A 124720-nucleotide genomic window follows, 5' to 3' on the forward strand; every position below is an offset into this window, starting at 1 on the left:
TTTATAAACCTGCAAATGAACATATTATAAAGGGAATGTGAAGGGACAAGGAATTGCACCAAAGTCACATGTGGCCAATTCTCCTGTGTTGTTTTATGGTGTGATACAGAACAAATCAAATCAATTTATATAGCCCTTCGTACATCAGCTGATATCTCAAAGTGCTGTACAGAAACACAGCCTAAAACCCCAAACAGCAAGCAATGCAGGTGTTGAAGCACAGTGGCTAGGAAAAACTCCCTAGAAAGGCCAAAACCTAGGAAGAAACCTAGAGAGGAGCCAGGCTCTGAGGGGTGGCCAGTCCTTTTCTGGCTGTGCCGGGTGGAGATTATAACAGAACATGGCCAAGATGTTCAAATGTTCATAAATGAGCATGGTCAAATAATAGGTCTGGGGAAGGTAGCACGTCCGGTGAACAGGTCAGGATTCCATAGCCGCAGGCAGAACAGTTGAAACTGGAGCAGCAGCACGGCCAGGTGGACTGGGGACAGCAAGGAATTATCATGTCAGGTAGTCCTGAGGCATGGTCCTAGGGCTCAGGTCCTCCGAGAAAGAAAGAGAGAAAGAGAGAATTAGAGAGAGCATACTTAAATTCACACAGGACACCGGATAAGACAGGAGAAGTACTCCAGATATAATAAACTGACCCTAGCCCCCCGACACATAAACTACTGCAGCATAAATACTGGAGGCACATCTAGCCCGTGGGATAAGAGACAGGAAGCATATTCAAGTTGCCTGGGTTTAAACAGTTTTTTCCTGGTGTATACTTGGGACAGAAAGGGAAACACCTAATAAGCAATGACTGAGCACTTTTAATTTACTGAATCATATAAATTATCACTCCACATCATACTATATGTACTGTTAATTGATGAGGTTGGTGTGGAAAAACAAAAGGTCACTTTAGTGTTGTGTGAAGAGTGGACTTATTAATGAAAACTCATAGGTGAGATTGAATGGGCCATTTCTAAACTATGTAACGTACAGTATATGATTATTAATTTGGCAGTGGTGTAGAACCATACTTTGAACAGAGTGTCCTGAGACACCAAGCCACTGAAGGGACCGTCTCACCAGAATGTGAAACGTTGAAAGGATACCATTAGCTTATTAGTAGCTTATTGATGATGTAAACATGTCTGTAGTGAGAGCAACATGCTATAATGTTGCATTGTTACGTAAATATGGGTAATTGTAGCTCTCCACAGACCTATACATTAGGATTCTCCATTCACTTCACTAGGAAACAAACTAATAACTATAACTGTTTTGAGAAATACTCTCACATGCTGATGTATGCCACGTGGAGCAAATAATCAAGAAATATAATATTATTTTTCTATTTCTGTACAGTAGTTTCACCTTCTCCCAGTCTCTTAAGCCAACGCAAACACTGCTCTGAGTTCAAACGGAGGCCCAAGGTGGATAAATGGCCAAGGAATAAAAAAGCTCAAATGAATATTTATTTATTTATTTGCCCTTCAAAAGCAGGCCAGTTTGTATTGTTATAAGGATCTCTTGGCACATTTCCTATGACCAAATGTGTCATTGTGGTAGTCTCCTGCACCACCCATTCTTAGTTATCATGACCCCTTGCTGACCTGTAGGACATAGGCCTATTGCTGAGACGATGAGTAACACTGGAAATGGTCTTTACTGGGGTTTTTAATGAGATGACTTTTAAATAATCGAATCTCCCCTTCGGCAGTGTGATGCAATCAGCCCAATTCCAGTCATACTTGTTGTCATACATCTACTGTAGAGTACTCCTGCGGCCTGGCTCTCCAGACAGGCCCCAGCATAGTCCTCGTGTTTCCTCGTGTCACCACAACAATAATAGACCAGAGGGCAACAAGGTCACACCATGTCCCATAATGTTCTCTTATATTGTACATTACTCAGATAATTGTGAATCCACCTACAGTTCTGCATCAGAAATCTATCCTCTGCCAAAACCCTGCTCCATTTAAAGTAACCTGCTATGCTCAAATCTGCTCAACGGCAACAAGGGTTGCAAAACTCAGATAATTTTAATTCCCATAATTCTGACGCAGGAAGTGTTTCAAATGTACCCTGGATGTTTAATTTCCAGTGTTACTCATCGGCTGGGTAAACCTTTCGGTTTTCTATGAAATGGTGTTGGGTTCTAAGAATATGAAATGTCACTGAGGGAGAGAGGGGAATGTATAATGTTTACATTCTGTACGGATATATTATTGTTAGCCATCAGGGATCCTATGGGAGGAAAAAAGACACAGTCTGGTACGAGTCAACATGACAGCCGTGAGTTGGGGAGGAGTGAGCACTTTGGGGCAGAGGTCAGGTCGGATGAAGTGAGGAAGAACAGATATCACTAAGGTTCTAGCAATAGAGATACATTGGCTGTTCAAATGTGCAGGAGGAGACTCAGCCTAGGAGAACAGGTTAAATATCAGTGCTTGTGTGAATCTGTCTTTTGTCTTATGCAGCTGTATCGGCCCAATGGGTGAATAAACTTGGTTTGAGCTTTATTAAGCGTCCGTGATGTTTTAATAGGTTAATTTAGAACCTAACAGTTGGCACTGCAAGCAGGGTTCACCACGATTTAAAGTTGAACTAGAGATTCCGAATCAGTGAAACAGGAGCCGGCACCAGAAACAAGGTAGGCACAGTTTCTACACCTGTTATCACTAATTCTGACATCTTGGGGAGATGAAAGTCGTAGGCTGAACCAATTATAGGACACGGACCTAGAAAGCCTGAGCTTATTTAGTAGTCCAATTGTATTACGACCGGTCGTAGCTTTAAAGAGGGTAAGTCCTGAGCACGATAGTTCCTGTGGAGGGTAAATCTCTTAGAGACAATCGATTTACCCCGATTCTCCCTGTAAAGCAGGGCTAGAGGATTTTAGTAAAGCCATGGAGGCGCTGAAAGAAGCGCACAAGCATTCTAGCAATTTGGTTTGAATATGGGAAAAATTTAGCAAACTGGATGAAATTGGTCAGCATTTCCCGGCTAACGGAAGTTCCAATCTAATAGAGCAAGATGCGTTGAGAGTGGAATATAACTCTGAGCACTTCACATATGTGCGAAGGGTTAATAATATGGCCACAGGGAAAGTTACTAACTATGGTTTCAATGGCCAAGGTAAGACAAAGAAATGTAGAGAAAAAACATCAAAGTGTAGGGAGTGTCACGACTTCCGCTGAAGTCGGCTCCTCTCCTTGTTCAGGCGACGTTCGGGCGATCGACGTCACCGGCTTTCTAGCCATCACCGCTCCATTTTTCATATATCCATTTGTCTTGTCTTGTTTCCATACGCACCTGGTTTTCATTTCCCCAATCAATCTACTTGTATATAACCCTCTGTTTCCCATCATGTTTTGTGTGTAATTGTTTCATGTTATGTGGTGTTAGTTTACGCGCTTTACTTATATGTTCCGTTTTTTGAGCGCGTTTGATTTATGTAGTGCTCTCATTTTTTGGAACTATAATAAAGTATGCCTGTTCATTATACTCTGCTCTCCTGCACCTGACTTCGCCTCCAATACACCATTGACAGGGAGGTAGATCCCTGTTTTAGATGTGGGGCCGTTGGTCATTGGAAGAATGATTGTAGAGTGGGAATGGAGCCTGCTGCATTCGGAGGAAATGCTGCCATGCAAGCATTTGCATCTTTTTCAAAGGAGCCGCAACAAATCCCCTTGAAAGCAGCAGGACAGGTAAACAGCAGAGCATTGCTTCTGTTAGAATAGTGGGTCAAAGAGATTATGTTTTTTATGTGAGGGGAGATGTAGGAGACCACGTCTTACACAACTTTTTAATAGATGCCAGGGATCAAATATTCCTTATGATGAGAAATTGGCTAACTTTGCCACAAGAAAAAAATATTTTGGGTTGAAGAATCTAGACGAAATGCCAGGGGAATGGATTCTAAGAGGTATCAAATTAAAATGATCTGGCCAAACACTCCTTACAAACTCAGAAAACCTTGGGAGTGTTTTTAATCTCATGAGACGTTTTCTGTCCTCTTATTATGAAATAGATTTACATTTTACGGCGTCTTATCCTGACATAGATTTATAGAATGGACAAAAGGGAGGAACGGTCACGAGAAATTAGCAAACCTAAAATGATTTTTTTTTTTGTACATGAACATGAAGGGCATTGTGGTGCATAGTGAATGCTAACGAAATGTACACTTTCTTTTCCAGAAGAGGGGGTTTCCTGAGGATATGGTCTGGGGAGAGCAGTTAGTGAAATTCTGCAGTTTTATAAGTATAGAGGTATCTGGATTAGGCCATAAACAGAGTTCCCTGATAATTAAGGCCTGGTCATGTGTGTGTCTTTGACCTATGGTTTACCACACCCACACCAGCATGCACACACAACTCACCAGGTATGAGTATTTGTTATTGGTGTTCATCCCATGGGATTTATTGTGTGGGGTTTTTTCACTCTGGGTTTAAACTTAGTACGTAGAATGATGGAAATGTTTGAAATGTCTGGGTTGGCACCCCACCCTTGGGTTGGCCATGGCGGAGAACTTTGTGGGCTATACTCGGCCTCGTCTCAGGATGGTAAGTTGGTGGTTGAAGATATCCCTCTAGTGGTGTGGGGGCTGTGCTTTGGCAAAGTGGGTGGGGTTATATCCTTCCTGTTTGGCCCTGTCCGGGGGTGTACTCGGATGGAGCCACAGTGTCTCCTGACCCCTCCTGTCTCAGCCTCCAGTATTTATGTTGCAGTAGTTTATGTGTCAGGGGGCTAGGGTCAGTTTGTTATATCTGCAGTACTTCTCATGTCCTATCCGGTGTCCTGTGTGAATTTAAGTATGCTCTCTCTAATTCTCTCTTTCTTTATCTCTCTAGGAGGACCTGAGCCCTAGGACCATGCCTCAGGACTACCTGACATGATGACTCCTTGCTGTCCCCAGTCCACCTGGCCGTGCTGCTGCTCCAGTTTCAACTGTTCTGCCTGTGATTATTATTATTTGACCATGCTGGTCATTTATGAACATTTGAACATCTTGGCCATGTTCTTTTACAATCTCCACCCGGCACAGCCAGAAGAGGACTGGCCACCCCACATAGCCTGGTTCCTCTCTAGGTTTCTTCCTACGTTTTGGCCTTTCTAGGGAGTTTTTCCTAGCCACTGTGCTTCTACACCTGCATTGCTTGCTGTTTGGGGTTTTAGGCTGGGTTTCTGTACAGCACTTTGAGATATCAGCTGATGTACAAAGGGCTATATAAATACATTTGATTTGATTTTAAATGGTTTCTGAAGGAAAGGGAAAGAAAAGGGAAAGGAAATACTTAATGGTGTTGAATGACCTGTGTTCTGACTTTCTGGTGAGAACTGATCAATCTCACTAGAAATGATCGAGACAGGTGGGATTTAATTATAATATGAATGAGAGACACCAGTCTCTAGTCTATTTTACCATTACCTTATGGGATACCATTATTTTCTTATGGAGTTATCAAGAGTTGTAATTCTAAGTTGATTTAACATGCAGTGTTGTTTGTTCTTGAATCACGATGTGAATCATGTGTTCAAATGAGAAATTACCAGTTCCCTGGGGCCCTGGTCCTTGGGTAAATATACAAATATATTTTGTTCAGTGAAAAATATATGTTAATATGGGTTGACAGTTACTCCAAATGGATTGTGATATGTGTATTGCTGATTTCATTTTTGTCTTTGTTTTGATACAAATTTCACCAGCTTGGGTCTGCTGTATTGTTGGTATTCGAGGTCAGTACAGGTGCATCAAAGCTGGGACCGAGAGACTGAAAAACAGCTTCTATCTCAAGGCCATCAGACTGTTAAACAGCCACCACTAACATTGAGTGGCTGCTGCCAACACACTGACTCAACTCCAGCCACTTTAATAATGGGAATTGATGGGAAATGATGTAATATATATCACTAGCCACTTTAAACAATGCTACCTAATATAATGTTTACATACCCTACATTATTCATCTCATATGTATACGTATATACTGTACTCTATATCATCTACTGCATCCTTATGTAATACATGTATCACTAGCCACTTTAACTATGCCACTTTGTTTACATACTCATCTCATATGTATATACTGCACTCAATACCATCTACTGTATCTTGCCTATGCCACTCTGTACCATCACTCATTCATATATCTTTATGTACATATTCTTTATCCCCTTACACTTGTGTCTATAAGGTAGTAGTTTTGGAATTGTTAGCTAGATTACTTGTTGGTTATTACTGCATTGTCGGAACTAGAAGCACAAGCATTTCGCTACACTCGCACTAACATCTGCTAACCATGTGTATGTGACAAATAAAATTTGATTTGATTTGATATTCCCTCCCATGGTTTAGAGTGCTAACTCCCTGATCTGGTAACTGTTCCGAAAGGTCGCCAGTAAAATAAGGGAGAATCATCTAATTTTGAAAATGGTTTCAGTATGTTGTTATGCTCTTTGACATTTGTCTTAGAGATAATGGTATAAAGAAAATTAGAAATGTAATAATTTATCATACGGTGAATGGATGTTCTGGATTTCCAGATTCAGAAGTGTCTTGAACTGTTGTTTTGCTTTGTTCTCTCTCAAGTTATGGCGAATGTGATGTCAGATGGTGTCTTAATGCATGGAAGGAATAATTTGACCACGAACAGTGTGTGAACCTCAAAACCCTGCCTAACGGCTCTTTCTTCAGCCGTTAGGGAGGGTTTTGATGCGATATTGACTTTTAACACTCCTATCAACCTGGGTACGGGCGGCAGGAGTACACCATGAGTCCTGAGACCGCGGATGTGGAGTGAGCATGGCGAGAGATAACATTCAAACTTCTCTCATGCTGCTGGTGTACTGGTGGAAATGGACCAAACAGAATGGTGGTGGCGGCTATGGTGAGTGGGAAAAACTGATTTATTTATTTGAATATTGAAATCGGGACATTATCAAGGGCCATCAAATGTGACAGGCAAGAGTTACATATGTGCCGTTTGGAAGATGAACTGTAACGCTATCTGAAGAAGAACCACTGAAGACACACTAGAAGGATAAGTGCCGGGAGAAGGGGGGGTGGTCAACCTTGCCCGTAATTGTTTAGTTGGGTTGACAGGTTTATTGAGGAACAACGAAATGTATAGCAATTTAGACTAAGAATGCATTGAGATAACGATCGTCCATTACCATGCCACTCGAGACAGGAAAACAGGGACAAATGGGGGTTGTAATGAGAAGAGTTACCGGCAATAAAAGGTCCCATTTGTAAATGTACATTCTAACCGTGATGATGTGTGCTAGGTTGAGAAGCTTGAATTCGAGTGACTCAAAGTAAAGCACTAAGAATTGTCATTCTAAATATGGGTAGGATAATTTATAAAGGGTTTTAATTATGATTTGGATAAAGTGAGAGGGAGCGCTACTCTCAAACTGTGAGGGGTGGGTGCGCTGCTCTAATTTATTGGGCCTGGGGACCTCATCTTAAAGTTTCCTCCGAGAGGGAGGTTATTAGAGAACTCACTGGATGATAGCTTGGGTCAACCATGAAAGGGTTTTTGTTTTAACATGTCATTCGAATTTTTATGTTAAATCGCATCAATACATAAAGATTGCTGGATGATACAGTACAATTAATTGCATACAAGGCTCATAGTTTGTCTTGCGTTCACCCATGGATGAAAATGAAGGAGACAGACATGGAGACTAGCATCCCATGGGATAGAACGAACGGATGGACAGTTATTTCCCCAGTCTTAGTCGAATCAAGGGTGGTGAGAAATTATTAAACATTATTACTTTCTCTCTTCCCTGTTCAAGTCAATATGTTTTTAGGTGTCCTGAAACATAAGAGTGATCGTTGTTCCAGAGGAGGGATTGGTGTATATTGACTGGGAATGTTTTAGTATGTTTAAAACTGTAGAAGTGTATTAGGAGTAGTGACTAATGGGTTATGGGTTAGATGGAACGATATATGTGCAAATGTATTTGTAGCAGGAGGTGAGGTATATATGAGGTGTCACGTTCTGACCTTTATTTCCTTTGTTTTGTCTTTATTTAGTATGGTCATGGTGTGAGTTGGGGTGGGCAGTCTATGTGTGTTTTTCTATGTTAGGCCTGATATGGTTCTCAATCAGAGGCAGCTGTTTATCGTTGTCCCTGATTGAGAACCATATTTAGGTAGCCTGGGTTTCACTGTTGGTTTGCGGTTTTGTTATTTCACGTATTTGTTTATTGTTTTTTGTATTTCATAGTGTTCAGTGCTTTTGTTATTAAAATCGTCATGAACACTTACCACGCCGCATCTTGGTCCGATCCTTACTCCTCTTCAGACGAAGAGGAGGAAATCTGCCGTTACATGAGGCCTGTGTTGGAGACAGAATGTTTACATAAGGCTGTTAAGTGGGATGGAATGTGACTGGGGTGGAGTTCTGTAGGGGTTCATATATTAAGGTCAGGGTGATAGTCTCTGGGTGTCACGCCCTGACCAACTTCCGGCGCCGACAGAGATGGCCGCCTCGCTTCGCGTTCCTAGGAAACTATGCAGTTTTTTGTTTTTTTTACGTGTTATTTCTTACATTAGTACCCCAGGTCATCTTAGGTTGCATTACATACAAGAAGAGAAGAACTACTGAATATAAGAGCAGCGTCAACTCACCATCAGTACGACCAAGAATATTACTTTCGCGAAGCGGATCCTGTGTTCTGCCTTTCACCCAGGACAACGGAATGGATCCCAGCCGGCGACCCAAAAAACCGACTTCGTAAAAGAGGGAAACGTAGCGGTCTTCTGGTCAGACTCCGGAGACGGGCACATCGTGCACCACTCCCCAGTATACTTCTCGCCAATGTCCAGTCTCTTGACAACAAGGTTGATGAAATCCGAGCAAGGGTAGCATTCCAGAGGGACATCAGAGACTGTAACGTTCTTTGCTTCACAGAAACATGGCTCACTGGAGAGACGCTATCGGAGTCGGTGCAGCCAGCTGGTTTCTCCACGCATCGCGCCGACAGAAACAAACATCTTTCTGGTAAGAAGAGGGGCGGGGGCGTATGCCTTATGGCTAACGAGACGTGGTGTGGTCACAAAAGCATACAGGAACTCAAGTCCTTCTGTTCACCTGATTTAGAATTCCTCACAATCAAATGTCGACCGCATTATCTACCAATGGAATTCTCTTCGATTATAATCACAGCCGTATATATTTCCCCCCAAGCAGACACATCGATGGCTCTGAACGAACTTTATTTGACTTTTTGCAAACTGGAATCCATACATCCTGAGGCTGCATTCATTGTAGCTGGGGATTTTAAGGCTAATCTGAAAACAAGACTCCCTAAATTGTATCAGCATATCGATTGCGCAACCAGAGCTGGCAAAACCTTGGATCACAGCTATTCTAACTTCCGCGACGCATATAAGGCCCTGCCCCGCCCTCCTTTCGGAAAAGCTGACCGCGACTCCATTTTGTTGATCCCTGCCTACAGACAGAAACTAAAATTAGAAGCTCCCACGCTGAGGTCTGTTCAATGCTGGTCCGACCAATCTGATTCCACACTCCAAGACTGCTTCCATCACCTGGACTGGGAGATGTTTCGTATTGCGTCAGACAACAACTTTGACGAATACGCTGATTCGGTGTGCGAGTTCATTAGAACGTGCGTTGAAGATGTCGTTCCCATAGCAATGATTAGAAACCGTGGATTGATGGCAGCATTCGCGTGAAACTGAAAGCGCGAACCACTGCTTTTAATCAGGGCAAGGTGACCGGTAACATGACCGAATACAAACAGTGTAGCTATTCCCTCCGCAAGGCAATCAAACAAGCTAAGCGTCAGTATAGAGACAAAGTAGAATCTCAATTCAATGGCTCAGACACAAGAGGTATGTGGCAGGGTCTACAGTCAATCACGGATTACAAAAAGAAAACCAGCCCAGTCACGAACCAGGATGTCTTGCTCCCAGGCAGACTAAATAACTTTTTTGCCCGCTTTGAGGACAATACAGTGCCACTGACACGGCCTGCAACCAAAACATGCGGCCTCTCCTTCACTGCAGCCGAGGTGAGTAAAACATTTAAACGTGTTAACCCTCGCAAGGCTGCAGGCCCAGACGGCATCCCCAGCCGCGTCCTCAGAGCATGCGCAGACCAGCTGGCTGGTGTGTTTACGGACATATTCAATCAATCCCTATCCCAGTCTGCTGTTCCCACATGCTTCAAGAGGGCCACCATTGTTCCTGTTCCCAAGAAAGCTAAGGTAACTGAGCTAAACGACTACCGCCCCGTAGCACTCACTTCCGTCATCATGAAGTGCTTTGAGAGACTAGTCAAGGACCATATCACCTCCACCCTACCTGACACCCTAGACCCACTCCAATTTGCTTACTGCCCAAATAGGTCCACAGACGATGCAATCTCAACCACACTGCACACTGCCCTAACCCATCTGGACAAGAGGAATACCTATGTGAGAATGCTGTTCATCGACTACAGCTCGGCATTTAACACCATAGTACCCTCCAAGGGTCCAGACCCTGGGTCTCGACCCCGTCCTGTGCAACTGGGTACTGGACTTCCTGACGGGCCGCCCCCAGGTGGTGAGGGTAGGCAACAACATCTCCACCCCGCTGATCCTCAACACTGGGGCCCCACAAGGGTGCCGTCTGAGCCCTCTCCTGTACTCCCTGTTCACCCACGACTGCGTGGCCACGCACGCCTCCAACTCAATCATCAAGTTTGCGGACGACACAACAGTGGTAGGCTTGATTACCTACAACGACGAGACGGCCTACAGGGAGGAGGTGAGGGCCCTCAGAGTGTGGTGTCAGGAAAATAACCTCACACTCAACGTCAACAAAACTAAGGAGATGATTGTGGACTTCAGGACACAGCAGAGGGAACACCCCCCTATCCACATCGATGGAACAGTAGTGGAGAGGGTAGCAAGTTTTAAGTTCCTCGGCATACACATCACAGACAAACTGAATTGGTCCACCCACACAGACAGCATCGTGAAGAAGGCGCAGCAGCGCCTCTTCAACCTCAGGAGGCTGAAGAAATTCGGCTTGTCACCAAAAGCACTCACAAACTTCTACAGATGCACAATCGAGAGCCTCCTGGCGGGCTGTATCACCGCCTGGTACGGCAACTGCTCCGCCCACAACCGTAAGGCTCTCCAGAGGGTAGTGAGGTCTGCACAACGCATCACCGGGGGCAAACTACCTGCCCTCCAGGACACCTACACCACCCGATGTTACAGGAAGGCCATAAAGATCATCAAGGACAACAACCACCCGAGCCACTGCCTGTTCACCCCGCTATCATCCAGAAGGCGAGGTCAGTACAGGTGCATCAAAGCTGGGACAGAGAGACTGAAAAACAGCTTCTATCTCAAGGCCATCAGACTGTTAAACAGCCACCACTAACATTGAGTGGCTGCTGCCAACACACTGACTCAACTCCAGCCACTTTAATAATGGGAATTCATGGGAAATTATGTAAAATATATCACTAGCCACTTTAAACAATGCTACTTAATAATAATTTGTAAAAATAAGACAGTAGTTTTGGAATTGTTAGTTAGATTACTTGTTGGTTATTACTGCATTGTCGGAACTAGAAGCACAAGCATTTCGCTACACTCGCTTAACATCTGCTAACCATGTGTATGTGACAAATAAAATTGGATTTGATTTGATTCTCTGTTTTTCTATATATTTTGGTTAGGTCAGAGTGTGACTAGGGTGGGTACTCTAGTTGTTGTATGTTGAGGGTTTTTGTCATCTAGGGTTTTTGTATGTTTAGTTGCCTGTCAGCACTAGTTTGTATAGCTTCACGTTTCGTTTGTTTTTTGTTGTTGTTTGTGTTCATTCATTAAAAAGAGAATGTACGCATACCTTGGTCCGATCCTTATGACGAGCGTGACGAGCGTGACACTGGGGAGGATACCACTTTATGTATATTGTTACAAGAGACAGCTCATAGGAGAAAGAGACAGATAACTGTGCACAATATAGAGACTGTACACATACCCAGATCGTGATGAGAGTAGCAGAGATAGTGTCTGCATTTCAGAACTTATTGTCAACTTTCAAGAAACCTGTGACTCAGAGTTTTGTTAGGTTGGATGTTCCTCCAAAGTCATTAATCTCTTCCCCATTTCTAACAGCCAGCAAACACTTGACAGATTCCATGCAGTAGTTATTCTCATGGCAGTCGCTGTAGGGACAGTAATTGAAAGAGGCTATAGTAACAGCATGGAATTGGACTACTGGGATTGGGTTACTTTAGTAGCATTTTTGGGATATCATTTTATGAGGACTCATGCCGCATGAGGTGGCAACTGGGAGAGCGATGGGAGTATCGAGTGCTGTTCTTCACAGGTCACAAAATGGGAGGGTCTATGTTGTCCTGTTGTCAGGAAATGACCCATGCGTTGCAGTGTGTGTATATTCCCAGGTGAAATCTGCACGAGGAGCAGGAGATGAAGCACGGGCTGAATTCGGGATATTGAGTGTATATCAAGATACACCAGTACTCCTTGCAGCACCTGCAGTGGTAAAGATCGTCATGTCTCTCCTCGGTGGGTTCACACTTCTCACGTGAAGTGAGATCCAGCTCACCTCTGTCAAGGCTTGAAGACGCCTTGACAGAGGAAGCGGAGCTAAAGAGAGAGAAACACTAGATTCCATTGTAGACATGCAGATGGGTTAGGTCTGGGAGCTACTTTAACCGCCATAGTTGGTTTGGGTTAGTTGCTTTATTGGTTAATGCATCATATAAGAGGAAAGATGTTGGGGTAATTGTACACTGGGCAACATTCTTGGGGCATTTGTAATACCCTTGTTTGAACTAGGTATTGAGTTTATTCTTGTTAAAACCAAGTATTGAGTTTATTTGTTATAATTAATTGGAATTACATTTAAAAGGTGATGGAATTGCTCCTAAATTTTAATGTTAATGTATTTCTTTTGTAGAAATATTTCTTTAATGTATAAGTGGTTTACTTTTAAGTTTAAGTTTTGACCAATAAGGTCGCTTGTTAAGCTGTGGCCAATGGAAGTTGACCTGGTCAACGGGAGGCCTGGGGGTAAAAAAGAGGGAAAGACATTGAGAAAAGGATGGATTTTTACATACAGGACCGTTGGTGAAGAAAAATTATAAAAGAAGATGACAAAACTAGAACAAAACCATTACCTCCTAAGACATGAAGGGAAATACCGATTTTATTTTATAAGAGAGTTGTTATAATTTTGTTAAGACGTAGTAAAGACTGAAGCTACCGTCTCATCGTGGAGGTATTTGACAGCCTTGAGGTTAGCCTATCATCGCGTAACACCAAGACAGAATTGCTTGTTCCCATATGGGATATTGGTTACTGCTAAAGAGTACTGTCTGCATTGATAGCTGTGCTTGCTGTGGATATTTTGAGGAAACCTGCAAGGAACTTGCCTCTCCTTGTTCGGGCAGCGTTTGGCGGTCATCCTTGCCGGTCTTCTAGCCTTTATTTTCCATTTGTTTTGTCTTGTCTTCTCACACACCTGGTTTCAACTCCATCATTACATGTTGTATATTTAACCCTCTGTTCCCCCCATGTCCGTGCTTGTGCACGTTATGTCTGGTGTGCGACGGGTTTTGTACCCATTGTATTGATTGTTTTGTTTACAGTGATTTTTATTATTAAACTGCACCGTTGTAACACAGTTTTGCTCTGACTTCTCTGCCGCCAGGATGCACGTCATGAACACTTACCACGCCGCATCTTGGTCCGATCCTTACTGCTCTTCAGACAAAGAGGAGGAAATCTGCTGTTACAGAAACACCCACCAACAGAGGACCAAGCGGCGTGTTAACGGGCAGCAGCAGCGGCAGCGATGTCAGGATTTCTGGACATGGGAGCGTGATCTGGACTGTGTCACTATTTGGGAGGAGATAGACAGGTGGGCGGTCGTCCCAGGGAGAGTGCCGGAGCCCGCCTGGGATTTTCTGGAGCAATGTGAGGAGGGATACCGGCGAATGGAGGCAGCACGGCGGCGAGGTAGGAAGCCCGAGAGGCAGCCCCAAAAATGTATTGGGAGGGGGCACACGGGGAGTGTGGCGAAGCCAGGTAGGAGACCTGCGCCAACTTCCCGTGCTTACCGGAGAGCGAGAGGGACCGGGCAGGCACCGTGTTATGCTGTGGAGCGCACGGTGTCTGCATAGCCCGGTGCGGTACATTCCAGCTCCTCGTATCGGCCGGGCTAGAGTGGGCATCGAGCCAGGTGCCATGAAGCCGGCTCTACGCATCTGGTCTCCAGTTCGTCTCCTTGGGCCGGCGTACATGGCACCAGCCTTATGCATGGTGTCCCCGGGTTCGCCAGCACAGCCCAGTGCGGGCTATTCCACCTCGCCGCACTGGCATGGCGACTGGGAGCATTCAACCAGGTATGGTTGGGCAGGCTCGGTGCTCAAGACCTCCAGTGCGCCTGCACGGTCCAGTCTATCCAGTGCCACCTCCACGCACCAGCCCTCCGGTGGCAGCCCCCCGCACCAGGCTGTCTCTCCATTTTCTGCCTACAGGGTCTCCCGCCTGTCCAGCGCTGCCAGAGCCTTCCTCCACTCCGGAGCTGCCAGAGTCTCCCGTCTGTCCTGAGGTGCCAGAGTCTCCCGTCTGTCCTGAGCTGCCAACAGGTTAAACAAGCTTGAAATAATTGGTTTATTATTTTTATTTATTTTGATGTTGTGCTCTGAAAATGTAATCTATTTTTTATATTATATTTATATTTAATATAAATATTGAACCTTATGTGTTGCCTTGGTGGAGTCAGGTGACGTGCCTATCAGGTGGCAATGGAGGAAGAAGAAGATGGAGAACAAAGTGAAAATGAAATGGCTTGGGAACACCTCTTATAACCTGTAGCCTGATGGGGAAGACTGGGTGAAAGCATGAGGAGGTTTTTTAGGGCCAGCAGAAAAGTATTCTGAAGGCATAGAGTCAGGTGAAGAGTGGGAATTGTCATGTTATCAGACTTTGCGTTTTCTTTGCATATATAGTTATGCATAGCTTACCACATTGTTAATACTGTTATGTTTTGTGTTTCTCGCTGCTTTTCAAATCTTGTGCTATCACTCGCTTAGGGACCAGAAAGAGAAAGTTGAAATGGAAGAAGCCAACAGCTCCAGCAGACACGTTATTATCACTGTTCTACGAGAAAGGGAAATAAGAGTGTGTATGGTGTGACTATAGAACAGAGGCCACAAGTCTCTGTAAACCTCACTGTGAATGTTAATCATGTTTTATTTTTGTTCATGTTTTGTTATCATTGTTTGTTCATTTAGAAGTCATTTCCAAGTTTATGTAAGTTGAACAGTAGGAAGCTATTGTTCAAGAGGAGGGACTGTTGGGTTCTGAGAATATGAAATATACTTATCAAATCAAAGTTTATTTGTCACGTGTGCTGAATGCAACAGGTGTAGTAGATCTTACAGGGAAATGCTTACTTACAGGCTCTAACCAACAGTGCAATTTTTAAGTTAAAAAAAAGTATTAGGTGAACAATAGATAGGTAAATAAATAAAAACGGTAAAAAAGACAGTGAAAAAGAACAGTAGCGAGGCTACTGTGGTTAGTCGGGCTGATTGAGGTAGTATGTACATGTAGGTATGGTTGAAGTGACTGTGCATATATATGATAAACAGAGAGTAGCAAGTAGCATAAAAGAGGTGTTGGGGGGCAAACAATGCAAATAGCCATTTGATTACCTGTTCAGGAGTCTTCTGGCTTGGGGGTAAAAACTGTTCAGTAGCCTTTTGGTCCTAGACTTGGCGCTCCAGTACCGCTTGCCATGTGGTAGTAGAGAGAACAGTCTACAACTGGGGTGGCTGGGGTCTTTGACAATTTGTAGGGCCTTCCTCTGACACCGCCTGGTATAGAGGTCCTGGCAGGCAGCTTAGCTCCAGTGATGTACTGGTCTGTACGCACTACCCTTTACCCGCACTACCCTCCTATTCATGTCACTGAGGGAGAGAGGGGAATGTATAACTTTCTTTATACATTTAGTTTGAGCTGTATTAAGCATCCATGAGTTTTAATAGGTTCATTTAGAACCTAAAAAGTCATCTTGGTTCTACACAGAAAAACAGGATACTTTCTCCCATTCCTTTTCATCCAAAGTTGAGGAGGGAGAAATGACAGGAAGTAGCAGGCTAGTTGTTGGTCAATGAGAGGAAGTGATATGAAGTAGTGGAGTGTTAAACCACTTCTATATTCTATTCATCAGTAACAATGAACTGTGACCTTGTGAAGTGATTTCCTATGAGAACCTGCATCATGGCTTTTAAATCAGCTGGCAGCAGAATCTTGTATCTGGCTATGCCTTTACTGGGCTGGCTAAACTCTGTCCATGGTGCTGGAAGTCTCCAAATGGTCTACTGTATAAGCCAGACTTCAAACTGCAGAAGCTAACATCACATTCATCCTTCCTGTGTTCAGTTAGCCTAAACTGACAAGAAGAGATAATGCAGTGATTGAAGACTATTCTAAGACATTGCGTTCTGAGATCAGTAAATTACTAGCTTACCTCAAACGTTACTGAGCTGACATTATTTCCAACATTTTGATTTGAGGAGATATTCATTCATTTGATACAACTCATTTGATACTGAAGCCAAAATGGTTCACATCACTGCAGACAGTAGGTAAGGAGGGCACACACACAGGCTTAGAAAGTCTGTATAGTTCTGTAACTGATGATATAAGAATTTGTCAGCATTCCAATAATGCAGTAATGTCAGATAGACGATCACGTCAGATTGTCCTTTTCAAAGGGGTCTAACATATCGGTTAGGAAATAAAGAGAGATTGTAAAATAAATGTATGACAATAATATAGTCAGACTTCTCTAAAAGAAAAAGATTCTGAAAGAAATTGTGACATGAAGGATCATTATGGAAAAATGCTGAACATTTCATGACTGCAATGACGAGATAGAAAACAGTGACAAACTATTGGTATTTGATATTAATGGTTAACAATTTATATTTAGCTTATAGTAAGACATTTCTGTCCCTGCTAGTGTCTGTCTTTTCATGGGCTCCACTCTAGTTCCCTGCAGCTAATCTGGGCATATGGTTACCAGAGATGGCTTGAGCTGACAAATTAGTTGAATACTGCATTACATAGACAGGAAACGTTTTTACTAGAGATAGTTTAGGAGTAGAACAGTCCCTCATTGTCTCAAAATCATCCTTGCATCTGGGAAACTAAGCCAGGGTGGGGTTAAGACAACAACCCACGTAGATAATGACAGGATGAAGCCAGAATGGGGTTGAACCAACCATGACTGAGCATGGTTAGTATCAGCTATATATACTACTCTATATACTACTCGGTCTAACACTCAAGGGTGGTGGGTCGACCAGCCTCATTATTGCAATGATTCATATATATTAAATAAGATGATTGTTTAAAGAAGTGACCAAATCTTCTTTTTTTTAACCTTTAATTTAACTAGGCAAGTCAGTTAAGAACAAATTCTTATTTTCAATAACGGCCTAGGAACAGTGGGTTAACTGCCTTGTTCAGGGGCAGAACGACATATTTGTACCTTGTCAGCTCGGGGATTTGAACTTGCAACACTTCGGTTACTAGCCCAACGCTCTAACCACTAGGCTACCCTGCCTGCCGCCCCATCTCTCTCAGTACTGAATTTCCACGACAGCCTACAGTAAGTACAGTTGGCTGGACATCTTTATTTCCATGCTATCCACCTCCTATCCAACCCCAGACAAACTCTGTAACTTTGCCTTTGCGTGGTGGTCTCCAAAACAGGAAGGACTGTTTCCTCAACAACCCAAACAAACAGTCACCTTTGCCCCCGTTCCACTCCCTCTGATAAATGCCTCTCACTCCTATTGTCCCCAAGTGGCTGCTTTGCAAAGCGACCCCAATAACCCCGTAGAAAGTATTCTGTAGCTGCACAAGTGCACGTGTTGTCCCTGTGAATGTGTTGTTGTTGGCTGATTTACAGAGGTACGTCATCTGTGCAGAGCATCTAGGAAGGCGGCATCCAGTTGATTGCTGTTTTTCGGACAACTGTGTGATCTCGCTCTCCATAACCAATGTGAGTAAGACCTTTAAGGTACAGGTCGAGAGAAGGATTATAAAATTACAATAACATTTTTATCCAGTTTAATTGAGGCCCTTAACCCCCTACTGTATAATTTCAGTGTTTGACCTGATGGGGCTTGGATAGGTGTAGCAATATGGTGATGACTCCACCCTGCTGGGAAATGGGCTCTGGGACACTTCTGCCATATTACTTACACAAATCTAGAACCTCCAGATATGCAAACACTAACTAGAAACCAATGTCCAATTCCAAACCAACCCTGCCCTAAAGTTTGATTTGTAATTGGGCACAAAATATTAATTGCTAGGGAGAAGGGGTTTTAAGGACCAGTAAGGAACTGAACAGTCAATTTCAGTCAATATTTTTTTCACTTGCAATAAATATATTTACTATGCAAATGAAAACATTTACAGCCAATTCGTTCAAATATTTACCAGAAAGCACATTCATTCAACTCACAGAAAAAATATACAAATATTTACATGCTTGAAAACGTTACTTACAATACAAGACAGTTACCTGTGCTATATACTTACCAACCAACTTACCAGCTTTCACACTGCCAATGTCTGCAAGAAAACACATCTTTAAACTAATTAAAACATTATTATTACAACATGATTAAAGTTATTTACAATATCATGCAATTTACAAAAGATGTAATGTCGGAAAATTACCTAACGCCTTGAGGTGGGGAGCCGGCCAAGCAGTGTCAACAAGGTTGGAGAAAACAACAGACAAAACAGATTACAGACGACGGACCCCATGGACAGACAAATTCACGGACATTGACAACATGAGACAAACAAGACACATGAAAATGCTTGCATCATCTCCTGCACCGGCATAGGCGGTAAGGTTGCTGCATCACCCCTGATGAATCACAATTTTAAAAAGTATTCATATTTAAAATAAATGTCCATCAAATTAGTGCGCTAGGGCTTCATTACGCCTGTATGAGCAGAGACAAATACTCAGCAGAGCAGGGAGAAAAATACCCCCATGGATTTCAGGGATCGTGTCATGGAGGGTTCCTCACCTCTGCAGAGACTAAGACTGTTTCCAATAGCAAACCGCCCACAATCTGTGCTCCCTTTCTGCTGCTCGACGGCCGGCAACATGTACAGTACCAGTCACATCTACAGTTTGGACACACCAACTCATTCAAGGGTTTTTCAGTAATTTTACTATATTCTACATTGTAGAATAATAGACAAGACATCAAAACTATGAAAAAACACACATGGTATCATGTAGTAACCACATTTTTTAAAACAAATCTAAATATATTTTAGATTTTAGGTTCTTCAGAGTCAGCGACCCTTTGCCTTGATGACAGCTTTGCAAACTCTTGACATTCTCTCTACCAGCTTCACTGGGAATGCTTTTTAAACAGTCTTGAAGGAGTTCCCACATGTGCTGAGCACTTGTTGGCTGCTTATCTTTCACTCTGCGGTCCAACTCATCCATAACCATCTCCATTGGATTGAGGTCAGGTAATTGTGGATGCCAGGTCATCTGATGCAGCACTCCATCACTCTCCTTCTTGGTAAAATAGTCCTTACACAGCCTGGAGGTGTGATGGGTCATTGTCCTGTTGAAAAACAAATGATAGTCCCACTAAGCGCAAACCAGGTGGGATGGCGTATTGCTGCAGAATGATGTGGTAGACATGCTGGTTAAGTGTGCCTTGAATTCTAAATAAATCACAGACAGTGTCACCAGCAAAGCACCCCCATACCATCACACCTCCTCCTCCATGCTTCACGGTGGGAACCACACATGCGGAGATCATTCGTTCACCTACTGTGCGTCTCACAAAGACACAGCAGTTGGAATCAAAAATCTCAAATTTGGACTCATCACACCAAGAACAGATTTCCAGTGGTCTAATGTCCATTGTTCATGTTTCTTGGCCCAAGCAAGTGTCTTCTTATTGGTGTCCTTTAGTAGTGGTTTCTTTGCAGCAATGAAGGCCTGATTCACACAGTCACCTCTGAACAGTTGATGTTGAAATGTGTTTGGTACTATCACGTGTGGTCCCACTCCCCCTCTCTGGCACTCGAGGTCGCCAGGTTGCTTATCATTACGCACACCTGTCATCATCGTTACGCCCAACAGCACTTCATCAGACTCACCTAGACTCCATCACATTATTAATTATCTCCCCTATATCTGTCACTTCCTCAGTTTCTTTCCCGAGTCAGCATTAATGTCGTTACAGTATGTGTCCCTTGTCTAGATGCTGTTTGTGTTGTTTCCTGTCCGTCTGTTAATTCATTAAATATTCTCTCCCTGTACTTGCTTCTCATCTCCCAGCATCTGTCCTTACAGTTACTTGAACTCTGTGAAGCATTTAATTGGGCTGCAATTTCTGAGGCTGGTAACTCCTGAGACTGGTACCTCTAATGAACTCTGGGTCTTCCTTTCCTGTGGCGGTCCTTATGAGAGTCAGTTTAATCACAGAGCTTGATGGTTTTTGCGACTGCACTTGAAGAAACTTTCAAAGTTCTTAACATTTTCCGTATTGACTGACCTTCATTTATTAAAGTAATGATGGACTATCATTTCTCTTTGCTTATTTGAGATGTTCTTGCCATAACTTGGACTTGGTATTTTACCAAATAGGGCTATCGTCTGTATACCACCTCTACCTTGTCCCAACACAACTGATTGGCTCAAACGCATTAAGAAGGAAAGACATTCCACAAATTAACTTTTAACAAGGGACATATGTTAATTGAAATGCATGAAGCTGGTTGAGAGAATGCCAAGTGTGCAAAGCTGTCATCAAGGGTAGCAATTTTGAAGAATCTCAAATATAAATTAGATGTTGATTTGTTTAACACTTTTTTGGTTACTACATGACTCCATATGTGTTCATTCATAGTTTTGATGTCTTCACTATTATTCTACAATGTAGATAATGGTAAAAATAAAGAAAAACCTGGAATGAGTAGGTGTATCCATACTTTTGATTGGTACTGTAAATTACCAACTTCTTATTTTATTTATATTTTTTTATTTAACCTTTATTTTAGAAAACATATTGAGACCCAGGTCTTTTTTACAAATGTGCCCAGTTTATACACAATATAAATATACACATTATACCCAAACATATACACATTAAAATACAAAAATACAGCCATGGGAACTACAAATAATAGATCACAACTCACCCAGAAAAAAAGTTACATTCCTCCACAAATAAGTCCCCAATCATCAGTACTTTAAATAGCCAGAATGGCACCAGAACATCAAGATTAAATGTATTTTGAATTTTGTTCCAGAAATTCGGTGCATTAACTACTTAACTACTTACTTAACGTTACCCTGAATTGTAATTGTTAGTTCTTTTTGTTATGTCTTTGTTTTAGTATGGTCAGGGCGTGAGTTGGGTGGGTTGTCTATGTTCGTTTTTCTATGATTTGCTATTTCTGTGTTTGGCCTGGTATGGTTCTCAATCAGAGGCAGCTGTCAATTGTTGTCCCTGATTGAGAACCATATTTAGGGAGCCTGTTTTCTATTGTTTCGTGGGTGTCACCAGACAGGACTGTTTAGTTTAATTCTCGTTATTTTTGTTTTAGTGTTCTGCGTTGAATAAATATCGCCATGAACACGTACCACGCTGCATTTTGGTCCGATCCTTGCTACTCCTCGTCAGAAGAAGAGGACGAGCGTGACAGTAATATTCTCTGCCACCCTAGGAATGGTGCGCCTCTTGTTGAGATCAGTGGTGTCTTCACGGTACTTCGCCTGGTTGGAAAGATAAAATCAAATCTCCTCAAGGGGTGCCATTAAAGTGCAAGCTACAATAAAAGTTAGCTGGCTAGCTAGCTGACTAGGCAGGCTGAGGTAAATGAGTATCTAGCAATGTCAATCTAAAATCAACCTAAAAAGAGCTTGAATTATTTATTCCTATTTAACAATATGTTCTTATATAAAGACAAATATATGGAAATCCTGGAGAGTGATTCTGAGGTAATAAATTAGTGCGGACCCAAGTGAGCGCTTAGGAGGTGAAATACAACTAGAATTGCCCGCGTCCTCCATCCGCCGCGTCTGCTACAGGGTAAAATAGAGCCACGCAACCAGCATAGCAATGAACGCTTTGATTAATTATGTAGGCCGGTCAGAATTTTGCAAGTTCTAGCAACAGGCCTACAGGGGGAGGGGACACATACGCTTTTTGGCATGACAGGCCCCCAGGAAATCACGTTCTGCGTGCCACCTGTTTTCGGACATGATTACTACCAGTTTACAGTAGATAGATGGCTGGACTAACTTACCTATCAAAACATTGTTAGCTGACATGGCTTATTGAGTGACTGATATAACAAGAGAAAAACTGCTGATGCACAACCAAATTTCGAAATTGCACCTTGTGTATTCTACTATTCTAATATAAACAATAAGTTGACTCCAAATAAGTTCTTTAAAAAAAACATATATATATATATTGGGGGGTCTTGGGACCCCTAACGCCTGGGGACCCTAAGTGACCACTTATCGCTTATGCCTGGAGCCAGCCCTGGTTGTCCTGCTATCCAGCTGCAGCCAGTGATCAAATCCTCTGCAGCTAGCCTGGTCCCCCGAACATAGACATTCCTGCCTAGATTGTGGCCTAAATCCATTCTACCCGCTGCATACTATTATTGTTACAAGTATGTAGGAGGACTACCGGAATAAATCATGTCTCATAACATGCAAAGGCAACCTGATACAGCACAAGAAAACCTGAAACAACCCACAACACATATCTGTCTCTGGTTTCACTATGTTCTGTTTTTCTAACACCTGGGAACCAGCTCATGTTTTGTTATGTTGGACAAAACATCCGGCTGCAGTGTTCCATCAACACCTCAGAGTTCTGAAGAAAAAATAAATACAGTAGAGAGCCTAACTCTACTATACTGTACTTAAGCTTGTTGTTAGGCAGAGAGAGGCATGGCAATGTTATCAGAGGAAAGGGCACATGCTCATATCTAAGGAGGTGTAATACTGCCCAATGCCTGATTACTTTATAATGTCTCGATCTAAGAACAAGCATCAAGCTGGAATCAGATTTATAGACTTAAAAAATGCTTCTTCCTTGAGGAAGTTATATGGAAAAGTTGTTGACAGGCAGCTCTGTACACATTATTTACAATGATTTAGTCAAGTGCATAACGGGTTTCAAAATACTAAGAATATGTATTTTAAAAAATGTCCTCCATTCAGTTCTAGATGTAGAGAACCTATTAGAGAGTACCAACGGAGTACTAAATTCGATCAGATGTGCATGTTGTAAAGGTTAAAATGTTAGCTTTCAGTATTCATCATTGCATTCCTTTGTCCAGCAAAAATCTATTATTTATTTTTAACCAAAGGAAAAACATGTTCTCTTATGATCTGTTTTCAATTCAGTGTCCTCACATAAACCTTCCAATAAGACATATGGCATTTAGGCAAAAAATGTATATACATGAAATTGTGATTATGGAAACTGATGAGTTCTGTTTTACCAAAAGTTATTCCCCTGAAATCTATTATGGTCAATAAAAACAGTAGTGTATTTGTAATGTTCTGCCGCAGTTTCCAGCTGATCCAACCCTTTGTTTTATACTCTGTTAGTCCTTCCTTCCTGCCTTTCCTTCACATCACATCTCACTGGCACAAGATCATTCCTAGAGTATGACTATAACAATAAGAAAATAAGCAGAATGTTCAGGGGAAAGTAAATGATTTACTACCATTCAGCCACTAGATGAGGCTGTATGTCCAATGTAAATTGAAGCTGAAGCTTGCAGAGAGTATACAGGCTTTAGCTATTCTGTAGCCTACTTGGTTTGATTCAATCCAATTTACCTTCAATCTAAAAATTCTCTTCAGTATCTGACTTAATACATATCTGTTATATTCATGGCAACAATTTGGCTATTACAGTTGATATGACACGTTCTATATATTTGTTACATATGACACAAGAATATAATTATTTGACATGAAGTAAGACTTATGCCTACACCTGCACACTCTTAGAAAAAGGGTTCAGACAGGTTCTGCAGTTGTCCCTGTAGGAGAACCCTTTTTTGGTTCAAGGTAGAACACATTTAGTTCATATTGGTGAAAAGGTTCTACCTGATACCAAAAGGGGCTCTACCCAGCCCAAAAAGGGTTCTACCTGGAACCAAACATGTGTTCTCCTACAGGGACAGTCGTCGATCACCTTATGGTTCTAGTTAGCCCCCCCCCCCCCCCCCTCTAGTTAGCCCCCCCCCCCCCTCCCCCCATATAAGAGTGTAGTACATCAAGAGCTTTGTCTTTTGCTTTAAAAATATTTCAATCTTGACTCATCAAAAGTTCTTAAAACACATTTATCTTTAGAGTTGTCCATGCTCCATGTGTGCTCAAGTTGCTCTGAAAGCTTATGAGACCAGTTACCAGCATATTATTATGGTCTTTAGTGATGATAAAAATATGAAAATATTGAATTAAACATCGCTCACATTGAAACAAAGAATACTGTATTTTAACAGTCAGCTGTAATGCGTTATTTCATTTAGGAACATCAATGATTTTAGATTACGAAAACAGTTAAAACAGTGCGCTTGGACCATTTTCCTTACAATGCTTGCTGGGTATTGAAGTATTTTTAATCCAAGGCAGATTCGATTTGCGACTACCACACATAGTATGCCATTGAGATGCTCTTGGCTGCGGTTTTACACAAGAACTACTACTACCGAAATGCCCTCCAGGTTGTTTCCGGTCATTCCGGTAAAAAAAAAGTTTCGATGGGGGCCTGGGAAAAAGTGTTTGGTGAGGAAATGGCTGAGTAGCCTAGCTATATTCTAGCTATATTAAATCGACTATAACCGATTTCCAAACAAGAGGAGGGCAATTCATCAGGAGTCAGGAGAGAAGGTATGTGAGGTATGAAGTAACATGGTATATAAACAGAGATGGAATAATTCCCTGCAAAACACAATGAACGTGTTTTTAACTTGGCAATCACTGAGACAATTCCATTGCCATTGAAAATATAGATTTGTAATAACTTTTTCACAAATTACATTTTTATTAGTATTTGTTTTGTTTTTACCGGGTAAATCAGTGATTGTGTATTTTCCACCTTGGCTTGATCTCCATAGATTGCTCTGTTGGCGTTCAAGCACAATGGATGCGCGTGATGATGCTCTCTAGATGTTATCAGTGGGATGGAGCGGTGATGTTACACTGGGTAGCAATTAGCAAGTCTCTTTCTCCTACAAAGAGGTGAGCTACAGGCTGCTGTTTGTGATTTTTAGATATGTGGTGACTATTTTTCATCCCTGTGGGTTGATTACAACTGCGTTGTCTTCAATTCGTTTTTTTTGTTGCAAGAATGATAGGCTACAGTTGACGAAATAGCCAGTTGCTAAGTAGGTTAACCAGAACTTGTTGGCTACTTAATTCGTTTGAAAACAACCGCTATAGCTATCTATGCGGTTGGTTTTCTGAAGGTCCATCATTTGCCCACCCGTTCAGCCATTAGCAACAGTTAGAAATGTTGCTGCGGCTTCCTTTGATATGCACAATAGGCTAAACTGAGTAGGCTATGCCAAATGCGCAGTCAATCAGGAAAGCAAAGGCTAGCTTTTTCAAACAGAAATGTGCATCCTGTAGCTCTTAACTCCCAAAAGTTTTGGGACACTGTAAAGTCCATGGAGAATAAGAGCATCTCTTATTCCTGCTTATTCCTGCAGCCAAAGGAAGTTTAACTACTGGGTGTAAGTATTTACCAAGATGTATATCAGATTATTCTGCCCTGCTGGCTTCAGTACCAGTCAGTAGAGCACAGCCACCCTCAAGAAGATGGACACATACTTTGGCACATACTTACTCAATAATCCAACATTTGTAACATTTCTGAACACTCAGACATATTTTTTTAGCACCAATAACAACTCTGCCTCCCCCCTAATTTTATGGGAAGCTCTCCTTGCATATCCGAGGGGACAAATCATATCCTTTAGTTCAGGTGCTATTAAGAGCTCAAGTAAATTTGTTGGAGAATGAAATTACTGATCTGGAAAATGAACACAGTGTAACATTTGACAACTCAACTCTACAAAAATTAGACTCAAAGCATTTGGAATATAACACCCTGATGACCCATAAAGTGGAAAATGCTCTTAGGAAAACAAAACTACTACGAACATGGAGATAAAGCAGGAAAGTTGCTTGCTTGGCAGATACGACGAGAGGATGCTAGTAGAGTTATTAGCTCTATTAAGCTACCCAAATTACACAGTTGTTCACGGTCCTGAGGAAATGAATCTCGTCTTCAGGGAGTTTTATGAAACATTGTACAAGTCTGAAGGGGATGTCCCTGCCACAATGCACACGTTTTTGAACAATCTCAATGTAAAAAATTTAACTGATGAGGATAGAGAGCACTTGGAGAAAGAGATCACATCAGAGGAAATTAGGGAATCCATTTTCAACACTGCTGGGGGAAAATCACCAGGGTTAGACAGAATTGAATAGGGAATCCATCAGTCCTTTTTAGTCAAACTAATTGAGCCTCTTTGCAGTATGTTTAATTTTGCCATAGAGACAGAAAATCTCCCAGACACACTTGAACAGGCACTGATCACAGTTTTGTTAAAACCTGGGAAAGATCCTCTGCTTTGTGGGTCGTATAGACCAATATCTCTGAACACTTCATAAAATATATTTTTTTAGCTCTTATATTGGAGAAGGTTCTTCCGGACTTGGTTGATATGGACCAAACAGGCTTTGTAAGAAACCGCTCATCTCCTGATAATATCAGATTATTTAATATTTAGCATTATGTAGAGAATGACCAAGAATCTATATCTATACTTCATTAGATTAGATGCGGAAAAAGCTTTTGACCGCTTAGAATGGAACTACCTGTTTGAAGTTTTACAGAGGATGAATGAAGTACGTTGGTCTGATTAGATTACTGTACAAATGTCCGGTAGCTCAGATCCTGACTAATGGAAACATTTCCTCACAGTTCTCTCTCTCATGTGGCACAAGACAGGGTTGTCCCGCTAGTCCTCTCCTTTTTTCTTTGGCTATAGAGCCACTGGCAGAAGCTTTTAGATCTCATCCATCCATCCATGGTGTTCATATAGGTGGGTGTGAACATCTGGTCTTGCTATATGCCGATGAAATTTTGCATTACCTCACTGAACCAGAAATTTCACTCTGAGCATTAGTTGACATCCTGAAAGAATATGGTACCTTTTCAGGATATAATATAAACCTATCAAAGAGTATACTAATGCCTTTTAACAGGGCAGCTATGCAGATCCCAATCTTTTCTTGGAAACCACAGAAAATGACATATCTTGGATTGCAAATTCCTTCTGAAACTATTAAGACAGATCAACTGAACTATACTCCACTTCTCAAAAAGGTTGGGGAAGAATTGGATAGATGGCGGGATTTACAAATTTCTCTTATTGGGCGGGTCAATTGTATAGACAAATAAGATAAATATATTACCAAAATTATTGTACCCTTTTCAAACCTTGCCCTTTCCTATTCCCAAAGTTTTTTTCCAAACAACTTAATAGGAAGGTTTCTTCATTTCTGTGGAAAGGGACACCCCCCCCCCCCCCCAGAGTGAAACTCACAACTTTATGCAAACCAAACTCAGAAGGAGGACTTACTCTACCTGACTTCCAGTTGCATTGCTGGGCATCTCAGTTAAAGGCTGTGTGGGTATGGCAAGATACAACAACAAGTTCACCCTCTTGGAGACAGATAGAGGAAGAGTGTCAGACCTCTGCTCCATTGGCATCTATACCTCATATTAGCCCACCTAAAGCTTTGCTAGGTCTCATAAAAAAAAACGTTCATTAAAAACACTTTAAATAAATGGGTTGAAGTCTGTAAACAAACAGAAGGGCTTAGATCTATATATGAACTAACACCTTTCTATAATAACCCCATTTTACCCAAATCCCTGAGAAATGGTATTACATGTTCTTGGTTCAACAAAGGAATTAAATCATTTGGTAATCTCTATAGAGAAGGTTAACTACTTTCCTTTCAACAACTGGCATCTCATTTTCAGTTACCTAAACTAATTTCTTCAAGTACCTACAGGTTAGGCATTACATTGTAACTCATTTTCATGAATATGAATATTTTCTCGTAAGATTATTTGACCGCTGCGCTATGCTAATTAGTGTAGTTGATGGCAATTCTCCCGGATCCGGGATGGGTAGTTCCAAGAGGTCAGTGAAACTAATACCGGTAGAGGGGAGGGAGGGGGGTGTTCCTGTGTTGGTGAGGGAAGGATTTTGCACGATGTGCTCCCATGTAGCATGGTGTTTTGTGTAGGTGGAAGGAATAACGGGGCATTATCTGTGTCATATTTTGATGATTGTTAAATTGTAAAAAAAAGAAATGCCAATCAATATATTGTACAAGAAATATATTTAAAATAAAATAAATCCTGGTGAGGGCAACGAGCACGCAGATGATGACAGTTTGTGCAGAAATTCTTTGATTGTGCAAACCCACAGTTTCATCAGCTGTCTGGGTGGCTGGTCTTAGACGATCCTGCAGGTGAAGAAGCTGTATGTGGAGGTCCTGGGCTGTTATGGTTACACATGGTCTGCGGTTGTGAGGCTGTTTGGACCTACTGCCAAATTTTCTATAACGACGTTGCATGCGGTATATCGTAGACAAATTGACAAAATTATTTTGCAACAGCTCTGGGGTACATTCCTGCAGTCAGCATGTCAATTGCACGCTCCCTCAACTTTAGACATCTGTGGAATTATGTTGTGTGACACAACACAACTGCATATTTTAGTGGCTTTTTATTGTCCCCAGCACAAGGTGCACCTGTGGAATGATCATGCTGTTTAATCAGCCTCTTGATATACAGTGCCTTGCGAAAGTATTCGCACCCCTTGAACTTTGCGACCTTTTGCCACATTTCAGGCTTCAAACATAAAGATATAAAACTGTATTTTTTTGTGAAGAATCAACAACAAGTGGGACACAATCATGAAGTGGAACGACATTTATTGGATATTTCAAACTTTTTTAACAAATCAAAAACTGAAAAATTGGGTGTGCAAAATTATTCAGCCCCCTTAAGTTAATACTTTGTAGCGCCACCTTTTGTTGCGATTACAGCTGTAAGTCGCTTGGGGTATGTCTCTATCAGTTTTGCACATCGAGAGACTGAAATTTTTTCCCATTCCTCCTTGCAAAACAGCTCGAGCTCAGTGAGGTTGGATGGAGAGCATTTGTGAACAGCAGTTTTCAGTTCTTCCCACAGATTCTCGATTGGATTCAGGTCTGGACTTTGACTTGGCCATTCTAACACCTGGATATGTTTATTTTTGAACCATTCCATTGTAGATTTTGCTTTATGTTTTGGATCATTGTCTTGTTGGAAGACAAATCTCCGTCCCAGTCTCAGGTCTTTTGCAGACTCCATCAGGTTTTCTTCCAGAATGGTCCTGTATTTGGCTCCATCCATCTTCCCATCAATTTTAACCATCTTCCCTGTCCCTGCTGAAGAAAAGCAGGCCCAAACCATGATGCTGCCACCACCATGTTTGACAGTGGGGATGGTGTGTTCAGGGTGATGAGCTGTGTTGCTTTTACGCCAAACATAACATTTTGCATTGTTGCCAAAAACTTCAATTTTGGTTTCATCTGACCAGAGCACCTTCTTCCACATGTTTGGTGTGTCTCCCAGGTGGCTTGTGGCAAACTTTAAATGACACTTTTTATGGATATCTTTAAGAAATGGCTTTCTTCTTGCCACTCTTCCATAAAGGCCAGATTTGTGCAATATACGACTGATTGTTGTCCTATGGACAGAGTCTCCCACCTCAGCTGTAGATCTCTGCAGTTCATCCAGAGTGATCATGGGCCTCTTGGCTGCATCTCTGATCAGTCTTCTCCTTGTATGAGCTGAAAGTTTAGAGGGACGGCCAGGTCTTGGTAGATTTGCAGTGGTCTGATACTCCTTCCATTTCAATATTATCGCTTGCACAGTGCTCCTTGGGATGTTTAAAGCTTGGGAAATCTTTTTGTATCCAAATCCGGCTTTAAACTTCTTCACAACAGTATCTCGGACCTGCCTGGTGTGTTCCTTGTTCTTCATGATGCTCTCTGCGCTTTTAACGGACCTCTGAGACTATCACAGTGCAGGTGCATTTATACAGAGACTTGATTACACACAGGTGGATTGTATTTATCATCATTAGTCATTTAGGTCAACATTGGATCATTCAGAGATCCTCACTGAACTTCTGGAGAGAGTTTGCTGCACTGAAAGTAAGGGGCTGAATAATTTTGCACGCCCTATTTTTCAGCTTTTGATTTGTTAAAAAAGTTTGAAATATCCAATAAATATCGTTCCACTTCATGATTGTGTCCCACTTGTTGTTGATTCTTCACAAAAAAAATACAGTTTTATATCTTTGTTTGAAGCCTGAAATGTGGCAAAATGTCGCAAAGTTCAAGGGGGGCGAATACTTTCGCAAGGCACTGTACCACACCTTTCAGATGGTAATGGAGAAATGCTGACTAACAGGAATGTAAACAAATTTGTATACAACGTTTGAGAGAAATAAGCTTTTTGTGTGTATGGACAATTTCTGGGATCTTTTATTTCTGCTCATGAAACATAGGACCAACACTTCAAATCAAATCAAATCAAATTTATTTATATAGCCCTTCGTACATCAGCTGATATCTCAAAGTGCTGTACAGAAACCCAGCCTAAAACCCCAAACAGCAAGCAATGCAGGTGTAGAAGCACGGTGGCTAGGAAAAACTCCCTAGAAAGGCCAATACCTAGGAAGAAACCTAGAGAGGAACCAGGCTATGTGGGGTGGCCAGTCCTCTTCTGGCTGTGCCGGGTGGAGATTATAACAGAACATGGCCAAGATGTTCAAATGTTCATAAATGACCAGCATGGTCGAATAATAATAAGGCAGAACAGTTGAAACTAGAGCAGCAGCACAGTCAGGTGGAAGTTGAAACTGGAGCAGCAGCATGGCCAGGTGGACTGGGGACAGCAAGGAGTCATCATGTCAGGTAGTCCTGGGGCATGGTCCTAGGGCTCAGGTCCTCCGAGAGAGAGAAAGAAAGAGAGAAGGAGAGAATTAGAGAACGCACACTTAGATTCACACAGGACACCGAATAGGACAGGAGAAGTACTCCAGATATAACAAACTGACCCCAGCCCCCCGACACATAAACTACTGCAGCATAAATACTGGAGGCTGAGACAGGAGGGGTCAGGAGACACTGTTGCCCCATCCGAGGACACCCCCGGACAGGGCCAAACAGGAAGGATATAACCCCACCCACTTTGCCAAAGCACAGCCCCCACACCACTAGAGGGATATCTTCAACCACCAACCTACCATCCTGAGACAAGGCTGAGTATAGCCCACAAAGATCTCCGCCACGGCACAACCCAAGGGGGGGGGGCGCCAACCCAGACAGGATGACCACAACAGTGAATCAACCCACTCAGGTGACGCACCCCCTCCAGGGACGGCATGAGAGAGCCCCAGCAAGCCAGTGACTCAGCCCCTGTAATAGGGTTAGAGGCAGAGAATCCCAGTGGAAAGAGGGGAACCGGCCAGGCAGAGACAGCAAGGGCGGTTCGTTGCTCCAGAGCCTTTCCGTTCACCTTCCCACTCCTGGGCCAGACTACACTCAATCATATGACCCACTGAAGAGATGAGTCTTCAGTAAAGACTTAAAGGTTGAGACCGAGTTTGCGTCTCTGACATGGGTAGGCAGACCGTTCCATAAAAATGGAGCTCTATAGGAGAAAGCCCTGCCTCCAGCTGTTTGCTTAGAAATTCTAGGGACAATTAGGAGGCCTGCGTCTTGTGACCGTAGCGTACGTGTAGGTATGTACGGCAGGACCAAATCAGAGAGATAGGTAGGAGCAAGCCCATGTAATGCTTTGTAGGTTAGCAGTAAAACCTTGAAATCAGCCCTTGCTTTGACAGGAAGCCAGTGTAGAGAGGCTAGCACTGGAGTAATATGATCAAATTTTTGGGTTCTAGTCAGGATTCTAGCAGCCGTATTTAGCACTAACTGAAGTTTATTTAGTGCTTTATCCGGGTAGCCGGAAAATAGAGCATTGCAGTAGTCTAACCTAGAAGTGACAAAAGCATGGATTAATTTTTCTGCATCATTTTTGGACAGAAAGTTTCTGATTTTTGCAATGTTACGTAGATGGAAAAAAGCTGTCCTCGAAATGGTCTTGATATGTTCTTCAAAAGAGAGATCAGGGTCCAGAGTAACGCCGAGGTCCTTCACAGTTTTATTTGAGACGACTGTACAACCATTAAGATTAATTGTCAGATTCAACAGAAGATCTCTTTGTTTCTTGGGACCTAGAACAAGCATCTCTGTTTTGTCCGAGTTTAATAGTAGAAAGTTTGCAGCCATCCACTTCCTTATGTCTGAAACACATGCTTCTAGCGAGGGCAATTTTGGGGCTTCACCATGTTTCATTGAAATGTACAGCTGTGTGTCATCCGCATAGCAGTGAAAGTTTACATTATGTTTTCGAATAACATCCCCAAGAGGTAAAATATATAGTGAAAACAATAGTGGTCCCAAAACGGAACCTTGAGGAACACCGAAATTTACAGTTGATTTGTCAGAGGACAAACCATTCACAGAGACAAACTGATATCTTTCCGACAGATAAGATCTAAACCAGGCCAGAGCATGTCCGTGTAGACCAATTTGGGTTTCCAATCTCTCCAAAAGAATGTGGTGATCGATGGTATCAAAAGCAGCCCTAAGGTCTAGGAGCACGAGGACAGATGCAGAGCCTCGGTCCGATGCCATTAAAATGTCATTTACCACCTTCACAAGTGCCGTCTCAGTGCTATGATGGGGTCTAAAACCAGACTGAAGCATTTCGTATACATTGTTTGTCTTCAGGAAGGCAGTGAGTTGCTGCGCAACAGCCTTCTCTAAAATTTTTGAGAGGAATGGAAGATTCGATATAGGCCGATAGTTTTTTTTATATTTTCTGGGTCAAGGTTTGGCTTTTTCAAGAGAGGCTTTATTACTGCCACTTTTAGTGAGTTTGGTACACATCCAGTGGATAGAGAGCCGTTTATTATGTTCAACATAGGAGGGCCAAGCACAGGAAGCAGCTCTTTCAGTAGTTTAGTTGGAATAGGGTCCAGTATGCAGCTTGAAGGTTTAGAGGCCATGATTATTTTCATCATTGTGTCGAGATATAGTACTAAAACACTTGAGCGTCTCTCTTGATCCTAGGTCCTGGCAGAGTTGTGCAGACTCAGGACAACTGAGGTTTGGAGGAATACGCAGGTTTAAAGAGGAGTCCGTAATTTGCTTTCTAATAATCATAATCTTTTCCTCAAAGAAGTTCATGAATTTATCACTGCTAAAGTGAAAGTCATCCTCTCTTGGGGAATGCTGCTTTTTAGTTAGCTTTGCGACAGTATTAAAAAGGAATTTCGGATTGTTCTTATTTTCCTCAATTAAGTTAGAAAAATAGGATGATCGAGCAGCAGTAAGGGCTCTACGGTACTGCACGGTGCCGTCCTTCCAAGCTAGTCGGAAGACTTCCAGTTTGGTGTGGCGCCATTTCCGTTCCAATTTTCTGGAAGCTTGCTTCAGAGCTCGGGTATTTTCTGTGTACCAGGGAGCTAGTTTCTTATGAGACATTTTTTTTGTTTTTAGGGGTGCAACTGCATCTAGGGTATTGCGCAAGGTTAGATTGAGATCCTCAGTTAGGTGGTTAACTGATTTTTGTCCTCTGGCGTCCTTGGGTAGGCAGAGGGAGTCTGGAAGGGCATCAAGGAATCTTTGTGTTGTCTGTGAATTTATAGCACGACTTTTGATGTTCCTTGGTTGGGGTCTAAGCAGATTATTTGTTGCAATTGCAAACGTAATAAAATGGTGGTCCGATAGTCCAGGATTATGAGGAAAAACATTAAGATCCACCACATTTATTCCATGGGACAAAACTAGGTCCAGCGTATGACTGTGACAGTGAGTGGGTCCAGAGACATGTTGGACAAAACCCACTGAGTCGATGATGGCTCCGAAAGCCTTTTGGAGTGGGTCTGTGGACTTTTCCATGTGAATATTAAAGTCACCAAAGATTAGAATATTATCTGCTATGACTACAAGGTCCGATAGGAATTCAGGGAACTCAGTGAGAAACGCTGTATATGGCCCAGGAGGCCTGTAAACAGTAGCTATAAAAAGTGATTGAGTAGGCTGCATAGATTTCATGACTAGAAGCTCAAAAGACGAAAATGTCATTTTTTTTTTTGTAAATTGAAATTTGCTATCGTAAATGTTAGCAACACCTCCGCCTTTGCGGGATGCACGGGGGATATGGTCACTAGTGTAGCCAGGAGGTGAGGCCTCATTTAAAACAGTAAATTCATCAGGCTTAAGCCATGTTTCAGTCAGGCCAATCACATCAAGATTATGATCAGTGATTAGTTCATTGACTATAATTGCCTTTGAAGTAAGGGATCTAACATTAAGTAGCCCTATTTTGAGATGTGAGGTATCATGATCTCTTTCAGTAATGACAGGAATGGAGGTGGTCTTTATCCTAGTGAGATTGCTAAGGCGAACACCGCCATGTTTAGTTTTGCCCAACCTAGGTCGAGGCACAGACACGGTCTCAATGGTGATAGCTGAGCTGACTACACTGACTGTGCTAATGGCAGACTCCACTATGCTGGCAGGCTGGCTAACAGCCTGCTGCCTGGCCTGCACCCTATTTCATTGTGGAGCTAGAGGAGTTAGAGCCCTGTCTATGTTGGTAGATAAGATGAGAGCACCCCTCCAGCTAGGATGGAGTCCGTCACTCCTCAGCAGGTCAGGCTTGGTCCTGTTTGTGGGTGAGTCCCAGAAAGAGGGCCAATTATCTACAAATTCTAACTTTTGGGAGGGGCAGAAAACAGTTTTCAACCAGCGATTGAGTTGTGAGACTCTGCTGTAGAGCTCATCACTCCCCCTAACTGGGAGGTGGCCAGAGACAATTACTCGATGCCGACACATCTTTCTAGCTGATATGCACGCAGAAGCTATGTTGCGCTTAGTGATTTCTGACTGTTTCATCCTAACATCGTTGGTGCCGACGTGGATAACAATATCTCTATACTCTCTACACTCGCCAGTTTTAGCTTTAGCCAGCACCATCTTCAGATTAGCCTTAACGTCGGTAGCCCTGCCCCCGGGTAAACAGTGTATGATCGCTGGATGATTCGCTTTAAGTCTAATACTGCGGGTAATGGAGTCGCCAATGACTAGAGTTTTCAATTTGTCAGAGCTAATGGTGGGAAGCTTCGGCGTCTCAGACCCCGTAACGGGAGGAGTAGAGACCAGAGAAGAATCGGCCTCTGACTCCGACCCGCTGCTTAATGGGGAAAACCATTACATGTTCAGTATATTTCCCTCTTCAGTGCACATGATTTAATCGCTTTTCTTTTTTTTCTTTTTTGTTGTTGTTGTTGCCGCCCCTTCTCTCCCCAATTGATAGTTAGTCTTGTCCCATCGCTTCAGCTCCTGTACGGACTCGGGAGAGTGATTGTGCCACTCGGGAGGCCCTATTTCATATTTTCTACATGAACTAGTGGGGCTTGTTCCCGTGTGTCTGTACTGTCTGTGTTAGCCACCTCCAATACCTGCCCCATAAAACTGTATCTCATTATCTGATGCTGACTATTTGGGCTTGAGAGGTCTTGAAGTTCATTTGCCTGTCAGTGAAAAAGCTGTCTCAGTGCTCTTGCAGTGCTCGCCACATCCTATTGGAATGCACTGCAATGGGTAATGGGCCATTATAAGCAAAGCAGGATGCTTAACCCATCAGCTGGGCATGATTCAGTTAGACCAAAGAGGAGACAGGTCTCTGACAAGCCACTTCAATAGCTCTCAGCCAGGGTTTCTGTTAGGAAAATGTTGCGCCAGACAACGTGACTGGACATTTTGAGAAATGTACCTGACACATTGTGTGCATTGTGTGCATAGCCCATTAGGGCGTCCACACACGGTTCTCAGAATGATAGAAATCACATTTAGATTATGGTAATGCATTTTAACAGAAGATGCAACTCGTAATGAAGCAGCCAAAACATCCTTTTAAAAAATTGGCCACAATGCAATTTGCGGGAAAACCCCATTTTAAACCGTACACCTGATAGCAGAGATGAAAATCTCTGTCAGAAACTTTGAAAGAGGGTGAATCTAAAGATACAACAACTCAGATGGCTTGCTAATATGAATGGGATTGTGGCTTTTGGCTTCTGGACAACAAAATAAAATTGATATGAAAACCAATAGAACAGGAGAGAAATGGCATAGTGGTGGGTCCATTGGGGAAGTAAATGGAAATACATTTGCCAAAATAAAATTATTTACTAAACAGAGATAAATAAAATCATTCAAAATACTTCATCAGAAAGCATGACTTAGAGTCGAGCATCATTAGCCTCTTGAAAAAAATAGCTGTGGAGGTTCAAGTTCGTAGTCCTGTGCCTATTTGGGCATCGTGAGTGGCAATAGGCATAGCTGATTATTGAATTGCGGCTGTCAGTGAAAAGCATCTAAAATACTTGTGAAGATAATGTGTCTTTATTATCATTTAAAAGTTGAGACAAGAAGGGGAGGGGTGTGTGGCGACGATATAGGTGTCTCTCCAGGATAGTTTAGCTGTATCCCGACAATTCTTCGCATTCATTGTTTTATTGATTCTCCATTTTTACATATGTCACCATTAGTAAATGTACCATTAATCCCCGTCATTTGGTTGTCACACTAGCTAAGGAAGAAGCTAAATATACGAGTGATTGGGGAGGTTGTACAGTGCATTCAAGAAGAATACAGGCCCTTTCTCCACATTTTGTTAAGTTATAGCCTTATTTTAAAACAGCTTAAATAATAGTTTTTCCTCGTCAATCTACACACGATACCCCATAATGACAGTGAAAACAGATTTTTTGAATAAATAACAGAAGTACCTGTTCAGACCCTTTGCTATGAGACTCAAAATTGAGCTCAGGTGCATCCTGTTTCCATTGATCATCATTGAGATGCTTCTACATCTTGGACTCCACCTGTGGTAAATTGAATTGATTGGACATGATTTGGAAAGGCACACACCTGTCTATACAAGATCCCACAGTTGACTGTGTATGTCAGAGCAAAAACCAAGCAACGAGGTAGAAGGAATTGTCCGTAGAGCTCCGAGACAGGATTATGGCGAGGCACAGATCTGGGGAAGGGTACCAAAAAATGTCTGCAGCATTGAAGATCCCCAAGAACACAGTGGCCTCCATCATTCTTAAATGGAAGAAGTTTGGAACCACCAAGACTGTTCCTAGAGCTGGCCGCCCGGCCAAACTGAGCAATTGGGGGAGAAGGGCCTTTGTCAGGTAGGTGACCAAGAACCCGATGGTCACTCTGACAGAGCTCCAGAGTTCCTCTGTGTAGATGGTTGTCCTTCTGGAAGATTATCCCGTCTCTGCAACACTCTTCCAGGCGGAAGCCACTCCTCAGTAAAAGGCACATGACGGCTCGCTTGGAGTTTGCCAAAAGGCAACTAAAGGACTGTCAGACCATGAGAAACAAGATCTTCTGGTCTGATGAAGCCAAGATTGAACTCAATGTCGAGCGTCTCGTCTGGAGGAAACCTGGCACCATCCCTACAGTGAAGCATGGTGGTGGCAGCATCATGCTTTGGGGATGTTTTTCAGTGGCAGGGACTGGGAGATTAGTCAGGATTGAGCGAAAGATTAACAGAGCAAAGTACAGAGAGATCTTTGATGAAAACCTGCTTGAGAGTGCTCAGGACCTCAGACTGGGGTGACAGTTCACCTTCCAACAGGACAACGACCCTAAGCGCACAGCCAAGACAACGCAGGAGGAGCTTCCGGGCAAGTCTCAAAGTCCAGTAAGAGCCCGGACTCGAACTCGATTGAACGTCTCTGGAGAGACCTGAAAATAGCTGTGCGGTGACTCTCCCCATCCAACCTGACCGAGCTTGAGAGGTTCTGCAGAGAAGAATGGAAAAACTCCCCAAATACAGGTGTGCCGAGCTTGTAGTGTAATACCCAAGAAAACTTTAGAAGACTCAAGGCTGTAATTGCTTCAACAAAGTACTGAGTAAATGGTCTGAATATTTATGTAATTGTTATCTTTTTTTACATTTATTTTTTAAAGTACGCTCATCTCTAGGAGACAGAACATGTCTCCTTCCTGATCTGTATGACAGCTGCGTGGTCCCATGGTGTTTATACTAGCGTACTATTGTATGTACAGATGAAATCAAATCAAATTTTATTTGTCACATACACATGGTTAGCAGATGTTAATGCGAGTGTAGTGAAATGCTTGTGCTTCTAGTTCCGACAATGCAGAAACGTGGTATGAAAGGATGAACCAGTTTTTTGGAGGCCTACAATTGTTTTTCTGAGGATTTGGCTGATTTCTTTTGATTTTCCCCATGATGTCAAGCAAATAGGCACTGAGTTTGAAGGTAGGCCTTGAAATACATCCAGAGGTACACCTCCAATTGACTCAAATTATGTCAATTAGCCTATCAGAAGCTTCTAAAGCCATGACATCATTTTCTGGAATTTTCCAAGCTAGTTAAAGGCACAGTCAATTTAGTGTATGTACAGTCGTGGCCAAAAGTTTTCACTGACTCAAATATTAATTTCAACAAAGTTTGCTGCTTCAGTGTCTTTAGATATTTTTGTCAGATGTTACTATGGAATACTGAAGTATATTTTCAAGCATTTCATAAGTGTCAAAGGCTTTTATTGACAATTACATGAAGTTGATGCAAAGAGTCAATATTTGCAGTATTGACCCTTCTTTTTCAAGACCTCTGCAATCCGCCCTGGCATCATGTCAATTAACTTCTGGTCCACATCCTGACTGATGGCAGCCTGTTCTTGTGTAATCAATACTTTGAGTTTGTCAGAATCTGTGGGGTTTTGTTTGTCCTCCCGCCTCTTGAGGATTGACCACAAGTTCTCAATGGGATTAAGGTCTGTGGAGTTTCCTGGCCATGGACCCAAAATATCGATGTTTTGTTCCCCGAGCCACTTAGTTATCACTTTTGCCTTATGGCAAGGTGCTCCATCATGCTGGAAAATGCATTGTTTGTCACCAAACTGTTCCTGGATGGTTGGGAGAAGTTGCTCTCTGAGGATGTGTTGGTACCATTCTTTATTCATGTCTGTGTTCTTAGACAAAATTGTGAGTGAGCCCACTCCCTTGGCTGAGAAGCAACTCCACACATGAATGGTCACAGGATGCTTTACTGTTGGCATGACACAGGACTGATGGTAGCGCTCACCTTGTCTTCTCCGGACAAGCTTTTTTTCCGGATGCCCCAAACAATCGGAAAGGGGATTCATCAGATAAAATGACTTTACCCCAGTCCTCAGCAGACCAATCCCTGTACCTTTTGAGAATATTAGTCCCTCCCTGATGTTTTTCCTGGAGAGAAGTGGTTTCTTTGCTGCCCTTCTTGACACCAGGCCATCCTCAGTCTTCGCCTCACTGTGCCTGCAGATGCAGTCACACCGGCCTGCTGTCATTACTGAGCAAGCTCTGTACTGGTGTTTTTTTTATTTTTTTTTATTTCACCTTTATTTAACCAGGTAGGCTAGTTGAGAACAAGTTCTCATTTGCAACTGCGACCTGGCCAAGATAAAGCATAGCAGTGTGAGCATACAACAAAGAGTTACACATGGAGTAAACAATTAACAAGTCAATAACACAGTAGAAAACGAAGGGGGGGTCTATATACAATGTGTGCAAAAGGCATGAGGAGGTAGGCAAATAATTACAATTTTGCAGATTAACACTGGAGTGATAAAAGATCAGATGGTCATGTACAGGTAGAGATATTGGTGTGCAGAAGAGCAGAAAAGTAAATAAATAGAAACAGTACGGGGATGAGGTAGGTGAAAAGGGTGGGCTATTTACCAATAGACTATGTACAGCTGCAGCGATCAGTTAGCTGCTCAGATAGCTGATGTTTGAAGTTGGTGAGGGAGATAAAAGTCTCCAACTTCAGCGATTTTTGCAATTCGTTCCAGTCACAGGCAGCAGAGTACTGGAACGAAAGGCGGCCAAATGAGGTGTTGGCTTTAGGGATGATCAGTGAGATACACCTGCTGGAGCGCGTGCTACGGATGGGTGTTGCCATCGTGACCAGTGAGCTGAGATAAGGCGGAGCTTTACCTAGCATAGACTTGTAGATGACCTGGAGCCAGTGGGTCTGGCGACGAATATGTAGCGAGGGCCAGCCGACTATAGCATACAAGTCGCAGTGGTGGGTAGTATAAGGTGCTTTAGTGACAAAACGGATGGCACTGTGATAGACTGCATCCAGTTTGCTGAGTAGAGTGTTGGAAGCCATTTTGTAGATGACATGCCCCGATCCCGCAGCTGAATCAACTTTAGGAGACGGTCCTGGTGCTTGCTGGACTTTTTTCGGTGCCCTTAAGCCTTTTTTTTTAACCAGGCAAGTCAGTTAAGAACAAATTCTTATTTTCAATGACGGCCTAGGAACCGTGGGTTAACTGCCTGTTCATGGGCAGAACGACAGATTTGTACCTTGTCAGCTCGGGGGTTTGAACCTGCAACCTTCCGTTTACTAGTCCAACGCTATAACCACTAGGCTACCCCCCCCCCCCCAAGCCTTCTTCAAGACAATTGAACCTCTCTCCTTGAAGTTCATGATGATCCGATAAATGGTTGATTTAGGTGCAATCTTACTGGCAGCAATATCCTTGCCTGTGAAGCCCTTTTTGCGCAAAGCAATGATGACGGCATGTGTTTCCTTGCAGATAACCATGGTTGACAGTGGAAGAACAATGATTCCAAGCACCACCCTCCTTTTGAAGCCCCCAGTCTGTTATTCGAACTCAATCAGCATGACAGAGTGATCTCCAGCCTTGTCCTCGTCAACACTCACACCTGTGTTTAATGAGAGAATCACTGACATGTCAGCTGGTCCTTTTGTGGCAGGGCTGAAATGCAGTGGAAATGTTTTTGGGGGGGATTCAGTACATTTGCATGGCAAAGAGGGACTTGGAATTAATTGCAATTCATCTGATCACTCTTCACAACATTCTGGAGTATATGCAAATTTCCATCATACAAACTGAGGCAACAGACTTTGTGAAAATGTATATTTGTGTCATTCAACTTTTGGCCACGACTGTACACTTCTGACCCACTGGAATTGTGATACAGTGAATTATAGGTGAAATCTGTCTCTAAACAATTGTTGGGAAAATGACTTGTGTCATGTGCAAAGTATATGTCCTAACCGACTTGCCAAAACTATAGTTTGTAAACAAGATATTTGTGGAGTGGTTGAAAAACTAGTTTTAATGACTCCAACCTAAGCGTATGTAAACTTCTGACTTCAACTGTATCCTCTCTGGATCTAGTAGATATCTGGATATTTCAAATCCCCAGTCAATTAGATATACTTGGTGAAGAAGGGAAAAGGCGAGACTAATTTATTTATTTATTTCCTTTTTACTCACTTCTAAGGTATCAAACTGTTATTGCAGAACGTTTACGTTCAAACCACTGTTACCACTGGGTTTAACCATAAGTTTAACCATTCCTAACTGGAGGATGTGAATTTTATTAATAACTTTTTTTGTTACATCATTTAATCGCGATACAGACTCAGCTGGTCCACATATTGTATGGGATGCCATCAAATGCACTTTGTGGACATGTGATTAAACATGCCTCTTGGAGAAAGAAAATGTTTTTGCAAGGAAAAGCTTTTTAACAGAGGAAATCATTGCTCTATCTCAGTGGTTCCCAAAAGTGTTGTCCCGTACCCCTTCAAACATTCTACCTCGAGCTGCGTACCCCTCTAGCACCAGGGTCAGCGCACTCTCAAATGTTGTTTTTTGCCATCATTGTAAGCCTGCAACACACACACACTATACGATACATTTATTAAACATAAGAATGAGTGTGAGTTTTTGTCACAACCCGGCTTGTGGGAAGTGACAATGAGCTCTTACACTGCGTGCACAACTGCAAGTGAGTATTCTGATATTATCATTATTTCTATGCACATTTTCCAACTCCAAATAATATAAACTTGAATGCTTATTGGATTTCATCATTTTCAGGTGATATGTATTTGTGAAATGAGGGAGGGTGTGGCAAAAGTGAATAACACCTTTATATCAAGGTGTGCTGCCATCCTGTTAGAAGATTCTTTTATTACAATGGTTCAAATGTATTTTCATTGTGTTCCATTGTGTTATTCGCCCCCTAGTGGAGCTTTCTGGTACTTAGAAAGACTATGCAAACAGGAAGTAGAGAATTTGTTCTGCACGCATAGAAGCAGCTAAAAACAATGCTACGGTGCAGGTCTTTCAGTGTAGTTATTTCTTGTCACGCTTCAGCCTTGGAAAATATTTGTTTGTAAGTTCGATTCAAGCATTTAGCTAATGGTGATAATCTTGTTATTGATAGAGATAATGTTGGTTGGTTGCATTTACTCACACAAATTGCAATGCCTTTCATGTATGTCGTTAGCTGTATTTCTTTGATCATGCGTCATGCATACGAATTGTAAAATATACTGTAGTTTTGTTACTGTTTCTAGTGTAATATGCTTTGTTATTCTACATAGATGGTTGTACATTATTAGAGTAATGAAAGGAGTTAGCCAATTACCATATGAGTAACAATTAGCTATATGGTTTGGCATCATGCCAGATGCATGGTACCTTAGCACGTGCTTTGTATTTATGCAACTTCAAATGTATAATGTACAGCTATAGTATGTCGGTGTGAATTGAATACTAAAGTATATTCTTTTCTGTATTTTGCAGTTTCACAACATAAACGTTTTCAATATATTAATTCAAGAAAAGTCACGCCTTGGGAATTTTATTGAAGACTTAGTTGTTAGCTATCTGTCTAGTTTTGCATGAGAACGCAACTCAAGGGCAAAATAGTGAAAGAACATCACAGTGGGCTCAAGCTCAAGAATAACCATACGCGGTGGTTTTGTTTCTACGTTCATCAGCCAACAAAGCCTCTGTTCCTAGGGAAGACCAGCAGTCTACGGTACAACAAGCAGAGCCAAGAGTTCGACAGAGAGAGATGGATGAGCCTCTTCAGCACATTGGGACCAAGTCTCAATCTACAAGATCAAGGTCATCAAAACAGTCAAGCAGATCCTCAACGGCGAGTTCTGCAGCAATCAAAGCACGTGCCAAGGCAGACGCAGCGCGTGCACAAGCCTCCTATGCTGAGAAGGAAGCTTCTGTGATGAAACAAAAGGCAGAAATAGAGGCCAGCTTTTTTTAAGCAAAAAGCTGACCTTGAGGCAAGTTTATATGTTCTCCAATTTGAGAGAACAGCTGCTGCTGCATTGGCTGAAGCTGCAGCCTTTGAAGAAGCTGTAGAATCAGAACGCAGAGAGCTTCGCAAAAAACTAGACACAGGGACACAGCCCTTAAGTCCAGTCCAATGTACATGTGAGTATGTGCAACAACATGCTAGGCCCTACTTTGCTGAACTGCCATTTGAAGTGGAGAAACGATCTTCGTGTTGACCCAGCTACATTCCATAATCCAGAAAGTAGCAAACAGAATATGAGCAGAGACACTCCGTTCAAAAGAAATGAACAGCAGCATGGTGGAAATGGAAAGCAAGCCCACTTCCAGTCACACACACAAAGCTTCCCTGAGTCACAAGTGGCACCAGACCTCATCAAGTATCTCCTACGCCGTGAGACTCCTGAAGTTTGATGATCGCCCTGACAATTATTGGGCATGGAAAGCATCCTTTCTCAATGCGACCAGAGACTTGAATTTATCAGCCAGGGAAGAGTTGGATCTAATTACCAAGTGGCTAGGGGCAGAGTCATCTGAGCAAGCAAACAGAATTAGATTTGTCCATATTTTCAACGCAACAGCAGGGCTTAACATGGTCTGGCAACGACTAGAAGAGTGCTATGGTACACCCGAAGTGATCGAGGATGCACTGTTGAAGAAAATTGATGATTTTCCAAAACTGGCTAACAAAGACAATCACAAACAAAGAGAACTGGGTTACATTCTTCTCGAACTGGAGTGTGCTAAAGTAGAAGGGTACCTTCCAGGCCTCGCTTATCTGGACACATCTCGGGGGGTAAACCCTATAGTAGAGAAACTTCCATTCAGTTTACAAGAAAAATGGATTGCAAAGGGATCCAAATACAAGGAGGACTATCGGGTAGCATTCCCACCATTCTCGTTATTCTCGAGATTCATCAGGAACCTAGGCGAAAATTAGAAATGACCCCAGTTTCACCCTCTACACCTCAACTAACCAGGTGTCTATGAAAAGTGAGAAACATTGCCAGGTGCAGCAGCAAGACACCTGTGACTGTATACAAAACAGATGTCATCTGAGACCTCAGATCACCAAACCAAACCCAGTACGACAAAACCCTGACCATCACTGCCCAATGCATAACAAGCCTCATACTCTTAAAAAGTGTTGTGGGTTTAGATACAAAACTCTAGATGAGCGCAAATCATATCTAAAAGAGAATGGCATTTGTTTACGATGTTGTGGGTCAACTCAGCACAGAGCTAAAGACTGTAAGGTGTCAATCATCCAGGCCCAGCCCCTTCAAATACAGACACCGCTACAGCAGAGACCGAGCATGGCAGGGAGCAAGGTGACGATGCTCTTCTGTCAGTCACCTCAAAGTGTACGGAGATCTGTGGTGAGACAGTTAATCCAAGATCATGTTCAAAAATATGCCAAGTCAAAGCTTATCCGGCTGGGAAAAGACAGGAAGCTGTCAATGTATGTAGTGCTTGATGAACCGAGTAGCAAATCTCTGGCCAAGACACGAGTTTTTCAATATCTTCAACATCAATGACAACTCTACTCCATACACCATGAAGACGTGTTCTGGGGTAACAGAGACTTCAGGCAGGAGAGCCGTCAACTTCATGGTGGAGTCTATAGATGGACAAATGCAGCTCACTCTCCCTACTCTGATAGAGTGTGATATGATGCCAGACGATATGATGGAGAGTCCCTCCCCCGACATTGCGTATCATCATCCCATCTGCAATCAGTTATGGACAAAATTCCAGCTGCGGACCCAGACACTCCCATCCTCCTGCTCTTAGGACGAGACATCTTAAGGGTACACAAGGTACGAGAGCAAATCAATGGGGCCCACGACACTCCTTATGCACAGCGACTCGACCTCGGGTGGGTCATCGTGGGTGAGGTCTGTCTGGGAACGGCTCACCGACCAGCCAATGTTAACGTGTTCAGGACAAACATACTTCGCACATCCTATCTGAGCCCTTGCCCTGACATCATCCAGGTAAAAGAGAACTACAACAGCGTAGCTCGGAAACACATCTCTCCCTCTACAGTGCACTTGAGACATCCCAAGCACAACTGTGAACACAGACAGCCTGGGATGTTCCGTGTTCGACAAAACACAAGACGATGATAAACCAGCACCATCAGTGGAGGACAAAGCCTTCTTGGACATTATGGACAAACAGGTTTTCCAGGATGATGGAAACAACTGGGTGGCTCCACTACCCTTTCGCCCCACTATACGTCGCCTTCCTAAATAACAGGGAGCAGGCCATGAACCGTCTCACATCACTTCGCAGGACTTTAGACAAAAAACCTGACCTGAAGCGTCATTTTATTGACTTCATGCAAAAGATGCTGGATAACGACCAAGCCCGAACCTTCACAGCCACTAGAGGGAGACAAAGAACGTTGGTATCTGCCCAAATTTGGTGTTTACCATCCACAAAGGCCTGAACAAATAAGAGTAGTATTTGACTCCAGTGCTAAGTGTCAAGGCGTGTCACTTAACAATGTTCTGCTCAGTGGTCCAGACTTAAACAACACACTCTTGGGTGTCCTAATGCATTTCCGCAATGATTGCATTGCACTAATGGCAGATGTGCAGCAAATGTATTACTGTTTTGGTTTACGTGAGGATCACAGAGATTACTTAAGGTTTCTCTGGTATGAAGACAACAACCCAGATAGAAACATAACTGAGTACAGGATGAAAGTCCATGTATTTGGGAACAGCCCTTCACCAGCCGAAGCCATCTACTGCATGAGACGAGCAGTGCTACAGGGTGAGAAGGAACACTGGTCAGAACACAAGCGATATGTAGTTGAGGAACTTCTACGTCGATGATGGGCTGACATCAGTAGCTACTACAGAAGAAGCTATCATCATTCTAAGAAAAACACAAGCAATGTTGGTGGAGTCCAACATGAAACTACACAAGATTGCATCCAATAGCAAAACAGTTATGGAAGCCTTCCCTATGGAGGACCGTGCAAAAGACTTAAAAGATCTGGACCTAGGAGTGGATCATCTCCCCTTTCAACGGAGTCTGGGACTTTCCTAGAACCTGGAAACAGACAGCTTCTCAAGCCTTTTACGCTGAGAGGCATCCTGTCCACAGTGAATAGTCTTTATGAACCCCTTGGGTTCGTGGCTCCAATAACAATGCAAGGTAACACCTTAATCAGAGAACTGAGAAAAGTGGACACGGTGTGCATAATTATTAGGGCAATTTTACCTTAACCTTTAAGCAGCTTCATTACTTAACTGACACCGAAAAGTCAAAAATTGTAAAATGCCTTTCAGACGGATGCAACGTTCTTGAAGTAGCTAAACTATTGAGGTGTGACCACCAGACAATAAACGTTTTGTTGCAAAAAGTCAACTGGGGCGCAAGAAACGCATGGAGAAGAAAAGGTGCATATTAACTTCAAAAGATTTGAGAAGAATTAACCGTCAAGCTACCAGGAACCCATTATCCTCCAGTGCCACCATATTCCAGAACTGCAACCTACCTGGAGTGTCCAGAAGTACAAGGTGTCAAGTGCTCAGAGACATGGCCACGGTCAAGAAGGCTGAAACACGACCACCACTGAATAAGATTCACAAGTTGAAGCGTCAAGATTGGGCAAAGAAATACCTGAAAACAGATTTTTATGGACAGATGAAATTAGTGACTTGATGGACCAGATGGATGGGCCCGTGGCTGGATCAGTAATGGACACAGGGTACCACTTTGAGTCAGGTGCCAGCAAGGTAGAGGAGGTGTGCTGGTATGGGCTGCTATCTTTAAGGGTGAGGTAGTTGGACCTTTTCGGGTTGAAGATGGACTGAAACAACTCCCAAACCTACTGCCAGTTTCTGGAAGACACTTTCTTCAAGCAGTGGTACAGGAAGAAGTCCTCAGCATTCAAGAAGGCCATGATCTTTATGCCAGACAATGCTCCATCACATGCATCCAAGTACTCCACTGCTGGCTAGCCAGTAAAGGCCTCAAAGATGCCTGAATAATGATCTGCCCCCCTTCCTCACTTGACTTAAATCCTATTGAGAACTTGTGGGCCCTTCTCAAATGTAAGATTTATAGTGAGGGAAGACACTACATCTATTTGAACAGCATTTGGAAGGCGAAAGTTGATCGTGAACAGATCAAGAAACTGACAGACTCTAAGGATGGAAGGCTCATGGCAGTTATTGAAAAGAAGGGTGGCTTTATTGGTTTTTGAAAGGCCAAAAATGTTATTTAATTATCATTTTGTGTTACTTATTTGTTACACTTACTCAAATTTAGAATAAACAAGTGAGTTGGAATAAATTATTTTTGTAATTTAGTTGCCTAATAATTATGCACACTAATAGTTGCCTAATAATTGTGCACACTTATATATTCCCCTGAGAAAGATGACAACTCACTTTTCCTTTGTTAAACATTCAGGTTTGAGGTTCAATAACATTTTGGATTGACTGAGAGCATTGTGTTTGTTCAACAATAAAATGAATCATGAGGAATACAATTTGCCTAATAATTGTGCACGCAGTGTATAGGACCAGGGCACAAATAATAATATAATAATCAATCATTTTGCTCTTTACTTAACCATCCTACATATAAAACCTTATTTCTTCATCAAAAATTGTGAATAACTCGCCACAGGTTAATGAGAAGGGTGTGCTTGAAAGGATGCACATAACTCTGCAATGTTGGGTTGTAATTGGAGAGAGTCTCAGTCTTAAATAATATTCCACACACAGTCTGTACCTGTATTTAGTTTTCATGCTAGTGAGGGTCGAGAATCCACTCTCTCATTAGGTATGTGGTTGCAAAATGCATCAGTGTCTTGACAGCGCCATTTACCAAGGTAGGATACTCTGAGCACTGCCCTATCCAGAAATCTGTTTTAAATAACATTTTCACAGAACCGCTTGTTTCAATTTTGATGAGGCTCTCTTGTTCAGATATCGGTAAGTGGACTGGAGGCAGGGCATGAAAGGGATAACGAACCCAGTTGTTTGTGTCATCTGTTTCAGGAAAATACCTGCATAATTGCGTACCCAACTCACTCAGGTGCTTCACTATATCACGTTTGACATTGTCCGTAAGCTTGGAGTTCATTTTCATACAAAACATACAATGATGGAAAGACCTTGTGTTTTCCTTGTTAATGCAGACAGAGAAGAGCTCCAACTTCTTAATCATAGCATCAATTTTTGTCCCGCACATTGAAAATAGTTGCGGAGAGTCCCTGTAATCCTAGATTCAGATCATTCAGGCGTGAAGAAACATCATCCAGATCGGCCAGTCGTGTGAGAAACTCGTCATCATGCAAGTGGTCAGACAAGTGAAAATTATGGTCAGTAAAGAAAACTTTAAGCTCGTCTCCCAATAAATCAAAAAAACGTGTCAATACTTTGCCCCTAGATAACCAGCGCACTTCTGTATGTTGTAAAAGCGTTACATGGTCGCTGCCCATATCATTGCATAGTGCAGAAAATACACGAGTTCAGGGGCCTTCCTTTAACAAAGTTAACCATTTTCACTGTAGTTTCCAAAACTTATTTTAAGCTGTCAGGCATTCCCTTGGCAGCAAGTTCCTCTTGGTGGATGCTGCAGTGTACCCAAGTGGCGTCAGTAGCAACTGCTTGCACGCGCGTTACCACTCCACTATGTCTCCCTGTCATATGGCTTTTGCGCCATCAGTACAGATACCAACATGAGCAGCAGCTACGTTTGGCTATATATGAACCGTTAGTGGAATTCTTGCGAGAGAGTAGCGCTTAATGTGATTGGATGTTAATTGTTTGACTAGGCTACCTCTATTTGACATGTTATTTCGCTGAACGCTAGATGGTTTTAATTGTATTTTTGGCAGTGAAACGAGGCTTCTCAGGCGAGAATAAAACCTCACTCAAATGTTTAACCCCGTTGGAAAATATAAATGGACTGTTTGAAAATGTGAAAACATTTATTTTAACATGTAATTTGGTGTACCACTGACGGCATTACACGTACCTTACCCTAGTTTGGGAATACCTGCTCTAAAACAAAAAATTGACAATTATTTTAAAGATTTAAATTACATTATTACAATTACTCAATGGAAAACAAAGAGAGCTAGAGAGACTTCATCAACAGGTGGTTGGGATTATCATCTATACTGTAGGTCTAAAACCGCATGGTGAGAAATATTTCCAGAAAAAATACCATGGAAGGAACAAATTATTTCAAACAGAAGCCAACCCTAAAATCTCACAAGTATTCACAGAAAAGCATTTTGCTACACCCCCAATAACATCTGCTATATATATGTGTATGTGACCAATAACATTTTATTTGAGATTTTTTTTAATTGAATATCCCCCACCTGAAACGTATAGATGAGCAGCATCTTTTAGGGCAAGGTTTTATCATGGAGGAAGAATTTCTTTATGCCATTGAGTCGTTCAAAATGGTAGACTCCCCATGTTTTAGATGGAATTCCAATTGCGGTATGTAAAATGTTCACAGAAATTTAAGAAACCTTTACTATTCTTTCTGTGCTGTAAACCAATCCAGGACCCAACAGGAGGGATTAATTTCCTTATTATTAAAGCAAGATGCGAACGGTCAATATAAAGACCCAATTAAACTTAAATTGGAGACTCCTCACGTTACTTGGTTGTGATGCCCGTATACTGTCAATCTATTTCCTTGAGAGTTAGAAAAGTCATACAAGATATCCACCATGATCAGGGAGATTCATAAAAGATAGTTTCAGAAGGCTTCTTGAAATTGATTATTATATTTTTGTAGGCTACACTGTGGCATTGCTGATAACTGTGTTTTGTGTACATTGTTCTTATGATTGTCTTATCCTGTCATAAATTATTTTAAAATCTGTTAATTCATGTATTAATTAGTCATTTACCTTAATCATTCTTGGAGTGGAAATGTTATTTGCAGAGTTCACAACCAGCTACACTTGTGAGAAATACGTTTTGGATTATTTCATTTGAGATTTGTCCATTTCTTTCATTGTCTTTTGTTTGGTGTGCTCCATATGAGCGTTGAGCATGTGTCTGGTTTCTCTTTCCTGATGATAATGTTGAGGTAGTGTGCGCACACCTGAGCACGCATAGAAGTACCTGGCCTGCTGCACAGGAAATGTAGGAAAGTGTTTATTTAAAAGAAAATGTATATCCATTGCTGTCACGAACTGGCTCAAAGCCCGTAACAAAAGGGAGACAACGTGGAGATAAGGAGAAACAAAATATATATTTATTAAATAAGTAACTAAGTATAATATACAATGGTGTCTGTAATCAGTAATCAGTAGTGTGAGTGTTTTGCATGCATGAATGTGATAATGCAGGGTGTTGAAAGATGCTAAAGCAAACAACCAAAAAACCACCAAGAAAAACAACCAAATCTATAAAGGTGTCTGCATGGAGAGAGTCTCCTCCATGAATGGGGAAGTGGTGTATTTATCCTGGGAGACACCGGGCCCAGGTGTTTCCCATGTAGCTGACGACCCTCCCAACGCCGCCCACCAGCATCCTAATAGGGAAATAACATGGAGAGAATACGGCAGACAGAGTGGGAGGGTCGTCACAATTGCGAATTATAATATTTAAACTATAGTTCCTCACAGTAAGCTATTTGAAAAAGGTTTCAAACAATTAAGTATGTTTTCAAAATGCATACTGCCTCCAGCTCCTATTGCAGTGGTGGGTGACGCACTAATAGGCTGTTGCCTGCACTTGAATGTTGAATGGGAGGCGTGCTTCAATTACCAGTTTAGAATTGTTGTTTTTTTAGCTCTTAAGTGTGCAATAAAACTGTTTTAAACATGCGATTTGGATTTGTGGCGCAATGAATGGGTTATAAAAGTACATGTTTTACTCTAGCAGCAACCAGCTGATAAGCTGCAGAAGAAATCCCACTCAAAATAGGCTCTGTACGTGTGTGCGTATGATAGTTGTGTTGGATAAATAAGATGCATGATGACTAACGAATACACAGGCCAATTTAATTACACTAACCTATAGACCGATAAGCATGGCGGTGAAATGTATTTTCATCGACTGGTATTTACACCAATTAATTAAAAAGCATTATTTATCCGAGCATCGGCTCGGCTTTTCATGTATTTATTTTTACCGCCTAACAGAAACGCTGTCAGTTAATGTACTCTATTCACCCCTCATCTTAGTCCACTAACAGGGTGGAGGGTGCAGAGACTGCGGACTCACTGGCTTTAACAGTGGAAGTGCATTTAGGCACGAGGACGGAAATATGGGATGCAGGGAGCTTGGGAGATGGCTGGGTGAAAATACTGACCATGCAAAAGGTGTGGTTTCAAGCTAGATTATGCTGATACATGACAACTGTCCAAGCCAGAGAACTTGTCTACTGTATGTACTGTAATCAGGAACTTCACTTCCACATACCACATTGAGTGGAGTCCTTACTTCTGCCTTTTGGGCAGAGGATAAAAACACATTCTCATTGCTCTTAGTGACTGAAGAACAGTGAAATTCAAAGGTCCATTTGCACTAGCTTACTGTTGAACAGTGCTCTAGTCAGGTGGAGAGAAGAAGTAAAGTTTTTCAGAGGAGAGGAGCATTTTGGGCTCCTTGGGAAAGTGGGCCATAAGTCCCTGTGGTGAGTGGTGCTATTCTGGGGTAGGTGCGGTGATGACGTGTAGCTGGCCCGGATTGAGAACAGACTCTATCTTCTGTCCGTATCCGAGAGGGGGGGCTGGGGAGCGGTGCTGATCGGAGAGATTTGCACGAGAGGGACCAGAGAGGCTGTATGTCTGCCACTGCGCACCCAGCTCCAAGACACCTTTGACAGGGGAGAGATCTGTCATAAAGGCCCTTCCAGAGCAGTGAGTATGGCACTGGGTCCACCTGCTTTAAGCTCTGGTTCTGGACAACTGCAGTGTTTGGCAATGCATATCTAGTTCTAGATGTGTAGCGCTAGATGCATGTCATAGGCTGAGCTCAGTGTTGGCTCAGTGAAGCGTAGAGAACTGGGGATAACTATTTTTCCTCTACTTTATTTGCGGCTATTTGTTCCCAAAAACCCAAGCAACCCTGCAGTGAGAGGAGGTGGGCTGGGCTGCTATTTAAAGATCACATAACCAAGCCAGCTGCTCTCGTTTCCGCTCGCGTTGTAATTGAATCATCGCTAGTGGAGTGCCAGCCAGTGAAAGTGGTGCACTCTACAAATGATTATATGGTAGTGACTCAAGCAACAACAAGTTTGTGATTCCTCCTGACCTGTGCTTTCTGACCTGTGATGCCTGGTACTTGTTGACTGTGGAGGGGGGATAGGTGTGTGGAGAGGGGTGCAGGCAATAGCAGGACTTAAAAGTAACCTCAGAGGAAGAGTTGTTGTAGGTTTAGTCTGTGTTGGTTGTAAAGAGTTGTTGTGGGTTTAGTCTGTGCGGGTCACCTCAGGTTGTTTGCTACGACAAGATAATCTTTCATATCAATCAGAACTGATCAGAATGAGTTATAAGACAACCACTGACCCGGAGTTCATCAGGATCGATTCAATCGGCTACTCACCACGGTGGAAATCATTACGGTCTCTAATTAGTCAGGTCTATCACTGACCAATGTGTGTGCCAGGTCTCGCACCCTCCTGCTTGACAGTCCGTGTGAGGTCAGGTGTAGTCGGACTGGAGACTGACGTGTTATGTGTCAAAGACAAGTGGTGTATATCTGGCATCGCTGTGGTGGAAGAGTGAGTGATTGAAGTCTCTGGACTGTCTGACTTTGACACAGTGAGACTTGTGGCGGCGCTGAAAAGCATTGATTGAGCGCAGCGTTATCGCCCAGCAGTGAGACTGTTAAAAACTCAAAAGGGAAACATTTTCATCCCTTTTCCACAAGCACCATCCTGAGGGTGTGCTGTGAGTATGAGAAGAAGAGAGAGCGTTGGAGGGAGAGAGCACAAATGACATGCAGTGATGCATTCAAAGGCTGAGAATAAATATGAGGGCATAACGAGATGTATAAGATCACACACACTTTTCTAAGATCGGGAAATGCTCGCCACTCTGCTCTAGATTCTGCTGTGACTCACCAAGCAGTGGTACTGGGCGAGTCAGGAGTGTGAGAAACGTCATCTTCAACCACCCTGACGTCTGCTGCCTTTGTGGTGTGTGTGTGTGCTTTCGCACCTTGTCCAATAATTCAGTGACTGCCTGTCATTCAATGCTAAAAGTCCAGTACATTTAGCCCAGGCTCTGAACTCAAGGAAAGGATGGGGCTTATCTGGTGTCACTGGTTCAGTTTCATTCCTTTACCCTTTTAGCTTCCTTTTGTGGTTGAAAAGTGAAGTTTTGTTCCTACACTCATACAGCAATAGAAACTCATAAGGGGTAATGGTGCTTCTGAAAGAGAGTAATCAGTCATATTAAATGGTAGCCTGATGATGGGAAGTGTGTGTGTGAGCAGTAGAACCCTCTGCATAGCTGAGTCCTAGACAGACTATTAGCCTAGGTAATGGCTGTGTGTGACTGTTCATGCATTTATGATTGCAAGTGTGTCTGTGTGTAATAGAGCAGTAGAACCCTGTACTTGGCTGTGTCCCTGGACAGAATTATTACCTCATGGCAGGGCATTGATTGGATGGTGTTTGTTTATAGCTCTGGTCAATGGAGCCTCTCAGGATGGCAGCCATCACATTGTCTTAACAGGCTTTTCCCCATGTAGTCATGGGTTACTAACACACTATTCATTAAAGAAAGACAATGTATAGTGATAGTCATTTGTAGGGCTGGGAATTTCCAGGGACCTCACGGTATGAATTTATGATACTTAGGTGCCAATTCAATATGTATTGCGATTCACACAATGTTATATGTATTGCAATTCAATACTGTGATTTTATTGCAATTCGATGTTACAAACATATTGGTCTCCATGTCTGCTGCAGAGACGAGTACAATGAGAAGTTTTGATCAGTTAAATAAAAGTGCTGAAAACAAATTGCCTCCCTATAAAAAGAAAATTGAGAACAAGTTATGACATTTCGGTGCAGGTAAAGCAAACTCACAAAAATGATATTGTCAAAATGGTACAATATATCATATAATAATATCCCAATATATAACTATCCACTATCTCCTCCCCCCCCGCTGCTATCACTAGTACCCCCGCTATCACTCATGCAAGAAATTGAATTTATGGGTCTTTCTATAAACTAAGGTACCAGTGAGGATTTCCTACACTGGATAACTTGTTACAAAGCTGTTGATAACCAAAAGAGTCGCCTTACCTTGTATTTGTTATGGATCCCCATTAGCTGCTGCTAAGGCCCGGCAAATTAAGGCAGTTATACAATTTTTTAAACATTTACAGTACATTCATTACTGAATTGACAACACACTAAATGTGTGCCCTCAGGCCCATACTCCACTACCACATATGCGAAATCCATGAGTACATGTGTGTATAGTGCGTATGTTATCGTGTCTGTGTATGCATGTGTCTGTGCCTGTGTTTGTCACTTCACAGTCCCCGCTGTTCCATAAGGTGTATTTTTACCTGCTTTTTAAATCTGATTCTACTGCTTGCATCAGTTACCTGATGTGGAATAGAGTTCCATCTAGTCATGGCTCTATGTAGTACTGTGCGCCACCCATAGCCTGTTCTGGATTTGGGGATTGTGAAGAGACCTCTGGTGGCATGTCTTGTGGGGTATGCATGGGTGTCCGAACTGTGTGCTAATATTTTAAACAGACAGCTGGGTACCTTCAGCTTCTTACAAAAACATGTAATGAGGAAGTCAATCTCTCTTCCACTTTGTGCCATGAGAGATTGACAGGCATGTCATTATTGTTAGTTCGCCGTGTATTTTTAAAGGCCAGCTGTACTGCCTTGTTCTGAGCCAACTGCGATTTTCCCAAGTCCCTCTTCGTGGCATCTGACCACACGACTGAACAGTAGTCCAGGTGCGACAAAACTAGGGCCTGTAAGACCTGCCTTGTTGACAGTTTTAAGAAGGCAGTGCAGCGCCTTATCATGGACATACTTCTCCCTTTCTTAGCTACTGTTGTATCAATATGTTTTGACCATGACAGTTTACAATCCAAGGTTACTCCATGCAGTTTAGTCACCTCAACTTGCTCTATTTCAATATTATGCATTACGAGATGTAGTTGCGGTTTAGGGTTTATTGAATGAGTTTATTGAATGAGTTGTCCCAAATACAATGGAAATATATAGGACTAACTTATTCCTTGCTACCCATTCTGAAACTAACTGCATCTCTTTGTTAAGTGTTGTCGTAAGTAAACATTGAAAAAACCCCGGGCCTAAACAGCTACCCTGGGGAATTCCTGCTTCTACCTGGATTGTTTGATGGGCTTCCATTAAAGAACACCCTCTGTGTTCTGTTAGACACGTAACTCTAATGTCAAAAGCTGCACTGAAGTCTAACAAGTCAGCCCCCACAATCATTTAATCATCAATTTCTCTCAGCCAATCATCAGTCTATGTGTAAGTGCTGTGCTTGTTCAGTGTCCTTCCCTATATGTGTGCCGAAAGTCTGTTGTGAATTTGTTGACTGTGAAATAGCATTGTGGTCAAACACAGTTTTTTCCAGAAGTTTACTAAGGGTTGGTAACAGGCTGATTGGTCGGCTATTTGAGTCAGTAAGGGGGGCTTGACTATTCTTGGGAAGCGGAATGACTTTAGCTTCTCTCCCCATCCTGAGGGTGCACACTTTCTAGTAGGATTACATTACAAATGTGGCAATATTGTCAGATTGTCAGACCCCGGTGGCTTGTGGAAGAGGTGAAAACAAATATTGTATCAACAACGACAAGCCACCGGGGTCTGACAATCTGACAATATTGCCACATTTGTAATGTAATCCTACTAGAAAGTGTGCAGGATTACATTACAAATGTGGCAATATTGTCAGATTGTCATACCCCGGTGGCTTGTCGTTGTTGATACAATATTTGTTTTCACATCTTCCACACTGACTTTACGGGAATTCAATAGTACAATTCTTTTCATAATTTGGTCGGATATGCTTGGATGTGATGTGTCAACATTTTGATTCTCGTCATCCCTAAGTTTGCTTATCTTGCAAATGAAAAAGTCATTAAAGTAGTTAGCAATATCAGTGGGTTTTGTGATAAATGAGCCATCTGATTCAATGAATGAGGGAGCCAAGTTCTCTTTTCTCCCCCAAAATGAAGGTGCTCAAAAATGTTTTACTATCATTCTTTATATTTATCTTTTTCATAGTATAGTTTATTTTTATTTAGCTTAGTCACATGATTTCTTAATTTGCAGTATGTTTGCCAATCAGTTGGGCTGCCAGACTTATTTGCCATACCTTTTGCCTCTCAACCATACAATTTTTCAATTCCTTATCAATCCAAGGGGATTTTTTACAGTTTTTACAGTAATTTTCTTAATGGGTGTGTGTGCTTATTAGTAACCGGAATAAGCAATTTCATAAATGTGTCAAGTGCAGCGTCTGGTTGCTCCTCATTACACACCACAGACCAGCAAATATTCTTTACATCAACATATGAATCCCTACAAAACTTATTGTATGACCTCTTATACACTATATTAGGCACAGTCTTTGGAACCTTGATACTTAAAACCTAAACCAATAATGTCATTTACGCGGTTCTTCAATAATTTTGCATATTACTTGTTGGATGTGCAAGCTGATTTAGTAACGCCGTGATATTTTCACACCCAGGAAGGATTTTTCAGAATGACAGTCAAGTGACTAATATCTGTTGTGATTGTGCATGCGATGCAACAAACGTGCTGGAAAAAAGGTGTTCGCAAGGAATATCCAGAATATTTTGGTATCTCATTCATTAAGCCTGTGAAAACCGTTGTGCCTGGATCCACGTTGGATCTAATATCCCTAGCAAATTGATGTTTATCATCTGTTGTCTGCTTGATTAACCGAGAATTTCATGTTTTCATATGTTATTGTGCCTCGGATTGGACACCAAGTCTATCGTGCTCAATTGTATAGACTATTGCGCAACCCCACCGCTAGTCCTATTCATTATTCTAGATTTTGTGACAACAAATGACATAGCCTAGTGGGCTTATTCACAATATGATCTGGTAATGAAATAACATTACATACATTTTGCTTTCCATGTTACACCTGCAATTTTAAACAATACAATTGGCCAGAAGTAGCCTACTTGAATTTGGAGCTCAAAAATTAAATTACATGAATAGTCGGCCTACCTTGCATCCAATCTGTCAGGCAAAGTCCACATTATTGTCACAGATTTTAAAATATAATAATAATTAAAATATCAATGCATTCACAAGGCCAAAAAATGCATTATTCTTAGTGGTAATAATGGCATACTTTTTATGACATTTTTTTAAATATATATATATATATATATACATTCTTTTTGGGGGGGTCAATTAGGCCCTATGTGTAAAATGTATATAAAATATACAATTATACAACATTGACGTCCTTTACAATTACAATTTAAGTGCTTGAAAAATTATTATTATTATTTTTTTCAAACTTTATTTAACCAGGTAGGCTAGTTGAGAACAATTTCTCATTTACAACTGTGACCTGGCCAAGATAAAGCAAAGCAGTGTGACACAAACAACACAGAGTTACACATGGGATAAACAAATGTACAGTCAATAACGCAATAGAAAAATCTATGTACAGTGTGTGCAAATGTAGTAAGGCAATAAATAAATAGGCCGTAGTGGCAAAATAATTACAATTTAGCAATTAAACACTGGAGTGATAGATGACCAGAAGATGAACGTGCAAGTAGAGATAATGGAGTGCAAAGGAGCAAAAAATAAATAACAATATGGGGATGAGGTAGTTGGGTGGGCTTTGCTTTCCATGTTACACCTGCAATTTTAAACAATACAATTGGCCAGAAGTAGCCTACTTGAATTTGGAGCTCAAAAAGTCACAGATGAAATGATCGATAAGCTGCTCTGACAGCTGATGCTTAAAGTTAGTGAGGGAGATATAAGACTCCAGCTTTGGTGATTTTTGCAGCCAAATGAGGAGTTGGCTTTGGGGATGACCAGTGAAATATACCTGCTTGAGCGCATCTGTATGAACCCCGCTTAAAGGATCTATAGTCCTAGACCTATGTTGTTGTATAGGTGGAGATATGGACCAATTTTGCATATTCACTTTTATTCCAAGTACACATGTGGAACTGCATGAAATCTTTTACATTTATTTTTATCTATTTTTTCACCATTTAGAAATATTTATCTCAATGTCACACATTGGCCCCATTTATTAATAGAAAGACCCTTACCCCGGGAATACGGTATATTTCAACACTACTGTTGGTACAGAAACGGTAGGATGGTATGAAAATCTGGATACCGCTGTCGTGTCTATACTATGGTTAAATGAGATGACATGCTATTTTCAAATCAATTACCTAACGTTTAATTGATTACGTGATTGAATTAACCCATGCAACAATTAAACCATTAATAACATGGGGCACCACGGAAGCATTCGTTTATGTAGAGCGGCTATCTCCCGAATCCGCTCTTAAAGATCTGAAGATCTTTTATATCAATCGCAGTCAATCTGTCATGAATTATTCTTTACCTAATATCAGTCTCATCTGAACGTCGTAAAATTCTTGGTTATCTGCACGAACCCAGCCTTTGCTTATAAATCAACAATACACATATTAGCTCAATTATTTATTTACTAATTTATTAAACAATTACAGAATATACAATACATAACATTATACATTAAATACCGTCCCTAGTGGACTAAACAAAAACAGTTTGGTTATAACACGATGAAGAGAAGTGGGTTTTGGAAAGAAGACTAAGGAACATGGGTCTTTATCGGACCTGGGAAACATAAATACATATGCCACTATCGATCGCTCATTCGGAAAAGCAATGCATTGTATTTACGTGAAGCTGGCTTCGATATTTGAGCTGGTGATGTAAGACTATGGTTTGCCCAGTCGATGTCGCCCTTGTCCTTTGTGGAATCTTCCGGGTCGTCATGTGAGAGGTTCACGTGGTCTGAGAAGTTCACCTCACTCTGGAGATGCTTCCTCGTCGGTCATTGTTCTCGTACTAGATTTGCACATATGTTCAGCTGCAGTCTGATGTGCTAGTTTAGTATGCACTTCTTCTTTAGGTGATCAATAGTTCAGAGTTCATACCATTTCACGTGTGGAGCAAGCTCTCTCGTTTCCCAGCCTGTAGAGTTGAAATTAGCCCTTTTCGACGTGGAGGACATGTTCTCCCGTTATTTGGAACTGAGTTGACTTTTCGTCACGGAGGCTTTTATCCAAGAATGTAAAAGGGTTTGCTTCATCATTTCCAACCAATGTCTATTCACTTGGGTGTGGCTACTGACTTAGTTAAACTTTACAATGAAGGCCAATTCTCTAATTTTAAAGGTTAATGTTGGGGCAAGGAGTTCCCCTCAGGGAACCCCACCCCCTCCCGTTCAGCTGAAAAGGTGGCGCAGGGAATTCAAAAATATTCTTTAGAAATATTTAACTTTCACACATTAACAAGTCCAATATCTCAAATGAAAGACAAACATCTTGTTCATCTACCCATCATGTCTGATTTTTTAAATGTTTTACAGCGAAAACACAACATGTTAGACCACCACCAAACCAAAGAAAAAACGCAGCCATTTTTTCCAGCCACAGATAAAATCACAAAAGTGGAATTAGAAATAAAATGAATCACTAACCTCTTGAAAATCTTCGTCAGATGACAGTCATATGACATGTTACACAGTAAATTTATGTTTTGTTCGATAATATGCATTTAATAATAATATGCATTTTTATATCCGGTTTACGTTGATGCTCCAAAATATCCGGAGGTATTATAGAAAGCTACGCCAGATAACAGAAATACTCATAATAAACTTTGACTAAAGATACATGTTCTACATATAATTAAAGATGCAACCGCTGTGTCAGATTTTTTTTAAACGTTACGGAAAAAGCCGAACATTGCAATAATCTGAGACGGTGCTCAGACGTAACCGCCATGTTGGAGTCAACAGAAATACGAAATTACAACATCAATATTCCCTTACCTTTGATGATCTTTCATCAGAATGTAGTGCAAGGAGTCCTAGTTCCACAATAAATTGTTGTTTTGTTCCATAATGTCCAATACTAGTGTCCAAGTAGCTGCATTTGCTATCACTTTCAGCTCACGTGCCCAAAAACTGACTGCTGGTTCAAGATAACTCGCACGAAAACTTCCAAAAGATATATTCCAGGTCGAATAAACTGGTCAAACTAAGTAGAGAACCAATCTTCAGAATGTTATTATCATATATATCCAATAACGTTCCAACCGGATCATACGTTTTCATCTGGAGCCGAATGGAACAGCCGTAGCACCCACAGAGAGATGCGCCACAGCAAAATGGCATTCTGTCAGGACACTGACTATTTTCCCCCCCATTAGGTCAAAGTTCACAGCAAATGCTCCATTACACTTTCTACTTAATGAGGACATCTACTGGAAGGCGTAGGAAGTGCTTCCAGATCCATATCTTGTTGGGAAAGGAGGGGGCGATGACTTCAAAGTTGCCCCAACTTTCACAATTTCACTTCTTGTTTGGAAGATTGCCTGCTCTATGAGTTCTGTTATACTCACAGACATAATTCAAACAGTTTTAGAAACTTCAGAGTGTTTTCTATCCAATCGTAATAATAATATGCATATATTAGCAATCTAGGACAGAGCTTGATGCAGTTCACTATGGGCATGCAATTCATCCAAAGTGAAAATACTGCCCCCTATCCTCAACAACTCATCACATTACATAATTTACATAATTTTGCAAATAGTTTAATCTTTACTCATTCATTTTATACAAGAATTAGATGCAAGCCTCTCAACTGAGGATCCTGTATAAACAGAGTTAGGGTAATGTGGCTGTATTGTCTTTCATGAGGTCACAAACATGAAACAAAATGGACCATTCGTAGCTGGCTTCTCCAGTGACTGTTTACATATTCTCCAAAATAGGAATATTGTTCAATTCTCAACTTCGGGGATGTAGTAGAATTTGGCAGGAGAGTTCCTTTGTTCTACTGTGACCCTCTCTCTCCCATACGGCATGGTCAGGGAGACGAGAAAATTTACAACGTAAAGTCGTAAACCCCCCCCCCCCCCCCCCCCCCCCTCTCATCTCTGCTAGCCAATTCACTGAACGCCCAACCCTAGAGTGAGTCCTTGTGTGAATGTAGGACTCACAGCTATTGAGCAAAAATTGCAAAAATGGTTTTTTACCACATTTACAAAAATGACACTTGGATCAATGACTTCATGGTTAAAGTACCTGTAGAATACCTGTTTTAAACCATGAAGAACCTGTTTCGAGGACATGGGGCGGCAGCGTAGCCTAGTGGTTAGAGCGTTGGACTAGTAACCAGAAGGTTGCAAGTTCTAACCCCCGAGCTGACAAGGTACAAATCTGTCGTTCTGCCCCTGAACAGGCAGTTAACCCACTGTTCCTAGGCCGTCATTGAAAATAAGAATTTGTTCTTAACTGACTTGCCTAGTTAAATAAAGGTAAAAATATTGGCAGGTCGTTTCTTGGTAGCACACAGCTTGTTGGACTCTCAGGCAAAGCAGCGCTGGCTCCCTCCTTGTAGATCTTTTTATAGAAGACTTCAACAGAGCAGACTGATTCAGGGTCAAGCCTTTGCGTTGTTTCACACCATAATTACATACCAAGCACCAACATGCATTACTGGGATGGAGCGTCATTCTTCTGTGTCTCTGCCATGAGGTTAACCTTTGTTAACCACTGTACTTGTAACTTTGTGCCTTATCAGAAGTAAGACTTTAGCCCAAAGATTCTCAACTATAAGCAAGTCATAACTATTTCATGGTGGGAGGTTGCAGGAAATTATCTGATAATAGGTTGCAGGAGGTTGCAGGAAATTATCTGTAATATAAGGCCTCTGAATGTGCAGCAAGTTAGGTTGTGTTGTAAGACAGAACAGTTGTAGCTATTACTGTCCCTCCAGCTTTTTCATTACTTTCTCCTTTTACATTACTTTCTCCTTTTACCTCTCACTCATCACACACAGACATTACACCTAACGTGGTCCCTGCAAATTAATTTTTAATACCCTTTCCCAGATTTGTGCCTCGACACAATCCTGTCTCTGAGCTCTACGGACAATTCCTTCGACCCCATGGCTTGGTTTTTGCTCGGACATGCACTGTCAACTGTGGGACCTTATAAAGACAGGTGCATGCCTTTCCAAATCATGTCCAATCAATTGAATTCACCACAGGTGGACTCCAATCAAGTTGTAGAAACATCTCAAGGATGAATGGAAATGCACCTGAGCTCTATTTCGAGTCTCATTGCAAAGTGTCTCAATGCTTATGTACATTTCAGTTTTAAATTTTTAATACATTTGCAAACATCTATAAAAACCTGATTTTTCTTTGTCCGTTATGAGGTATTGTGTATAGATTTTAGGGGGGAAAACTTTAACCAATTTTGGAATGAGGCTGTAAACAAAATGTGGAAAAAGTCAAGGGGTCTGAATACTTTCTGAAGGCACTGTACCTTTTAGTAATATTTCCCCTGATGTTACTAGCCACCCCTTACTTCCTGTTGCTTCCTTCCTTCCTCGCTTTCAACAGTTAAGCTAAATTAAATGATTTTAGTTGTTTATCATTCTAATGACATGCTTGAATAATATAGGACTAGAATTAGATGCGGATGGCTTTCACTTCCCTTCATGAAGATTTGAATGGTTATGGGTCTGACTAAATAACTGCTACAGCCTACCGCCATCGTGCGTTCGCTCTTCTTTCAAACTAAACATCAGTTCTGTTGACTGTTGTATTTAACTTTTGGCAAACAAACTTGCAGCCCTCTTCAAATAGTCTATTCGTATAAAACTTTTTTTTTCTAAAATGTCCAGCAAGCTATTCTAGTCTAGCTTTTCCTGCCAGGGTTTTTTAACGAGAGGGCAGCGGAGCACAGGCGCATGCGTATTGCAAAAGAGACAGTTAAGTTAGAAGCTTATTATGCATAACCCATCATTCATTAGCTAAATGTAAGGCTACTACTGCATTGAATGTATTACCTGAAATAGGTAGGCTAGGATGTTTTGAACAGGATTATCTATTTTCCTGCAATTTGAAGGGAATAGATGGAGAGTCTGCTTGTGCATGCTCTCATTAAAAGCAATGATAGAGTGATAGGCTGTTTTTAAAACTGCAGCTGCAATAAAAAAAATCTTTACAATTCAAAAATCCGCTGATCACCAAAAGCCAGACGGAGATGTGTAAATTATACGTGCATTCGGTCCTTGTATTACTGTAGCAGTATGCTATGCCGCAGCAAATGTAAGCATACCTGTCACAAGTTTTAAGAAAGTTACCATGATGGGTCAACATGCGGTGTGAACTGCATTCCATACCGAGATGGTCTGTCCACACCATGAGCATTTATGATTGATCATGCAGAGAGAAGGCCATAGGGACACCAGGTTTAGACATAGCATATTAACAGTTTAACGTCATGCTGTTAATATAAATAATTTATTATCATTTTCTAGTTTCTCACAGTTATTTAACCTGGGAAAAGGAAGTGGTTTTGGGTGGTTCCCGCCATTCAACCCTAACCTGCACCCACACTTTTTCACCTCTCCCTTGACACTCCATCATTTCTCCCTTGAAACGCACACACACCATTCCTGTGCTTGTCCTTCATTCTCCCTGAAAAGGGCCTGTTACAGCAGATCTGCTCGAGTTGGCGACACTAAAAATAAATTGAGAACGTGCTCCCGTTCTGTTCCCAAGGTTTAATATTGTCCCCCTGGCTATGACACTGTCACACCAAGCTGCAGCTAGAGGTGTGTGTGTGTGTGTGTGTGTGTGTGCGTGTGTGAGCATGTCTTTTAACTCTTTTCCCAAGTTAATATTTAGTTACCACACACCACAATGTGTTCATTGCTAATTGTTTTTATTAACTAGCTTAGAATTCAGATTTGGATGTAAATCTGAAGAGGGAAAAAAATTCATTTTTCAAACAATCGTCAAGACAATGTGTGTTTGCGTGTCAGTGATGCCATCAGTGAATACTCTAAATATGTAAGTGTTGTTTTATGTGGAATGTCACTTGTTTATCAATCCCCATTTAAAACTGGTAAAATGCTCTCCCCTCCCAGCTGTGTGTGACTGACTGTGTGTTGTGCTCTCTCTGGACAGAGGGACTGAGCCGAGAGGGCATCTCCAGGGAGGCCTGAAACCTCTCCCCACAGACTGCTGCTGAAGACCACCACCTTCCAACACCAATGACCTTCTCCAGTGTACATCTTTTCAGTTTTACATAAATGCTACTCATTAAAGTTGACTTTTTGCCATTTACCTCTGCAGGCTAATAAATAATGTTGCCGCTTCTTTTTCAGGAACCGTTGACTGTTGCGCCTCAGACCTTGTAATGGAAAATCGTGGTAAGTTTGGCTTCTTTTTCATTGTGGTTTGTGTAGTAGTGCAATATAGACCTGGGTGTGTTTATGGGCAGTTTGTTTTTGCTGCTACTTGGCGCACAGCAGACAGCTCAGTTCTCTATGGCGCCCGCTGTAGGCAAGGGAGACAGGCTCCCTCCCTTTCTTGTTAGCACCAGTCTGTGTGTTAAGCTTCAGTTCCGTCTGCCTGCTGAAGAGGCCTGGCCCAGTCTGTTTTCCAGGTCGACAGGTTCCGGGCTCATGCGGATTGGCCCAGCTCTGTCTCCTGCTTTCTGGAAGCAAGCCCAGTTTATGTGGGGCAGTGAGAAAGGGCCGTACAACTACAGACTCCATCTTCAGAAGCAGAGAAAAGGAAGGGTCATATCTAGTCAGTTGTAAAACTGAAATGTGTATTCCGCATTTAAACCAAACCTTCTGAATCAGAGAGGTGCGGAGGGCTGCCTTAATAAACATCCACTTCATCAGTGCCTGGGGAACAGTGGGGTTAACTGCCTTGTTCAGGTGCAGAACGACAGACTTTTTTACCTTGTCGGCTCTGGGATTCGATCCAGCAACCTTTCGGTTACTGGCCAAATGCTCCTACCCGAGAGAGACAGCCCAAGAAGGTCAGAGACCTCATCTGTTCAAATCAGCAAATACTTTAGCTGTGCTTGATTGAGCTTGCCTAGCACAATGGAACCAATATAATAGTCCCCAAAGTGACCTTGGAGGTGGCTTATTGTAGAGAAATTAACATTAAATTCTCTGGCAATGTTACCTAAATAGTTCTGGTGTTTTCTTTATTCTGAATGTTTTTTTTCACTTGTTCAATTGTCTATTTTCTTCTTCGTACTTTTAAAACATTAACATCAAACAAGTGCACACTTTAAAATACAGAGCATAAATCCACTTTACCTAAAGCAGAATTCAAAAATGTTTCACAAATAACCCTGTCTTACTGTATGATTTCACATGAAAACTACAGTGTATTTCATGTTCATACAATAGAAACACTTATATATGAAAACATAAATAACTGAATGTTTTTCTACAAACTGCTACCAATAAAGAAAACTGACAACAATTACATTCAGCTTTAAGATAGTGGCACCACCGTAAAATCGTATTTTTTTCATGCACGTCCACACTCCAGATAACGTGATAATACCTTGACAAAGTTATTAAATTGCATGTTATTACATTTTTTTTTTTATTAGAACTTTTGGAAGTTCTGTTAAAAAGAACGGACAAGTTTACATCTGCAAAGTTCTGGTGCTTTCTTTATTTTGAAGAACGGTACTTGCACTTGGCCAGAACTAGCTGTTTTTCCTGACTACCACAGTGCAACAGCACCATCTATAGGCCTAATGGACTACTAATGCTAAAGTATGTAGAATATACAATTTTAGATGAATTCAGACAAATACATTAACAAATTGGTTTAAAAAATAATAATAAAGGGGTGTCTGTTTTTAGTGACTTTGTTTTCAATCCATTACAGCAACAATTCTGGTGGACATTCCTACAGTCAGCATACTAATTGCACGCTCCCTCAAAAGCTGTGGCATTGTGTTGTGTGACAACTGCACTTTTTAGTGTGGGCTTTTATTGTCCCCAGCACAAGGTGCAACTGTGTAATGATCATGCTTTTTAATCAGCTTCTTGATATGCCACACCTGTCACGTGGATGGATTATCTTGGCAAACGAGATATGCTCACTAACAAGGATGTACACAAATTTGAGAGAAACAAACAAGCTTTTTGTGCATATGGAACATTTCTGGAATCTTTTCTTTCAGCTCATGAAACATGGGACCAATGCTTTACATGTTGTGTTTATATTTTTGTTCAGTATAGTATGCAGCTGCGGCTCAGAGTATTGTTTCTTCATATCCTATGTAATGCATTCTCATGCTTAAAAGTTTGCATTTGAAACAGTGGCCAGGTAAACATGGTTGTCATGGCTTGCTGAAATGACATTGAACGAACCAGTATCGTCTCAGTATTGCTCTTGAGTGCTGACTGGAAGAGAATGTAAAGAAGGCTTTTGTGAAGCATATTGCATTAATTTTTCACTTTTACATTTTAGCAGACGCTCTTGTCCAGTGCGACTTACTGGAGCAATTAGGGTTGTGCCTAGCTCAAGGGCACGTCAACAGATTTTTCACCTAGTCAGCTCGGGATTTAGACCAGCAACCTTTCTGCTCTTAACCACTAGGCTACCTGCCACCCCATGACCTCCTCAGCAGTACTAGTGACATTTCTGCTGATGGAATGCTGTGTGGTCTCAGAGCAGACACTTCCTCCTTTCTCTATCTGAACTACATCTCCATTGATAGAGGGCACAGATAGAAATAGATATCTCTGCCAAATGACATGCCAGTAGCTTTGTACCTGCTCTGGTTTTCCAGCTTTAAACAATTTCATTTTTATGTCGGAAGTGAGAGAGAGAAGGTACTACTTTCTATATATTTTTTCCCAATTTTTGTGGTTTCTCTCTCGGACAGTGGCCCATCCTTTTAGTTCTCTGTGACTACTCACACCTCTCAGCCCTACTGGCAGAGTTGCTGTTAGGAGCCCCCTGCTCATGCTGTACATCCATATGGTGGCTCCATAGAGACAGAATATGAATACCTCAGTGGATGTCATTATTTAACCTTTGACCTGGATCTGGCCACTGTCAGGTCACATGAGCAGTCAGAGCCCACCGCTGAAACTACTTTCATTACTACTGGTTTGGTTTATTAAGCTGCTGAGTGCCCCATTCAAAGTGGAAAGAGATCCTGTGAAGAAGGATCCCACTGTGGTGGGCATATATGAAGGACTAAAGCCCGAGAGGTTAGCCAGAGAATGTTGGTAAATTCTGTCACTCTCTCACACACACACACACACACACACACACACACACACACACACACACACTAAAATACAAGCGCATATTTATACACCACCAGTGCAGCTCAAAGGAATGATAGGCATCTGTCTGTGAATGCTGACTGGCCAGAGACTCAAGGAGGGAGGGTCAGTGAGAAAGGGAGAGGGTGGGGAGCACTTCAAGGGAGCAGGGAGGGTAGGTCTTACGGAGACCAAAAGAGGGAGGGAGAGTGGGAGGAGTATACCAGAGGGGAAAGAAAGTCGCACAGAGTTTCTGGCAAAGTAGACAGAGGTGTCCGGGAAAGAGGAGACCAGGGAACTTGGTTGAACAAGCTGTGGACCAGGTGTGCTCCTCCTCTGCCCAGCACGGAGTGCCTATTCCTGGGTAGAAAGAGGAAAAGAGGCCCCTCTGGGGCTGGATCATGGGACAGAGCCTTCCTCTGGAGACCCCAGCTCAGGACCAACACCAACACATCCACTGTAGCGGTGAGTTTCTAGTTTACTCACTCACATACGCATGCTCTATAATCAGTCTCACAAGTACACACAAGTACCTTTTTTTTTTTACACCACTCAAGCATTCTAATACGATCCTTAGTGTTCAGTTTTTCTAATTTCTTTTCAACATCATAGCTGCGAAAGAGAGAGGGCAACGGAGAGGCGGGGCAGGAGATTGTGTAATCAACAATGTTGCACACTTTATTTCTCTCTTTACCACAGGAAATGTTAAAAATCACTGGGATCATGTGGATGAATATCAGCTGTGTGTGCGTGCACGCACATTACTGAGTGCAGGATACCCTTCTGACGTGATGTGTGCAAAACAAAAAGATTAGCCGCACAAACGCATGCCTCACTGTTTGTGGCAGTAAACTGAGATATTGAAACATTTTTCTGAGGGATTACTGGAAATAGGATTGTCTGTCAATGTGTAGGGTGTTATGTGCTTTTTTGGAGCCATTGCATCCCCCTTCCCCCAGTATTGTTGTGGTCTGTTATCCCATGGAGGTTAAGCCTAAGAGATTGGGTAGTATTATTATTATTATTTTATAGAGATGAAGTATGGCAACCAGCGAGTAATCAGCCTAGTGTGCCAATAACAAGTTACAGGCACACTAGGCAAAAAATCAACCAGCCCATCTGGCATTTGAAATGCCAGATAGCCAGTCCGATCCAGTGTGTAGGTGCAAGTACACAAAACCAGGTTTAGAAATGGCTATCTTTTCAACCAACAACTTTAGGTATTGGAATTACCTCTCTGGTACCACCCACTAGTGACTAGTCAAAGTGACTAGCCATTTCAAAACACGTAAAGTGAGGGAGAGGGTGGGCTTTCCTTGCGGAAGCAGACTCTTATGTAAGTGATCAGGCTGCTCGAGGCAGCGGGCCTACTGCTGAGGCCCTTAAAACAACTCTCCACCACATGCTCACCTGACTGCTCCTGCAAGTCAAGGGGCTGAGACTAAACCTGGATATTAATTAACTCTATTGTACTAACCTGCTCCTGGCAATACTTTTCTCGTTTCGGGTAAAAGGTTATCCTGCAAATATTCGTGTCCAGTTGCTGAGCACGCCCGCATTCTCATTGACTGGGCTGTAGTGGAGCAGGTTGAGAGCTTCAAGTTCCTTGGCATCCACCTCACCAACAAACTAACATGGTCCAAGCACACCAAGACAGTCGTGAATAGGGCACGACCAAACCTATTCCCCCTCAGAAGACTGAAAAGATTTAGCATGCCGTCCTCAGATCCTCAAAAGGTTTTGCAGCTGCACCATCAAGAGCATCCTGACGGGTTGCATCCCTGCCTCGTATGGCAACTGCCCGGCCTTCGACCGCAAGGCACTACAGAGGGTAGTGCCAGTACATCACCGGGGCCAAGCTTCGTGCCATCCAGGACCTCTATACCAGGTGGTGTCAGAGGAAGGCCGTAAAAATTGTCAGACTTCAGCCACTAGCTAGTCATTTCCGTTCCACTACACATGGTGGGTGTTTAAGACCCTACTCAAGTTTGTTTGGCCAGCACCCAGTCAGTAGGCACCCCCATGGATGCCTTTCAGAACCCATTTTAAAACCCCACCTGTTTCGTTCTGGTTGTCAGTGGCTCATTTTGTTAGTTCCCTATTTCTGTTGAGGAGCGATTTATTTGGGAATGTAACATAACTAGTGACGACCAAGTCTGACCCTGTTTCCTTATTGGCAAGCTCTAGATGGGCTGGCTTCCTGATTGGACAGAACTGTCTAGCCTGGTATCCTGGCTGTTACTGCATCATTCACTTTGAACTTGTCATCCAGACCTCTCTGAGTCCTTTGTTTTGACATAGTGGATTGCGCTGTCAGATTTCTGTCTCATCAGCCCAGCAAGGCAATTTATAAACTTGATCTCGACTATAAAAAGCATCTAGACGTTATCTCACATTTCTTTGACTAACATTTAGTTTTCAACCTCTGATATTTGTATAAACCTTGCTCTCTGTCTCTCTGACATTTGCAACATTGTTTCAATATTCAAATTTGATCTTCAGCTGTCCCATAGTAATGAACGTGTCGGGAATCGGAACGAGACAGCCAGGCAGGCAGCGTTTCTCAGCCAGTCGAAATCATGAATCAGCTTGAATAATTTTTATGGATATATACAAAGAAATGTAAATTGAAAAAATGTTAAACAAAATGAAGTGCAGCTAGTTTGCAGTCTTTCCAGCTTCAGTTTGAAGTGATTGTGTTAACTGTGTTATTGGCTAGCTCTTCTGAACAACAGTGTCCTGACAAGTGAGCACATTTTCTATGCCGGGCGAAATCGTGGCTCATTAGCTCATTTTTACGGATGCGTACAAATAAATTTCACTAGAAAAGCGTTTAAACAAATTCAAGTGCAGCTATTTTGCTGTTCTTCTGCCTGCACTGTAAGTTAGCCGTAGTTGCTTAGCTAGCAAGCAAGGGATAAGAACGTTGCCAGCAATGGAACATTTAGACTGAACTGGGTCACGTCTCCAGCAACCGAACCGATAGAATGAACGACCAGCCAGCTTGGGTAGCAACTCTAGATTTGTGTCAGGACTATATCTTGTGGAAGGATGAAATAGTATGAATAAATTGATCAAAATATGTCAATCATTATTTGAATATGTTGGTGACCCATTGTATAAAAGTGTGAATGCCCTCGAAGCCGATGTTTGAAGGATATATTGGCACAATTTGCTAACACCCGTGCCAATATATCCTCCAAACACCGCCTTCTCGGGCATTATCACTTAATATTATGTCATGTGTGCTTTATAGCCTACAATGCAGGCTATCAGTTGAAACAGGCTCTCTTTTTTCATGTCCAGTACATTAAGATGTGTGAGGGGTGGAGGTTGTCTTTGTTCTGTCACCGTTAGGATCAGGGTGGAGTGCTGTTTCCTCCCTGTGTTTCCCAGACCTCACCCCCCCCCCCCCCCCCTCTCCTTCCTCTGTCCGAGTCACACAGCTGCAGACAGCCTACACATACCGGACCTCCGCTCACTCTTCAGGCACCCTTTTGGGTATAGGAAGGATCCATTTGGTCACCTTTCCAATCTCTGTGATAAGATCAACTGTATTTCTTGCTACCAGCTGAATGGAGTGAATGTTCTGCTGCTGTGTGTTTCTGGTAGTATCAGTCAGTCAACCCACTGTGGATCTGGAGTGTGTCGGCCCAGCACAACCAGCACTTGTCCTGCTTGAGTGGATTTTAGCTGACCTGCCTTCCTGCCGTGCTCTCCTTGTCAGAGGCAGACCGCTCTGCCAGAGCCTGCTGTGCCTGAGTGTAGGAGAACCAGGGGAGTGTGTGTTACAGACAACTGCATTTAGCAACTCGTTCTTTGGACATCATAACCTGAATCCACTGGTTTTTGTAACTTCCTGAGGAGCTGGATGTATATGGTTTGGAGCTGGCCTCTGAACTTTGATGTTTTGTCTGCATGTGGTTTAGCAGCCTGCTGTGGGTCTTTGCGCTGTCACAGACGCCCCCAGCCCCTCCCCTACCTAGGGTGTTGGGATCGACTCGGGACAAGAGTTTGAGTTTTTGAACACAACCTTCTGCTTCCTCATGGCATGTTGCCTCAAGTCCCACCACCATGGAAGCTGGACCCTGAGCTCCTACCCAGGTAGACTAGCTCTGTAATATAACCTCCATGACCCTGCTTTGGAGCCCATTTCCACCTTTTGACATGTTTCCTATACCTCCACTTCTGGTCTTTTGAAGGAAGGTATTGTATAATGTTATTACCTCTGCCTATCAGCAGCTGGAAAATAGTGTTATTTTTTAAGCGTGCGTTGATGTGTGAACTGAATTGCTGTTGTAGTGTTATTGCCAGGACATCCTGTTTTTGTGGGACTGGTTGGTTGTTTTGCCCCAGCCCTTCTACACAGTAAATATTATGTCTGCTGAATTAAAACCTCAACCTTAGAGGAACCTGGCTCACAGAGATGTTCTGTGAAAGGCCTTGTGAAGCTCAGCACCTTGTCAGCCTGTCAGTCAGCTGAGCTGTTACCATGGCAGCTGGATGTCTGTGCGTGTCTTGGAAAGAGACTCACTCAGGCCAAAGAGCGAGTCCTACCTCCCAAATTATTTTTAAAGGTGTATTTGTTCGTGAAAAATGTGTGTGTGTGCTTCCACATAGCCTGTTGGTGTTGAAAGGCTGATAACAATATTCTCCCAGTAGGGAGGAATGTGAGACTGTGGGAAGCTATGGACGGAGGCCAGTGCAAGAGGGACTCTCCCTTCCCAAAGCTGTTGGTGACTTGGTTGTGAATGTGTGGAGGAGTACATGAGCTTTCACCATCACCCCGCCAAAGCACACACAGTCCCAGAGCTCTGAGCTAAAGATAATAATCTTCCTGATGAGCCTGGCCCTCCCATGTTCTTTACTCATGGTGCATATGGGTGTCAGTCTAGCATAGCTAGGCTAATGTTCTTCTGCACTTTACTCTGAGTGTGTATGGGTGTCAGTCTAGCTCAGTTAGGCTATAGGATAATGCTATAATACTACACTTTACTCTGAGTGCATGGGCCAGGCTAAACAGCAGCTGGTGCACAAGGTTTTGCTCGCCTGAGTTAGAGCTCAGCTAGGCTACTGTGAAAATGTCAGGGCTCTGGTTACCTCTGTTCTCTGTGCTGCTGTTATGTTGTAGATGCCCAGTTATGGTTGTCATATTTCAACAATGTTTCTTGAATCTCCATTATTTTCTCTCTGACTCCATTGCTCCAGTTGATGAAGTTGACCACCTGCACAACACGACGGAAGGAGATGGGGACAGCACCCCTCTCCCATGCAAGGGCAAGGGAAAGTTCTCTACCCTTGGCAAGATCTTCAAACCATGGAAGTGGAGGAAGAAGAAAAGCAGCGAGAAGTTTACGGAAACTTCAGAAGGTTTGTGTTCCAGCTTCATTGTGTTTGTTAGTTTTTATGTGTTGCATTCAATCTTTATCAAACGCCTTTCAGTGTGTTTTCCTGTCTCCTGGTGATATGTACATGCCATGGCCTTTTCCAGTGTGTCCAGTTCAGTCTGCTTAAACAAAACAATTGTTATAGTGGTTAGAATAATATCCTTTTTATCTGAAGATCTGTAAACTTACATCTTTGACTTCTGGAATGTGAAATGACACACAAAAATTTGAAATATTATCTTCGGTTTTATATGCTATCTGGAAGAAATCTGAAGAAAAAAACTTAAAGCCTTAATGCACTGGCTTAAATTCTGTGTGTTGACGGCAGTTCTGGAGAGAAAGATGTCGATGAGGCGACCGAGACAGGAGCTTATAGAACAGGGAGTGCTGAAGGAGCTCTCAGAGAATGGTAAGAGTGCGTGCTGCCACTGGTGATGTCACTCACTCACCTGATCACCACATGACTCAATCAGCCAGTTCCAGTTGGCTCCCTACTTCTTTCTCTTGCACCTAACATTTTCAATGTTTCTATATCTGTAAAGTGTAAGCAACATGGTGGACGCTCCACCACTACCCTGCATATACCTATCCAGACCCTTCAGATCTACAAACATTTAAGGGTTATGGCAGCCAAGGGGGAGGGAGCAAATTGGAAATGGCTTTATCTTTATCAGACAAAAGTCCAGGGCTATCACACCTACACAGATAGCATAGTCGATAAGTAACAGCTTCAAGTTCAGCACACTCAATGGCAGTTGAAGAAAGTCAAATTCACTCTCATGCTCCTTTTCAACAGTATAACTATATATTTTGGGAAGAAAATTACATGGTGTTTTTCTTGAGCTGGGGAAAGTGGAACGAATTGCGCCCTGCAGCGGAATAGCTTTTAAAGTCAGTGTGTTCTGTGCTCTTACTCGCTTTGCCGGCGTCAGTGTTGCAGAGGCCCGTTTATTAAACATATTTCACTCCATGGCCAGAGCTCTGGTCCAAAGGGGTTGGCAGTTAGGACACCTTTCTAAACCTCTCATTCTGAAGGGGCCTGTGAAATCATGTCCAGATGCACAGAGGGAACCAATCCAAAAGTCCATGTGCCCTATTTCAACAAGCCAATTAAGTTTGACCATTTATACTCAAATTTGCAGAACATTTTGAGTAGAGATAATGGCTTTGTTAGATTTCTGACTAACCCCTCCCTCACACTTGGTTAGTGACTCAAAGTAGTGCTAGTTTATAGATCTTCTTATGTGTGATTGACTCTGTATGGAAAGTCTCACTGCTTGTGTCCATTTTTGTGACAGAAGGGGACGATCCTCACAGCCCCAAACAGTCCTACGTGAAGAATGGCCACACCCTGCCCGTGGGTGGTGGTGGAGGGGGCAGAGGGCAGGAAAACCAGACAAGACCCCCCTCAGACCTTGGGATGAACCCCTCAGACTTTAAGATTAACCCAGCCTGGCTGCCCCAGATAGAGGACCGCAGGGTCCGATTCCCCCCGGACATAGACCGCCAGGGTGGCCCCAGAGGCTCTGGGCAGCAGGAGGAGGGCCGGCGAGGAGGTGGAGGGTCCCAGGGGGAGGGGGAATGGAAGTCTAACATGGCCTGGCAGGGCCAGGCGATGGTCCAGGTGCAGGGGATGGGACAGGAGGAGGGTAGACGCGGGGGCAGACTCCACCCTTCTGATGGAGACAAGCGGCCGGGCCTGCAGAAGGCGCCATCAGAGGACGGTAGGAGTCGCCGCCCTGCTGAGACCGCATGGAAACCTACCCTCCCCCGGCACGCGTCCGCAGAGGAGGGAAGGGCCCGTAGAGGTGAGCTATTAACACCAACACATTATTGTACTTTTTAGATATGTGTGTATTGTTGTGACTTGTTAGATATTACTGCACTGTTGGAACTAGGAACACAAGTATTTCGCTACACACGCAATAACATCTGCTAAATATGTGTATGCGACCAATCAAATTTGATTTGACACACACGCGGCCTTATTCTGTGGAGTAGGGTGAAGCTGTCCACTGATCTAAGGTTTGTGTTTTCCCCCTAATGGAAGATTTGAAAACGATCAGCTGATCCTAGATCTTTGCATAAGGGCAACTTCTACCTGGAGCCTGGTTTTCTGACTGCCCTCTCTCCAGTCAATCTTCCTCCTCTTCAGTCCTCTGGTTTGGCCCCAGATATAGATCGGAGCCTCTTTGCTCCCCAGAGTCCTGCTCCAGCTATGCGTCTTATTCGGGAGCCGAAGGGAATAGGGGGACTAGCTCATCCTCTCCTCCTTTCGTAATTAATGCGGCATTATCGTTTTAACCATTCCTGTCCTTAAAAGCTAATGCCTGTCAGCTCAACCGTAACCCTGCTGAAGAGCTAAAGCTAATTGATACCATTCCAGCTATTACACACTGAGCTAAATGGTCTGTAGTGTCTTGTTTCTTTTAGATCTTATACTCTCCCTGATTTATATATTAATCTTCTCGCTTTCTCTCTCCCTCTCCTTTTCTCCCCTTTTACCTCTCCCTCGGTTTTCTCTGACCTACAGTGCCTTCAGAAAGTATTCACACCCTTGACTTTTTCTCTGTTTGTTGTTATAGCCTGAATTTTAAATGGATAAAATGTATATTTTGTGTCACTGATTTACACACAATAGCCCATAATGTCAAAGTGGAATTGTGTTTCTAGAAATGTGTTTCTAGAAAAATGAAAAGCTGAATAGTCTTGCGTCAATAAATGTTCAAACCTTTTGTAATGGCAAGCCAAAATAAGTCACTACAAAGATACAGGCACCCTTCCTAACTCAGTTGCCAGAGAGGAAGGAAACTGTTAGAGTTGAGATTTTAATGGCTGTGATAGGAGATAACTGAGGATGGCTCAACAACATTGTAGTTACTCCACAATACTAACATAAATGACAGAATGCAAAGAAGGAAGCCTGTTCAGGAAACCTGTAATCCAACACACCACGGCGTACCATTCTTCATATTTTCAAGCATGGTGCCTGCATCATGTTATGAGTATGCTTGTCATCGGCAAAGACTAGAGTTTTTTTTTTAGGATGAAAGGAAATGGAATAGAGCTAAGCACAGGCAAAGTCTGAGAGGAAAAACTTGGTTTAGTCTGCTTTCCAACAGAAACTTGGAGACACATTCACCTTTCAACAGGACAATTACCTAAAACACAAGGCCAAAATGTACACTGGGCTTGCTTACTAAGACGACCTTGAATGTGCCTTCGTGGCCTAGTTACAGTTTTGACTTAAATTGGCTCTGTGGCAAGACTTGGAAATTGCAATGATCAACTTGACAGAGCTTGAATAATTTAAATAATAATGGATAAATATTGTACCATCCAGGTGTGCCAGAGACTCAGAGCTGTAATTGCTGCCAAAGGTGATTAATGTATTGACTTAGGGGTTGAATACTTATCTAATGAAGATATATTATGGTTTTATTTTCCATTAAAAAAATTGTTCAAATTTTTCTTCCACTTTGACATTAGGGCATTTTGTGTAGATCATTGTCAAAAAAGGGCACATTTTAATCCCACTTTGTAACACAACAAAATTTGAAAAAAGTAAATGAGTGTGAATACTTTCTGAAGGCACTATTTCCTATTTTCTCTGTGACATCAGCATGTGAGAAGGACATGTCTATAAATAAACTTCAGCTTTGAGGAATGGCGTGGGATAATAAGAAGCAGGGTGGAGGGCTAGGGGAATGTGGGTTTAGTACTGTAATTACAGCACTGTTTATCTACACAGCTGATCCCCTGATAATGACAATCTCATACAAGTGTTTTGACACACACACACACACACACACACACACACACTAGAGTGACTGAGTGAATGGCACAAATTGGCTCAGTGCTTCAACCCAAGACTGAAACATTTGTTTTTTAGGGACCCAAAAAAGGCTAGCAGTGTGTAGTGAGTTGTTGTGTGTGCGGTCTTTGACACAAATGCGCTCATGTGTCTCTCATGATGATGATTAGTTATTAAATGTATAGTGCTCTTTAACACATGTATGTAACGTGTTTTGTGTGCTGTGTGTTTTGCAGAATCAGAGAGCCATTTTGTTCCTGACCCAGATTTGCTGCGGGACACTCTCCGAGAGTCTCTGTCCCCCAAACAGTCCGTTATGCCCCCCAAGTGGCTGATGAGCTCCACCCCCGAGCCCGGCAGCGAAGGGTCACCCTCATCCCACACCCCATCCAACCACCCTGCAACCACGTACTCTTCCTCCTCTTCTTCCTCTGCAGTTGCAATGCCTGCCCGAACTGTCTCCTCTGCAGGCGCCAACCCCCAATCTTCAGCAGTAGTGTCCTTCGCTCCATCCTCCACCCCCCAGGCGACCAAGCAGCCTCCCCTCCCCCTGCCCAAGCCCGTCAACAGGGGCGTTAATGCTGCCATGTTGGGTGAGTAGTAGTACTAGTTGTGGTGATTGTAGTAGTAGGGACCGCAGCTGCCTGTTTAATCACGGGATGGCAGAATTAGCTTATGAGATGCCAGAGTAGACCAGGTGCAGCTTGCATCAAAACACACACACACATTCACTCAGTGGAGCTTCCTCGCGTAACATGTAGTTAAGTGTCACATGCATACATGTCTGCAGAAGACTCACGTTACATGCATAGGCGTTACTACAAGGGACATGTGCACGTTGCGCGCATTCTATTTCTCACACACACACACACTTTTCCGCTCATCTTTATAATGATGTTATCCCAGCGGCTCCAGCAGCTGTTCCCTAGACGATAACTTAATAAAACTGAACTATTTTAGACAGCAGCAGCAGAGCAGATTTTCCCTGGCATTGTATCTCTGCTCAGCTCCTTACGGAGGTAATATTATTATTGTTTTTACCAGGGGTGTTTCTTGTCAGGGGAGCCCGACTTTATTCACTGTTCTCTTTGAGATCTGATACTCCTATTACCTTAGGACTGTTTAAACACATTTTTTGTATATATTCCCTCTAGTTTCCTGTGTCATTTTTACATGTAGGTTGGTTGGTTTAGCCTGGAGCTGATAGGCTTGGAAGTCATTTGCCATGCACTCGTGTCACCTATTTGCCACCTACAGTCTTTCAAGCTATTTCATATGTACGTTCTAGAATGTATGTAGACATTTCAGCTCTCACATTATGTAAACAATTCTGATGTATTAAACCATGTCGGATTTTTTAAAGAGGTGGCATAGAATACTCTGAACAATGGGGACTTTTCCTGGTGTAGCAGGAAGGAGAAACGGCAATAAGAAGTTGCTTTGCTGCATTCTTAATTTGGTACAGTTACAATACGTTCCGTTATTGTCAACAATGCATTTTAGCCAGTGCATTTTGTTAGGTAATGTTTAAACCAAGGTTATCATAAACTACTGGGAAAAGTTATCGGATACTTGTAGATTTAAAATCTCATCCGACATGATACTGAATATGCAATCATTGCTTGCCTAGCTGTTGTTGAAACATATCAAACTATATATGAATGCTAGCTGAGCCAGTAGTGACTGTTTTCAAAAGTATTCCACTAGTTAATTAGGAAAATTCCTAACAGGTAGCTAGGTACAGAGTGATTACTTCACCAGCTAACCTAGAGGCCCGAAACTGAAGGAGTTTTGATTACCTCTTCACTTTCCCCATTGAGTCCCCTCTCACAGCCCAGGCAAGCCCCTCAACCCTCTTGTTCTGGGTGCTGGTAGTGCGTTAAGTGTAAGCATATCCACCTTGGTCGTGTTCATTAGACACCACACGTAAAAAAAAAAAACTGCCTGATACCAGGAAGGACTTCCTGGACTGTATTTAAAATGTTGTGCTACGGTGTGCCCAAATGAACACCATCCTGGTGTATGTGTAGTTAAGGTGACCAGATATTAGAAATGAAAATCATGGATTTTTTTTTTATGGGGCTAGCTGTGCAAAAATATATAAAAAACAATGGTATGGAACTATAGTTAACTATCAATTTTCACTATATTCCTTTCAAATACTTGTTTTAATTCTAACAAGAAATGGTTCACTTGTTTAGCAGCCTGGTGGGCATGGTTGTTCATGCAGTGGTTACATGTTTGTATCAATGATCAAACGTTCTCATAAATGGTCAAACAAGTTTGGTACAGGGATAGACAATTTGTACATGCAAATCTGACTGGATACAGTGTTTCGATTATTGGAATATAAACCTCATTATCAACAGTTGCATCTTGTTTTCTGAGGGATAATTGGGGATAATTTTGGGGTGGGCAGCTCTAGCCGGGGACAGGCCACTAAAATTGGGGACTGTCCCTGGTAATCAGGGACGTCTGGTCACCCTATACACAGTGTATACATTCAGCCAGCCTATATGAGAGCTGAAGGCCTGTGTGTCGTGCCTCTCATCCCCTGCCAGCCTCCACTCTACAGGGGGGTGAGAACCAGAATGACTCCCAACTGCCCCTCTACTGGTCCTGCTGGAAACGCGAGGGCGACTATGATGTCTACCTGTCCCTCCCTGTCTACCTGTGCCGGCGGGATGGCAAGGGCCTGCGGTCAGGTAAAACAAAGGATGCCCACCAATGCCCCTCTTCACTGGCATCGCCGCAGCAACGGTGCCCACCTTGTCTCTCTAACGTCTTCCCAAGCCTGCGTTGTATGTGTGGCTGTATGCCACACCCCTGTTAATGTCAACCTTCTGGTTACTTGCGTCATCATATTTCATTATCCTGACTTGAAAAGCCTCATGCCAAACGCTACCTGGATGCAACTGATGGACTAACCTATAACGGCCTGGATTGAGGGCTCTCTTCTGCTCATGCCACGTTAGGCTGCATGCGCGTAACAAGGTTGAGTGATGTGTGCGTGTAAGTGGGTGTACGTGGGCGTCTGACCACCATATGTGTACTACTACCTCTGGCATGTGAATGGGGGAGTAACTGAGTGTCTCCCGTGATGGCTACCTGTGGCAGCCCAGCGCAGACCAGGCTGCCCCATAAAGGCTAATCCACACATCTGCTCTGGAGCGAGAGAGGAGAGAAGGGACTTGACTCTCCAGTATGCTTCATGTCTGGCGCTCAATCAGTCTGCTGCTATGATCTATTGTACTCCAATGCAGTATGTCTCCATGGCTTTGTATTTTAAAGCTATTTCATGTTGACACATTCACCAGCAACTGCATTGAGCTTACATATTTAAAGGTTTGCATGCAATCGCAAATGTCTATTCCAGCTTGGTTGAACAGAGTTTTTTTTCATAATTCTCAGTTCAGAGATGCTAAGAAGCGATGGATGCATACTGGCCAATTCGATCTGTATATGGTCTGCGTGTGTTCTAGTGCATGTGTACTTATTCAAACCCTCACTGTAACCTTGATTGCCACATGCACCCATTTGTAATGTAAGACCCTGTCGAATGCACTCATATGGACCCAGTCATGTGACCTGGGTTTGTGGACCTATGCATTCATGTGGACTCAGTCATGTGATCTGGGTGTGTATATCCATTCATGTGCACTCACCCATGTTACTTGGGCTCGATCTTACATGTAAATGGAGACGTTAACAAGCTTGTGCACTCACTTGATCTGCAGTTGAAAGCCCAGATATAGGTTAATAAAGTAAGTGAACGTGTGTTTATCAGTGTGTGACACATTCAATAAACTGTTTCTCCATCACACAGGCAACCTCACCCAGGCCGGTACCAGACTGGTGCCAACTAAGCCCTCCCCACCGATGCCCCCCAAGAGGACCACCCCTGTCACAAAGCGCAACCCGGAGGACCCGTCTGCGTCCACCCAGTCTGTTTCCACCCCCTCCCCTTCCCTTCTTTCTCCTGAGGACCATCATAACCACTCAGCAGGCTTCCAGATGCCTCCCCCGTCCCCGCCCTTACCCAACCACATCCCCCCTTCTCCCCCCCGCCAGCATCTGCAAGCGCACTACCTCCACCACCAGCACTCCTACCAACATCCCATCCCCCAGCCCTTGCTCTTTGACCCCCCCAGCCCCACCAGTGAGCCCCCCCAGCGGCCGGCCCCCGTCCCCCTGCACATCATGATCCAGAGGGCCCTGTCCAGCCCCGGCCCGGCCCAGCCACATCCCGACGGCTCCCAGCGCTCAGCTCACTCCCTGCTCTTCGAGACACCGCCTGAGTACCAGGGGGACCGCAGCCGGCCCCTAGCCGTCAGCATCCAGCCTCTGAAACTGTGAGTCCTATATGTCACTATGGGTATTTCCTCCATGTTCTAGACTTGAGTAAAAATCACACCTGAAACAATAGATGTAAAGTTGGCAAGACCTTGTATGAAAGGATCTAGCCACACAATCTTTCTGTGATGCCAATGATTTATTATCAGATTTATTATCATCAATAATGATATGTGACTGACGGCTTTTCCTATTTCTGTTGAAAACTCATCTGATCTCCATCGCTCCATTTCTCACGCTATCAGGGCTGAGGATGACTACTCGGAGGAGGAGGATGATGAAGAAGAGGAGGAGGAGGAGTATGATGGGGAGCTCCCCCAGCCAGAGCTGGAGCCACGGAGCAGGAGGTGCATGGTGGGAGAGCCCAGCATCAATGTCATCCCTGAGGGACCCAACAGCAGTGAGGAGGAGGAGGAGGAGGAAGAACAGCAGGACTTGCAAAGGGACGACAGCGACTCGGACGGGCCAGTGCTCTATAAAGATGAAGATTCAGACGAGGATGAGGAGGATGAGCCTCCACCCAGTATGTATCTCTGTCTCACGTGAATTGCTTTATGGATAAACATTTATACTCAGATATAGCAGCATCTTTAAAATACTGTAAAAGTATATATGCCACCTATCAGACACATTTTAGACACATTTTAGTGAATTACAGTAGAGTGAGCACATACACTTTTTGTATGTGACTATTGATCCCTGCGGGAATTTACCCCTCATTTGTCATTGTTAGCACTGCACTCTTACCAATTGAGCCACACATGATACCTATACAGTACCAGTCAAAAGTTTGGACACACCTACTCATTCCAGGGTTTTTCTTTCTACATTGTAGAATAATAGTGAAGACATCAAAACTATGAAATAACACATATGGAATCATGTAGTAACCAAAAAAGTGTTCAACAAATCAAAATATATTTTATATTTGAGATTCTTTATAGTAGCCACCCTTTGCCTTCATGACAGCTTTGCACACTCTTGGCATTCTATCAGCCAGCTTCATGAGGTAGTCACCTGGAATGCATTTAAATTCAAAGGTGTGCCTTGTTAAAATTAATTTGTAGAATTTCTTTCCTTAATGCGTTTGAGCCAGTCAGTTTTGCTGTGTCAAGGTAGGGGTGGTATACAGAAGATAGTCCCATTTGGTAAAAAAGACCAAGTCCATATTATGGCAAGAGCAGCTGAAATAAGCAAAGAGAAACAACAGCCCATCATTACTTTAAGACATGAAGGTCAGTCAATGTGGGAATTTTCAAGAACTTTGAAAGTTTCTTTAAGTGCAGTTGCAAAACCAATCAAGCGCTATGATAAAACTGGCTCTCATGAGGACCGCCATAGGAAAGGAAGACCCAGAGTTACCTCTGCTGCAGAGGTACAGTTACCAGCCTCAGAAATTGCAGTCCAAATAAATGCTTCACAGAGTTCAAGTAACAGACACATCTCAACATCAACTGTTCAGAGGAGGCTGTGTGAATCAGGCCTTCATGGTCGAATTGCTGCAAAGTCACAACTACTAAAGGACTCCAATAAGAGGATGAGACTTGCTTGGGCCAAGGAACACAAGTAATAGACATTAGACCGGTGGAAATCTGTCCTTTGGTCTGATGAGTCCAAATTAGGTAGGCTTGAGTACCAACAACGACGAGACGGCCTTCAGGGAGGAGGTGAGGGCCCTCTGAGTGTGGTGTCAGGAAAATAACCTCACACTCAACGTCACAAAACAAAGGAGATGATTGTGGACTTCAGGAAACAGCAGAGGGAGCACCCCCCTATCCACATCGACAGGACAGTAGTGGAGAGGGTAGTAAGTTTTAAGTTCCTCGGCGTACACATCACGGACAAACTGAATTAGTCCACCCACACAGACAGCGTTGTGAAGAACGAAGAAATTCGGCTTGTCTCCAAGAGCACTCACAAACTTCTACAGATGCACAATCGAGAGCATCCTGTCGGGCTCTATCACCGCCTGGTACGGCAACTGCTCCGCCCACAACCGTAAGGCTCTCCAGAGGGTAGTGAGGTCTGCACAACGCATCACCGGGGGCAAACTACCTGCCCTCCAGGACACCTACACCACCCGATGTTACAGGAAGGCCATAAAGATCATCAAGGACAACAACCACCCGAGCCACTGCCTGTTCACCCCGCTATCATCCAGAAGGCGAGGTCAGTACAGGTACATCAAAGCAGGGACCGAGAGACTGGAAAAACAGCTTCTATCTCAAGGCCATCAGACTGTTAAACAGCCACCTCTAACATTGAGTGGCTGCTGCCAACATACTGACTCAACTACAGCCACTTTAATAATGGAAATTGATGGGGGGAAAAATCACTAGCCACTTTAAACAATGCCACTTAATATAATGTTTACATCAAATCAAATCAAATCAAATGTGTTTATATAGCCCTTCGTACATCAGCTGATATCTCAAAGTGCTGTACAGAAACCCAGCCTAAAACCCCAAACAGCAAGCAATGCAGGTGTAGAAGCACGGTGGCTAGGAAAAACTCCCTAGAAAGGCCAAAACCTAGGAAGAAACCTAGAGGGGAACCAGGCTATGTGGGGTGGCCAGTCCTCTTCTGGCTGTGCCGGGTGGAGATTATAACAGAACATGGCCAAGATGTTCAAATGTTCATAAATGACCAGCATGTTCGAATAATAAGAAGGCAGAACAGTTGAAACTGGAGCAGCAGCACGGCCAGGTGGACTGGGGACAGCAAGGAGTCATCATGTCAGGTAATCCTGGGGCATGGTCCTAGGGGTCAGGTCCTCCGAGAGAGAGAAAGAAAGAGAGAAGGAGAGAATTAGAGAACGCACACTTAGATTCACACAGGACACCGAATAGGACAGAAGTACTCTACATACCCTACATTACTAATCTCATATGTATATGTATATACTGTACTCTTTCATCTACTGCATCTTGCCATCTTTATGTAATACATGTATCACTAGCCACTTTAAACTATGCCACTTTATGTTTATACCCTACATTGCTCATCTTATATGTATATACTGTACTCTATACCATCTACTGCATCTTGCCTATGCCGTTCTGTACCATCACCCATTCATATATCTGTATGTACATTTTATTTATCCCTTTACACTTGTGTGTGTATAAAGGTATTAGTTATGGAAATGTTAGGTTAGATTACTCGTTGGTTATTACTGCATTGTCGGAACTAGAAGCACAAGCATTTTGCTACACTCACATTAACATCTGCTAACCATGTGTATGTGACAAATCAAATTTGATCTGAATTGAATTTGAGATATTTGGTTCCAACTGCTGTGTCTTTGTGAGATGCAGAGTAGGTGAACGGATGATCTCCGCATGTGTGGTTCCCACCGTGAAGCTTGGAGGAGGAAGTGTAGGGGTGCTTTGCTGGTGACACTGTCCGTGATTTATTTTGAATTCAAGGCACACTTAACCAGCATGGCTACCACAGGATTTTGCAGCAATACGCCATCCCATCAGGTTTGCGCTTAGTGGGCCTATAATTTGTTTTTCAACAGGACAATGACCCAACACACGTTCAGGCTGTGTAAGGGCTATTTTACCAAGAAGGAGAGTGATGGAGTGCTGCATCAGATGACCTGGCCTCCACAATCACCCGACCTCAACCCAATTGGGATGAGTTGGATCGCAGACTGAAGCATCACCCGACCTCAACCCAATTGGGATGAGTTGGATCGCAGACTGAAGCATATGTGGGAACTCCTTCAAGACTGTTGGAAAAGCATTCCAGGTGAAGCTGGTTGAGAGAATGCCAAGAGTTTGCAAAGCTACCAATATGGCAAAGGGTGGCTACTTTGAAGAATCTCAAACATTAAAATATACTTTGTTTTGTTTAACACTTTTTTGGTTACTACATGATTCCAGATGTGTTATTTCATAGTTTTGATGTCTTCACTATTATTCTACAATGTATAAAATAGTACAAATAAAAACCCTTGAATGAGTATGTGTGACCAAACTAATGACTGGTACTGTATATCTTTGTATACCTGACTCCATCTCTCTGTGGTTCTTGTTCAGGTGCTTTGGCCAGCAGGGTCAGAAGGAAAGACACTTTAGCTTTGAAACTGAGTAACCGACACGCCCCAGAGAAACATGCTCGAGAGGACAAGTCCAGCGGTCACACCGAACGATGCACTCCGGGACACACACCAGGACACACACACCAAGGGTCAACAGGGCTGACGTGGCAGAGCAGGGAGCAATGGGAGGCCATACGCACACAAATAGGCTCTGCACTCACAAGGTAATAGATAAAGCCACACAGTCTCACTATCATTTTCTTTTCGCTTTTCTCTCTCTTTCTCTCTTTTCTCTCTCCACATATACACACACCAAATCTAACACAAGATTGATGTGATACTGATATTCTAACTTCTATCCTCTAGGCGTCTCAGCCAGAGACCCAGTGCAGAGGAGCTGGAGCAGAGAAACATCCTTCAACGTAAGTCTTTCCAACTCCCCATCACAATTTTTTCAACAGGTGAAAGCTTAGTGGTGGAGGCGTGAAGCCCTTGCCTTCACCTGTCTGATCACGTCTAATCAGAGAACTTCCTTCCTCCCGTCCTTGAATAATGCACTTTTATGGAATTAGAATGGGGCCTAAGTTTTCACCTAATCACTGATCAATCCCCACTGGTATTTCTCTCTCAGTAAGGATTCTTGTTATTTATATAGATGAGGCCACATTTCAAGAGCATGAGGCCACTTCTTATCATGGTGGATTAGAAGAAAAAAATTATGTTGGTGTACTTCTGATTTGTACCTAGTACCTTTGTTAAGTCCCATTGGAAAATCCAATCTTTGTGAATAGACAACAATTGCACAATTTGGTGAATGTCTGTACAGGGTTCTAAACATTGGTTTGACTTGCTCTCTCTTTCCTTTCCAGCCAAGAACCAGGTAGACAGGCAGGCAGAGGTCCGAGAGATCAAACGTAGGCTCACCAGGAAGGTAAGACCAGTGACACACACACACACACCACTGTTACCTGTAATAAGATAGTTCTCTCATTTAACAGAACATTTACATATAGAGGATTAACTAGAGTGAATTTTTATAAAACGAGCTGAGAGAAAATGGAAGGTAGTCTTATTCAAGGGAGACTGGCAATGAGGCCCTTTATCTACTTCCCCAGATTCAGATGAACTTGTGGATACCATTTTGGCTCGCAAAACTACCTCTAACTTCATTCATACTGAACATAAATTAATCTGACTCTGGGGAAGTAGATAAAACTCATCATTGCCAAAATCCTGAAGGTATCCCTTTAAACTCTTTATACAACTCCTCTAGCTGAGTCAGAGGCCCACGGTTGCTGAGCTTCAGGCCAGAAAGATCTTGCGCTTCCACGAGTATGTGGAGGTCACCACAGCCAATGATTACGATCGGCGAGCGGACAAGCCCTGGACCAAGCTAACACCCGCCGACAAGGTACAATCAGCTGTCACTCATAGCTCCCTAAATCACGGCTTGTAATGCACTTATTTATTGACACCAGTATATCTTATTGCCCAGTAAAGGAAGTATATATTTCTGTCTCTACTTTAGTATTTAGATGCTGCTTTACGCAAGTCTTCACTATATTCATTTCCCCTCTGTCCAGGCTGCCATTCGGAAGGAACTCAATGACTTTAAGAGCTCTGAAATGGAGGTTCATGAAGACAGTAGGATCTACACAAGGTACTTCCTCAGCTTATGGACAACATGAAGTTATATACACCATTCCATAATATAGATCTTGAATTAACATACTAAGACATATGTTTCGATCCCTTTAATTGGCAGCTCTTACAGCCATGATAAATACCTTTTTGATATGTTGAGTTGTCGTGATTGATCAAATTATCATTGATGTCCCTTTCTTTAGGTTCCACCGGCCTTAGCATCCACCCCATACTGGAAAGCACTTTCTTAACCAGTGGCTGGCGGAGTCTCTGGAGAGGAGTCGTAGGGTCTTGGTGCTCCCTAAACAGACTGCCTTTTTATGTTGCTGAATGTAAGGTACAGATCATCAAGGAAGGCCCTAGAATTGACTGAACTGAAAACAGGGGGACTGAGGACCAGATGCAGTATTTCTCCCGGACATTAGGGGGAACCAAGTGCCAACAAAGTGGAGAGCTGGCAGAGGGGCTTGACCGAGAGGACTGACTGGGAGCCACTGCCAATGTGTGTTATCCCTCAGGAACTTGGTTCCACTGACAATGACCTTTTGCCTTTTTTCTGCTTTTACTCTGTATGGCACAGTTAACCCATGTTGCAGAGATGTAAATGTAATAACATTACAGTAATAATAGTCCTAATAATGACAGCTACAATAATAAACACAGTGATAATACATGTTAGAGAGGAAGCTGCAGAAAGAGGATGAGGAGGAATACGACTGTGGGATTTGCCGTTCCCCAAGACTGGAAAAGCTCTGGGATAATTGTGTATAGATTTCTGTGATTTGTTAGACTGAAACTTTGGAGAGTTCTAATAATGACAACTGTAATGCATAATATTTTGATCACAACATAAATTACTGCTTTTATTTGAACCTGTTTTGTAGTGTGCATTTTTACATTTTAGTTACTTAGCAGACGCTCTTATCCAGAGCGACTTACAAGAGCAATTAGGGTTAAGTGCCTTGCTTGAGGGCACATCAGCAGATTTTTTTCCCCCACCTAGTCGGCTTGGGGATTCGCAACAGCTAACTTTTGGTTACTGGCCTAACGTTCTTAACCGCTAGCCTGCCCTGCCTGTATTTGTATATTTGGCTGTAACGTTGGGGTGAGCATTTGAGCTGATACTAGTCATAGGAAAGAACACAATGAGGAGGTAGTTGGTGTGCTATTCTTTTTATTTGTTTCGCTCTTTTTTTGCCAGACACTGATCCCCATGCTGACAGTAGAATGCTGGTTTTTCATGTCGCAGATTTCTTCAATTCGCTGCATGAGCCAACACACAGTGCAATTATTGAATCAATACATGATTCTTTTTTTATTTACGCTTTTTTATTAGATTGTTTTTGTACTTCTCTACATAGGTCAAACCATGCAATGCTGCAAATAATAGCTGTTTAAAAATGCTAAGATCATGATGGCATCTTAAATGAAATAAAAGTTTAAATGTTACACATCTTTAGAGAATGTATCAAAGTGCAGTTAGCGTAGATCAGGATTTGATTAATCAAACATGAAAAAACAATTTAGTGCATTTTATGGTTGACTGGGAATCATTTTGTCAGGAAAATGCTTTTTTATCTGGAGAAATGTATCATGCTTCTGGTCAGTAGATTACAGGGTCCTTTGCTGTACAGATGCATTTAGGTTACTGTTGTGTATCTTTTTCTTCCTTATTATTTGAAAATAAATGTTAAATATAGTAAAGTATTATATGTTGCTATTTTTCTAAGCACAAAATATTACTATATAATTAAACACTACAACAATGGGAATTTCTAAGTGTACCTGTTCAGTTTTACTCGTTTTTTAAAATGAAATGTAGAATTTTAGTAACTGACTATAAATAGTAAACTATAATTCAAAACCTTAATCACACTTTTTGTCTTGTTGTTGGACTTATGCCGCGTTCACGTGCTAGTCGGAACTAGGAAACTAAGAAAAGTAAGACTTGATAACTGTTTGCAGTTACACGTGCCACGTTCAAACAATTAGCAACTCTAACATCTTCGAGTTTCCTACTTCCGACTAGCACTTGAATGCGGCGTTAATAGCTCACTTGTGAATAAATATGTGCATGCTGTACTGTAGTAAAGTGATGGTTCACTCCAGAATGAATTGCCTAATTTAGATTGAGTCCACATCCCACCTCCTGTCGTCAATTGTGAAGATCCAGCTAAATCCTGTAATTCCAAATGAATGGGAAAGATGGGACTTCGTCATTCAAGATGGTGCATCTCTCATTCATCTGGGATTCAGGCATATAGCTGAATCACAAGAACCTACAAGTGGATCTAGACTAGTTAATATGAAAACAGATCAAATACTTTCTGGGTAACTAGTACCTTACTGTAATAGATTTCCATAAAAATACAAATAAAATGTAAATGCTTTTTCGAAAAACAATATTTCTCAAGCAAGAATTTTGCTAGGACTAATCACGTTTACATCCAGTTTCTATGCGAGTAAGTCATACCGTATAAAAAAAATCATGACAGCTGTGACCGAAAAAGGAAGTTTCGGCACAATTTTATAAATGCTGCCATTTGTTTGTAAATATTGCGGGTCTTATTCTTGTGACATGATGCTTGACTGCTTGTTTGACAAATTAAAATATTCTCACTCTTATCCATAATAATCTCATGTAGACTAGCCTACCTGCACAGCCTACCCACACTCTATCTGAAAACTGTGTGCATGTGCCAAGACCAGAGTAGGCACATTTGCTATTTAACGCAACAGTTTTTGTGACAAAACTATCAGAGTTGGAAATAAGATGGAAACACAAACTTTTTATTTTTATTTGGTACATGAAAACGTAAGCAAAAGTATATTTTGTGTGCACCACGTCATCATGCACTGATTTATAGATCTTCATTGTAAAGGGTTTAAACACTGTTTGCCATGCTTTTTCAATCAGCTTGGTGGAAACACACCACTTTTGGGAAAATGTTAATGTTTTCGTTGTGTATTTTAGAATATTCGCATGAAAATGTGTCTCCAATTGAATGGAAATCTAGCTATTGTCTGGGTAGGGAGGGGAAAACTAGCTGTTATTGGCACTCTTTGTTTTTGGTCTATTCATCAATTTACTGCATGGGGGGGATGTCACCATCGAAAGCTGAAACTCCTAGCCATGCAAACCTGCTGATTAGAAGGTCCTGTGTAGATTGCTTTTCAACCAGCAAATATCAGGAAATTACACTGAACACATTTTTTCACTCTTAGTGTTCGTTGCATCAGCTGATACAATTTTGACTAGCTGGGCCTTTAATGCCCACAAGTAAAAATCCACTTTTTTGAGATGAAAGACGATAGCCAGAGTTTTTAAAATTTTATTTCACCTTTATTTAACCAGGTAGGCAAGTTGAGAACAAGTTCTCATTTACATTTGCGACCTGGCCAAGATAAGGCAAAGCAGTTCGACACATACAACAACACAGTTACACATGGAGTAAAACAAACATAGTCAATTATACAGTAGAAAAATAAGTCTATATACATTGTGAGCAAAGGAGGTAAGGGAGGTAAAGGCAACAAAAGGCCATGGTGGCGAAGTAAATACAACAAGTATACCCATGATGTAAGTCAATGTTATCGTTTTAGTCAAAGTATGATATATTTGGAATCAGATTTTCTCTGAGTCTTCTGTGTCTTCTTTTTGTTATTTTTGTTTCAGGGCTGGGTTTTATGCCGTGTTCACAAGGTAATCCTACCTAGCTCACTTGCGAATAAATACAACTGTGACCTTAATTGCCTACTGTCTGTAAACTGTTAGTGTCTTAACGACCGTTCCACAGGTGTATGTCCATTAATTGTTTATGGTTCATTGAACAAGCATGGCAAACAGTGTTTAAACCCTTTACAATGAAGATCTGTGAAGATCTGCTCAGAATCTTTTTTTTTTTGCTAATTTGTTGAACACGGCATGTGATTAACTACAACCAGTTAGCAAGGCAGAAATTTCAGAGTCTCCTAGTTCTGACTAGATGTGAACTCAACATTATACAGTAGTGTGGTGGCGGGTATAGGTTTCCCAACTTGTTTTTCAGTGGGCATTGCTTGTTTCTTAAGAGTAAGCTGTAGGGGGGGGGGGGGGGTTGGGGTTCTAAACTGACATGGAATTGTTTTAAGATGATGATACTGTGGATCATTTAGATATTTGATTTTGAATTTAACTTTGTACATATTTTTTTAAGTTTTAGGTATAAAAATATATATTAAAAAAACATTATTTTATCAAATATTGAATTTGGCCTTTACTGCTATCACCCATAGAAACACACTGAATAACACATTCATAAATGGCAAAAAAAGACCGTCAAATAAATCATGAGGAAAAAGATTTTGAAGAGACTGTCCTAAACACAGCAAAAAAAGAAACGTCCCTTTTTCAGGACCCTGTCTTTCAAAGATAATTCATAAAAATCCCAAAAACTTCACAGATCTTCATTGTAAAGGGTTTAAACACTGTTTGCCATGCTTTTTCAATGAACCATAAACAATTAATGGACATGCACCTGTGGAAAGGTCGTTAAGACACTAACAGCTTACAGACGGTAGGCAATTAAGGTCACAGTTATGAAAACTTAGGACACTAAAAAGGCCTTTCTACTGACTCTGAAAAACACAAAGAAAGATGCCCAGTGTCCTTGCTCATCTGTGTGAATGTGCCATAGGCATGCTGCAAGGAGGCATGAGGACTGCAGATGTGGCCAGGGCAATAAATTGCAATGTCCGTACTGTGAGACGCCTAAGACAGCACTACAGGGAGACAGGACGGACAGCTGATCGTCCTCACAGTGGCAGACCACGTGTAACAACACCTGCACAGGATCGGTACATCCGAACATAACACCTGCGGGATAGGTACAGGATGGCAACAACAACTGCCCGAGTTACACCAGGAACGCACAATCCCTCCATCAGTGCTCAGACTGTCCGCAATAGGCTGAGAGAGGCTGGACTGAGGGCCTGTAGGCCTGTTGTAAGGCAGGTCCTCACCAGACATTACTGGCAACAACGTCGCCTATGGGCACAAACCCATCGTCGCTGGACCAGACAGGACTGGCAAAAAGTGCTCTTCACTGATGAGTCGCGGTTTTGTCTCACCAGGGGTGATGGTCGGATTCACGTTTAGGAAAGGAATGAGCGTTACACCGAGGCCTTTACTCTGGAGCAGGATCGATTTGGAGGTGGAGGGTCCGTCATGGTCTGGAGCGGTGTGTCACAGCATCATCGGACTGAGCTTGTTGTCATTACAGGCAATCTCAACACTGTGCGTTACAGGGAAGACATCCTCCTCCCTCATGTGGTACCCTTCCTGCAGGCTCAGCCTGACATGGCCCTCCAGCATGACAATGCCACCAGCCATACTGCTCATTCTGTGCATGATTTCCTGCAAGACAGGAATGTCAGTGTTCTGCCATGGCCAGCGGAGAGAGCCCGGATCTCAATCCCATTGAGCACGTCTGGGACCTGTTGGATTGGAGGGTGAGGGCTAGGGCTATTGCCCCCAGAAATGTCCGGGAACTTGCAGGTGCCTTGGTGGAATAGTGGGGTAACATCTCACAGCAAGAACTGGCAAATCTGGTGCAGTCCATGAGGAGGAGATGCACTGCAGTACTTAAAATGCAGCTGGTGGCCACACCAGATACTGACTGTTATTTTTGATTTTGTGTCCCTTTGTTCAGGGACACATTTTTCAATGTCTGTTAGTTACATGTCTGTGGAACTTGTTCAGTTTATGTCTCATTTGTTGAATCTTGTTATTTCATACAAATATTTACACATTTTAAGTATGCTGAAAATAAAATAAACTCAGTTGACATTGAGAGGATGTTTCTTTTTTTTCTTTTTATGGACTATTTTCTACATTGTAGAATAATAGTGAAGACATCAAAACTATGATATAACATATGGAATCATGTAGTAACCCAAAAAAAGTGTTAATCTAAATATATTTTATATTTGAGGTTCTTCAAATAGCCACCATTTGCCTTGATGACAGCTTTGCACACTCTTGGCATTCTCTCTGCTTCACCTGGAAGGCTTTTCCAATAGTCTTGAAGGAGTTCCCACATATGCTGAGCACTTGTTGGCTGATTTTCCTTCACTATGCAGTCCAACTCATCCCAATCCAATTGGGTTGAGGTTGGATGATTCTGGAGGCCAGGTTATCTGATGCAGCAATCCATCACTCTACTTGGTCAAATAGCCCTTACACAGCCTGTAGGTGTGTTGGGTCATTGTCCTGTTGAATAATAAATGATAGTTCCACTAAGCCCAAACCAAATAGGATGGCGTATAGCTGCAGAATGCTGTGGTAGCCATTCTGGTTAAGTGTGCCTTGAATTCTAAATAAATCACAGACAGTGTCACCAGCAAAGCACCCCCACACCATAACACCACCTCCTCCAAGCTTTACGGTGGGAAATACACATGCGGAGATCATCCATTCACCCACACTGCGTCTCACAAAGACATGGCTGTTGGAACCAAAAATGTTCAATTTGGACTTCAGACCACAGGACTGACCAAAAAATCTATCAACATTACATCACAAATGTAGATTAGTGTTCTTTTTTTCATTCATAAAAACAAGTCTATGAAATGTATATGCCTGCATTTCACATGAAATGTGGGCTATTAGTCGTGTTTGCTTATGACGCAAGTGGCATCTATTTCAGTACCAATGATCTGGACAGCTCCCCCAACAGAATCAGCTGAAAAACCGAACATGCCTCCAACGACGCTAAGAGCTGTCGCTCTTACAGGTTCACTTTAAGTGCTTGTTTGAGAAACACTTAAAAGGTTGCATCGTAAATAATGATATCATTTCTTATGACAATCGTAATGCTTAAAGTGGCAAAAAGCAGTAGAAACAATAACAAATCAATCACATTTATTTATAAAGTCCTTTTTATATCAGCAGATATCACAAATTGCTATATAGAAACCCAGCCTAAAACCCCAAACAGCAAGCAATTCAGATGTAGATGCATGGTGGCTAGGAAAAACTCCCTAGAAATGCAGGAACCTAGGAAGAAACCTAGAGAGGAACCAGGCTCTGAGGGATGGCCAATCCTCCTCTGGCTGTGCCGGGTGGAGATTATAAGAGTACATGGCCATTAAGGCCAGATTATTATTTGACCCTGCTGGTGATCTATAAATGTTTTAACATCTTGAAGAACAATCACAGTGATTGTAGAGGGGGCAACAGGCCAGTACCTCAGGAGTAAATGTCAGTTGGCTTTTCATAGTCAAGCATTCAGAGGTCGAGACAGCAGGTGTGAGAGGGAGAGAGAGAGAGCAGGGACAAGGTAGCAGGTCTTGTGAACAGGTCAGGTTCCCTAGCCACAGGCAGAACAGTTGAAACTGGACCAGCAGCACGACCAGGTGGACTGGGAACAGCCAGGAGTCCTCAGGCCAGGTAGTCCTGAGGCATGGTCCTAGAGCTCAGGTCCTCTGGGAGGGGAGGGAGAGAAAGAGAATTAGAGGGAGCATACTTAAATTCTCGCAGGACACCAGATAAGACAGGACAATTACACCAGATATAACAGACTAATCCTAGCCCCCTAGCACATAGACTATTGCAGCATAGATACTGAAGGCTGAGACGGGGGGGATGGGTTGGGGGACACTGTGGCCCCGTCCAACGATATCGCTGGACAGGGCCAACCAGGCAGGATATAACGCTACCAAGTTTGCCAAAGCAAAACTCCCACACCACTAGAGGGATATCAACAGACCACCAACTAACTACCCTGAGACAAGGCTGAGTATAGCCCACAAAGATGTCCTCTAACTCACGAGCCCAAGGGGGCGCAAAACCGTCCAGGAAGATCAAGTCAGTGACTCAACCCACTCAAGTGATTCACACCTCCTAGGGACGGCATGGAAGATCACTAGTAAGCCAGTGACTTTGTCCCCGTAATAGGGTCATAGGCAGAGAATCACAGTGGAGAGAGGGCAGCAGGTCAGGCAGAGACAGCAAGGGCAGTTCATCACTCCAGTGCCTCGCACCCCTGGCCCAGACTACACTCAGCCATAGGACCTACTAAAGACATGAGTCTTAAGTAAATACTCAAAGGTTGAGACTGAGTCTGCGTCTCTCACATGGATAGGCAGACCATTTCATAAAAATTGAGCTCTATAGGAGAAAGCCCTGCCTCCAGAGTGTTGCAGTAGTCTAATATAGAAGTGACAAAAGCATGGATTAGCTTATCTGCATAATTTTTTTACAAAAAGTTTCAGATTTTTGCAATGTTACGAAGATGGGAAAAATATCTCCTTGAAATATTCTTGATATGTTCGTCAAAAAAGGGATGAAGGTCCAGAGTAACGCCGGGGTACTTCACAGTTTTATTTGAGACGACTGTACAATATCAAGATGAATTGTCTGATCCAACAGCAGATCTCTTTGTTTCCTGGGACCTAGAACTAGCATCTCTGTTTTGTCAGAGTTTAAAAGTAGAACATTTGCCGCCATCCACTTCCTTATGTCTGAAACACAGGCTTCCAGGGAGGGCAATTTTGGGGCTTCACCATGTTTCATCGAAATGTACAGCTGTGTGTCGTCCACATAGCAGTGAAAGTTAACATTATGTTTCTGAATGACATCACCAAGAGGTAGAATATATAGTGAAAACAATAGTGGTCCCAAAACAGAACCTTGAGGAACACTGAAACGTACAGTTGATTTGCCAGAGGACAAACCATCCACAAAGACGAACTGATATATTTCAGACAGATAAGATCTAAACCAGGCAAGAACTTGTAGACTAATTAGGGTTTGCCAATCTCTCCTAAAGAATGTGGTGATCAATGTTGTCAAAAGCCACACTGAGATCTAGGAGCACAAGGACAGATGCAGAGCCTTTGTCTGATGCCATTAAAAGGTTATTAACCACCTACAAGAGTGCAGTCTCAGTGCTATGATGGGGTCTAAAACCAGACTGAAGCATTTCGTATACATTATTTGTTGTCAGGAGGGCAGTGAGTTGCTGTGCAATAGGTTTTTCTAAATTATTTGAGAAAAATGGTAGATTCGATATAGGCCGATAGTTTTTTTATTTTCTGGGTCAAGGTTTGGCTTTTTCATGAGTGGCTTTATTACTGCCACTTTTAGTGAGTTTGGTACACATCTGGAGGATAGGGAGATATTTATTATGTTCAACATAGGAGGGCCAAGCAATGGAAGTAGCTCTTTCAGTAGTTCAGTTGGAATAGGTTTCCAGTAAGCAGCTTGAAGGTTTAGAGGCCATGACTATTTTCATGAATGTGTCAAGAGATATCGGATTAAAAACTTCAGTATCTCCATTGATCCTAGGTACTGGGAGTTCTGTGCAGACTCGGGAGAACTGAGCTTTGGAGAAATATGCAGATTGAAAGAGGAGTCCGTAATTTGCTTTCTTATAATCATGATATTTTCGTTGAAGTTCACTTCACTGCTGAAGTGAAAGGCATCCTCTCTTGGGGAATGCTGCTTTTTAGTTAGCTTTGCGACAGTATCAAAAATACACTTTGGATTGTTCTTATTCTCCTAAATTAAGTTGGAAAAATAGGATGTCGAGCAGCAGTGAGGGCTCTTCGGTACTGTCGTTCCAAGCTAGTCGGAAGACTTCCAGTTTGGTGGAGCGCTATTTCTGTTCCAATTTTCTGGAAGCTTGCTTCAAGGCTCGGGTATACCATGGAGCTAATTTCTTATGACAAATGTTTTTCGTTTGTACGGGTGCGACTTCATCTAGGGTATTACGCAAGGTTACCTTTAGATCCTCAGTTAGGTGGTTAATTGATTTGTGCACTCCTATGTCCTTGGGAAGGTGGAGGGAGTCTGGAAAGGCATCTAGGAATCTTTGGCTTGTCCAAGAATTTATAGTAGGGCTTTTGATGATCCTTGGTTGGGGTCTGAGCAGATTATTTGTTGCGATTGCAAACGTAATAAAAGGGTGGGCCGATAGTCCAGGATTATGAGGAAAAACATTTAGATACACAACTAGATCCAGAGTATGACTGTGGCAATGAGACAAATTTGACAAAACCCACTGAGTCAATGATGGCTCCGAAAGCCTTTTCGAGTGGGTCTGTGGTCTTTTCCATGTGAATATTAAAATCAGCAAAAAATATATATTTTTTTTATTTGCTCAAACTAAGACGTTGGTAAATGTGTTAAATACAGAGTTTGATTAAATAGTTCTTAAAAGTGTGGCAGGTAACTCCCAACCCCTGGTTCAGATCAAATCTGAGGAATGCTGCTGGAAAAATTATACCACTCTCAAATTCATAGACAGAGCTATAGATGCAAGGACTGACCATCCATGATATCAAAATTATGGTTTTAACCATGTTTTGAAGCTATATAGGGTTTGTTTATACTGTATTTTGGGTTCTGATGGGTTCTGATGGGGTACGACAGTTGAACTAATGATGCATTTTTAAGTTATATTCTTCAAGAATCAGTGGGTAGATATCATTATTTATAAGTCCAAAAATGGATGTAGTAAATGCTGATTGCCCCTTTAAATTACATCGAAAGCGAAATTGGCAATGAGGCTTTCGAAGTGTGAAGCACATTTCCCCGGGACTGTCTGGACACTGAATGCCACACAGTCCAGGAGAGACCAAAGGATCAGGGCCTATGCTATGGTTTACAATGTTTATTTGTCCAATTATGTAGGCTCCTATGCCGTTGCAGGAGCACATAGTGGCTCACTATATAAGATGAATAATAAATAGCGTATGCCTACAAGTGGATATCGAACAACTTAAAGCGGACTTCCCTCTGCATGTCTGCGCGCTGCTCTTTCGCTGACAACCAGCAGCTGTTTTCTAGAATTCCGCTCTTCCCGAATTTCCAGCTATTTTTCTATAGACCCGCATCTGTGACACACATAGGGCTATATATTAGGCCTAAATTATCAAAGGCTTCAGATAAATGACTTCCCAACGATTTCTCAAGTTCTGGTATTTTTGCAGTATTGTGGGGGAAATGTTTCATAGACATACAGGCTACTTTGGCCTACGATTGATTAAGCTACGAAGTATACTTAACACAAATATAAACACATGTGAAGTGTTGGTTTCATGAGCTAAAATAAAATATATAAGAAATGTTCCATATGCACAAAAAGCTTATTTCTCTAAAATGTTGGGCACAAATTTGTTTACATCCCTGTTAGTGAGCATTTATCCTTTGGCAATATTATCCACCCACCGGACAGGTGTGACATATCAAGAAGCTGATTAAACAGCACGATCATTACACAGGTGCACCTTGTGCTGGGGACAATGAAAGGCTACTCTCAGTTGTCACACAACACAATGCCACAGATGTCTCAAGTTTTGAGGGAGCGTGTAATTGGCATGTTGACTGCAGGACTGTCCACCAGAGCTGTTGTTAGAAAATGTAATGTTAATTTCACTACCATAAGCCTCCAACGTTGTTTTAGAGAATTTGGCAGTACCAACAAACGACCTCACAACCACAGACCAAGTGTAACCATGCCAGCCCAGGACCTCCACACCCGGCTTCAACTGAGGAGTATTTCTGTCTGTAATAAAGCCCTTTTGTGGGGAAAAACTTATTCTGATTGGCTTTGGCCTGGGCTGGCTGGGCCTGGGCTGGCTGGGCCTGGGGTGGGAGGCCCACCCATGGCTGCACCCCTGACCAGTCATGTGAAATCCATAGATTAGAGCCAAATCAATTTATTTAAATTGACTGAATTCCTTATATGAACTGTAACTCAGTAAAATCTTTGAAATTGTTGCGTTTATATTTTTGTTCAGTATAATAGGCCTACGGTAGTGTCACGCCCTGACCTATCTTTGTTTTCTTTATTATTTTGGTTAGGTCAGGGTGTGACAAGGGTGGTTGGTTTAGTTTTTGTAAAATCTAGGTGTTTTCACTTGTCTAGGGTTTTTGTATATCTATGGGGTTTTAGTATGTCTAGGTATATGTAGGTCTTTGGTGGCCTGAATTGGTTCCCAATCAGAGACTGCTGTTTATCGTTGTCTCTGAGTGGGGGATCCTATTTAGGTTGCCATTTTCCATTTTGGTTGTGTCGGTTATTGTCTATGTGTAGTTGCATGTCAGCATTGTTGATAGTGTCATGGTTGTTTAAGTGTTCTTCGTTAAGTAAAAGAATAATGTATTCCAATCACGCTGCGCCTCGTTATGACGAACGTGACCTGTAGCATATAATTGAGGATGGGGTTTATACAGTATTCCATGGTGTCCATCTCTGTAACCTACCAGTAGTGTCGGTCACACTGTAGGCCTAATTGCTTCCATAGGCCTATTGACACTGTGCATCAGTCCAGCAGGACTCAAAGGCTACTTATTAATTATCGGCCCATTTCAAGGGTTCCTTGTGTAGCTGAGTTTCTAGAGTCATTGTTAAATGTACAACCTTGCTTTAAAAAAAATCTATGTATCTATGTATGTATTCTGAATGTAAACCAATCAGGGTTTAGGCCTGGGCATAGCACTATTACAGCAACCACTTTAGTTATTAATGATCTTGTCCAATGCTGTAGACACTAAAATTAAATGTGCTGCTTTGTTTGAGGATCTGTCAAAAGCTTTTGATACTGTTGATCATGCTATTTTATTGAATATTGTCCTCGATAGGCCTGAGCTCTGACACCTGTTCATGGTTTCATGATTATCTTAGTGACAGAACTCAGGACATATATATATATATATATATATATATATATGTGTGTATTTTTATATTGTATTATACAGGGCACATTTGGAAAAGAGACCTACTGTAGGTCTCAATATGTCTTCCCTATCAAAATAAAGGTTACATAAAATAACAAATAAAATCACGGCCAGTAGAGAGGAAAGGATGCTAGGAATGGTGGAAAAGAAAGGGTTAGAGGAAAGAAGGAAAGGAATATAGGAAAGAAAATGAGGAGTTCACATGTATGTGATAGGGATTAACCATGGCCAGTAGATTGCAATAGTATTGGTTTTAGTGACAGGCTAGTTTTAATCACAGGCTGCTACAGCTGGATACTATTTACAGTGCATCCCCTCAGCTGATTATCAGCTGTTGGTCAGACAGAGGTGGGTCTTGAAATATCATTCTCTTCCTCAATAGTGTGCGCTGAATTCTAACAAAGATTGTCTATTATATTGACAAGATATTTGAGTGACGGCTCTGACAGTGGAAATACATGTCCTCAAAGATGGAGTGCAGACGGGAGGAGGCAAGAGCAGGTGGAACCATTCTAGCCAATGAGAGGGCAGATACGCATGTGAACCACATGCCATAGAGATAGATAAAGGACTCATCTATGTATCTATGCCATCATAGCGTCTGTGATAGCATGGTCTGGGCCATTGAGGCTATCTCCATTTTAAAGTAGTAAATTGTTCTTCTTCTTCATTGGCTGATTGCTCCCAAATCATAGGAAAGGGAAAGGGGATACCTAGTCAGTTGCACAACTGAATTGCATTCAACCGAAATGTCTCTTCCGCATTTAACCCAACCCCTCTGAATCAGAGAGGTGTGAGGGGCTGCCTTAAACGATGTCATCGGCACCAGAGGAGCAGTTGTTTTTGAGCACAGTGACCTTTCGGTTACTGGCCCAACGCTCTTAACCACTAGGCTACCTGCCGAAAACGCACCCAATTGACTACATTAAAATGGTGAAAGCCCTTTAATGGCAATGTATATCCATGATGAGTCCTTTATCCATCTCTATGACAACTTTGCTGAAATGCCACGTGTCCACTTATATCAGTACAAATTGTCCAAGTTCAACTTTTCCCCTGATGCCTTGAGATGGATGAAATCATACCTTGAAGGCAGAACTCAGTGTGTCAGAGTGAGCAATGAGCTGTCGCCCACTCGTAGCTATGATGTGGGCGTGCCCCAAGGGTCAATACTGGGGCCCCTCCTGTTCAGCCTGTACATTAATGATCTGCCTTCTGTCTGTACTGGGTCTGAAGTTCAAATGTATGCAGATGATACAGTGATATATGTGCATGCAAAGAGCAAACAACAAGCTGCACAAGAACTCACTACTGTAATGGTCCAGGTTACAAAGTGGCTCAGTGACTCGTGTTTGCATCTCAATGTGAAAAAAACTGTTTGCATGTTCTTCACAAAGAGGGCAACAGATGCTACTGAGCCAGATGTCTATGTGTCAGGGGAGAAGCTCCAGGTGGTATCCGATTTTAAGTACCTTGGCATCATACTTGATTCCAACCTCTCTTTTAAAAAGCATGTGAAAAAGGTAATTCAAATAACCAAATTCAACCTAGCTAATTTCCGATTTATACGAAATTGTTTGACTACAGAGGTAGCAAAACTGTACTTCAAATCTATGATACTCCCCCACTTAACATACTGCTTGACTAGTTGGGCCCAAGCTTGCTGTACATCATTAAAACCTATTCAGTCTGTCTACAAACAGGCTCTCAAAGTGCTTGATAGGAAGCCCAATAGCCATCATCATTGTCACATCCTTAGAAAGCATGAGCTCTTGAGTTGGGAAAATCTTGTGCAATACACCGACGCATGTCTTGTATTCAAGATCCTCAATGGCCTGGCTCCCCCTCCACTCAATATTTTTGTTAAACAGAAAACCCAGACATATGGCAGCAGATCCACAAGGTCTGCCATGAGAGGTGACTGTATAGTTCCCCTAAGGAAAAGCACCTTTAGTAAATCTGCATTCTCTGTGAGAGCTTCCCATGTCTGGAATACACTGCCATCAGACACACATAACTGCACCACATATCACACTTTCACAAAATGCTTGAAGACATGGCTAAAGGTCAATCAGATTTGTGAACATGGTCCCTAGCTGTGTGTTGCCGCTCTCCATGTTGTCTGTTGTCTGTAGCTTGTGAGGTGTGGAAACACTTTGTTGCTTTTATGAATTTTGTCTTGCTGCTTTTTGTTTTATGTTGCTCTGTCTGTATGCTATGTCTTGCTTGTCCTATGTTGCTATGTCTTGCTTGTTCTATGTTGCTATTGTCTATATTGTAATTGTTTTTAATAACCTGCCCAGGGACTGCGGTTGAAAATTAGCCGGCTGGCTAAAACCGGCACTTTTACTGAAATGTTGATTAATGTGCACTGTCCCTGTAAAAATAAAAATAAATAAACTCACACTGACAATTCATGCATATGCAGATTTTACTGACGAAAAATATCCCACCATGTTGAATGAAAAAATTCTCTGTTGACATTTTATATAAAATCACATTGTGATTTTTTGAAAATATGGCATGACTTTACTCACATGAAAACTGTGGATCTAAACTTGGTTACTGACTTCCATAGAAAAATTCCTCACTTTGTGGGCTTATTTTTGTGGACAGATTTGGGTATTTAAACCTCTCGCTTCGCCTCTTTGATTCTACTAGATGAAAAGCTTCTACTCTTAGGAAAATTGGTTCTTTGGGGTTCTACAGTTGTGGCCAAAAGTTTTGAGAATGACACAAATATTAATTTTCACAAAGTCTGCTGCCTCAGTGTCTTTAGATATTTTTGTCAGATGTTACTATGGAATACTGAAGTATAATTACAAGCATTTCATAAGTGTCAATAGATTCTATTGACAATTACATGAATTTGATGCAAATAGTCTATTTTTGCAGTGTTGCCCCTTCTTTTTCAAGACCTCTGCAATCCGCCCTGGCATGCTGTCAATTAACTTCTGGGCCACATCCTGACTGATGGCAGCCCATTCTTGCAGAATCAATGCTTTGAGTTTGTCAGAATTTGTGGGGTTTTGTTTGTCCACCCGCCTTTTCAGGTTTGACCACAAGTTCTCAATGGGATTAAGGACCGGGGAGCTTCCTGGCCATGGACCCAAAATATCGATGTTCTGTTCCACGAGCCACTTATCACTTTTGCCTTATGGCAAGGTGCTCCATCATGCTGGAAAAGGCATTCTTCATCACCAAACTGTTCCTGGATGATTGGGAGAAGTTGCTCTCGGAGGATGTGTTGGTACCATTCTTTATTCATGGCAGTGTTCTTAGGCAAAATTGTGAGTGAGCCTACTCCCTTGGCTGAGAAGCAACCCCCCACATGAATGGTCTTAGGATGCTTTACTGTTGGTGTAGTGTCTTAACACTTAGTACTTATTTATGTAATAAGAAAGACTCGGAATACAAGCAATTGAACTGGAGCTTCACATTTACTCAAACGAGTTAGTACCAGAATAACATAGAACAACACTGCGCATGACCAAGGGTGCTCCATCCTTAAAGGGGACATCAGTAATTAACAGAACATAACATTCCTTCTCTTATACAATCAGAGTTACAACTGAAACATTTCCCAGAACTTGTTGTAGTTATTTTGCATCTTTTAATTTGAACTTGAACAGTTCAAATTGTTTGTTTGTTTATAAGTCTAGTCTGTCTGGTGGACGGTGCCTTCGTTCTGGGTAGCGCCTCGGTTTGTCTGGAGGCTCCTGAACATCCTCAGTGTGTGCTTGTTCCATTATAGCTTCTGCTATAGCAGCACCTTCATCAACACGTTCCCTTCTTTCAGCCTGGGGTCTCTTTACTGCCCCACCGTCCTCTACAGTTCCCTGTGTGTCACTCTCAGGATCTCTCTGTGCCTGTTCTCTCTCGATTGTTGTGCTGTTTTCCGTGGAATGCATTTGGTTAATGTGACGCCGCCAGATTATGTCTGGGCTCACTTGAACCTGGTAAGTTCTGGGTCCCGTTTGTGTGTGTACGGCCCCTCTTGTCCATTTCCCTCCTCTTCTGTAGTCTCGCACCATCACTTCCTGTCCTGTTTGGAGATGGCGCTCCCGGCCACCGAAGAGCATCTTGGCTTGTTTGTTCAGCACTTCATTACGCCTGTTTGGCTTCATGATGTCCAGCTGTGTGCGGAGAGGCCTCCCGAACATCAGTGCGGCTGGGCTTTCATTTGTCGTGGGGTGTTTCGGTAGGAGGCCAGGAACTTGGCCAGTTTTGTTTGCAAAGTCCCTTCGTCTCGTTTTGCTGCACGGAGTCCTTGCTTTAGGGTTTGCACAAAGCGTTCTGCCAGCCCATTGGTGGCAGGGTGGTATGGAGCTGAGGTTGAGTGTTTGATTCCATTTACTGACATGAATCTTTAGTTGATGAACAGCATTCTCACATAGGTATTCCTCTTGTCCAGATGGGTTAGGGCAGTGTGCAGTGTGGTTGAGATTGCGTCGTCTGTGGACCTATTTGGGCGGTAAGCAAATTGGAGTGGGTCTAGGGTGTCAGGTAGGGTGGAGGTGATATAGTTTAATGACTTCTCCAAAAGCTAATTGGAGTCAGGAGTCAGCTAACCTGGAGTCCAATCAATGAGACGAGAGTGGAGATGTTGGTTAGAGCTGCCTTGCCCTATAAAAAACACTCACAAAATTTGAGTTTGCTATTCACAAGAAGTGTACTCAGAAGTACACTCAGAAGTGTACTTGCATGAATATAGAAAGGGTTACAAAAGTACATCTGAAAGCCTTGATGTTCATCAGTCCACAGTAAGACAAATTGTCCATAAATGGAGAAAGTTCAGCTCTGTCTCTCCTTAGGAGTGGCCTTCCTGCAAAGATGACTGCAAGAGCACAGTGCAGAATGCTCAATGAGGTTAAGAAGAATCCTAGAGTGTCAGCTCCAGAAATCTCTGGAACATGCTAACATCTCTGTTGACAAGTCTACGATACGCAAAACACTAAACAGGAATGGTGTTCATGGTGGGGCACCACGGAAGAAGCCACTCCTGTGCAAAAAAAAACATTGCCGCACGTCTGAAGTTTGCAAAAGTGCAACTGGATGTTCCACAGCGCTACTGGCAAATTATTCTGTGGACAGTGAAACTACAGTTGAGTTGTTTGGAAGGAACACACAACACTATGTGTGGAGAGAAAAAAGGCATAGCACACCAACATCAAAACCTCATCCCAACTGTAAAGTATAGTGGATGGAGCTTCATGGTTTGGGGCTGCTTTGCTTCCTCCGGGCCTGGACAGCTTGCTATCATTGACAGAAAAATTAAATCCCAAGTTTATCAAGACATTTTGCAGAAGAATGTTAGGCTATCTGTCCGCCAATTGAAGCTCAACAGAAATCGGGTGATGCAACAGGACAACAATCCAAAACAGATAAGTAAATCAACAACAGAATGGCTTCAACAAAATAAAATATGCCTTCTGGAGTGGCCCAGTCAGAGTCCTGACCTCAACCCGATTGAGATGCTGTTGCATGACCTCAAGAGAGTAGTTCAAACAAGACATCCCAAGAATATTACTGAACTGAAAAAAGTTTTGTAAAGAGGAATGGTTCTCTTTAAAATTCATCCTGACTGTTGTGCAGCTACAGAAAACGTTTGGTTGAGGTTATTGCTGCCAAAGGAGTTATTAAATCCAAGGGGTCACATACTTTCCCACCCTGCACTGTGAATGTTTTCACGGTGTGTTCAATAAAGACATGAAAACGTATAATTGTTTGTGTGTCATTAGTTTAAGCAGACTGTGTTTGTCTATTGTTGTGACCTAGATGAAGCTCACATCAAATTTTATGACCAATTCATGCAGAAATCCATGTATTTCTAAAGGTTTCACATACTTTTTCTTGCCACTGTATAAAATATAGCATTTATCAATATAGCTAGTACAGTATATTGTTTTTTAGGGGGTGCTACAGCACAGTCAGCACCTACTTCCCGCGGCTATGCCTCAGTTGCTTAAAAGCTTGCCAGTCTGGGCCTAAGCCTGTGTTCTTTTGATCTACCTTTAAACCTGAATCTTTTTTAAGGGATTATGATTTTTCACAATAGTATTGATGAGACTCAAAGCTAAATCTGGTTCAGGGACAGCTGAAATACAATCAAGGTCACTCAAATAAAGATTGTGTAAAAAAGCCTGTTCACTGAAGTTTTTTAAATTAGTCTGTGAGGCTTAGATTTTTGTATTCTCACATCTCTAACACACACAACTGGGCAATGGTCACTAATGTCTTGGGGCGAAGACACCAGTAGAAACATATTTCTCAGAGGTATTCATTAAAATACAATCAATCAGAGTTGACTTTGAAGGATATTTAGGGTTATGCCGTGTAGGCTTAGTCACTAGCTGGCCTAGGTTTAGATCCTTAATCCCTACCACATACATGTGTACTCCTCCTTTTCTTTCTTAGATTTCCTCTCTCATTTTCCATTCCTCCTTTTCTATATCCCTTTCTTTTTCTCCTTTCCTAGCTTTCTTTCCTTTCCTAGCTTCCTTTCCTTCCCAACCTAAATGTTCTCTCCCCCTTCCCTATTCTCATCTCCTTTCCTCTTTTTCTAGCTCCCTTTTCCTAGCTTCCTTTCCTTTCCTCATTGTCTTTCTTAAATTCCTTTTTCTCCGTTCCTCGCTCCTTTCCCTAACTCCCTTTATTTTCCTCCTTTCTTTCCTGCCCTAGCTTCCTTTCCTCCTTTCCTTGCTTCCTTTCTTTCCCTACATCCCTTTCCTCACCTCCATCCCTATCTAACTTTTTCTCCTTTCCTAGCTTTCTTTCCTTTCCTAGCTTCCTTTCCTTCCCAACCTAAATGTTCTCTTTCCCTTCCCTATTCTCATCTCCTTTCCTCTTTTTCTAGCTCCCTTTTCCTAGCTTCCTTTCCTTTCCTCATTTTCTTTCTTAAATTCCTTTTTCTCCGTTCCTTGCTCCTTTCTCTAACTCCCTTTATTTTTCTCCTTTCTTTCCTGCCCTTGCTTCCTTTCTTTCCCTACATCCCTTTCCTCACCTCCATCCCTATCTAACTTTCCTAGCTTCCGTTCCTTCTTCCTTTTCTTTCCTAATTTTCTTTCCTAGATTCCTTTTCTCGCTCCCTTTCCTTGTCTCCTTTCCTAACTCTCTGTATTTCTCCTTTCCTAGCTTCCTTTCCTTTCCTAGCTTCCTTTAGAGAAGCACCTGCTTTCAATATACTTTGTATCCCTAATTTACTCAAGTGTTTCCTTTATTTTATGGCAGGTATCAACAACGCACAGTAGAGAGGAAAGGAGCGGAAGAAGGAAAGGAAGTTAGGAAAAGAGGAAATGAAAGGACGCTCAGAAAGAAGGAAATTAGTCTAGGAAAGAAAAGGAGCTGCAATCTGTAACTTTTGGGGCAAATTGTCCAAATTCACATAGAAATATGAGGTATAGATCTGTCACTAATTCAAAACAAGTCTAAGAAGCGGTAAATCTATTTTATGTGCGCTATTTCTAAGCTTCCCGTTAAATTTAGTATAGAGAAACATTGTACCAGCTAAACCGCTGTGAAATATATTTTCCATAACAAAAAAATATAGTATTTTCAGCTGTTTGAAGCTGATGTACAAAACTCAAAGTAAAATAATCAAAAACTAAATGTAAGTGCTTGGTTTGTCACAAACGTATTAGAACTGTTAGATTTTTAGCAGCCAGGAAATAGCGGTGCGATTTCTGTATAGTACAGCTTTAACGCCTTGATCAGACTGACCGCCAATGCAGCATAATCGATTCTGCAGTCAAACTGTTTTTAGTTGATATGTGTGCAAGTTCAACATTTACATTTTGCTACTAATTCTGTCAAGTCTACCTATACAATTTGATGCATACGTTAAGACTGTTTTCGTTTTTACTAAACTGTGCGTTCTAAATAGTACATAGTAATTGGCAAGACAGATTTCTAACACGGCCACTGTCTCTTTAAAATATTGACGGCGCGTGGTCTGTGTAGAACAGTTGCAGACTGGGATAGCTTACAGTAACACGCATACTGAACCAGTGTGGCTTCATCTCTGTCAGCTACCAAAGTGATCCACGGTACAGGCAAGTATGTCGTTATTTAATATTTTCCCTTGGTGAAAACGGAATATAACCACGAGCTGTTAAGTTATTTGGATTCGTTTAGCGGGATATTTTCATCCATGTACCAATGAATAAGCTAGCAAGCTAACTTTCAGATAACGTTAGCCAACTCCTGTTGGCAATGTTAACTAGCCTAACCTTCCCGTTTTAAAGTGCAGCTAGTTAGCGTTAGCTTTGCGTTGGTAAAATAGCGGACACGTTAGCACACTTTCTGGTTTAAACAAACTCAATTGCCAACTGTTAACTTAGCCAGCTAACGTTAGCTGGCTAATGTTGTCATTGCAACCACAGGCGCTTGAATGCTAACATTAGCTTAGTTCTAGCCAATAAGCTAGCTGACCAATGTGACTAAGTTCTGTATTTACTATAACCATATACACCAGTCTAACAAGTGAACCGACAATTGATGGCAGTACTAGCTATAGCCGTCACGATGTCCCTGGCACGTGCATCAACCACATGGCTAAAGTTAACAGGATGGTTGTTTGCAGCCAGGAACAACTAGCTATATTGTTTGCGCCTGTCGGTCGTAACGTTGCATACCACTCTAGTCCAAGTCTCGCTGCACGTACATCTTGTGTAACAGCTGTCCGCATTTGTTAGGCTAGCCGTTGACTGAATAATAGCCAATTCTTGACATCTGTTCCAAGTCAAATCACACTGCCCTCTTCCATAGGTGACATTTCACTTTGTAGCTGATATCCTACTGCAGCAATATTATGGTACCCCTAGAATGGTGCTTCCTCTAATAACCTTCCTAAAACAATTACTTGCTATATTAAATGCAGTCTTCATTTTCTGTTCCTACAGGCTTGTTTCCCCCTAAAATCTTCTCACACAGTTGTGTTTTGTGCAGGGTCTGTTGTAGCCATGTCTGCAAAGAAGGCTCTTAAGAGACCGAAGGAAAGTAAACCAGAGGAAGTAAAGGATCCTAAGAAAGTTAAAGGTAAGCCACTGACTCGACTCCATTAAGCCAATATGAAGTCTATTGTTAGATGTTCAATCTCATTGTCAATCTACTTGAACACACCCCTAGTATGAGTCCTTTGAAATAGAATCATCATTAGCATCTGTGCTTGTTAATTGTGCCATTTTCATAAAGATACTACAGTTTGTATTAAATAATACTGTTGGTGTCAGTTTCCCACAGCAGCCATGGGCAGGAGAAGGGTCTGGTTCTAGTGCTGGGCCAAGGGGACGTAGGACAGCTGGGTCTGGGAGAGGACATCATGGAGAGGAAGAGGCCGGCCCTGGTGACCCTGCCTGAGGGTGTGGTGCAGGTGGCGGCGGGGGGCATGCACACAGTCTGTCTCAGTGACACTGGATATGTGAGTGAAGATCCAACTTCAACTGTCTCAAGATACAGCATCCAATTTCATAAATCCAGATTAACCATGCTACTGGTCTTTTAAAAAAATCACTGAAGTTTGAGACTTATCTCCCTCGTTAACTTTAAGCATCAGCTGTCAGAGCAGCTTACCGATCGCTGCAGCTGTACAACGCCCATCTGTAAATAACCCATCCAACCAACTACCAGTCTCATCCCATATTTGTGTTTGTTTTTCTACTCTTTTGCACACCAGTATTTCTACTTGCACATCCTCATCTGCGTATATCACTCCAGTGTCAATTGCTAAATTGTAATTACTTTGCCACTATTGGCCTATTTATTGCCTTACCTCCTTACTTCATTTGCACACACTGTATACAGATGTTATTGACTGTACGTTTGTTCCCATGTTTAGCTCTGTTTTTGTCGTGCTGCTTTGCTTTATCTTGGCCAGGTCGCAGTTGTAAATGAGAACTTGTTCTCAACTGGTTAAATTTAAGGTGGGAGGAAAAAATGCTCAATTGAGAATATCTATTGGAAATGCTTTTTAGTTCAGGCCCTGTATTCATGAATGGGCTCAGAGCTGTTTATTTCATCAGCAATTATGAAAAATACTTGTCTTTTTCCTGACGCAAACTAATGACGATAACGAGATGAAATGCCCTGAAAACTATAATTATTAAAAATGATTTTATTTTAGTTGACAAATGTAAAGAGATGAGAATTCCACGTGATACTAATTGACATAATTTCACATGAAGTTCCTTTTTAGCCATTTGTGTCCTGTCATAAGGCATACATGCCTTTTGGAATATAATGCGATCCTCTCAGTGGTCTTTCAGTTGCACTGGCTGATCTGTCTGGTTCTACCACACACATAGCTACTAGGTCACTCCTCTTTTGAACTGATGTGCAGCCAGGACACTTAAATTGTAATTAATCTCAACTAGAACCAATAGGGTTTACTCTCTCACTTTCATATAGGCTATTTTTGCTTTGAGCACATCAGAAGCTCTATTACCATGTTCGCTGTTTATTCATCTGTTGACGATCTCGCGTGCGGGAAATGCGAGTGCGGTTGCTTTTATCTCATTGGAAATACTAGGGCTATTTGCTGAAATATTAGGAGTAAATTATTAGTTTTGGCATTGTTGGAACGCTCCTATTCTCCTATTTAATTTTTTTTTTATTTTTTAAAGTTGATGGGGAGAAAATCTGAGCTGTATGGACCCAAAGACTTTTATGAATGTGAATGTGACCAACTACAAAAGAGGAAATTATTAAAGTGCCTGTTGGCTAAATCTAAAATAGCTGCCAAAATTAACTGGTTCATAGTAAGAGTGCTGATCTAGGATGTCTTATTTTAAAAGGCAAAACTGATCCTAGATCACCACTCCTACTTGGGAGACACTTTTTGAATATACGCCCTGGACTAAGATTAACCTGGGGCTGAGAACCTGTATCTTAAGGATATATGACTTTGCTTAGTAACAAGATGCTTGTCACTGGTGTAGATCTACACGTTTGGCTGCAATGACGAGGGTGCTCTGGGTCGAGAGACTACAGAGGAGGGCTCCGAGATGGTGCCAGGAAAGGTGGCCCTGGACGAGAGGGTGGTTCAGGTGTCTGCTGGGGACAGTCACACAGCTGCACTCACAGACGACGGCGTAGTATACATCTGGGGCTCTTTCAGGGTGAGTAGGGGACAGGGTTTAACTGCTGTCAAACACCCTGGAAACTGTTTATGCACCGTTCTGTTACTCAAATAATCTTAAATGGACTTTCCATTGACTTGCATTGCATCTGCCTTTAACTAATCAAATAGAATACAATTTTATTTGTGACATGCTTTGTAAACCGGTGTGGACTAACAGTTAAATGCTTATGGGCTTTTCTCAACAATGCAGAGAAAGGAAATGGAAAAATAGACATTAATACATGTAATAAATACACAATGAGTGATAACTTGGTTATATACACAGGGTTCATATACTGAGTTGATGTGCAGGGGTATGAGGTAGATATGTACATGCACTGTATAACTAGGAATAAAGTAACAGATAATAAACAATAGCAACAGCATATGCCATCTCTATCATATAACAAATTCAGAGAACCTGCAATTCTCACTAATTTCACACATTGTCCCATTTGCATAAGGATAACAGTGGAGTCATTGGTCTACTAGAGCCTATGAAGAAGGTTACTGTGCCTGTCAAGGTCCCCATGAAAGGGCCTGTGATGAAAATAGCATCAGGTGAGAAATGGGGGCTCTGTCCCTAACCTTCTTTAAGGTTTCTCTGCATATGTTCTGCTTCCCCGGAGGTCTGGACCACATTCAATAAAAATATAATGATTAGAACTGACGTGATTCCTTCTGCAGGTCCATGCATGTTTGTCCTACATCTGAGGTTTCTTGCTCAATGCTGCCCTGGTTATAAGACTATATTCATGACCTCTGACCCTCAGGTAATGACCACTTGGTGATGCTGACCGCAAGCGGTGACCTCTACACATCAGGCTGCGGAGAGCAGGGGCAGCTGGGAAGGGTGCCAGAGCTCTTTGCCAACCGAGGGGGCAGGAAAGGGCTGTGTATGTACCAACTGAAACCATTTACCTCTGACACAGTATTTATTCAGCTGCAGTTTGGGTGTGAGCACTCAAATGATGAATGGATATCTACCATTCTGTTTTGACTGCTATGGGTGACAGTCAGGACATGTGTTTCTGTATGATTACAGTGCGGTTGCTGATACCTCAGATTGTGAAGGTCCAGTCTAGGGGCAAAGTTCACTTCACAGATGCCTTCTGTGGGGCTTATATGACCATTGCTGTGTCAAAAGAAGGCCACGTCTACGGATTTGGACTGTCAAACTACCATCAGCTTGGTGAGCATAAGAAAAATATATTCGACAACCTTCAGAAATACTGTAACAGAACTTGGTTTGTCCTCCAATTTGAGCTTAATTCATCAACTATAGCTAGGTTTCCATCCAATTGGCAACAGATTTTCATTGTTTAAAATCTGCATCTGCTAGAAATATGCACATTTTTACTTTGGTGGTTATGTAAATATATGCGCGCGCATAAAGGCATTTCCATCAGCATTTTTTAAAAAGTGACGTACTTTATTTGCATAGAAAGGTTGGCTGGAAACCAGGTTATTTATGCACACTGAGTCTCTGATCTGCTCTAGAATTGCAGTTGGGTGTGTTGGCGAGTCACACAGTACCAATTAACCATAGACCTCCTGTACTAATGTTTCCAGGGACCAAACTCATCAACACATGCTTCGTTCCAATAAAACTTACCACCTTCAAAAACTCCACCATTAACTGGATTGGCTTCTCAGGGGGACAGCACCACACAGTCTGCCTCGACTCTGCCGGTAAGCGCTTCGGGGCCCATCTTTTATTTTAAACTCTCTTGATCAGATCAACTATGTTAGAACTTGGACTGTTCAAGAATCTGTCAACTGCATAGTGCAGCACAAATTGGGAAGGTAGTGATGGCTCTTTCTCTGTCCTATAGGGAAGGTGTACAGCCTGGGCCGGGCGGAGTATGGGCGTCTGGGTCTGGGCCAGGGGGCAGAGGAGAAGAGCGAGCCCACGCCTGTGGAAGGACTGGATGAAGCCCAGGTGGTGGCATGTGGCGCATCGGTCAGCTACGCTGTCACCAAACAAGGTGAGGTCATAGCTAGTGTATTTTTGGTTTATAAAAAATAATAACCTGCTGCTGTTGTGCATGTCTACATTGTGTGTAATTGTGATAGGAATGACTCCAAGGCCGTTGTCTGTATATGGTCCACTGATGTGTGTTTATTTCAGGGTCTGTGTATGCCTGGGGTATGGGCACTAACCTCCAGCTTGGCACGGGTGAGGAGGATGATGAATGGAGCCCTGTAGAGATGACAGGCAAGCAGCTGGAGAACCGCATAGTACTGATGGTCGCCAGCGGCGGGCAGCACACAGTCCTGCTGGTCAAAGACAAGCAGGAGAGTTGATGTATCCTCAGGCAGGGGAAGGTTGATCTTGTTGGTCTGCACCAGAGGGATCTGTGTTAAATACCTACGTGGGTGAGGGGTTTGTGGATGAATGTGCCTTCCTGTGCTGAGCCAGGTAAGCCGTGGAGGGAGTGTGGTGATGGGGCAGTGGTGAGACTGACTAGTCTCTGTTAAGAGGGCTCTGATCTCTCCCACTCAGTGCAAAAATCCCCTAATGTATTTGGATGTGGTTTAGTAGATCATGATCAATTAAGAAAGAGAAACACTTTTTTTAAAAATCTAGTTTGTTTAGTTATTTTTGTATGACAATCTTTAGGATGCCAGTCTGTGTGTGTGTGTGGGGGGAAAATAGTGGACGAGCCTTTTAATGAAATCCCAAGTCACAGCCTTTTAAGATTCCCATTTTTGTTCCAAGCAATAACCCCCCCCCCCCCCCCCCCCCCCCATGGCATCAGTAAGATGAGTACTTGTATTTCTTGTCAGCAAGGTCCTTTTGCTTGAACCATGTAGTTGAGACAGCTGTTCACTGTACCCCCTTGCACAATTATTTGCTGGTCCAACTTGGAAATAAAGTACAATTTTACTGTTTGGATATTATTTTTTTCACACTGCAATGGCAAACTTTGTCCAGAGGTTGTCGCTGGTAATACATTGAGGGCCTAATAAGATGGCCATAGTGATGACTTGAGTAAGACAGCCACACATTTATCAGTCCGTCAACATATTGCTAAAAGGCAGACAGTGTAAATTAAAATCACTTGAAGTTGCAAATTATTGTTCTGTGGCATAGCTCGACCACAGGCTCCCTTTTGTGCTCGTGAGAAGGGAAATGTTGTGTCCTTGGATTTTTGCAATCGCTTTCATCTGACTAATGATTCATGAAGTATGTGAGATTGTTATAAAAAGCCCCAGTAGATCCCATTTTCTCAAAGCTTTGAAATTCCAAAGAACCTCTTACAAATGCAAAGATGTTAGTTGGCTCACGAGTGACGCAGCGGTCTAAGGCACATCTAGGCCTGCCCTGGCATGACGTTTTGATAACCGTGTAAATCTCTAGGACAAGGTGACTTTTATCCATATTTGGCTGTATTTACCCCCACAAAATGAAATGCTAATTAGCTTCTAATGTGACTATCATAAAGAACTTCAAATGCCATGATGATCTGGACGAGACTGGCGAATTGAGGCAAAGGTTTGTTGGTAAAAGGCCTGAACTTGACATTGCGAGCTGGCTTCTGATTTATTCATCCTACTTCACTGGCAAGCTGTATCAGGCAGCTTTACATGCGATGGGAAAACGAATAGCTATATTTGCTAGCCTATCCATCTGATAAAGTAGATTTTTTTTTTTAAAGCCATTAGCTAGCTAGATTGAAACTGCTGGGAGAAAGTTAGCTAATGTTTCTAGAAAATAACTACATATTTGCTAGCTATAATACCTACACTGAACAAAAATAAACACAACATGCCGAATTTAAGATTCTACTGAGTTACGGATAGTAAGGAAATCAGTCCATTGAAATAAATTCATTAGGCAATAATCTATGAATTTCACATGACTGGGAATACAGATACATAAAAATGTAGAGGCGTGGATCAGTAAACCAGTCAGTATCTGGTGTGAGCACCAATTTATAATTTTTATTATTGAAAACGTTGCCCCATTCTTCTCTAGCTAATTAAAAGTTTCTCTATATCTTCTCACACTTCTGTCATTACAGTAGCCTATGCTTCAGAGGGGGGAGGGATAGGTGGCCTAAACACACACACCCATTGGCAAATATTTTCAGCTTGCAGGCAGATGCTGGTATATGTTTCGGAGGGCTTTGCATAGATGCTTTGTTTAATTTTTTTGTGGTTCTAGAAAAAAATACCTGGAGTGTAAAATAAAGTTATTCAAAAAATGGTTCTATTCCAGAACAGCATTGATCACTTTTGTTCCGGTTCCAACTCCTGGTCCTCCTTGTTGGCTAGCGGGAGCGACACCAGTAGACAGTGTCCTTTGCTCCTGCTTGCCGAACACCTGCCCTCACCCTGTTGTTAACAGAACTGCAGGAAAACAGTGCCCAGCAGGCGGTGGGTGAAGGACCGGTTACCCCTGCCTCCCACAGCAGGCATATATATATATATAGTTGAAGTCAGCAGTTTACATACACTTAGGGTCATTAAAACTGTTTTTTTTAACTATTCCACAAATGTCTTGTTAACAAACTATAGTTTTGGCAAGTCGGTTAGGACATTTTCCCCAAAATTGTTTACAGGCAGGTTATTTCACTTATAATTCACTGTATAACAATTCCAGTGGGTCAGAAGTTTACATACACTAAGTTGACTGTGCCTTTAATCAGCTTGGAAAATTCCAGAAAATTATGTCATGGCTTTTGGAGCTAATTGACATCATTTGAGTCAATTGGAGGTGTACTTCAAGGCCTACCTTCAAACTCAGTGCCACTTTGCTTGACATCATGGGAAAATCAAAATAACTCAGCCAAGACCCCAGAAAAAAATTGTAGACCTCCACAAGTCTGGTTCATCCTTGGGAGCAATTTCCAAACGCCTGAAGGTACCACATTCATCTGTACAAACAATAGTACGCAAGTATAAACACCATGGGACCACGCAGCCATCATACCACTCAGGAAGGAGATGCGTTCTGTCTCCTAGAGATGAACGTACTTTGGTGGGAAAAGTGCAAATCAATCCCAGAACAGCAGCAAAGAATCTTGTGAAGATGCTGGAGGAAACAGGTACAAAAGTATCTATATCCACAGTAAAACGTCCTATATCGACAGCAATGAAGTAGCCCCTGCTCCCAAACCGCCTTAAAAAGCCAGACTACGGTTTGTAACTGCACACGGGGACAAAGATCGTACTTTTTGGAGAAATGTCCTCTAGTCTGATGAAACAAAAATAGGACTGTTTGGGCATAATGACCATCGTTATGTTTGGTGTAAAAAGGGATTTTTGCAAGCCGAAGAACACCGTCCCAACCGTGATGCACGGGGGTGGCAGCATCATGTTGTGGGGGTGCTTTGCTGCAGGAGGGAAAGGTGCACTTCACAAAATAGATGGCATCATGAGGCGGGGAAATTATGTGGTTATATTGAAGCAAAATCTTAAGACATTAGTCCAGGGGTGAAAATCTGATATGAACTTTGGAGGGGACAGTTACATAACATTTTCTCAAGAGCAATTCCTGAGGGGGACTCCAAAAGTAGTGCTGTAACACATAGCCTACATTGTAATATGGTAAATGTACATTGAGGAACCATAATTGCTACAACTGGATAATTGATAGGCACAGTAGGGTTGTTCCAACTTGTTCAAATGTTTAAATCTGTCACGCTCATTGAAATGAGTGGACCAAGATGCAGCGTGGCATGTTTCCATCCTTTTATTAGAAGAGAAACTTAAAGCACAAAAAAACTAAACGAATAAACAAAACGTGAAGCTACATGCAGTGCAGAAAGCAACTACACACAAACATAGTCAAGATCCCACCAATCACAATGGGGAACATGGCTACCTAAATATGATCCCCAATAAGAGACAATGATAAACAGCTGCCTCTGATTGGGAACCATATCAGGCCACCATAGAAATACAATTCCCCTAGATAACCCACCCTACATCACACCCCGAACCAACCAACATAGAGAATAAACGGCTCTCTATGGTCAGGGCGTGACAGAATCATTATAATACTACTACTAATTATAGTTATAGCAGTGTTCCTTATCAGTCCATTAAGTATTTGTATTTACAACCAGCAATACCAAGAAAGGCCAGTAGGCGGCAATGGTACTGTACACTGTATGGGTGCAGTTTTCGTAAATACAATGAGCATGGTGCCATCTCATCTAAATGAATTGCCATTGAGAACCTTCACAAAGTGGTCTCCGTATTGAATTTACCTTTTTAATTGTACTTTTTCTGATACATTTATATAGTCATTAAATATGTGCCACTGGCCTGAGTCGACTACAATATCTTTACAAGAACAACAAGCTCAGAATAAGTACAGTTCTAAAAGTGAAATAAGTATTTCAATGAATAACCCAAATAAATCAACCAAAAATATCCTTCAAAAATACTTATTTTTTTGTTCAGTGTCTCAACTCTTCAAACAGCAGCTATAGACAAGTATGTCACAAAGTATGCTATTTTAAATAAAATAACATACTAATTATTTATTTTAAGTGTACTGTCATGTATGAAAAACAGAAAACTACTAAACAAAAGAACAAATATAATTTGTTCTCAAACGGGTCCCTGGTGTAATTGCAAGGGGTCCGTGAAATAAAAAAGTGTAATGAACGTATTCAGCACCACAAGGATTCCATTAACTTTACATATAATATATGAGGACCACTCAAAACCTTGCCCGCCTTGCCTCAAAATATGCAGGGGTTCCAGTACCCAAAAAAGTTGAGAACCACTGCTATACACTCTTTTGAACAATATAAACAAATATATGTTTGCAGGTTTCAATGGATCCAACAAATTGATGGCAGATATTTTCCCTGAAGACTGTCCAGCCTGTCTTTATGTACATTACAGACAACTACGCCGTTCAGTCTCTCTTGGCCCATGCTAGCCCGTACCAAAGTCTTTAACCTGCGGAGTGCACTGAAACTCCTCTCAGCCTCACATGAAGACACTGGCACCACAAACACAATTCTGATCAGCACCTAACCTTGGTCAACCAACGCCTGCACCTAAACTGGAAGCCTACTGAGGACCTCTCTGCCTCTCCACTGCTGCTACAGGGGTATTTGTTGCAAAAGAGAGGCAACTGCACTGAAAGAGAATCTATGTTCAGCTCAGGGTACTGATCTAGAGACTCATCCAACTCCCAGGTGAGAAGCGCTATTTCCAAATTTTGCAGGATGTTTAGACGGTCAAAACGGTTGCCAAACTGAACCTCCACACCAAACACTTAAAGAAATTCTGCCCTATAGTGATCCACTGCTTTGCCAGCAAATCGTCTTGAGCGTGTCTCAATGGAGTCAATCAATGTTGTTGCTTTCTCATACAGTGCAAGGTAGCTTTCGTCATTTCTGCTGTTAACCCCACGCGCTGGATAACTGGGCAGGGGGTTTGGCAGTTTTGATGTGCTGTGAGTGTTTAAATGGCTTTTCTCCAGTTCCTAAATCCTGCACTAATGAAGGCAGCATCCGCTCTTTGGCCAAAAGATGGCTGGCTTGAAAACCCTTGGCTACAGTGAACACAACACTCCTTTTATTGATGGATTATAATGTAGCCAGAGGAAATCGCGAAACCATCTCTCTTGAAACATCACTCTGTTGGCAAGAGTTTGCAGTTCTATAAATTGTAGGTGTGGCTGATATGGTTTTGTACCATCACTGAGGTAACTGGACAATGCTGTGCCACAGTCCCCTATACTGGTGCTACTGGCAACAAGGTTGACACCTGGGCCTGCCGTGGCTGTGACACTGTCCTCTGAAATCTCTCTTCCCTGGCTCGTTCCCTTTCACCACCTTCACTAACATAGTCTGTCTCCTAGAAAATAAATTAGGTGTTTGCCATACTCCTAACTACCGGTACCCATAACTACACAAATAATCACATCAGCAATACCATTACCTTAAACAAATCTTAGTTTAGTCACCAGTTTAAGTTGAGAGTGGGGGTATCCATGGCATTTTACAATTATGTCCCTAATTTACAAGTCTAAAAAAGAGAGTACCTTTCATAATGTTGCCAAACAAAGACTCAACCAACTTACCTGAGACTCCCTGTCCCTGCCCATCTGTCCCCAGCTCTGCTGTCTGTGTGCCATTTGTAATTTTAATATAGTTTGTTTTATATTGGCTGTCTTCCAACAATAGCTGAATTTACAGAGCTAGCGAGCACCAATTCCCTTTCTGTGGTGTTTGCTATAATCTTTGCTATCGTCAGTTTACTCCAAGATCCGCACACAAGTGCTTTAAAGTTCCCTAGCGACAATTTCGTTTTTGCAACAAGACCATTATAGATATTTAAGACAATGGTAGAAGAGAGTGTAGTGCTGTTCAGTTTGGAGTTCAGTTTATCGCGAACCTTATCACAGGGACTTCGAAGCACTACAGCTGCATGCTAATCTTGGAATAAACTGACGATAGCAAATATTCCATCTTTGAGGACGCTACATAAATGGCATATGTACTAGCTAGCTTGCTAGCTAATGTTTGCTTTAGTTTGTGCGATAGCTCTGCAAATTCAGCTATTGTGTGTGTGTGAACCCTGCCAACATAAAACAACTTCGCTATGGTGCGATTGACTGGATTGACCTCACGTTAGCTACGTGCATTGAGTGCCTTTTCCGACGGTAGACACGAACCCTCTGTTACCTTGCCAGCTAAGGAACACTACATTGCATTACTAGCTTATCTCATTGACTCAAATAGCTGCAAACACTGGTTGATGTCACTGTAGCTAGCTAGGAAACATCAGCTAACCACTAGCTAACATAGAGTGACCTGTAATTTAATGCACCGAAAATGAAGACTGCTAACAGTTATACATGTGTTTTCTTGTATTGAGTGGTAGAAGTAAAGAAATGTCTAACAATATCCTTTGTTTGAACTACTTACTGGAGGTCAGCCAACAACGACAGACTGTCAGATTCCCACACATGCACAGTACCTGCATTATGTGCCACTGCTGGGGGGGTGGGAGGCAGTGTGAGGCAAAGGGCTGGGGTCGCAATCTTTTGAAACTTAAAAACGCGCTAATTAAGTGTCTATAATCAGCACAAGTGCATTCTTTGCGTATTATTAATATTATTGAAATTATAGTTATGTTTACAGAGATATATTGAGGGGGACAAATCATATTCTTCCCAGGATGGGGGGGTCGTGTGTCCCCAGTCCCCCCTGGGATTTCAGTCAATGTTAAAGCTTGGTCGCAAGTGGGTCTTCCAAATGGACAATGACCCCAAGCATACTTCCAAAGTTGTGGCAAAATGGCTTATGGACAACAAAGTCAAGGTATTGGAGTGGCCATCACAAAGCCCTGACCTCAATCCTATAGATGGGCAGAACCGAAAAAGTGACTCAGTTACACCAGCTCTGTCAGGAGGAATGGGCCAAAATTCATCCAACTTATTGTGGGAAGCTTGTGGAAGGCTACCTGAAATGTTTGACCCCAAGTTAAACAATTTAAAGGCAATGCTACCAAATACAAATTGAGTGTATGTAAACTTCTGACCCACTGGGAATGTGATGAAATAAATAAAAGCTGAAATAAATCATTCTCTCTACTATTATTCTGACATTTCACATTTTTAAAATGAAGTGGTGATCCTAACTGACCTAAGACAGAATTCTTACTAGAATTAAATGTCAGGAATTGTGAAAAACTGAGTTTAAATGTAATTGGCGAAGGTGTATGTAAACTTCCGACTTCAACTGTATATACACATATATATATATATATATATATATATATATATATATATATATATATATATACATGTACATACATATATATACATATATTTTTTATTGTTGTTATATTTCCTTTATTAACCTCCAACACTACCACCCCTCCCCCAATTGGAGCAAACTAGTGAACAACAACGCTTAGGCCTGTATTTCCAGTGTATACATATTATATACATTTTATGGACACAGTCTATTTTACAATAGTTTTATTTTGTTTGTTTTTAACTCTTGTCCTTCCTCTACCCTCAAACTCTCCCATATATTTATGATGTTCATCCGATTTCTATTTGCCATATATTTCAAACTGTGCTCTTTCAAAAAAGTTCTTAACCTATATATGTTTCACGGGCACGGTATGTTTTACATTAGTTATCTTGTTGTTATTAGTCCCAACCTTCAGCTCCATTCATCGCCTCCCATCTATCTCTTAACGCCATCCATACTGGATTTCTATTTGCCATATATTTTTCAACTGTGCTGTGATATTTCACAAAAGTTCTGAACCTTTCTATTCTCAATGTTCCCACAGATTGTACTTTGAAAATAATTGTTTTTGCTAAAAGTATTATTATATTATTAATTGGTTGAGTATGACTTTTCGATCGCCCAGTAGTGCTATCTGCAGGGTTAGCTCCAGGTAGATATGACAATTCTTCAGCCATTCTTGGACCTTTGACCAAAACCAAGCAGTACCAAAACAGTACCAAAACAAATTATCTAATGATTCTGCATCTTCGCAGCAAAATATGCAGAGCTGGAAAGGTTGTATCCCCCATATGAATAGCATTATGTTGGTTGCAAGAATTCTGTATAATAATTTAAATGGAATAATTCAAAGTTTTTTATCCAGTGTCTTTTTGCGTATCAGTTCATGAACCATGTGCCATGGAATCGGTATGTCAAAAATCTATTCTCGGGCCTCCCGAGTGGTGCAGTGGTTTGCAGCGCTGTGTTAGCTGTGCCACTAGAGATCCTGGTTTGAGTCCAGGCTCTGTCGCAGCCGGCCACAATTGGGAGATGCACAACTGACCCAGTGTCGTCTGGGTTAGGGGAGGTTTTGGCCGGCAGGGATGTTCTTGTCCCATCACGCACTAGCGACTCCTGTTGCGGGCCGGTCTCAAATGCACTCTGACACGGTCGCCAGGTGTATGGTGTTTCCTCTGCGTCTGGCTTCCAGGTTAAACGGGCGTTGTGTCAAGAAGCAGTGCGGTGCTGGGTTGTGTTTCAGAGGACGCAGAGCTCTCAATCTTCGTCTCTCCCGAGTCTGTACGGGAGTTGCAGCGATGGGGCAAGACTCTAACTACCAATTGGATACCATGACATTGGGGAGAAAAAGGGGTAAATAAATTCTCTTCTCAACTATTTTGCTGTCCATTTTTTGGTTCTTAAATGAAACTGGTATACTTTTTTTATTTAACCAATTATGGTGTTTAATGCAGAGCCGACAGACAAGTTCCTTACTTTTTCCCTCTTCTACTTTCCTCTTACATTTATGCTGTAATGCTGCAATTAGTTGGCTGTAATTTTGGGTAGAGCAGACATTTCCATATGTTTTAGTTAGCTGCATGTATGACAACTCCACCAGTCATATTATACCTTTATACCTGTTTTTTTAAGTCTGTTTTTTTTTAAATCAATTAGTATATTTGAGTTTAAGCACAATATTTGTTGTATTATTTGTTCTGTCTTTTCTGGCGGATTAAATTGAAACCAACTTAGATATTTTGGAGATGATTTCCTTTTCAAATAACTGAAAGTGATAGGTTGTAATCTGAATAAAGGGACGAAGGCCTTTCTTGAACATAGGGTGAGACATTCTTACTAATTTGCTAAAGAACCAGTTCGGATTTAAGTATAACTTTTGTATGACTGAATCCTTTAGTGAGAGGTCTAATGCTTTAAAATGTAATCATTTCTGCCCTCCAAATTCATATTCATTATAAAATGAATTAATTAATCTTGTCTGGCTTGCCGTTCAAAATCAAATTGAATATTTGTTTCTCATATAATAATAAAAAAACGGTTTGCAAGGTACAGGCAAGACCATAAGCAAATAAGTAAACTGGGATATGACTAGAGTTAATCAGGGCGATTTTTCCACAAATAGAAAGGTATTTACCTTTCCATTTAAAAGAAAACATGAATCATCAGCGTACAATGACACCTTTCTTTTTAAGCCCTGTATTTCTAATCCCTTGATATTATTGTTGGATTTGATTTTAATAGCTAACATTTCGATGGACATAATAAATAGATATGCCGATAGTGGACAACTTTGTTTTACTCCTCTTGACCGTTTAAAACTTTCTGAGAAGTAGCCATTATTTACTATTTTACACCTAGGGTTACTATACATTATTTTAAACAATTTTATATTATATTATATTATTATATTATATTTTCCAAAATTAAAATGTTCCAGGCATTTATATAAAAACTCCAGTCATACTTTATCGAAAGCCTTTTCAAAGTCCGCTATGAACAGCAGGCCTGGTTTCACAGATTTTTCTGTGTTCTATTGTTTCCAGTACTTGCTTGTTTTATTGCCAATGTATCGTTCCATGTAAAAAACCTGTCTGATTAGAATAAATAATGTCAGACAATACCTTTTTAATTATATACCCTATATATTTTGCTCAAATGTTTGCATCACAACACTGAAGTGTAAGGGGCCTCCAATTTTTTTAATGGACTTTGTCACGGAAAACTAGGTGCGTGTGGAAGAATCAGGCGCAGAGAGCATATAGTTCCACAGGAAGAAGTGCACTTTAATATCGCACCGAAAACAATGCCCACAACACAGGGCACTGAAAAATGTGGACCAACCCAAACACACAGGGTACCAGGTCCGGAGCACGAACACCAAAAATCATACATACATGTAACATAAGAGTAATCCCGCACAAAACAAGGGCGAGTAAGCCTAACTATAAATAAGGAAGCCCATCAAGCAAACACAAAAGACACAGGTGCAACTAATAAGACAAAACAAACAGAAAACGAAAAAGGGATCGGCGGCGGATAGTAGGCCGGTGACGACGACCACCGAGCACCGCCCGAACAGGCAGGGGAGCCAACTTCGGCGGAAGTTGTGACAGACTGGATCTTTATATTTCCCACTTGTATCCTGTTTCAGTAAAAATGAAATCAGAACTTCTTGTTGAGTGTCTGATAATCTATCATTTTTATAAGAGTGGTTAAAACATGCTAATAACGGTCCTCTGAATATATCAAAAAAGGTTTGGTATACCTTAACTGGTATGCTATCCAGCCCTGGAGTTTTCCCGGACTTAAAAGCTTTAACTGCATCAAGAAGTTCCTCCTCTGTAATGAGTCTTCACATGAGTCTTCACATGAGTCTTTCTGTATGGCTGCTAATTTTACATTATTAATAGAAAATAAATCCATACAATTAGCTTTGGTTAGAGGAGATGGAGATTTAGGTAGGCCAGTTGAGAACTTGTCAATAACACAATAGAAAAATCTATATACAGTGTGTTCAAATGTAGTACGATCAGGTAGGTAAGGCAATAAATAGGTCATAGTGGCGAAATAATTACAATTTAGCATTAACACTGGTGTGATAGATGTGCAGATGATGATGTGCAAGTAGAGATACTGGGGTGCAAAAGAGCAAAAACAATAACAATATGGGGATGAGGTAGTTGGGTGGACTATTTACAGATGGGCTGTGTACAGGTGCAGTGATCGGTAAGCTGCTCTGACAGCTGATGCTAATAGTTAGTGAGGGAGATATAAGTCTCCAACTTCAGTGACTTTTGCAATTTGTTCCAGTCATTGGCAACATAGAACTGGAAGGAAAGGCGGGCAAATTAGGTGTTGGGTTTGGGGATGACCATTGAAATATACCTGCTGGAGCGCATGCTACGGGTGGGTGTTTACAAAACGGATGGCACTGTGATAGACTACATCCAATTTGCTGAGTAGAGTGTCGGAGGCTATTTTGTAAATGACATCGCCGAAGTGAAGGATC

General features: G+C 42.1%; 2 protein-coding genes across 13 annotated transcripts; both read left to right on the forward strand.

Moving 5' to 3' along the window:
- Positions 1-24856: 24856 nt before the first annotated feature.
- Positions 24857-88903, forward strand: phactr4b (phosphatase and actin regulator 4b). Of its 10 annotated transcripts, none has more exons than XM_020453208.2 (17): positions 24857-25012; positions 25231-25354; positions 64752-64850; positions 64952-64996; positions 73094-73255; positions 73601-73681; positions 74571-75080; positions 77323-77679; positions 79648-79791; positions 80913-81438; positions 81685-81962; positions 85486-85711; positions 85854-85909; positions 86357-86418; positions 86761-86898; positions 87071-87147; positions 87335-88903. In XM_020453208.2, exons 3-17 carry the CDS (start codon positions 64838-64840, stop codon positions 87348-87350), a joined length of 2691 nt encoding a protein of 896 aa, XP_020308797.2. In that variant the 5' UTR covers positions 24857-25012; positions 25231-25354; positions 64752-64837; the 3' UTR covers positions 87351-88903. The 10 variants fall into 10 exon arrangements, with proteins under 10 accessions (XP_020308797.2, XP_020308788.2, XP_031648963.1 ...); XM_020453199.2 differs by having other exon boundaries at positions 24857-25003; XM_031793103.1 differs by lacking the exon at positions 73601-73681 and having other exon boundaries at positions 24857-25003; positions 64752-64852.
- An 18634-nt stretch (positions 88904-107537) lies between these two features.
- Positions 107538-113866, forward strand: rcc1 (regulator of chromosome condensation 1). 3 transcript variants are annotated; one of them, XM_020453240.2, is made up of 10 exons: positions 107538-107910; positions 108802-108891; positions 109086-109273; positions 110790-110969; positions 111436-111532; positions 111745-111867; positions 112017-112163; positions 112544-112663; positions 112807-112959; positions 113103-113866. In XM_020453240.2, exons 2-10 carry the CDS (start codon positions 108816-108818, stop codon positions 113276-113278), a joined length of 1260 nt encoding a protein of 419 aa, XP_020308829.1. In that variant the 5' UTR covers positions 107538-107910; positions 108802-108815; the 3' UTR covers positions 113279-113866. The 3 variants fall into 3 exon arrangements, with proteins under 3 accessions (XP_020308829.1, XP_020308835.1, XP_020308822.1); XM_020453246.2 differs by having other exon boundaries at positions 107615-107906; positions 108756-108891; XM_020453233.2 differs by having other exon boundaries at positions 107774-107906.
- Positions 113867-124720: the final 10854 nt, after the last annotated feature.

This window comes from Oncorhynchus kisutch, linkage group LG2 (genome assembly GCF_002021735.2).
Source record: "Oncorhynchus kisutch isolate 150728-3 linkage group LG2, Okis_V2, whole genome shotgun sequence".
NCBI lineage: Eukaryota > Metazoa > Chordata > Actinopteri > Salmoniformes > Salmonidae > Oncorhynchus > Oncorhynchus kisutch.

What these genes read in the sequence shown, in the direction of transcription:
- rcc1 (XM_020453240.2), top strand. Translation starts at nt 108,816, where the DNA reads ATGTCTGCAAAGAAGGCTCTTAAGAGACCGAAGGAAAGTAAACCAGAG. An exon ending in TGTGATGAAAATAGCATCAG is followed by an intron (nt 111,533 to 111,744) that starts GTGAGAAATGGG and finishes TCTGACCCTCAG; the next exon opens with GTAATGACCACTTGGTGATG. An exon ending in AGGGGGCAGGAAAGGGCTGT is followed by an intron (nt 111,868 to 112,016) that starts GTATGTACCAAC and finishes GTATGATTACAG; the next exon opens with TGCGGTTGCTGATACCTCAG.
- phactr4b (XM_020453190.2), top strand. Translation starts at nt 68,287, where the DNA reads ATGGGACAGAGCCTTCCTCTGGAGACCCCAGCTCAGGACCAACACCAA. An exon ending in CCAACACATCCACTGTAGCG is followed by an intron (nt 68,351 to 73,093) that starts GTGAGTTTCTAG and finishes CCATTGCTCCAG; the next exon opens with TTGATGAAGTTGACCACCTG. An exon ending in AGCTAACACCCGCCGACAAG is followed by an intron (nt 86,899 to 87,070) that starts GTACAATCAGCT and finishes CCCTCTGTCCAG; the next exon opens with GCTGCCATTCGGAAGGAACT.